The sequence below is a fragment of the Myodes glareolus genome, chromosome 1 (genome assembly GCF_982192425.1).
Source record: "Myodes glareolus chromosome 1, mMyoGla1.1, whole genome shotgun sequence".
NCBI lineage: Eukaryota > Metazoa > Chordata > Mammalia > Rodentia > Cricetidae > Myodes > Myodes glareolus.
In genome coordinates this window covers 110,503,815-110,647,993 of record NC_142026.1, presented here as the reverse complement: position 1 = coordinate 110,647,993, position 144,179 = coordinate 110,503,815, and the positions used below count along the sequence as shown (strand labels likewise).

Sequence of the window (144,179 nt, the reverse complement as noted above, 5' to 3'; positions counted from 1 at the left end):
TTATCACGAGGGGTGCAAGGAGGACACGGTGGGGAAAAAAATCTATTTGGTGTTGTGCTGGAAACACAGCGCCCTTTTTTTTTTTTTCGAGTGAGCTGAAGTGTGCCAGCTTTTTCAGACGGAGGAATGCGGAGTGTCAAGGGGTCAGGATCAATCCGGTGTGAGTTGATGAGGCAGGAAGGTGGGGAGGAATGCAAGGAATGTCCCTGTTTGTGTAGGACTCCTTTCAGTTCTTTGGCGAGCCGGCCGCTTGGGAGAGTATAAAAGCCAGCGCCGCCCTTCCCAGCCTCACACAACTCTTCCCTCCAAGAAGAGGCAGCCAGAGCCACTCCAGCTCCGACCCCAGGAGACCGACCTCCTCCAGACTGCAGCCGCCCCCAGCCGACAGTCCCAGACGCCACCGCCTGGAGCTTCCAGACACCAACCTCCGCCCAGAGTCCGTGTCCAGGCTCCGGCCGCGCCCCTCGTCGCCTCTGCGCCCCGCTGCTGTGCATCCTCCCGCCGAGTCCCGACCATGATCGCGAATCCCGTCAGCCTCGCTTTGGTGCTCCTGTTAGCCCTCTGCAGTCGGGTAAGCTTCTAGAATGACGGAAAGGACGGAGGGAGGGCAGAGCGAGCTGCGATCGCAGACTGACCGCTCTCCTCTTCCTCTCCGCAGCCCACTACCGGCCAGGACTGCAGCGCGCAGTGCCAGTGCACCGAGCCGGCGCCGCGCTGCCCAGCTGGTGTGAGCCTGGTGCTGGACGGATGCGGTTGCTGCCGCGTCTGCGCCAAGCAGCTTGGAGAGCTGTGCACGGAGCGTGACCCCTGCGACCCACACAAGGGCCTCTACTGCGACTTCGGCTCCCCGGCCAACCGCAAGATCGGCGTGTGCACCGGTAAGTCCCGCAGTCGCCAAGCCCAGTTCCCTGGCAAGAGAGAGCCCCTGTTTGGTATTGAACCACCACTTCTGTCAAGCCCACCATGATTCCCTCTACAAAGGGAATTTCTCAACCAAGTCCTTGTGTGCAGCTGCTTCCAGCCAGCCCCCTTCAGTCCTGACCCTAGCTCACTGCCTTGACAGGCACAGTGTTCCAGCTGTTCTGATCTCTGGGACCCACTGACATCTACCTCTTTCTCTTGCTCTCCTGCAGCCAAAGATGGTGCGCCCTGTGTCTTCGGTGGGTCGGTGTACCGCAGTGGTGAGTCCTTCCAAAGCAGCTGCAAATATCAATGCACTTGCCTGGACGGGGCTGTGGGCTGCGTGCCCCTATGCAGCATGGACGTCCGCCTGCCCAGCCCTGACTGCCCCTTCCCGAGAAGAGTTAAGCTGCCTGGAAAATGTTGTGAGGAATGGGTGTGTGATGAGCCCAAGGACCGCACCGTGGTTGGCCCTGCCCTGGCTGGTGAGTTCTCGTCCTCTAAGACTCTCCCCCACCTCAGGGCCCAGGCCCAAGTTCACCAAGCGAAGGGGAAAACTGTCCTATCTGGGTGTTTTACCTTGTGTTTATGCATCCTACTCTCACAGCCTACCGACTGGAAGACACATTTGGCCCAGACCCAACTATGATGAGAGCCAACTGTCTGGTCCAGACCACAGAATGGAGTGCCTGTTCCAAGACCTGTGGGATGGGCATCTCCACCCGGGTTACCAATGACAATGCCTTCTGCAGACTGGAGAAGCAGAGTCGCCTCTGCATGGTCAGGCCTTGTGAAGCTGATCTGGAAGAGAACATTAAGGTACATATTCTGCCCTCAGTCCCTCATTTTCTCGGGATGATAATGAAGAGAAGCTAAGTTAGGTGTCTCGACTCCCTTGTAATTATAGTCCTGTTATCTCCAAAAATATCTAACCATGGAGCTGTCTGGCTGGAATGAGAGATTGTGTAATAGCAGCCGCTAGATCTCCACTACAAAATTCTCCACGGTTTTAGCTGATTCAAGACTCTCCAAAAAGAGGCTCTGGCTATTTTTGGAAAACTGGCAAATGCAACTCCCAGTCTCTCCACTCGGAATATAAACACAAGTCAGATGACATAGGACTAGACTACAGAGGGCGGAGGAAGGCCACTCCCCTTGTAGTAATTGCCGTTTCTCTTCTTGTCTTCCTTAGAAGGGCAAAAAGTGCATCCGTACCCCTAAAATCTCCAAGCCTGTCAAGTTCGAACTTTCCGGCTGCAGCAGCGTGAAGACCTACCGGGCTAAGTTCTGTGGGGTGTGCACGGACGGTCGATGCTGCACACCGCACAGAACCACCACCCTGCCCGTGGAATTCAAATGTCCCGACGGCGAGATCATGAAGAAGAACATGATGTTCATCAAGACCTGTGCCTGCCATTACAACTGTCCTGGGGACAATGACATCTTTGAGTCCCTGTACTACAGGAAGATGTATGGAGACATGGCATAAAGCCAGGGAGTAAGGGACATGGACTTGTTAAGACTATAACTTGAACTGAGTTACATCTCATTTTTCTGTAAAAACCATGACAGTAGCACATTAATTTAAATCTGTGTTTCTAACTGCTGGGGGAGAAAGCTTCCCACCCAAGTGAGAACGTTAGGCCATGGTCATACAAGTAGTCTGCCAGTCTCAGACACTGGTTTGAAGACAGTTTAGACTTGACAGTTGGACTTCATTCGTGCCCAGCGCCAGAATGTATGTATACTGAGGTGTGTCTCCGGGAACAGTGGAGACACCAGGAGAAAGGCTGGTGCTATCCGAGGTCATCTTAAAAGCAGCAATGTGCCTGCTGTTTGGCGTGTAATTGGGGAGGAAAATTATAGCATCCTTGCAGACGGACCTGCACTAGCAACAGCTGGGCAGTGTATCCTCCTCCTAGAGGAGGCTGAGTCCAGCTGTTCTTTAACTGATAACAGCAGATTCAGCTCTGACATTCTGATTCAAATGACGGTGGTCAGGCGTCGGAATCTTGTCTATTAGACTGGACAGCTTGTGGCAAGTGAATTTGCCTGTAACAAGCCAGATTTTTTTTATTGATATTGTAAATATTGTGGATATATATATATATATTTGTACAGTTATCTAAGTTAATTTAAAATTGTCTGTGCCTATTTTTGTTTTAAATGCTTTTGGTATTTTAAACTGATAGCCTCAAATTCTGAACACCATAGTTAAGACATAAAGATTGTCTGTGATTCAAAACAAAGGAGATACTGAAGTGGAAATTTTAGCCTGACTGATGGAGGTTTGCTGACAGGGAAGCAACACCTCGCAGGTCAGATTTCTGGTGGGAAATGTGGTAACCTCACTGTCTGTGAACAAATGGCCATTATTAAGAAGTGGCTGGCTCGGGGGAGCTGGTCAGATTCCCATGTGGAAGTGTTTGCTTCAGCTTTGACTATGACTGTTTTTTGGGCAGTTTATTTGTTGAGAGTGTGACCAAAAGTTACATGTTTGCACCTTTCTAGTTGAAAATAAAGTATATATTTTTTATATGAAGGGCTTGACTGTTCTTTCTTATAAGCAATTCTTGAGTTTTCCTGAATGTAAATGGGAAGTTTCTATTCATGTTAAGGTAACTCACTTAGGAGTTTCCAGATACCTTTGGGATATATGAAGAATAGGAATCAATAGAATCTTGCATAAGCATCCTTTTGCACTGAACGGAGTGTTATAGGATTACAGATAAGCACATCATGTTGAATACGCAGGCATCTGAACTTGCTTGAGGAGGACTTTAAATCCGGTTCTGTGTAGATGACTTTAGACTCCACTGACCCCTGTGCTATTGCACTCAGTCCCCTTTACACCGGCACCTCTGGACTTTGGAGTTAATTTCTAGTCTTGCACATCACAAATTAGTCTGTGCCTTGCATGGATAAAATATTTACAACATTATCTTGTGTTTTCAGCTACAGCTGCTTCTGAACTTGATGCTATCACTGTTTACATAGAAAGTATAGAATAATATACACATTAAAATGAGATCAATGTTTGATTGTGCGCAATTATGTTTTCCTGTTGCCATGACAACTTATGACAACTGTAAAAGACAGGATAAGACAATTTTCCATTCATTAGCATTAATAGAAATGGTTTTCATTGCAAAATGATTCCACCCTATTGTCCCACGTGTTTGACTGCATCAGACCTTGTAATCAGCATATCCTAATTACCGATGTGGCTTACCGGTGACAAAGTAAAGTTCTTCAAGGACCCTGATGTAGAAGTGATCCTGGACATACTTGGCTTCTGCTGAGCAGTGAAAAAGACAGACCCACAAACACTCTAAAGGCGATTAAAAACCTGTTTTCTTTTTCTAGATGAGGATAGCTGTGGATTTCAGTCAGGAAAAAAAACGTTGCAGACAGACTAACCTGTCCTGCAGTAGTTAAAAATCTTGTAGTCACTCTGAGAGACAAAAATTGCACCTGACGGTAGAGACGTGCTACAAATAGTGCTCACACCACAAACCAAATGAAAAACTTCCTATGAGAACAGGACTTCTGGTCGTAACACTGGGCTTTAGAGTGTGCCCTCATAGGTACATGGCAAGACTTGCAGTAGAAGCCATTACCCAAGTGGCCATAAATAGTACATTGCTGGCACCCATTTCCTTTCCGTCAACTGATTCCCAACTGCAAAGATGAAGAGCCATGGTAAAACAGCCTAACTTTTGAAAGAAATCAGAGAATTCTGGAAAAACCAGAAGCTGTAGTGGATGAAAGGATTTCCAAATCTGCACACAGAAACAGCAAGTAAATTGCATAACTAAACTCCCATGAGCAGTATGTAATAAAATTAGGAGACAAGACACCCCTTGAACTCAAGATAGGAATGAAGACAAATCACTAACCACCCAAAGGCCTGAACTGTGTCAGCAGGCGTGGGAAAAAAAGAAAAAGAACAAGGGGACATGTGATGTTTTGAGAACGAGAGAGCTCCCGAGGAACCAGCAAGTGCTGGCTAGAAGTACAGCTGGTTTGAAAACAGTGCTGACTTGGGGGGGGGGGGTTGGGTGACTCCAATACAACTTACAGTCATGGCTGCTTTCCAAGACAAAACGCACACACTTAGAAATGGAATCAAAATAGAGCCTGTCAGGGCAACAGAAAGAAGACTGAGATAAAATAGGAGGCTGGGCCAAGGGGCAGAGGCCTGTGATCCCAGCTACTTGGGAGACTAAGTGTCTTAAGTGCTTGTTCCACTGCTGTAACAAGATCCCCAGCAAAAGCAACCGAAGGAAGGAAGGGCTTAATTTGGGACACAGTTGAAGAACACAGTTGTTGGGGGATATTGGATCACACTGTGAACCCCACATTTGCATTTGCATTAATTAAATAAAATTAACCCTGGGTCAGAAGTCTGCCTTAGCAACTAATGGTTACAGAAAGTAACCATAGAACTAGAGAGAAGAGATAGAGAGGCACTAGAAGTAGTAGGGTGTTGGAGGAAGGACCCGCTTGTTCATCCTGGGTGGAGTTTGGTTTTTCTCATTTGGTGAAACAGAAACATTGGTCTACCATGCTCACCAGCAAGTAGAGAAAGTCAGCTCGTTGCTACTCAGCCTGAGCTCACAGGTTTTTCACCCCAGCCTTTGAATCTCAAGTCTTATTCTCATTAGAATGATGGAGATTTAGTTAAAGAGACCTTTAGTGGCAACAACAGAGCTGGTGCCTGTGGGAGCCAAATTTTCAGCAGGCTTCTGCCTGGCAGGCTGCTGCTAGAGAAACGGGCCCTTAATTGCGGCATTGCAGTCGCTGGCAGAGGTAGCAGTCGATTAAGGTGCAGCCACGGTGCCAAAGATAAAATGACAGGCAGTCTGTTGTGGAGGGGAAGTCAGAATGGTAAGAGCTTGAGGTACCTGGTCAGATTGCAACCTCAGTCAATGAGCAGACAGATAGGAATGCTCAAGTGTTCAGCTAGCATTCTTGGTATTATTCACTCGAGGACTGGACCACATCTGATGCAAGGGGATGGCCCAACAACCAAGGTGGGTCTTAGTATCTCAATTAATCTGATAGAGAAAACTTCTCTCAACCAGACCCAGAGGCTTCTAGTTCTCTTTCTGTTACTGTGATAAAAACACTGACCACAAACAGCTTTCGGAGGAAAGGGTTTATTTCAGGTTACAGTATCTGGTCCACCATCAAGGGGGAAGCCAAGTAATGAATTCAAAGCAGACACCTGGAGGTAGGCACTTAAACAGAGACCGTGGTGGAACATTGTTTATTTGGCTTGCATTCTTGGGCTTGCTTATTTACCATTCCTATACAGCCCAGACCCACTGCCCTGGGATGATACCACCCACAGTACCAGTGCCCTGCTATATCAATTAGCCATTGAGAAAACTCATACCTATATGTTCACAGTCCAATCCAATGGAGGGCATTCCTCAGTTAAGGTTCCCCTTCCCTGGCATACCAATCTGACAAATGAAACTCACTATGGCACTGCCTTTATGATTCTAGATTCTGTCAAATTGACACTATTAGCCACCACGAGTCTATCCTTTGTCAACTAGACATGCAAACATAATGTGTATAAGTTACAACCTTTGAGTCCTTCTCTCCGTGGGCTCTTGGAACTGTTGGCATTGAACACTAACCATCACACTGAACTGGGAATCCAGAAAGATGATTCATCTGTCAAGGAAACAATATTAAATTTGTCTCAAATTCAGTTGCTCAGATTTAGCAAGTCCACAACAGTGAAAAACAAAGATACCAGAACCTTAGAGGATAGTGTCTATGTTTCTGCAAAAGGAATGATAGGTCAGATAAGTAAGTAAGTAATAAATAAGATGTTATTGTTAACTAAGATCTGAGTAATCCAGCTACAGAAAAAGATCCTGGATTCCATGAACAAGTTGGTATGTCTTTGAACACCATAAAAGACTTTAATTGAAAACAAAGAAAGCAATGTACAAAGTACACAGTCAAACCCTTAAAAACATTTGAGAACTCAAAGGAGTACTGATCCCATGAACTGTTTTTAAGAAACATATTAGTGAGCCAGTTCCAAAAACACGCTTGTGATGTTAATATAAGGACTTGTGAATCACAATGAATAAAGTAAATCCTTTAAAAAAAACCTTTTAATGTATAGTCATTTCACAAAATAATATGTTTTGTTTTGATATCTTCATGTGTCTTATGGACTTAGCTCATATCCACCCACCATCCTTTTCCTTCTCCTTTCCTTTCTTCTTGTCTTTTACCTCTCCCAAACACTTCCCCTTTCTTTATCCCTTGCATGCATGTGCGTGCGTGTGTGCGTGCTTGCATGCATGTGTGTGGTATGTGAGATTTAAATCCACATTCTGGATATGAGCAAAAATATACAATACTACCTTTATGTATTTTGAACACAAATGGTCTCCAGTTCCATTTGTTTTCTTACAAATGACAGGGTTTTGTTTTAGAGCTGAACAAAATGCTATTGTGTATGTAGCCCACATTTTCGTTCGTTGATGGCTACCTAGACCGAAGGCATAAGTTGGCTATAGTGAATTATGCTACAGTTAAAATGAATGTGCATGTATTTTTGCAGTCTGTAGACTTGTATTCCTTCAGGTATATTTTCAGAAGTGATTTAGCTGGGTTGTATGTTAGTTCCCTTTTTATTTTTCTGAGGAAACACAGCATAGACTTCCAGAGCAGCTGAACTAATTTTCATTCCCACACACAGGGTCTAGACTGTCTTTTTTCCTGACTCCTCATCAGAATTGATTGTACTGCCTTCATTGTTAATCCTTTTGGCTGGAATAAGAACACATCTTATCTTTAGAACTAAGATGAAAAGAAAGTTCAAGAGAGGAAAACACAGCCTACAGTGGCTGCCTACAGAAAGAACAGCCATTAAAGATGAAGCAGAAAATGAAGGTAGCATGTACTCCACAGAGCAGAATGCAGAGGCAGGAAGACAGAAAATCCAGGCACGGTGGAAAAAGTGGTGAACTACAACCTCTCTCCTGAGCTGGACTTGGAAATGGCTACATTGGTGAGTCCCCTTAAAAATGTGCACATGGGGGCTGCAGAGTTGGCTCAGCAACTAAGAACACTTACTGCTCTTGCCGAGGACCTGAGTGCAGTTTCCTGCACCTCCACGGCTGCTCGCAACCATCTGTAATTCCAGTATCAGGGCATCAGAGGTTATGTCCTGGCCTTCTCGGGTACCAGGCACACACATGTCACAACACATTCATGCAAGCAAATGCTCATACGCATAAAGTTCTTTAAATTTAAAAGTATGCATGCACACAAGTCCAGATGCACACATGAATATATACATACCTCTTTTTCTCTGCATTGTCCACTGCAAAAGCTTCCGCAGACTAAGAACTTAGCAATGAAGGATCTCTAAGCGCAGGTTTTAATTTGAAATGTAGTCACTAAAACACCAAGGACGTTCTGGTAGCAGTTGACTCTAAGTAGAAGTATTAGATCTTTAAAAGGTGGAAGGCTAGAGAAAGATGGAAAAATAACTGAGGAAAGATGGAAAAAAAAACCACCATTTTCTAAAAAGATCGGTGTGCTTCTTGTGGAGCCTGTCATGTGCCACAAGACTGAATGGCTAGAAAAGAATGCAGCATGCCCCTTAAATCCTTCTTGCTTCTGGTCTCACCACATCACTATTCGTTGCCTTTTCCATTCATTTCTGTCAAGATGTCTTCCTCCATACTGCCACGTGACCAGAAGGTATGCATGCAGCAAAGACTCAATGAGAATATTAAATCTTGGACATTCAGCCTCAAAACTGTGCCAGCCTACACTTAAAAAAAAGAAATAAAGGAACAAATAAGGTTGGAGGGATGTCTCCGTGGTTAAGAGGACTGACTGATCTTCTGGATGACTTGGGTTTGACGCTTAGTACCCTCACGGTGGCTCAGAACTATCTGTCACTCCAGTTCCAGGGGATCCAATGTCTTTTTCTGGGCATGCACTTGTTACGCATACATAGATGTAGACAAAATACTCATACACATAAAGTAAAATAAAATCTAATTTATTCTTTTAAAAAACACTAGCCTTAAGTCTTGGTCATGACAACAGAAACATGTCTAACACAGTTGAATGGCATCATAACACACAAAATAAAAATTTCTACTGTGTCATTTTTTGGAGTATACTTCATGTCTTATATAGTACCTATGAGGAGATTAGTCCCTGATGGACAAAGCCCAGAAATAACCTAGGAGTACCTTTGAAAAACCAAATCTTTTAATCAATACTATTACTTCATGATGTTCTGTTTAAAGAAAATATGTGTCTTTTTACCATACATAGTGTAGTTTTACAAATTCAAAAAGTAAACAAATATTTTGTTACAGGAAATGAAAATATATATCTCATTTTCTCATTTAAAATAACAAAGAATATAACAAGATTGTTGGAGATTGCCACAAATTGAGATTTTGATAAACAGTTCACAAAAATAAATAAATAAATGGCTCAGCTGTTCAAGTTGGCATATCTTAATTAGCTTATGGCCAAACAGACACACATCCTCTATAAATCCACACATGTGATGCTTGTCTAGTCTATCTGCTTGTCTTGTGTCTCCATGGACTTTCCTCCCCAAGCCTATAACTATTCTTTACCTCATGAATCATGCCGATTATATATAGACTGTTACCAAGACTAAGAACAGAGTAAACAAAGTAAAAACATTCTTAAAATACTCAGTTCCCAATCTAAATATAGGGTCCAAGGTAAAAGACATGTGGATCTATCTTCTGTATTAGATATTTAGGAAAATAGTCTGAGGTAAGACGGGGATAAAGGCAATGGTTCAGAGGCGGTTACATCTCAAGAGTGCAAACTAGAAGGCTAGAATTATGACTCAGTGGTTAAGAGAAAATGCTGCACTTATGGAAGACCGAGGTTCAGTTCCCAGCACCTATATGGCAACTCATAGTCATCTGTGACCCCAGTTCCAGGGTTCTGATTCCCTCTTCTGGCCACTTTAGGTACCAGGCATACAGATGTAACATACACATACAAACAGGCAACACTCATACACATAAATTAATATAAATAAATCTTTCAAACTCACCAGTAGGGTAGCAAACAGAAGTTAAATAAATAAGTGTAAAAGTTATTAAGGCTTACATTAGTCAACAAATATTATCACAGTTTTGCTATCAAAGTTAACATACACAGCTTATGTAAAACCAAACCATATATCTAAATAGGGTGTTTATTGCTGTGAAGAGACACCATGGCCATACCAACTCAACTCTTACAAAGAAAATATTTAATTGGGGTGCCTTGCTTACAGTTTCAAAGGTTCAGTCCATTATCATCATGATGGGGAACATGGTGGGCTGCAGGAAGATGTGGTACCAGATGAGAAGCTAGGAATCCTACATCGTGTAGGAAACAGGAAGTTGACTGAGACACTGGGTTACTTTTGAGCATAAGAAACCTCAAAGTCCGCCTCCACAGAGACACACTTCCTCTAACAAGGTCATACCCACACCAGCAAAGCCACACCTCCTAATAGTGCCACTCCCTATGAGATTATGGAAGCCAATTACATTCAAACTACCACACTTTATATCTATGACACAGTGAATATTCACTCCCTAATATTTATGTAAGAGAAATGAACAAAAGACATATGAAAATTTCAAAGCAATTTTGTTCATCCACAAATTGAAAAATATACATAAATGTCTCTTAATAAGAGAACAGCTAGAATAAGGGACATTTATCCAGTGGGATACTACACAGTGACAGAAAAGGAACTAAATATGCTATTTCAGGGAAAACAAAAACTGAGCACAAAACATACAAACTGAACAACTCCATCTATATGAGATCAAATAAGCAAAATTAATCAACAGTGATGGAAGTCAGCATTATAGCTACTTTTGGAGGCAGAACATAAAATAACTTGAACCTAATTATCAAATACATACATTCTATTTAAAAAGCCTTGGATGCTTTGAACAAATGCATCCAAGAACTTTTAACAATTTTGCCATAATACTCAAAAGAATTATCTCGAGTGATTTTTCATCTTTATATTTTCTATTTTCTGAATTATCCACAAAGAACAGCTATTACTCTTTATTTATATAACATAACTCTTGATTGATGATTTGGGAATTTCACATTATACACCCCAAATCCTCTTACCTCCCTGTCCCTCTATATCTGCCCCTCACCACTTCAGTGTTTCTCTCCCAAAAGAAAGCGGCCCCTCAAAATTAACTGAAAAAAAAAAAAAACAAAGAAAAAAATACATCTCGCTCCTCTGTCTTTCCTGTCTCTCTAACACCTCTTCATTTATCCTAGATGCTTGGAAGCTGCAGTGTGTCACGTATTAGATCCTGTTGTCTAAGCAGCCTCACCCACAAATGTTCATTGCAATGAGTCATTGGTCTGGTTCACCATAACCCTGGACCATCCTTGAAACTCCTCTTGAATATCTTGCTGCTGTCCCGTGGTCCTGGAGATCCTGTGGCTATCATTCTGCAGGAACAGTCCCTTCATTCACTCTGGCAGATCATAGATGTTAGGGTGGGCCAAAGCAAGGCCGAGGATGTGGGTCTGGGTGGTAACTAAGCTAGTCAATCTGGGCTGCTAGGACCACTCCCCCCTCGGACGAGGGGTGGAGTCAGCTCTCCTAGACCCTTTCTATAGGGATCAGCTCTCCCTTGCCTGTGGGAAGGGATGGGCCATCTCTCCTGAAGTAAGGGGTACAGTTTTCCCCAGAGGGGCAAGGCCAGCTATCCCACGACCAATGAAAGACAAGGCAGCTCGGCACATCCCTCAGATTTCAACAGGCATATTCCCATGACCCCACCTGTCGTACACAGCCATGGACATCCTCAAAGACCCCAGCTGCATCAATACCTTGAACCCAGACTTGCCCTTCAGCCTAGCTATTACTCTTTAGTCAGAAAAATAAGCTGTTTTTAATATCTTATTTCTTGAAAGATAGCACATTGTACACACAATAAGCTTTACAACATGTTTAACTACAGTGTTATATGTATGGAAAATCAAATGTATCGTTTTATGAATGTAAAACCTCTAACCTGGAAGCACCTTTGAGAAAGTCCCAAGATGCAAGTCTCTTACAGGTAAGCTACATCTGATTAAATATCTGAGGGACTCAAGCCAACATTTATTTAAATCTTACACAATACGTCTATCTCTTCAGCATTTTTTTGTATTTTCTTATCAACTCTGTCCCTTAAATCATAAATTCAAAAATAAAGTAATGAATGGAAGTTACAAAATTATATGTTTGGTTTATGCTTAAGGGATGGAAAGGACTTCATTTGATTGTAGAATACATCCAGGTTCTAAGGTTTATAAAGTCCCATGTTGAAAATAGTGTCTAGCTATGAGCAGTTCAATTTAGAAATAGTAGTTTTCAACATATTATTTATTTGTGAATGTATTCCATTAAGATCCTGGTAGGAAAATGGGTAGAAGATACCACTTAAAAAAAAAATGACAGAGAAACCCATTTGAAAAAGCAACAAAAAAGGGTTCTTATCTACTTTCCTTTTATCTAATTTAAAAAAGTATCAAAAACTAACAAGATAAAAACTAGAAGCATTCTAGAACAAGAGCCAAACAAAGTAGTGTTTTCAATCATCTTATTCACATGTGTATAAATAAAATTATTAAAAATATTCTGTATAAACATATTTTTATACAAAAAAATAATAGGTTCAAATGTCCCACAGAGTTTCTAAGTCCTTCCTTTGCGAAGGTTGATGATAACAAAACACATAAAGTTTCCATTTTCATCCAAAATGTTATAGACAACGTTAGGAAAATAAGGTTCTTGAGGAAAGCTGGCTGAGGGCTGTCTTTATTCTTTATCCTGCATTTCCAGGTGACTTAGATCTACCATTATCCTTAGTAGAGTAACTCACAAAGCACTCCAATTCAGCCGCCAGTGGGCTGGGTGCTACACAAAGCAATCTGAACTTGCGAAACAAAGTTGAATCTGATACAAAGCACGCGTAATCCGAGCACCTAAAAAGCAATTTGTGTTGAAAATGTTTGATCCATCTTTCAAACCTAAAACTCTTCATCCACTTTCACAATGTTGACTTCTACTCATTTTTCATCCAGTGCCTCTGATCTGTTCTGTTTGTGACTAAAGTCCTCTAAAACTGAAACATCTACCATAAAAAATTAAAGATAAATGTCTATTTTCATATTTTAAAAAATATTCTTTCATGTCATTCCAGAGGATTTTTTTTTTATGTGAACAGACAAAAACTCCCTTTTCATCACAATCTGAAATCCTCCCCAGTTAAATTCTTTCGTTGTGTGTCAGCTTTGCTCCGTGTTTATTATACTCTCTGTAGGGAGGGCCATTGAGTACCAAAAATGACATTCAATTCAAGATCTTAGGAAGTGCTCTCAATAACACTGATTGGTTTTTATTTTACTTATTTGCATTTTTAAATGCTTGATTTAATTAGTCTGTTCTGTGTGGATCATGAGTATGTGTGTGCAGGTTTGTGAATGCTGTGGCATGTGTGGAGGCCAAAGAGCAAATTTGAAAAATCAGTTCCTTCCTTCCACCTCAGGTTCCTGGGATTGACCTAAGGTCATGAGGTGCTTTACCCTGTGAGTCAGCTGACCAGCCCTTTATTTGTGCTTTTAAACTTAGCCCATCATTTTGGATGATGGATCTCAGTGCAGGAATCATAATTTTAAGACAGGGTTATTGGGCAAGTTTATATATTTATATTAAGGGGCACTGGGAGGTCTGGGGCATTTCCCAGAATTCTATTGACATAGATGCCACAATGTCAGGATGTGGTGAGAGAGAGAGAGAGAGAGAGTCATGTGGGGCAGTTGACCAACACCACCGTTCCCTAAATTGGGGTATTTGGGAAAAAAAGAATGAACAGCTTTCTCGTGTGACCTTAGGAGCTCAGTGTGTGGCATTGGGTTTGACTTTAGTGCCTTAGTGACCAACAGAAGCAAGTCAGAAAAGCAACCAGAAATGTGACCCTGAAATAATACCACACAAGTCCACTCCAACTCACGTAGGCAAGTCCCAATGATTTTTCAAACTCTTTGTCAAGGCTGTCCTTTTTCTATCTATTGCAGTATTTTTTTTTCTCTTGCACTGTTCTAGACATGGCTCTTTGGTGACCTCTCATAGATACAAATTGCTGGTCAAGCACATAGAGCAGGGGTTTTCAACCTTCCTAATGCTTCAGTTAATTTAATACAGTTCCTCATGTTGTAGTGATCACCCCATTATAAAATCATTCTCATTGCTCCTGTATAAATGGTTTTATTACTATTATGGATAATAATGTAAATATCTATGTTTTCTGATGGTCTTAGGTGACCCTGTAAAAGGATCATTCCATCACCACAGGGGTTGCGATCCACAGGTTGAGAACCACTGACATAGAGGAATCCATGAGGAGAAAACGCCTTTTCAGTCATTAACACTGAAATTCCGACATCTCTAAGCAAGGTTTCTGCTCATGTTAGGGAGAGAAGCTATTCAGTCAAGCCTTTCAGAATCTATCAATGTTCCAGGGGCATAGGAGTCAGGAGCAAGTGGTGACCTTTCAGAGAAGTATGGACGGCAGAGAGCTGCTGGGAGGTACTGTTGGTAAAGATGGAAGCCAGTGGGAGGGACCTCTAGAAGCAACTGCTATGGTAACGTTTGATACCAGCATTGGAAAGAAACTCCTGGAAGCTGAAATTGTCAGAAGCTACAGCCAGAAGGCTCCACTGGGAGTTGTTCACTGTCTGGAAGCTTCGTTGGGTATATCTAGCAGAGAACTAGGTCTGTGGACCAGCTATACAAAGGGAGTTTTTTGGGGTGAAGGGTGTTTTTCTTTCAGTTGTCATTTTGTTGAAACATGCATATGTGACTCACCCTTGATTTTAGAGAAAATCTTATTACCATTCACACTGAGCATCATAATTTCCCTCAAAACCTGGGCATCCATGTGATCCTGTGTGTCTATTAATAGCAGTATTAATCTGCTTGCTGCCCAGGTGGAAACTCTCCATTATTCGTGATGCTTCGGCTCCCCTCTCACCCACATGCAGATATTTATAAGTCTGCTTTGGAAACTTATCCAGGTAAACAGTGCTCCTGGAGTCAGGAACCCCCTGACCTTCCCAGAACACTTTGGGGAGTTTTACCCACAGGAGCTCTACCGTGTCTTCACAGGGAAAAATTACCCCTGGGTCCAGGAAGGAGGTTAAGGAAAACAGTCGTGTTAAAACAAACAGAGTGCAGAACTCTGTTTTTCTTAACAAAACTGCACGCAGAACAAACTGCTCTAGTGGGGCTACACCTCTTATGAGTCTGTCCAAAGCTAACCTGCTTAAAGTGGACTTCTTGTGGACAGGAGATGGTTACGTGTTTTATTCAATCTACCCCTGACATTCTTTTAATTAGTATGTTATGATAATTGGATTTTAAAGGGCTTGTTGGCACAGCTGAGCTATCGTCTGTACTGTTTGTTACTGCACTGTGTCCACCATTTTTCTCCGTCCTCTTTCTTGTCATCTGCGTATATTGTCTGCTGTAGCACCCATTGCACACTGTCTGGGGCTTGGTTCTCTCTCTTTTCTTAGAACACCAATTATGCCTTTAAGCTGTTGTAGGGTTTGCTCTAATACTCGGACGGCACAGGTCTAGCTAATCCAGGTCTGCTTTTAAAGCAGTGATCACTTCACTTCATACAGTGTCTTTTTAGTAACAAGGCCCCTCCTTCTCCACGCTCATCTGTTGTCTCGTGGTCATCATTCACTTCACTCACACACAAACACATATAAGCATTCTAACACATACATACAAAGATTCTCTAAAATCATTTATCAACTAAAAGACATGCTCCCATGCTGTGGTATCAGTAAATCAGTTGACAAAGAAAAACATAAAGTAACTCTGAATAAATGTGTACTTAACCCTCACACCCCAGGCATGTGACTATAGGCCACCTTCTTCTGTGAATGGTCACTACAACTGAAGAAAGGTACTGGAGAGATGGCAAAAGCAGTCACTGTACACACCTGGACCCATGTGATCTTGCCAGGCAATCTCTTTGCTTTCCCTCTGGTCACCTGGCTGCTGTGAGAGACAATTGGTAAGATTTTGTCTAAATATTGGCCTTTGTTTCATTGGATGATGTTCAGTAGTAGTCCATTATCTTCCATCATTGAGGCACTCCTCATAGACAGTTGTCTACACTTCTCCCTAGGTGTGATTTCCCAGAGCTCTAGGCAGTCACTAGGTCTTTCCATCGCTTCTGCATGCCTACAGTCTATCACATGCCTCGGCAAGCAAGGAAAGCACAGGGGTATCCCTTCCATTCACTAAGAGGCTTCAGAAGACTGAAATTGGGTTTGGTGTTCCCCTATACTATTCTAAGGTACCAAAGTCTTTTCTCCATCTAATGGTTGAAGATAAGTAGCAAACCATTCTATCTGCAGAACTTTCCAGAAAAGAAGCAAGTACCAATTCATAGTCACACATTCACATACCTTTAAACTCAAAGTCTCTTCTCAACCTGCTCCATGTTCCCATCATTCTTCTTGTAGATGTCGTCATTTTCAAACAGCATTATTTTTATAAGTCCACTAGTTAATTTTCCTATTTGTATAAGTCTACTAATTAATTTGCTATTAATAATTCCTATTCCTCTCATGTATCCACTCTAAGAAATGCAATGATTCCCTAGTTGCTAACAATTCTCTCCTTCAAGATGACCTCACCGGAAGGGAGGGGGAGAAGAGGGGAGCTAAAACACATCACTACTACTTCTTTCTCTCTGTCTTCCTCCAGAAACGTGCCTTGTAACTTCACTACTGAAGTGACATTTTCCATCTTTAGAAGGCTTCTACCATGACCTGTGAGGCATTCTTCTAAACTTAGAACATGCATGAAAATCTAGAACTGTATCCCAGAATTCCAAATAAATTTCCTGAGTTTTCATGGATGGTACAAGCTTGACTGAATGAGTGCCCTGAACTAATAAATTGTTTTAATTGATAGAATAGAGAAGAACTTATTCTAAGTAAGCCTTGAAGCCATTACATGGAGTCATCTTTGAAGGTTGGGGTGTGTAGGTGCTGGGAAGCATCTACAGGGCAAGGGTTGGCAATCTTCTTATGAGTGGACCCTGAAGTGCATATTAGCTATTGGGGGGGGGCATGAAGTCTTACTATTCAACTCTGCCATTGTAGATTAGAAGCTGCAATGGGTAATGTATCAATAAACAGGCATAGATATCTATCATAAAATTTCAGCTACAAAATCATGAGGAAGGTCAGATGTAGCCAATAGACCAAATCATGCCCACTCCTACATTAGTGAGAAACTGGATACAGTCACCAGGATGTGAGTCAGGCAATAAAAATGATTATAATAAATGGTCATTATGCACGCAATGCATGCACAAAACACATGCTTCTCTGAGTATTTATACTTCCCTCTTTTGTGATGATTATCCTAGCCTAAGACCTTTGGGCTAGTCTTTTTATTTCTGAAGTTTACTTGGTCCTAAATTTAAATGGCCTACAGAGTCCAGTTGGCTATGATAGATGTATGCAACCCAAGAGGAAAGGTGATAGGTAGCCTTCACTGCAGCAAGCCTGTGTCCAGTGACAGCCCCAGTTACAAATATTTGCCTGTAGAACAGCATTTCCACAAGCTAAGGCTTGTAATCTCCCTCTCCATGCCCAAATAATCTATTTCTTTGTTAGTATTCACCATGTCAGCCAATAGAGCACCACAGTTTTTCTAGCTATGCAAGCCAAATGCTGAGGTGACACCCTGGATATTCTTGGACCTCACACCCAATAGCCAACCTGTCAGCAAGTTCTATATCCCAGATGATGCATCCTGAATATGACTTTCTTCTTCCCACAATGCAGCCCAAGTTATCCTGTTCCTTTTTACTGCCTCCCACCCCAAATCTCCCTTCTCCTCCTTTCTCCTTTCCTATCCCTTGCCCAGCAACTGGAATTATTTTTCTAAAACATAAATACTTTCTAAGTTTCATATTATGTTTAGAGCAAAATCTAAATTTCTCACTATGTGTACTAGTTGAATAATAATGGCCTCCCTAGGCTTGTATATTTGAATGTTTTGTTGACAAGAAGTGGAGCTTATGAAAGCAATAGGAGGCGTGGCCTTGTGAGCATAGGGATGGTCTTTCAGAGGAAATGTGTCAGTGGGAGTGGGCGTTGAGGTTTCTAAAGCCTAGACTGTCAGGCCCAGTCTCACTCTTGGTTTAGGCATGGCTCAGGATGTAGCTCCCAGCTACTGTTTCAGCTCTACCCCTGCTGCCACCCTCCCTGTCCTGATGATAACGGACTGCCCCTCTGAAACTGTAAGCCTGTCCCCCATTAAATGTTTTCTTTGCTAAGAGTTGCCTTGGCCATAGTCTCTTTACAGCAGCAGAACAGCGAGTAGGACTGCATGGCTCCCAGGAACTCAGGTCTAGTCTCCATTCCCACAGCCCCAGCTCCCCACACTCTGTTTTGAACTCAACCTTTGTCGTAAGCTCAGTCCTGCCTCATGGACTTAAGACTTCCTGGTTCCCCTACCCAGATGTTTTCCCAAGAATTTGTAAGGTTGTTAATCCCAAGAGAACAAGATCTGGTTTCTTTTGCTCTCCCTTAAAGGAAAACATGAAAACAGTAGTCCCACACGAGCTCAGAACTGAGTATAAAAAGGGTTCTTTATTTAGGGTGGACTCACGGTTCACAGTCCTCTACATGAATGGGGAAACAGGAACCGAATTCAGCAGAGAGGAGAGAGAGAGAGTGAACACGCGAGCACGCATGTTTTTGGTACCCAAGGCCATGCCCAACCTGGCCATTGGCTGAAGGAGGTTCCCCAGCACTCTTTTATTTATGAAAGGTATAAGATGATTCTGAACAGGTAGTAGAAAAGCCATACATATTTTGTGTAAGTGAAATTAAGGATATATAGTGAGATCAATTAGGGAACAAGTACACATATTATGATATGCAGAAATGTTCCAAATGATTGCATTTTTTTTCTGAGTCAAGGTGCTTTATTGAGAACACAGAGAAAAAAGAACAGAATCACACAATGTAGGAATAAATATCACGCTAAATTGGGCCATTGGGAAATGAGCTGATTTATTTAACACTGATTTTCTATGAAGTGCAGATAGTTTCTTGTAAAGAATCCCTAACTCTAACAAATTGGCAAAAAAAGAAAATGTCACATTCTTAATTGAAAATGTAAAATGCCTACATCAGTAAATTCCAGAAGGTGTCATTAGGGACCAATAAGTAACTTTATTGGCCTCTCAAATATCTCCATGACCTCAGTCCCAGGATCCTGACATGGGACCCATGGCACCGGGACACAAGTGGCACAAGGATTAGCCTTTCGTTAAAACTCAAATTCTGTTCAGGCATACTTTGTAACATAATGCTATATTCTGGGAGCATCGGCATGATGGTTATTTTGACTGCCCCTTGATATGAAACTGTTTTTCAAATTACATCAATAAACAACAACAACAACAACAAATACTATGGGAATAGTCTCCTCACCAAGGTGAGTATTCCTCATGAAAATCAGTGTTACTTAGCTTTCCTATGGCTATGCCGACACTTCAGTGACTAGAAAAACATTGGTTTTCACACATTTGCCTGTTCAATGGGGTTCCATTACCACAGTCTTGGTCAGTATCCTGGGAACACGACCCTCGTCTAAGGCATGGGGAGCAAGAGCGAGAGTCTAGAACACCATTGTCCATCCCGCTAATACTTAGATGTGGCATCATTGCCCTTGATTTGGCAGAAACAAGTCACATGGCCAGATAGGTATGAAGCTAGAAGTTATTTTGCAGAAGTGAGCCTCTGAAAGTCACATTATAATGTGTCCTAATGGACGATGCCCTCGAAGGGACGGGAATGAAGAACTGGCAGGGGAATTGGGAAGAGTAGTGCCACCTACCAATTAGTAAGGTCATCTTCAGAGCATCCTTCCTCCAGCTGATGAAAGGTTTATCCGGCTGCCTTTGTCTCGTTTCTGTTGCCATGATTACACAATACCGACAACGGCATTTTAAAGGAGAAACTGTTTATTTCAGCTTCCAGTTCCTCTTGGTGGGGAAGACTTGGTGGCAGGGGCAGAACTGGGCATTATATTACAGTGGTAGTCAGGAAGCAGAAAGAGGCGAGAAAGTGGAAACCAGGGCAGGAAACTGCTGTGGTCCAAACAGCCTGGGTTCGGGTCCTGGGATGGTGAATAGGCATCAGCACGGAGAAATGAACTGTCTGACCACCAGATGAGTTTCACACAAGCAGACAGGCCTGAATAGCTCCAACCGTCTTTATTTATACATCAGAACAGGCACGTTTTTCCCTACTGACAAGCAAGTTTTTTCCATCCTCTTACATTAACCTTTGGCAAAAACGAATATGTCAAATGTGTTCTCTCCCAACTTTTACATCAAAACCCCTTTAAACTAAAAAACAACACATTCCATTTTGCTAGTTTGGCCACATAACAAGTCTGTCTTTACAAAACTAAAAGGTGATTAACAACCATCTTATGCAGAACATATTTACAGAAATAGGGGTGATCTGCCTCGAATCCTGTCAGTTCTGAATCAGGGCAGCACCCAGGGTCTGGGGTGACAGCATACATCATTAGACAAGAAACCTGAGAAGTAGCAACTCACAAAGACTTTTAGGGGAAAATATTTGAGGAAAAAAAAAGGGGGATTTCCAGGAATGATCACATCGGTTCCGTGCATGACCGCAGAATGACAGTAAACCCGCGCGTCCTGCTTTGCCCCAGAGTCCACCGGTCCTTGCAGAATGAGACTATGCCCATCTGGAGAGTCACTGAACAAGCACGCATATACTGGCCTGAAACTAGGCCACAAGGCTCCCAACATGAAACCTCAAAGCCTGCCCCCGGGGAAGTACTTCTTTCCGCAAAACTCTCCCTCCTAAATGTTTCATTGATTTTTCAGACAGCATCACCAGCCAGGAGTCCAAGTATTTAACCATCTTCATCATTTCAACCACAGTAGGTATGGTGTTCTGCAACTTCCTGATCATTTTCATCTCTTAATTAAGTCTTTTGTTCAGAATTCAGTCCTAACCCTCTGCTCAGGTCCAGTCTCCCACTGCGTGCAAGGATGGAACATAAATGTATCCTTAAAATGCTATCAGTCTACAAGGCCCCATAGCAATTTGTCACCTCCCAAAATACTTCCAGGAATATTTGCATATTCAAATAAAGGGAAGTATTGATGGGCCAACATTCTCGCTGACAGCCAAATTAACATATCCATTGATAGTCCATTGACTCTTTCCAGAGTACCTCAGTGTCCACCAGGTAGAATTACCCTGCCCACAGAAAGGAATGTCTACTATGACCTGGGTGGAAATCAGTTTTCGGGATTATTTGACCTTAGTCAAATATTTATCAAGACCTACTAAGGCCTTGAGTATTCTTATAATGGAAGTTCCCCTCTGCATCACATAAAACATCAAAACAAACCTTCATTCTACATCAAATATAAATCTGACTTCAGGTTTTTTGTGAGGATGTTGTCTTAGTTTGGGTTACTATTGCTATGATGGCCCATCATGAGCTAAAGCAAGTTGAAGACAAAAGGATCTATTTGGTTCATGCTTCCACATCCATAGTTCTTCAGTGAGGGAATTCAGGTCAGGAGCAGGGAATGAACCTGGAAGCTGGGGCTGATGCAGAGGCCATGGGGAGTGTTGCTTTCTGGCTTGCCTTCCCTGATTTGCTCAGCCTGCTTTCTTATAGAACCCAGGACCACCGGCTCAGGGATGGCATCACCCACAATGGACTGGGCCCTCCCATCAATCACTGATTATGAAAATGCCCTAAAGACTTACCTACAGCCCCATCTTACGGAAGCATTTTATTAACTGAAGTGTCCGCCTCTCAGATGACTTTAGCTTATGTCAAGCTCTCAGGAAACTCTCCATCCCAGATGTTTATAATTTTGCTTTGAAAATTAATTGGCTCCGAGTAGCATTTGGTTTCTGTTGGCTATTATTTATAACCTATCACCTTGTATACTTAGAAATTCTTTCAAAATAAGTAATTTCAGCAGCTTCCAAAATAGTTTTAAAGTGTAATAAAATTTGTGTGAATGCTAAAGTTGATGATTAATAGAGCTGGTACAGTGTTATATTTGTAGGCTTTTAGATGAGTCATTGATTTTCAACTTTCTCATTTTCTCATATTATTTCAAATATATATATATATATATATATATATATATATATATATATATATATATGGCTCAGACACCTATGTGGGTCTCTGAAGAGTTCATAGGTTCTAGGACCTATGTGTGTACTGCCCAATCTTTAACCTGCAGCTTAAAGGATGTTTGATTCAGGAACTATTCTAAATGAGGTAAAATGTACCCCAGAATTGCAATGGGATCCTGGCAAATGCATCCTTGCAAAGAAACAAAATTGCATATCTAGCATTGTCCAAATGTCAGAGAAAGTGTGAGAAGACTGAGTGAAAGTTCCGGACCAAAGGGGTAAGGGAGGAATAAAGGGGAAGAGTGTCTGGATGGCTTAGTTAATGAAACGGATGTGGACAAGGAGTGGTAAGAAGTCCCCAGGTGAGGCCTCCTCAAGAGGGTCTTCTGAAGAGCAGGTTTATTTCTTGATGCCATGGGACCCAACTCCCACAATGCCACCTAAACTCTCTCTCTCTCTCTCTCTCTCTCTCTCTCTCTCTCTCTCCCCCCCGTCTCTCTCTCTACCCCCCCCCCGTCTCTCTCTCTCCCTCCCTCCCTCCCTCCCTCCCTCCCTTCCTCCCCCCTCTCTCTCTCTCTGTGTGTGTGTGTGTGTGTGTGTGTGTGTGTGTGTGTGTGTGTGTATGTATTGGTTTTTCAAGACAGGGTTTCTCTGTAGCTTTGGAGTCTATCCTGAAACTAGCTCTTGTAGACCAGGCTGACCTTGAACTCAAAGAGATCCATCAACCTCTGCCTCCCGAGTGCTGGGATTAAAAGTGTGAGCGGCTGCCACCTGGTCTCTCTTATGTTCTTCAAGAGGCTTCTGTTGCTCCCATTCCAGTTCCTCACTCAAGTCTCTCTTCACTGAGTGGCCCCAAAGCTTCCTCCCCCAGACATCGGCGTGTCCTCAGCTGACCTTCCAGCAAAGACTTTCAGAGTTGATTTCGGAAAAGCGATATGTCCTTGCTGATGTGTTTCTCCCTTCTTGGTCTGATTTATTCAAAGCAAGTCTTAATCGTGGCAGATTCCCTGAGTAAAGCAGTATTTCTAGTCTCCAGAGTCAAGTAGCATTCCACTCTCTACTCTCACTCCTTGCCTGACTCTGTGACCTTGGCAATTGAAGAGTCCCCCCACGGGGATGGAGCATTTCAATCCTCTGATTTTCTCATCTGTCATCAACTTCATCTGGCCTGCAGAATCCTCTAATAAAATCAGTAAGAATCGTTTTCTTAAGTTGTCTGTTATGATAGAGTGGGGCTTCTTTATTCTTTATCCCAGTAAGAGAATTTCAGAATTTACTTTCAGGTTTTAATAAATTATCTTTTACTTTTAACAATTATGCCTTAATGGAGAAGGATCGAGACTTTGAGTCTGATCCCCAGGCCTGTCTTATCCCTGCTCTGTCTTGTGAGGATGGGATTTTCTCAAGCAGACTGTAATCTCAGAGCTAATAGGTACTGCATGCTCATGGTTAGGAACTTTTCTGGAGAGAGTTCCCGTCCCAGGCAGATCCAGAAGCCGGTCGTCACAATCCTGCAGAGCCCGTCACAGCAGAGGCTGACAGAGAAAGGGGCTGCTGTTAGGGAGCCCGCACAGCAGACCGGGCATGAGGAGAGGAGGTCATGTGACATGGCAGTATTATCTAGAAGTCACAGCAGTGCACAGCAGAGGGAGTAGTGTCCTGAGGATCACACAGCAGCATTTATGACATTGCACAGAGTAACTGATCCTGACACACGAAAGAGCCTGGCAGTCGGGAAGAGTGTGGGAGCAAGCCAAGCTTCAGGAACACGAACTTCCTGAGAACTGGTCGATATCCAGTTTGAGAATTCCAGAAAATACATTTTTTTTGTTTTTTTTTTCCCTGCATCAGAACTTAAAACACTCACAGGAGCATTTGAAGAGCATCCAGCATAACTTGTGAATTGAGTTATCACAGCTGTATAACTGTAGTTTATATAACTTTAACAGGTCATAACTAAATTGTGAAAAAGTTTTATATAGAGCTAGAATGACAGTACTCTACTATATGTTTTCTATAATAACATACAAAATTATAAATATAAATATGTGTAAAATAGTTTTATGAAATTTAATGCTCAAATTTAGGTGTGTTATGAATGCAAAATATGTGCCAAATTTCCAGTATCAGTTATTTTGAAATATATAAAAATATAAATAAGTTCATTCTGATTATGTGTTGAAATAATCTTGGATTGAACTAAATAAAACCTATCTCTAACATATGGTATATATCATTAACATAGTAAAATACATTAGTGGTAGAATTTGTATTTAAACATGAACAAAACAATTATAAATAGTGTAAGCATATATATATAAAGTAATACATGTCAATCATTGTAATTAATTTTACCTATTTCTCTCTCTCTTTTTAATGACAGTTCTAAAGGCTTTAAATTTTACATAAGACTCCTATTTCAAAAGTCAAGCAATACTGTTTCAGGTTGCTATTTATATACATACAAATCATTTGGCTTCCTATTATTTTTAATGGTTAGATGGTATGTGAAGTAGTATCTGATGACCATTTTTTCACTTCTCATCACCTCAACAACACCTTGCTGCATCTAAAGCTTTCTATCAACGGCCTCGTAAGTATTGAAAAATGGTACTCCTTATTTGCTGCGACAACCTGATTACCGAGCACATTGCATATTGTATATCATCTCAAATTGGCTTTCATCCTCAGATCCTGAATAGGGAGAACATGGGTGGAGGATTCTGATGAGGAAAGGAGTGGCTCCGGGTTCCCATGTTCCTGATGTGCCAGTCCTCATGGAGGTAACAGTAACAGATCACAGAATGCCATCAGTGTCTGTGGGTTCATCTGTCACATGGGCTCATGGTCAAGCAATAAATACTAATTTAAGGAGGCAACTGTATAGCTGAGAAGTCATGCACTGGCCATCGACTGCTTCTAAGCAACTGAAACCAAATAAATGGATGGGGCTCCCTGCACTTTAAGTCTTACACGAGAACAGAGATTAATAAATTCCCAAAATAGCTTCTCTTATACAAAAACTTTCCCCATAAATGTCAGCTTTTAAGTTCAATTCAAATATAGCAAATCTGGACTTCTCATAACCAAGAAATAATTGTATTGACCATGTGCCTACATGGACTGGCAGGAAGGCTGACTGACTTTACAAATCTCCAGAACTATAAACTGTAGGCAAGGGCACCAATATGCTTTCACGATAAAAGCAATCCAAAGACAACAGTCACTATTAGTACTACCTCTCAGAAAGGTTGTGTCGCACTATGGGAACAGTCAATAGCTCCCTTCATTGTTTACACATTTAAATTTTGGATCCACAGTAACCAGTGTGTGAGACAACTATGTTCCCTAAGCTTTAGTTTACCCATCTGCAGAAGAAAACAACAATGAATGCCTTAGGAATCAATATATCAAATTCTGCATTATGTTTACTGGGTCATTTTAAGCATTTTCTTATGTGTGAGGCACAAACGAAGGAGCTGATACAAGCACTCAGTTAATGCTCTTTTATTACTGGCGTTAGTTTCCACCTTATGTTTCCCAGGTATTTAAATGTGTTATATTAGTGAACACGTAAGGAAGAGAACAGGAACAAGAAAATAGAAATGGGGCCGGGGAGATGACTCAGTGGTTAAGAACACTTGTGTCTCTTATAGAGGACCTGGGTTGGATTCCCAGCACCCACATAGCGGCTCACAACTATCTGAAGCCCTCTTCTGACTTCTACAGGTACCAGCTATGCACTTGTTACACATACATACACAGATAAAAGACTAATACACACAATAAATAAATACATATTTAAGCAAATAGAAACAAAATACAACACTGTCACTAAAGACAGATGGGATTATGCATCATTTGGGAGGTGTTTTTCTCATTTTATGTAATATCGTAGTTTTAAAGACATCTCACTAAAAATCTGATGCAACAGAATCTTTTTCTTTTTCTCCTAGATTACACTAGCATCTCAGGGTTATCTGAAGGTAGCTCTGGAATGTCTGTGTTGTCACCCCCACATTTTGGACCCACACCTATGGTGTTGCCATCAGAGAAGTTGAATGAAGAACTAAGTAACAAGAACCAAGCATATACTTACTTTCAAAGGATTTACACACTTCAGATAATTTGAAGGATTCAAATTACTTGAATGATTGAAATAATGTTTTATATTCCACATTAAAAGAAATCAATGTTGATTCTATTAAGTGTTTTTATTTTTATTTCTTAGAGAATTGACTATAGTTCTCAATTTGCAGAAAACTATAGTACCTTAAAAAATCTAATGTCCATGGGTACTACATTCAAGGACAGTCGTTGGTAAGAAGCTGTTTGTATTAGAAGGGTTTTTCAGACTTAACTGCTCCCCCAAATCCCTGCATAGCCTGTTAAAACTAAGATGAGTGTCTGCCACCTCCCCACAGAGGTCCACGCTTCTTGGATAGGATCTGAGATTTTGCATTCCTTGTTGATGTGGCCAATACTTTGGGGGTGTAGGAAGCACACTAGGGAATCGCTGGTGTGTTTAATACTGCTGACATGTTCAAAGCCAAGATTAGCTCAGAGCTGCAGAACATTTGTGGGGAACCACACTTGAATGGGCAAGGATGTGGGCAGATACATGGGAGGAATTTGAAATTTTTTTACACTTAACTGCTCACTGTGTGGCAAGATCTGCGGTTCAAAGGCCCAGTGGTACTCCAGACAGTCAAGTTTCTTTTATCAACTTGTAGAATTCTTTAGGGAAAGTTATTTTCCTTCTGGACTCCATTGCTGCCCACATGGGGAACCATTGTGGAACGGTTAGGCATTATCCATAAAATCTATCTATGCAAGTTTTTAATTAGTGTTAAGAAAGAAGCAAGAAGCACAGGGGAAGTTTCATCTTCACAGAGGTATGGGGAATCTAAAGTCTATTGTATGGCAAGAAGGCAAGAGAATATGACTAACACAGGGCTTCTTTGGCAGTGTGGGTGGCTGAGGCCAAAAGGCCCTTGGGACCAGCTATACAGATGTAGCCTTAGGATACAATTGCTGGAAATCTGGACTGAACTAAGGAAGTGTAACCTTGCCTAGCTGAATGAACCTGCCTCCCAGATTGAAAGAAAAACACCAAATGTTGGCTCCTGAACCCACAGAACCTATGTTCAACAGTGACGCCAGGTGGCTTAGAATGGTATAGCTGCCCTGAAGGAATTTCAGGCTCCCTCTGCTGGGGCTAGGAAAGGATTTGACTCCCTGTGTAAGGAACCATTTGGAAAAGTTCTTGAATGATTTGCAGGAGAGGGCAAGACCTCCAAAAGGAGGTGCTGGATTGGCTGAACAAATGCAAATGGGTTAAAGTGATTGTACAAAAACCCATGAATTTGTATTTGCACAGTAAAAACTTGTGATATAGGCCATTCCTAAAATAGATTACTTGCTTCTGCCTCAGAGAAATTCAGGCAGGACTCCATCTTGTGTGTCTGACTCTCTGAAAGGTCCAATAACTAGAGAAGTATGAATGTCACCACTCTGAATATGGGTAGAGCTAAGGACCACTTTAGCATAATACATCTTCTTGTTGGAATTCCTTTCGGAGCTCCAGGTGAACTGAAGAGGTTCAAACCTCAAGCCTAGATATGCCGGAGAAGATATAATCAATGATCTTTAAACGTCACGAGCTCTCAAAGAGTAATGAAGATTTTTACAGTTCCTTCAAAATAATGAAAACTGAAACCCTGTACCTGTGAGTGCCAGGGCTACCCTGGAGGTTTTTCCTGTAAGTAACAAGAAGCTTAGCATTAGTGAGCAGAGAATAGAAAACTGTAAGCATAACAGGTAAAGATGAATCTTTGGCCACCACACCGTGGTCATCCTTCCAATAAAGCCAGAACTCCTGCTTCACCAATCTTCATGGGAAGAATGAGCTAGAGCATCTACTCAACAAATAAAGGAGAAATATTTGGTCTAGATGGGGGTGTGACGTGGGAGGTGACGTATGCTGTGAATACGCTTTATTTTTATTGGTTAATAAAGAAGCTGCTTTCAGCCAATGGCTTAACAGAGTAAAGCCAGGCTGAAAGATAGATAGATAGAAAGATAGATAGATAGATAGATAGATAGATAGATAGATAGATAGATAGATAGTAAGCAGAGTCAGGGAGAAGCCATATAGTTGCCCACTGGAGACAGATGTGCTGGGGATAGAAGTTTATCTAGTAAGCCAGTCATGTGACGATACACAAATTAATAGAAACTGGTTAATTTAAGATATAAGAATTAGCTAGAAATATGCTTAAGCTATTGCCCAAATAGTATTGCAATTAATACGGATTTCTGTGTGGTTATTTCAGAAGTCTGGGTGGCCAAAAACTAACAAACAAACAGCCTCTCCCAACAAATTGGCTTCTTCTTTTGTTTCCACAGAAGATGAGAACCTGTGAAGATGGCAACCCCCGAAAGATTTCCATGAACACCCCCCCAAAATACTTCACCCAACAAAAAGCAGAAAGCAGTTTGGAGAGAACTATGCCCAAATTCCCAAATATTGTTTATAAATGTTTGTTTACATTTAAAGGGGGATATATATACTATAAAGATGGATACTTTGCATTGATATGAATCTTGGTTTATTTATATAAATTTTGCTATATATTTTTTCTGTTCTTAATTAAGGTATTGTGTTTATGCAGGTCACTTAAAAATGTAATGTATAATTAAGAAATACAGGTTAATAGATGGTCATCAATAATAGTCAAGTTTGTAGTCATGTTAGTTAGGTTTTCTAGATATATAGAGATGTATTTGAGTTAGATAGATATTCTTCAAATCTTTCAAAGACTGACAAAATATGGCACTTAAAATGTTTTAAGAACTTAGAGTTTTCATGACAGTGAGACACGTCTGCTCTTGGCAGTACCAATCAAGAGGATGATGGACATCAAAGAGGCTCCTTATAGAGTTTGCTAGCCATTTGGGCAAGAGGTTGCTCTTGTCCTAACTGCTTGATGTTATGCTGTGTAAGCTGGACATGCAGGACCCACAGAGAGATGACTACAAACTTGCCTAAAGGTGAGATGGTCCTTCAAGATTCCTGCTTCATGAAAGAGTCAGACAGACAGACATTCTGCAGGACACAGAAGAAAGTGACTGAAAAACTGCCAATATAGGCTGAACTGTCTTTGAAATTTCCTGCTTCATGGGAAAGTCTACCAGATACTATGGGCCTGTAGGCTGAAGATGGATGTTCCAATGTTGCAGAACGACTTTGGGTGACTGTCCAGGCAGCAAGATGTCTCTATCAGTTCTGGAGTATTGAAAGTTTCTTATAATGCACTTCCTGTTTACTTAGGTAATATTATATCCTTCTGGTGTCTTTGATGGAGTTAAAAAATAGATAGTTATAGTTTTTATTAGTCATGATAAAAGATAAAGTAGGTATAAATATTGTAAATATAATCCTTGCTTGATAACTATTCTTTTTATATTTAATTTTACTTTGTTAAAATTAAAACCTTCTTTTTATTTAAACAGAAAAAAGGAGGTGATGTGGGAGGTGACGTATGCTTTGAATATGTTTTATTTTCATTGGTTAATAAAGAAGCTGCTTTTGGCCAATGGCTTAACAGAGTAAAGTCAGGCTGAAAGAGATAGAGAATAGGCAGAATCATGGAGAAGCCATGTAGCTGCCCACTGGAGACAGACGCTGGGGACAGAGCTTTACCTGGTAAGTCACAGCCATGTGGCAATACACAGATTAATAGAAATGGGTTAATTTAGGATATAAGAATTATCCAGAAATATGCTTAAGCTTCTGGCTGAACACTATTGCAATTAATACAGATTTCTGTGTGATTATTTCAGGAGTCTGGGCGGCCATGAACTAAGGAGAAAACAGCCTCCTCCAACAGGGGTGGAAGATTATGGTCACCCCATAAAGCAGTTTGAGTTTTGAAATAGTATTACCTTTTGTAGTCTGAGAAACCTAAGTCAAGGGATTAACATAAAAGTTATTCCTAAAATGCTATATGCTCTAGGCCATTTGGTCTAAAGTAATGTGGAAGTTTTTTTTTGGAGAAGTGTATTTCTGAGCCAGGCTAAGGAAAATACCTGTGGACAAGTCCTAAGATGAGTTCACAATTTTAATTTATAAAATATATTAAGACTCCAGAGAGATGTGATTAAAAGCAATTGGTGCTAGTGCAGAGAAACCCAATTAGATTTTCAGTACCCACATGGCTGGCTCACAACCATCTGTCCATCCAGTACTATGAAATCCAAGGATCTCTTCTGGGTTCTTTGGACACTACATGCACACACAGCTAGGCCAATGGTTCTCAACCTGTGGGTCACAACTCTTTGGGAGTTGAATGACCCTTTCACATGAGTTGCCTAAGACCTTCAGAAAACACAGATATTCACATTACAGTTCATGACAGTACCAACATTACAGCTATGAAGTTGAAACAAAAATAATTTTATGGTTGAGGGGTTCACCAGAACATGAGGAACTATATTAAATAGTTCCAGCATTAGGAAGGTTGAGAGCCAATGATCTAGGCAAGACATTCATACATGTAAAATAAAAATAAACAAATCTTGAGGAAAACACATATTAAATAATTCTTGATGAGACAATCTGAGAAGGACAGAGGGGCAGATAATTCGCCTGGCAAGATTAACAAAAGAGAAAACATCAATTAGAAATGAGAATGGGTGAGAAACAACTCTGTGCTCTACACAAATGCCAAACGATTGTGGCTCTCCTGAGAGATGTGTTGAGGGTATTCTGAAGCCACAATGAGGCTCAGAGGCTCACAATGGTTGGGGGGCAAAGCTTGCCCATGGTTCTACAGTGTCCCCTTCCTACTGGAAAACAATTTTTCTCATTCACCTTAAATCTCTCTGACTTCTCAAGCAATGAAATTATCCACATCACCCAAAATAACAACAAAAGACACAGCATTTACATGTTCCTCTAGATCCACCCCCTACACTGCCTCGTGTCTGCCGCTACTCCTGGTCCACAAGAGGGTTCAAGGAGCTCTTGATAAATGATGGCTAGGTCAGCTTTCCCAAAACAAACTTCCTCACTCTTCCTGGAATCTGCTGCCTAAGAGGTAGCAGCAGCTGGGGAGAAGCATCAATGACTGCAACCCAGCCTTGGGGGACCAAGCCAGTGCACACAGGAAGTCAGCTAATGAAAGGGCTATCCACCTCAAAACCCACTATTTTTACTCTCACAAGACATTTTCCTCTCCTGATCCTTTACCTTCCCCACCTTGATATATCTCGCTTCCAATTAAGTTTCAGGCTTCCTTTCTTCCAGTTTCAAACCAAAATTCCTTCCCAAGAGATACTTTTCCAAACATGGTTTTTATGAGGGAAGCTAACAAACCTCGACTGCAGGATGTCAAGGGCACCTTTGATAGGGATCAGAGCACACACGGTCTGCTAGCCTCCAGGGAGTGCTGCCAAAGAGACAACCACTTTAAATAGACAGAAGTAGGCCTCCACAGACTTGCCTGACCTGCTTCAGCATGTCCCACATCCGAAATCTCTAGCCATCAATCACGATCCTGTTTGGTCTGAACAAGGGAGGAACTCTGGCAAGCCCCAGAATATTCCTCACGAACTCCAGCATTCCTCCTTGCGGTCTTGTCAACCACAGTGGATTAGTTCAGCTTCCCCCTTTAGTGGAACTCCAGAAACTGATTAACAAATTTAAAGGCAAGCATGGCAAGATCAGATTACTTAGAGTGGCAGCATTTGAAGGCTCTGGAGAAAACTGTTCTGTAGAGAAGATGTCACTGGAGCCAGACCTTGAAGAAAATGGAAGATGCTGAAGGATGGGAGTAGAGAAGACGTGAAGGAGACAGAGGCACACCAAGGTCACAGTGTGCAGTAAAATGCATCAAATAGAACAAGATGAATAAAAATAAAAAAGTAATATTAATAAGTTGGCTGGAATCAGATGGTAGAATATACCAGAACTGAAGTTGTTCTGCCCCAATAAATCAACGCCACAGGCACTGAATGAGCATCTAGTAGGTGCCAAGACCTACCATGGCCCCTAAAATCACCACACTGTCCCAGACTTAGGACTCAAAGCCCTTCAGGAGCACACAGCACTGTCTAGTCGCTCAGCCTTTGAGAGCTGCACGCTATGAAGCAGGAGGATTTAACGTCATGACATAAGAAAGCATTTGGGAAGAAGCGATTGTGGCAAAGCGATTACATTCAGTGTCACCGAGGGACCAGGTGGGCTTGGACTGGGCTTCGTAGCGTGAAATAACAGGAGGTTTGTGCATCTGTGGGATGCTGCCAATGGGGACAGGGACATATTAAAGGAGAATGGAAGAATGTGGGATTCAGCAGAATATTGGTAAGTGCTTCATAGGCTGTTAAAGTAGGGGGGAATATTAGTTTGCGGCAGAGAGATATATCTATTGCAAGTGATTTCCCTTTCAAACTAGCCATCTGAAGACCGCCAGCTTGCCACATCTGGCGGTTCACCAACTGGCACAGTGATCTGGTAGAAACTGATTCTAGCACGTGACTCTTTGGTTTGAGGTCGTTAATCTGAGGAGAGGGCTAGGCAGTTAAGTGGAGGTAAATCACAAGAATTGTGGACTTGTTCCCCCGATGATAAGATAATACAAAACAATGCAGTACAAAGATTGTATTCAACATGCAATGATAAGATAATCCAAAATAGAGATTGTATTCAACATGCCCAAATGTGGCTGTGCTGAAAGGGTTGGGCATTAGAAAGTGTGACTTCTGGCAGCAAGACCAAATTCCTCGCTACTGTAAATTTGTTTATGCTCAAATATCATGTCATACTTCACCACCTTAGTGTGCCAACTAAAAGAGAAGTTAGCCTGAGATCCAAATCCAAATCAAAATCTCTAATCAGATGCATAGAATATTCAGCATGCTTTTCGAGTTAGCTCCAAGATCCTCTAGCACAGATGCCTGTTACTATTTTTCTCATAATCACATACTGCCACCTGCTGGGTGTAAAGCAGTAATACAGACGGACAAAGTATCTGGAGAAACACAGACTCCTAAGCAGCTGTGGCTTCTAGTTCTTTGTCCTTTCCTGTGTCACCTATTAACAAAAGTTCTGACATGTTAGTGAATGTCCCCCATTGCTGCTGAATCCATCGATGGTCCTACCAAACACTTTCACATGCATGTTGAGAAGTCCGTTGAGAAGTCCATGGACAGGCCCAGACTTCATTGAGCCTTGAGATACAAAGAATGTCAGTTACCCCTGTGTGATGTTTTCCTCGGTACTGAGCTCCCTCACAGCGTGGTCAGATGAGCAGCCCTGGGTCTTGTCTCCCAAGAAATTCATGTGGCACCTGTGTGTGTAGTTCACAATCACACCAGCTCCAAATACTTTAAGATTACCTAAGCCAACCATTATGAAGGGTGGTGTTTCACTAATGTAATGGTATTACAAAGGTACCATACTATCCACTGTATATCAACAATCAGATGAGAGCTTAAGTTTCAGCAAAATGATTATAGTTTTGTAATTCTACCTCAAATATAAGTGTAAGGACAAACTAGAATTGTTGTCATTTATTTCCCTTAAGATGAGAACTTTACAATATGAGTGAAAAAACAAGATCAAACTCAAAAAAAGCACAGAGATCATCACATAAGCAATTATTAATGTGATCACTAACTTTAATATAATTACAAGGTAAAAATTAATTATAAACAATTTAGTTACAGTAAAAATTTTCCCAAATTACAAGTTTTTGTATCATTTTTCTAAGTGATTTTTAAATGCACTTGGTGAGTGAGTGTGCATGTGTGTGTGTGTGTGTGTGTGTGTGTGTGTTCCTGAGAATAACCTCATTTATCTAGGTGAAGGCTCTACCATGAAGTTATATTGCCAGTCCTGCAATTGATTGCCAGAAAAAGGAAATCATAATCAAGAGAGAAATTTAATATTGTTTCTTATATGTTATGGTGCAGGAGAGAAATTTAATATTGTTTCTTATATGTTATGGATGGGCACATTGAAATGTTAAGCCTGATTTTACCATCAGAGAATACTACCAGCCTCAACGCCCAAGAAAACCCTGCTGTTGCTGACGAGATGTAATGTCTCCTTGCTGGGGCTGAGACCCAGGGAGCATGACTGCTTTTCACAGTGCACCATGTGTTATGGTCAGCGCAATCAAGTGAAGCAAAGAAACAAGACCATAGACACTAGAAAATGAAAAGCTAAAAGATTCTCTCTCTTGCAAATGGCGTGAGTATCTACACTAAAATGTCACACAGAATGCATAAAACTATCCTAGTACTGGAGCGAAAATGTGTTTAGCAAAGTTGTGGAGTATAATCGCAAAGTTGTGGAAAATAAGACAAATTTGTAGTGGCATTTCACTGGTATTTTTTGTTGATATTTATTGAGTTCTACATTTTTTTCTGCTCCCCTCCCTGCATCTCCCCTTCCTGCTTCAATACTCCCCCAAGGTCCCCATGCTCCCAATTTACTCAGGAGATCTTGTCTTTTTCTACTTTCTACTTCCCATGTAGATTATATCTATGTAAGTCTCTCTTAGAGTCCACATTGTTGTCTAAGTTCTTTGGGATTGTGGTTTGTAGGCTGGCTTTCTTTGCTTTATGTTTAAAAACCACCTATGAGTGAGTACACGTGATAATTGTCTGTCTGTGTCTCGGTTACCTCACTCAAAATAATGTTTTCTAGCTCCATTCATTTTCCTGCAAAATTCAAGCGGTCACTTGTATTTTAATAGATAAAGCTTGCCTGAAGATCAGAGAGTAAAACAGCCCTGCTGGTCAGCCTTACACCAGGCAGTGGTAACACACACCTTTAATCCCAGTGGGCACACTGGTTGCCATAAAAACCGGGTATTGCATACCTTTAATCCCAGTGGTGCAGACGTTTAATCCAAGACCTAGAGAAGATTATAAAATGGGAGGAAACAGCTCTCAGACACAGTCTCATTCTGAGATTACTGGAGGCAGGATTGTCATTTCGGAATGAGGTCAAGGTAAGAGCCAGTGCTTTGCTTTCAGATCTTCAGGTTGAACCCCAATTTCTCTCTCTGAGTTTTTATTAAGTGTGCTTTACAAATTTACCAAAATTAATTTTAATTTTATAAACCAGCAATGAACACCTTGAAACCAATATTTCAACCATAATGCTTCACACAACTGCTGAAAGAAAAAGAGAACTTAGCTATCTGTTACAAATGAATGTGCTAAAAACCACAGGACACTGATGAAAGGAAGCGTGAATCACATGGAATCACAGATCATTGGCCCAGCTAAAATGTCATTGCTCCCTAAGTTGACACAGCAGTTCCCTGCATTGGTGAGATATTACAGTCTGAGACCCTGCTTAAGTCCTTCTGTAGTTCTAGTGCAGGGGTTCTCAGCCTGTGGATTGCAACCCCTTTGGGGGTTGAGCAACCCTTTCATCTAAGATCACTGAAAACACAGATATTTATATTATGATTCATAACCGTAGCAAAATTACAGTTGTGAAGAACAACAATAATAATTTTATGGTTGGGGGTCTCTACAGTATAAGGGACTGTATTAAAGGGCCACAGCACTGGAAAAATAGAGAACCACTGCACTAGCGGTTTATATTTTGTTTGTTTGTAGATTCACTGGGGTTTGTGTGCACAGACATGATGCGGGACTCCCCTCTGTGTGCTGTGATTATCATTAATGAATAAAGAAACTGCCTTGGTTTGTTGGTAGCTCAGAACTTAGGTAGGCAGGGAAGACAGAACTGAATGCTGGGAGAAAGAAGGCAGAGTCAGAAAGACACTATGGAGCAGCCAGAGTCAGATATGCCAAATCTTTGCCAGTAAGCCACTGCCACATGGCGATACACAGATTCATAGATATGGGTTAAATTAATATGTAAGAGTTAACCAATAAGAAGTTAGAACTAATGGACCAAACAGTGATTTAATTAATACAGTTTCTGTAGGATTATTTTGGTTCTGGGTGGCCAGGATGAACAAGCGTCCTCCACCTACACAGACAGTCATGGTATCTATGAAGTTATAGTCTCATTTCTCCTTTCCTAACCTGTATTTTATTTCCCTTTTCTCCCTTATCACACTGCCCAGGATATGCAGCACCATCTTTAAAGACATAAAGCATGGACAAAGACACAGGCATCTTTCTTGTTCCAGTTATAGCCAGGATAGAAATCCCTGATGCTTGTCAGTACCAAACCAACGTGCAGAAGAGATCTGTGTGTCACTCAGGGGATTGGCAGCCAGGTGGGGAAGAGTGACTTCTTCCGGTCATCTCCCAATACCATGTTTTATAAGAAAGCAGAACAAAGTTTGGCCTTGCCCTCTGGTCAGGAGGCCCACCTTGTCTTTGGGATTCACCCTACTGGTGTGTTTCTTCTTATTTCCTCTTGGACTTTCCCCTCCTTGTTATCCCTCCCCATGCAGGTCACCTCAGGCTGGCCTCTCAGTCTTGACTCTTCCTAATCCTGATCCGGGTTACCTTTAGGTTAAAGATTAACTCCAAATGAACAGGTAGCAATGTGTGCTTGCTTGGAGACTTACAGTGCACACATCCAGATTCCTTTGTACAGTGAGAAGTACAGATGCACTCTAATGGTTCAGAGAATCAAGTGCCCTATATCTTTCTTCTATATGAAGCACAAGTGTGCACTTATAATACAGAATATAAAACAATATAGAATATAAAAGATATTATATATTTATAATATAGACTATAAAGTATCCCTACCTGCCCCCTGTAGGCAGACTTTCTCTGTCCTGTCAGCCACTTCCAAATAACCACATAGAGACTTAATATTAATCATAAATGCTCAGTCAATAGCTTAGCTTGTTTCCAGTCAGGTCTTACAACTTAACCCCATTTCTATTACTTTATATGCTGCCCCAAGGCTTATTTATCTTGTCTTTGAACTTAATATGTTGCTTCTTCAGCATCTGTCTTGAAACTCCTCAGACTCCACCTTGTTCCTTCCCAGCATTCTCTTAGTCTGGGTCTCACCTAGCCTTATCCTGCCTAACCATCAGCAAGACAGCTTTGTATTAACAATGAGGCAAACACATCTTCACAGTGTACAGAAGAATGATTCCACGGCAGTCCCTTATCTCTGTCAAGTCTCAGCAAGACGTATGTTTTGAAAAAAGACAGTAGTATCTCGGAATTTGTAAAGATCAACAAAAGAACTAAATTACCTTCAGCAAATATAAAAACATAAGCTGAGAGAATTCACTCCACTTCCTTTTAAGACTCAACACAAAGGCACAGAATCCATGGCAAGATAGATACACAGACTGATGGAACCGAATAGATACCTAAAATTAGCTCACAGAAATGGACTCAACTAATTTTTGACAAAGACATGCAAGCAAGTTAGTGGAAGGAGAAAACCTTTTTAAAATACAGTGGTAGAATTATTCAATACTCCTAGGTAAAAGTATGACACTTGAGCTAAACCTTACACATAGTTCAAAAATTGACTCCAAACTTTAAAGTTCTGAAATTACAGATAAAAATCCTCAGAATCTAGTGCAGGGAGGGAGCTGCTTGTTTGTCCCGGCCGCCTGACCAACTTAGTCCCAAAATAATCACGCAGAAACCATATTAATTAAATCACTGCTTGGTCCACTAGCTCTAGCTTCTTATTGGCTAACTCTTAGAACTTAATTTAACCCATCTCCATTAATCTGTGTATCACCACGAGGCTGTGGCTTACCAGGTAAAATTCTGCATGTTTGACTCTGGTGGCTCTCTGATTTCACCCTTCTTTCTCCCAGCATTCAGTTCTGTCTTCCCTGCCTACCTAAGTTCTGCCCTATCAACAGGCCAAGGCAGTTTCTTTATTCATTAATGGTAATAACAACACACAGAGGGGACTCCCACGTCAATCTAGGACTTGGTGGAAAATTGTTTGACTGATTCAACACTGTAATTCATAAAAGGAAAAGAAAATAAAATAAAAACAAGTTAGAATGAGCTAAAATTTAAAATATTTGTCCTGAAAAAAATATACTTTAAGAATCTGAAAGATAAGACACCCAGGGTGAGAATATATTTGTAAGCTGATGAAGTATTCCTATCTAGAATCTGAAACAAAAAATTTAAGCCACTCCTAAAGATATAAGATATTTTTAAAGGATAATATGCAGATATTAAATAAACCCATGGAAATACAGTCAATATCATTAGCAAATTATGCAAATTTTGACTACTTTGAAATATCACTAAATACCTATAAAAGCAAAAATGAAAAATGAATGAATGTAGAATGACGTGACCATGTAGAATGTTACAAATGTTTGGAAAACAGTTGGTTTCTGAAACAAAGATCTACAAACCTGCTTACTGTATAGCATGGCAGTTTTCCTCCTAGCCATTAAACACACAAATGAAAGCATCATGTTCACACAAAAAACTGGGGACCTTGTTGTCATTCTTTATGGAACAGATTAAAAACTAGTAACAGTTCCCAAAATGTCCATGAGAGGTGAACGAGTAGTCTAAATTGTACACCCATGCCAAGAATGCTATTTGGTAATAAACAGCACCACACAATTGAACCGATGGCAGGAAGGTGTGCCAAGTGTGAAACTAATTCCAAAAGGTCACATGGTGTATTTATGTAAAGTTCCTGAAACGATATCTGAATTCTCTGCACTGACGTCAAGTTTAGTTTCCACATCCGTCTGCATCAGAGGTAATCTCTGGGTGGAACATCATCTTTCAGCAGACTAACTGCTGTCTGACAGTTTCTTTTGAGATTAAATCCTCCCACCTTAGAGGGAGGTTCGCTAAGATGCAGGATGCTGGAAAACTGAGACAGCGGGGGGCTGTCAGGGACTATGAAATATTCCATCTTGTAAACAAAAACTCATTAAGCTCAGGAAGTAAAAACTCAGACCTTCAGAAAGTCCCCCAAGAACTGATCAGATATCCCAGACCCCTTTTTCCTTAAACATAGAGAAGCTGTAAGGGACTACTATGGGATGCCTGGATAGACCAGCTGAGTCCTCTGGAAGAAACAGTGACCAGCCGAGCTGCCAAGAGGCAGAGATCATCAGAGCTACCTGAAAGCGATTCAGGCCACCCAAGGTTCCCCAAGGAGACTGTCTCCAGCCTGTTGTGCACCCAACTTCAGGTTTCCAGCTGTCATGAACTGTCACCCAGGCTGGAATGGGCTTGGGTGATGCAGCTGTCTGAGTCATTTCCGCTCCTGTAAGTAACCCTGCTGAACCTCATAGACTCACCAAGTTGGACCTTGGAGGTATCCATACTCAGTCGTTCATCAGTTCCCTGTCTGGAGTAAGCAGACAATTGAGCATGTCTCCCCAGGAATACTGTTGCACAGTACTGATGGTTCTCAGGATTCAGGAATGGTGGAGGAAGAAGTTGTGTTTGAATAGGGGGCTAGTCCAGAAAACATGTGGGGGGCATAATTCTCCATCCTGGTTATAGTATCATTTCCAGATATATACATATGATAAAATTACATGGAAACACACACACACACACACACACACACACACACACACGTACACACACATCCTCTTTTTAAAAAAAGATTTTATTTAGTTATTATGTATACAACATTCTTCCTCCATGTATACCTGCAAGCCAGAAGAGGGTGCCAGATCTCATTACAGATGACTGTGAGCCACCATGTGGTTGCTGGGAATTGAACTCAGGTCCTCTGGAAGAACAGTCAATGCTCTTAACCACTGAGCCATCTCTCCAGCCGACACACCCTCTTTTTAAGTGAATTCTAAGGGCAGAAATCCAACTCACTAATTATAAACCTGTAAGACCTGTTTACTCCCTTTTGCCTAATCCTTATACTCTAGGATCAAGGCGGCTTCTACCACACTTATTATCTCACAGCATTTCATTGACTTGTGTATTTCTGTATTTGTATTTCTCTACTAGAAAATAAGTTCAAGCTCACAGCGAAGTCGTCTCTTTCAAACTACAACACATAGTGGGACTTAAATAAAGGCTGGGAAGTGTGTTTATTTTAATGAGCAAAATAATGCATGCGTGAGTGATTTCAGGTGATGGATTTAGGAGTCTGATGCTCTCACAGGAAATATTTTAGGAATAAAAACTATTTACTTTTTAGTAACAGGAATGCCTTTCTGAAAGCGTTCTTACTCCTACAATCCTGTTCTTTCTTCAAGCAGAACAATTCCAAGAGTGGCCAGCAGGGGGCGAACAATTCCTTAGTACAGGAGTGTCTCTTTTTCAGTTTTAAACATGCTCACACTCTAACACAGGGATTCATTTTACTGATCTTGTAAAAAGAAATTTGTTTGTTTGTTTGTTTCATATTAGTAACAATCTTGCATGCTTTCCACCGGCACCCAGGACTTCCATCTATCATGTCAGACCATCCTTCTATTCCCATCATGGTTTTATAAGTGATAGTTTCAAAAACAAAACATAAAAAGTTCTGCTTTTTAATTAATTTGAAGCAAAGTACATTTCAGAAGCATTAAACATATTTTCGTTGTCTGGCAAGGGGTATCAAAAATGTTCATCTTCCAGAGCACTGAATGGCTCTTCATTTCCTTTTCCCTAACTCCAGATAACCACCACATTACCTACATCTGTGTCTACAAATATGACTTACTTAGATAGGTCTCATCCCGTGGAACAATAGAGAATCTTCTTATTTTGTTTGGCCTTGATTATTCCAGGTTCATTCAAGTTCCTGCATGTAGCGGAATACCATACCGCTGCATGCGTCACCTCGTTCTGTGTGTGTGTCAGGGAACACCTAAGTTGTTTTCTCCCTTTGGCCAGGACAGATCCTGCTGCTGTCTATACAGGAATATGGAATCAGCCCCCATGTGGAAGAGGCTTGTGTCTCGATTTTTAACTGAGCATTGTCTCTTTCTGGAATAAACATCTACACTTAAAGACGCATAAACAGAATTACTGGTTGTTGTATCTATGTCAAGTGCTTCTCCGAAGATCACCACCAGCCGAGGGATTATACAGCATCTACTGGGAAGGAGACCTGTGCGACAGGACCTGGATGCCATGGGCAGGATCCTACCTGCCAATGGCGCTGGCTGAGTTTTAAAAGCACAGATATCCTAGAACTATGGCCCTAGGTTGGTTCCCTGATGGGACTGTAGTTAATTTTAGTCACACAATCCAGAATATATTCAAAGAGGAAGACTGTCTTACAAGGAAAAGCTCAGCACAAGAATGACTTACCCTCCCTTCCCTCTGCACTGGAGAAACATCAACAAAAGCTTCTGAAACAGAGGAAAGGTTCCAAATGAGAACACAGCTGAATCTCCGACTTTTCTTACCAACCTCCCTGTAGAAGAAGAAAGGTATTACAGAAAGTATGGGGAGCAGTGGGCACATTACAGGGGAGGGTTGGAGGGAGGAACGAGAGGGAGAAAATGCCATAATACTCTAGTTTCAAAAATGAAAAAAGAATTTAAAAAGAACAGAAATCAGGCAGCATAACTGGCACTTTTCTCCTCCCTCTTCTGATAGATTTGGGTTACAAACTGAATGTCATATTTCATTAAGGTAACAACAACCAACAGCAATGTGCTGGCTTCACTGGACAACGCCCATTTCCCAGAATTCCCAGGACAGTCTGTGCTCATCCAGGCGGCACTGCTGTGCTCTATCCTGAGGTCTCTCACTCAGCAGGAGGCATGGAGCAGCTCCCTAGAGCCTGAGAGACCGAGGTGATCTTGTCCTTGTGTGAGGTCTGAATGACAGCTGTCAGTGCAGCCTTCCTCTTCACATCATCTCTCTTTGCCTAGCAACCTAGACTGACTCTCATGACTGTAGGGGAGGCCGAGAAGGTCTCACAATGATCCTAAGACAGCATTCATTGCATAGCATGATCCTAGAGACACGCTTGCAGCACTGTGCCTATACTTCCATGGCAATAACTTCCAGAACCGCAGTTCTCAACCTGAGGGTGACAACTGTCAGGGTCCAAACCCCAACATAGACCATCTCTCTGGACCAGCACGGAGGAGCAGGAATAATTGAGACATAGTTCACACAGGAAGAGAATCTCAGGGTTCATTCAAATCCTGAAGACCACCCGTGTTTATTCTCCAAACATCTTTTATCTCACAAGGTAAACTGAGAGGGGAGTTCGTTAGCATTCTCTTTCCAGGGTAGCAAGACTAAAGTCACTAGCTTGGAATTAACACCTCTTTTCAGGCGATCTCCATAATTACAAAGAACTGAGCAGCATATCAGCCTTGCCTGCCGGAGACAGCCAGCCTGGAGATGCTTTTCGCACCAGTTGCTATTGTAGCTTGAGAGCCTGACTGTTGATACAATACAGAAATATGTGGCCTGTATAATATTACCCCACAGGCAACCCCTTCAGAGGTCAAAAGACCTTTGCACAGGGACCATATATCAGATATCCTACAAATCTGATATTTACATTACAGATCATAGGAGGAGCAAAATTATAGTCATGAAGTAACAATGAAATAATATTACGGATGGGTCACAACATGAGAAACTATATTAAAGAGTTGCAGCATTAGGAAGGTCAAAAAACAGTGCAAGAGTGAGAAGAGACTTTGTAGATCTTTTTTTAACTCTTTCAGGGCCCACCACCCAGCTCCCAAATAAGTACATAGAGGCTTATTCTTACTTATGAATGCCCGGCCTTGGTTTGGCTTGTTTCTAGTCAGCTTTTCGAACTTAAATTATCCCATTTCTCTTTAACTATGTTTTTGCCTCTGGGCTTTTCACCTTTCTCTATTCTATATATCATTCTTTTCTTCTTACTCCGTGACTAGCTGTGTAATTGGATGAGTGGCTCCTAACGTCCTCCTCTCTTCTTTCCTAAATTTCTCCTCCTAATTGTTTTCTCTGCCAGCCAATGACACCTCTTTCTTTCTCTTATCGAGTTATTGGTCGTTCAGGTCTTTATTAGACCAATCAGCTGTTTTAGGCAGGCAAAGTAACATGGCATCACAGAGTAAAACAAATACAACACAGAAGAATGCAATATGTTTTTGCGTCATTAAACAAATATTCTACAACATCAATGAATGTAACTTCTTAAACTAATATTCCACAACAAGAAACTGCAGAGGAATGAGGGTGAAGGGGAGGAAGAGAAAAGCCCAGAGGCAAAGAGGAGAAGGGGAAGTAGTTTGTTATCTCCTTCACCAAAATGAACCACTGATACTTAGGAAGCTGTCGTTTATATTTACATGTTCTAAAACTTTCCACATTGATAAATGCAAACAAGTGCCAGATTGTTAAACCATGCCCTGCTGTATGAGTGTGCTGTAATTTCTATAGTGAGCCAATTTGTTTAGATTCTGCATCCCTGTATTTTTCTAAAATTGTACAATGCTTTCCTTAAAACAAAGAAATGAAATCCATGCTATAGTTTATGAACTATGTTTTGATTACTTGGAACAAATCATCAGGTTACCCTTAGATACACTGTAGCAATTTATGTAACAGCCCCCAAGATAGGACTGTCTTGGGCCCCACCTTTCCTGGGATGGTGTCCACTTTGCATCTATGCTCATGTGTTAAGCATAGAAATATATTGTTTCATGTGTGACTTAATAAATGGGCAAAAATACTTCTCTGTGTTTGTTAAATTTTGTATCTGCTGCCTGTTAAGGCCTATAAACCCACAGCCTCACTCACTTTTCAGTCAAGCATTAACCTTTCTTGATTTACAGAGCTCTTTTTGGAAATAAGTTCCTGCTCCTGGTGCACAGTTGGCACTTCATTTAAGATCAACAGATCAATAAGATCTGTTCCAGGGGATCTGAGGAGCTGGCTCAGTGAGCGAAGGCACCTGCTGAAAAAACATGAGGGCCTGGGCGCAATATCACTAATACTAATGTAAAAAGCCAGGCAAAGCCTGGCACAGCCAGGTCCATTCTTTGAACCCCAACTGGGGGACACAGACAAGCAGTTAATTAAAGGTGGAGCACCTCACTCCTCTGGCCTCCATGTACGAATCCTGCCACACCTGTGTACATTCATCATAAACACACACACACACACACACACACACACACACTACCTTGAAGAGTGAACTTGAACGTCATGAATGAGATTTTAAACAGATACCGTGACACCATGTTTAAATGTATGAACTGGCATTCATACAATTCATAAGAATAGCAAAATTACATAGCAATGAAATAATTTTATGGTTAGGGTCACCACAACGTGAGGAACTGTGTTGTTAAGGGTTGCAGTGTTAGGAAGGTTGAAAAGGGGATAACAAAACACTTCCCCTTCTCCTCTTTGCCACTGGACTGTTCTGTTCCTCCCCTTCACCCTCATTCCTCCTGAGTTTCTTGTTGTGGAATATCAGTTTAAAATATGTTACTGACATGGGGGCTATCTGAGAAGCCATTGATAATGGCACTGGGACTTGTTTCGTTTGTATGTACTGACTTTTTGGAATCCTAGTCTGTTTGGATGCTCACCTTCCTAGACCTGGAGGGAGGGGAGAGGAACTTGAGCTTCCCACAGGGCAGGAAACCCTGTCTGCTCTTCGGACTGAAGAGGGAGGAGGAGAGGGAGTGGGGGCAGTGGGAGGGTATTGGGAGTAGGGGCAGAAGTGGAAAGTTTTATAAATTAATAAATAAAATAAAATATGTTACATTCATTTATGCTGTTGAATATTTGCTTAATGACGCAAAGATGTATTGCATTCTTTTATGTTGCATTTAACTCTGTAAAGCTTTATTACCATGCCTGTCTAAAACACATGATTGGTTAGGTTCAAGTTCCTCACCAGGATTAAGATTAGAGTGTTCCTAATACAGATTTATTGAGAAAGCTTGGAAGCCATTTAGCACAAAAGTTTGAAGCAAAAGAAGCAGCCAGCAGCAGGTGGATTAGCAATTATCATGAGTAGCATCATGTTATCTATCTTCAGAGATGCCTTTGGTAACTCAGGATTAATGTTTCTTTGGGCATGTGAACATCGACGTTCCATTGTCAATGCCAGCCTTTCACAGGACACTGGATGGGTAGGATGATTGTGGGGACACCTGGCACCATTTACTTCTCTGACTTTGAGCCTAGGCTCACTCCATGACCCTGGGTTTCAAGACAGGAAGTAGTAGAGAAACATGACCCCTTTCTAAGAAGATGCCTGGAAGCTGATGGGAGTTGACTTGTTCCAGCTGCTGACTGGCTCCTGCCAGTTCTTGCCTCTTTCCAGAAGGTCTGAGGTGGAGTTGGTGGGTGTGATAGTCCAGGCACCTGCACACACATCCACTTTTGCCAAGTGAGTGTTTCTGCTGGCACCGTGCAACTGAAGAGTACTCTAAGTTCCTAGAGCGCTTCATGATTAAGATGGCAAATGTTTTCTTCACTCTTCCACTCACAAGCCAGCAGACTTTCCATAGGGTGGACTCATCAGAATAAGGACAAAAGTATATTGCCTTGAGAGGCAATTTAACTTTTATTAAAGCAAATTTGTTTTCTGCAGTAGTAAATATCTATAAATAAAAGTAGTTGGGAGGTAAAAGGAGGATCATGAGTTCCATGTCAACCTCAGGTACATAGGTGCTGTGGGAGCTTCTTCTGCTCCTTCAGCCAATAGCCTTTATGATACCAGCCCACTTGGGCATGGTCTCTTATATATAGACGCTGCTGTAAAGCTTGCACTCGCTCTCTTGCTTTTGGCTCTCACTTCTGGCTGCTAGACTCTTGTTCCTGTTCCCCCTTCATGCAGAGGACCATGATCTAGGACAGTGATCTGTCAGTCTCTCCTAAATAAATAACTTTTTATTATACACAATTCTGAACTAGTGTGGGATCATTTTGTAACTTCTACCATCACATAGGTATTGAGGGCAGCCTGGGCATGGGGATTGAGGGCATGACCTTGTCTTAAAACCAAACAAGAAAAAAAAACAGAATTAAATACATGTAAAAATGAAAATATTCCATTGAAAATATCATGTTATTCTATGTAATTATCCCCTAGCTCTTCTGCAATGCCTTTGCTCTCAAGCGAATGTTTTGAAAGGGTTGGCCCATGAAGAAATAGGGTTGGCATTTTCTTCACCTGAGTACCTTTTTAAGGAACACAGATTGATGTCTGTACTAGAAATGAATGTAAAGTTTTTCTTGTCCTGTTAATAGCACATGACTTTGGCACCATGACAATAAATACCTAAAAATATGATCTGTCAATATGAAAACGTGTTTATAACCGCTAGGGAAAATGATCCTGATTTATTGATCAATGATTTACTGAATTATAGTCTCTGTGAAATAGTACACTCTCAGACCATAAAGTTTATAGCTACTGTTCTGGGAAATAAGCTCAAAGGCTATAGTCTCAACAAGCTAATCAGGAGCCTAGGCTGGGAATTGTTTGTAGAACAGCTTCTTGGGCCATCCCTGTTGCTTTATGAAGTTTATAATGATGGTGTTCTCTATAGGAAAAACTCACACCAGGTCCTTGGAGCCTTGACACTTGTAACCACATCACTCCTGTGGTTTGAATGTACTGTGCTACCTGTAGGTGTTTGAACACATGATCCCATTGGTGGGGCTGTCTGGAAAGGTCATGGAATCTTCAGGAAGGTGGCACCCTAACAAGAGAAAGAATTGGGCAGGCTTTGAGGTTTTGTTGGCTGCCACACTTCCTTCTTTCTCTCTTCTTTCTTACTGCGGGTAATAGGCAGGCCTAATGCCCCTGCTGCTGAGTTATTTTTGCCACAATGAACTGAATTCCTTTACAACTATAATCTAGGATAAATATATTCTCTCGTAAGTTGTTTTAATTAGGTATTTTATTGCCAAAATTTGCCAAGCAACTGAGTAATCTTGAAACTACTCTATTTCCTCTGATGGTTGTAGACACTGCCCTTAGCAATCTTGTATTTGGCTTTGTGTCTAGAGTACAGGTACAACTTCTAGGTACACAGTGCCATCTATCCACACCATGCAGAGGCTACACATATCACCAAGGTGTGTTATACATCTGCAGCCATGTTACAGTCACATAACAAGTACAAGTCAGCTTGGTGCTGTGAAACAATCTTTGCACACTGTAAATATGATTTGGTCTTCATTGTTGTTAAAGAGCTGATTGGCTGATGGGTAGACAGGATTTTCAGGGCAGAGGAGTCACCAGGGAGAGGGAAGGGAAGAGGGACATGCAGGAGTGGTATAAAACCATACACCTTGGGGCAACACACAGATGAATAGAAATGAATTGTTTTAAGTTGTAAGAGCTAGATAGTAATAATCCGAGCTATCAACCAAGCATTTGTAATTAATAAGTCTCTGAATGGTTACTTGTGAGTGGCTGCCAAGACACAAAGGAGCTTCATCAATATGTGGTGCCAAAACATCCAGCACCTACGTCCACAAAAAACCTGAGAAAGCCTTAAAAATTTCTAAACACATAAGGAACAAAACACAGTTTCCAAGTCTCCTGTCTGTCGTGTTGACTGCAGTACCTAGACATGTCTCCCAGCAGCTACCTCTGGGAGGAGCTAGCCACCTGATGCCAAGCACTATGCTGAGTTATTCTGCTGACACAGCAGTTTAAGATTCATCTCATCGGCTCAAAAACAATTCAGATGCTCAGTAAAGACAGATCCAATTGGGGGAAAAAAAACCAACTCTAAATGGGTTATAATGTATTTAAAATTATAAATAGACTTGGGAGGGAAAAGAAAAAGGGTAGAGACAATCACAGTAGTTCATAGTAGTAAAATGTAGTTCAAAAATATTAATAATAAGTCCTTTAAACAAACTAAAGTAATAAAAAGTATAATAAGTCACATAGACATGGGAAATACACAGAAAATCTAGATTCTGTATGTTACTGTGTTGTCTTTAGAGTTTATGATTGCTAATGAAGGAGCTACAGCTGCTCAGACACATTGGATTATATTGGTCATAGTCAGAAAAAAGTAAGTCAATTCATTAAGCTAGACAAGAGTTAAATTCAAAGAACTCTCTCTTTCTAAAGAAAAAAAAACAGGGAATAGGATATAGAAACAGTGAGAATAGAGGGGTAGATTATTGAATCTACTTTAATTCAAAACTAATTATCAATCTCAAAATATTTCGCATTGGTATGGATTTTGGCTTATTGATACTAATTTAAAGTTATTTTTGTTATTTTGTATATATGTTTCTACTCTTTTTTGAGATATTTTTATACAAATTCAAGACTATTTTTGTTAGAACATATTGTACATACATTTCTACTTTTGTTTAATGTATTATACTATGCATTTAACAATGAATATAAATTTCTAGTCCTTAAAAGTTATTATTAAAACTATTTAGAATAATAAAAAATGCAGGTTGATAGTTAGTCACCTATTACAATCAAACTTGTAGCCACGTTAGGTCAAACAGATGTATTATAGATAGACAGGTAGATTTTAGACACACTTCAGAGATTTACAGACATTGGAAGTTAAGATATTTTAATAATGTGAGGTGTTTTATGATAACGAGACTTATCTGCTCCTGGTAGCACCAAACTAATTCAGAGAAGATGATGGGCATCAAAGAAAACTTATATGGAGTTTTCTTTCTTTGTGGCGAAAGTTAGCCACTGGTAAGAAACTGCCCTTGCCTCAACTGCTGACAGTATGCTATCCAAATTGAAGAAGCAGTACACAAAAGAAAGTGAGAAAGAGGGCTGGAGAGGTGACTCAGTGGTTAAGAACACTGGCTGCTGTTCCAGAGGTCCCGAGTTCAATTCCTAGCAACCACATGGTGGCAGCTCACAACCATCTGTAATGAGATCTGGTGCCCTCTTCTGGCATGTGGGCATACATGGAGGCAGAATGTTGTATAAATAATAAATAAATAAATCTTTTTTAAAAAAGAAAAGAAAAGAAAGTGAAAAAGACTAAGTAGATCAATCCTTCAAAATTCCGGCTTCACAGAAGAATCTGTCAGATAGTCTAGGTCTGTAGGCTGAGACAGATGCTCTAACATTACAGAGGACCTTGGCTGACTGTCCAGGCAGTCAGCTGTTTCTATCATTTCTTAGTTTTGGAAGTTATCTGCTTTGCCCTTCCCATTTACCTAGGTAATACTATATCCTTCTCAGGTTTTCGTGGAGGTTGAAGGCTAGAATGTTACAATTACAACTATCCATAATCATGGTAGACAGTAAATTAGGTTTGAAGCTCTGGATTCTTCAGGAAAGAACAGCTGATGGAGTGCTTTCTCTATTTTGCCAAGTACAAATGGACTGGATATTGTAACTGTAATTTTTAATTGATAATTGTTTTTGTTGCAAATAATTTTACTATGTTAAAATTAAAACCTTCCTTTTTAGTTAGACAAAAAGTGGAAAATGCTGTAGAACAATCTTTGTACACTGTAAATATGCATTGCCCTCAAACTTAAAAAAAAAAAAGGCTGATTAACCAATGGCTAGGCAGGATTTTCTGGGCAGAGAGAATGCTGGGAAGAAGAAGGGCAGAGTCAGAGGAGTTTCCAGGCACATGGAAAGGAAGCAGGACATTCAGGAGAGCCTTGGAGCAGCACATAGATAAATAGTTAATTTAAGTTGTAAGAGCTAGTTAGTAATAAGCCTGAGCTATCTACTGAGCATTTATAATTATTATTAAGTCTCAGTGTGATGGTGTGGGGAATGACTGGCATGACAGAACTGAGCCAGCAGTCTTGATGGACAAGTCTGCCTACACCCTGAAACAGACATTGTCTTCTATTTCATATCTTGAGAGTCTGATAGATCTTGTACTAAGTCAGTGACTCTCTTTCTTCCTAATACTGTAGTCTTTTAATATTTAGATTGTGTATTTTAATATTTAGATTGTGGTGACCCCCAGCCATAGAATTATTTTATTACTACTTCATAACTGCAATTTTGATACAGTTATGGATTATAATGTAAATATATGATATGTGACTCCAAAGGGGTCACTACCCATAGGTTGAGAACCACTGTTAAAGGTTATTGTTCACAAGTGAGCACCAAGGGAAATTCCGTCTGTCCTTCCCTCTATGCCAACTTACCGTGAATGCCTCACACTCTGATATGGGAAGAGCACATCTTCAGAGTCCACCGCTTGTCCTCCTGCTCTGGTTAAATATTATCAGATTTCTGTGTTAATGTGGGCTGTTGATAACACAATGGCTATGTCTTAGAAATAAGTGCATTAAGCTCCACAGATTCACAGCCTTGCTTCTGTTTGCAACTTAATATGCATGAGTTGCTTGTCAAAACAGCAAAATTGTCCAGGTAAAGATCAGTCTATGACAAGAATCCAAGATTAGAGGAGTCATCCAAATCTTTAAAAACTGCAAATTTGAGCAATTGAAATGTACCTATTAGACTAAGAAATTTTGTCTCGTTTAAAATACTTTCAAATTTTCCATTGCAAACTTCTAATTCCTAAGCTTTCTTGCCACAAGCAGCACACTGTTCCATGTTTAGCTGTGAACAGTTTAATTTTTTAATTTTATCTCTTTTTTATTTGAGACAGAATTTCTCTGTCTGTGTAGCTCTGGAACTAGCTGTGTATACTAGACTGACTTCGAACTCACAGAGATTCGGCTGCCTCTGCTTCCCAAGTGCTGAGATTAAAGGCAAGCACCACCACTACCAAGTTTGGTTTTTTGTTGTTTTACTTTGATTTCAGATAGCATTTTATACATACTTCAAGCTGACCTTGAATTCATGATCCTCCTGTCTCAGCCTCTCATTGCTGAGTGTGCCTCCATAAACATTTTTATAGTGAAAAATATATGGATAATCTAAGACAAAATTAACATTAGCACTTTTCTTCTTGTATAATACTGTTCTGCATCTTTACTATGTGAAGGATGAAGTGAATCCTACTTTGGAATTCTGATTAGTTTTTTTTTTTAATCTTATGTGTGTGAGTGTTTTGCTTGCACACACCACATGCAGAGGCCAAAAGAGGCTGCTGGATCCCGAGCAACTAGAGTTAGAGAACTGTAAGTATCAGTAAGGGGGATGAAAAGTGAACCTAGGTCCTCTGGAAGAGCAGTCAGTGCTCTTCGCTGCTGAGCCATGTCCGAATTTTCACGCTGTTCTGAATTTTTGGTGGCTAATAGAATTAGAAATTTAAGTCCAAGTATTAGTTATTCTTATTGTAGCCTTGACATTCTCCCTGAACTGATATTTATTCCTGAGCATAAAATTAAATTCAGCCGCAGCCCATGTGGCTGAGCGGTTAAGCGCTGCTCACTCCACCGCAGGGACCTGTGTTCAAGTCCCCGGTCCGGAGCGCCAGCAAACACTCCGTCTTGGGGCTGGAGAGATGGCTCAGAGGTTAAGAGTACCGACTGTTCTTCCAGAGGTCCTGAGTTCAATTCCCAGGAACCACATGGTGGCTCACAACCATCTGTAATGAGATCTGATGCCCTCTTCTGGCGTGTGGGCATACATGGAGGCTGAAAACTGTGTACATAACAAAATAAATAAATCCTTAAAAAAAATTAAATTCAAACAGCATTGGGGAAGGGAGGCAGTAAGTGGAAGTCAGTCATACTTTAAACTAACACGATAAGAAGTTTCTTTACAAGATAGGAAGAAGCCAAGAAAACCATACAAAGCAACAGAAGAAAAGCTAAGCTTTTTTTATGTAGATTTCTATGGCATCCATATTTATTCTTCCAGTTGTACGAAATTAAGACATATTTCATGTGCTAATAATTTCTGGTAATAGATACAGTTTCTAAATATTCTTTTCTTTCCCTTCAGTCACAGTGGAAAGGATAAATAGTGGAAAGGACAAATGTAACAATCTCCCACTGAAGATGTCGATAGCTGCTACAAGTTGGTGACCTTTCATCTGGTTTTAGACTATCAGAGACATGAGAAGGAAAATCACATGCACCCCTCCCCCCCCCCCCCAGAGGACACAGTTTACAGGGTGACAGTGTTTACTCCACGAACCCGAAGTGAACTTTACTTCTTTTTCTCCTTCCAACGATGCAGCTGTGGTTTAGTGTCAACAGCACTTGGACTCAGTATCATTTTCTATGGGGAACCCCACCCCTCCTCTGCCCCGCCCTGCACACATGGCCACCTAGGAAAGCAGCCAGGAGTCAGCATATTAAAGTTTTATTAGTGAGTTCACATTTCTTAGTGTAGACACACCTATATCCTGGAGAAGAAATGGCTTTTTGTCTTTTACAATGTTTAGACTGCCCCAAACCATTCTCCAAACACCCCTTTGTAGCCATGATAAAACTTTATTTAGCGCATGTGAACGCATTACCATCGCCCTGTTCCTGTTCCAAGCTTCCACATGAAGGGCAGTTGGTGAGACTGTCTCAAAGTTCAAGTTGCCAGTTCGTCTGGTAGATAAGCACGTACCCACAGGACAGAAGTTAACTGTGGCTAATAACAGAAAAAAAAAGTCATGGGAACAAACCTCTCAAGGAGACAGTCATCCGCTCTATCTACCTCATTCCAATTCCTTGGACAAGTGCCTTCCCCACAGCCCCGTCAACCAACCGGTCCGTGACTTCCTCAGACTCACTAGCTCTGCAGACTCTGAAGTTTTGCATTCTTCCTATTATGGTCTTTCTCTGGCACTTTTGAAAGCCTTTAAGACTAAGATTTTTAAATTACTAAGAATGATAGCCTAAGCAATACATTATGGGAAGGTTACACTTGAGAGGGCTTAATGAAATGGTGATTTAGAGGGCGCTGGAATTTGGCTAGTGAGGAAGCCATAGGAGTCCAGACTTTTCTCTTCCCCTACCCCTTCTTTCCCCTCCTTCCCTGGTCCTGCTCTCCCCTCTTCTCCTTCCCATCCACCAGCCTTCTAGTCTCTTCCCTTCCTTTTTCTCTTGCCCATTCCCCTCTTCTCACTAACACTTTCCTCCTCTTCTTTCTCTCTCTTTTTTTTTCTATTAAGACAGGGTTTACTCATGTAGCCCTGAATGTCCTGGCACTCACCCTTTAGACCATGCTGGCCTCAAACTCAAAGTTCTGTCTGCCTCTGTCTCCTGAGTGCTTCATTTAAAGGCATGCTCCACCACCTTCCCAACCTTCCCAGCATTAAACGGGGGTTTCATTTTGCATAATAGCCGTCACCAGAAAAAAGATAGGATAAAGTCACCTTTAAATGTTGGCAGTCTCCAAGAGCTATGGACTCTGAATTAATTCTGCCAACTGCAGGGAGTGTGTGCGTGCGTGCGTGTGTGTGTGTGTGTGTGTGTGTGTGTGTGTATTTATTTGCCAAGGAGTACCCAGTCATGGTTTCATTAACAGACCCTATTCTTTAGGACCCACTCCCATTTAAGCTGCCTTCTCTGTTTCCTCAAGGCTACAGCAATTATAACCCGTTCCTTTTAGCCACTTTGTTCAGAGAACGGGCACCTGTCCATTTAATGATGCCATGCTAGGATGCCTTACGCCAACTGGGCCATGTAACGCTAAGTGTCTTAAAGAATCTAAAAGAATCAATGAGACACGTCTACAAAAGGGAAGCACATAACTTCAGAAAAGGCCCTTAGATTACAGATAAAACAAGCACAGGAGGACTGAATAACAGCTAGGAGACATGAGTACCTCAGGACTCAAGAATAGTGTTGGGATGTGTTCTAAGTTTTCCTTTTAGGTCACCTATCTCAGACTTGATGATGAAGGAGCAACATGGAAACACTGGAGCGAGAAGGGGGCAAGGTGTGCTCTCCCCATCCAAAGAGCCTTGAAGGAGCAAAATAGGATGAACAAAATCTATTCTGCTCCCATGAACCGCTGAGAAAGAATTATCTTCCCACACCCAACACACACACACCAACGAAGACTTGGGGAACCTGCACTTGTGCTGATGGCAGGCTGTAAAGCAGTGGCCGGCTCCAAGGCCAGGGCAGCAACGGGGAAGGCTGAGTAGGAGGTGAGAATCTCATTTCTACCCAGTGGTAATGAAGGATACCAGCATTACCGGAGATCACAGGGGAGCAGTGGCACCGCTCACATCCCAGCAACGGAGGCATCAGCAGTGAACTAACAGAGAGCTGTGTTCCCACCCTACTTACCTCTACTCATCCCAGTACCAGTAGAGACAGGATGGGATGCTTCAGTTACCTGTCACAGACAGCCTATAGTAAGGAGGTGGAGCCCCCACTACTCCTGCTAGGAAGATGTCAGAGAAGATTTACACAAGATTCAGTGTTTTCAAAGCAGAATGCCTAAAACATTCAGGTTTTAATTGAAAACCACTTAGTGAAAGCAGGAAAAAAAACAGGTTGAGAAAATAAAAAACCCACCACTCTCTATAGATGCAAACACAGGCATCAGCAGTTGTTGGAATGAGGGGGCTGGAACTGGACAGCAGCCATTGTAAAAATGTTTCAACAGGCAATGGCAGACACACATGAAACAAATTGTCAATGGAATTGATGAAAATTTTCAGCAAATAAAAACAAACAAATAACATTTTAGAAATAAAACAATAGCTTCTGTGTAAAACAAATGGGAAGTCTCAGCAGCAGAATGCATCAGATAAAAGGCAAAATAAAAAGAAATAGAGCGTTAGACACAGTGACAGAAAATACCAAACCTGAGCGTGGAAAGAACAGACTGAAAAATGCATGCACCACAGCTTAGGAGACTAAACTAAAATAAAAATGACACTTTCTAAGTTACTAAGTACATTTTGATTACAAGTTTTATTGTTTAAACATCTTTCTGGAGGACACAAAGAATGATTATCTTATGAAGGATGTATGAAAATCTTTGGTAGACTAATATTAGACCAAAATGGACCCAGGAAACCTACAATTTAACATAGCCTTTGAAAGTTCACAGGTTGGAGCAAGGGCACAATTAATGTAGAGGAGAAATCACCTCCACTGGGCTATTTGTCAGGTCCACAGTAAGGCTGCTAAGTGATGGGTGAAAAATTCTCTTCAGACCCAAAGAGCTGAGACAGGCAAAGCCCTTCTCCCACTGATGGGGTCCCTTGTGCAGAGGAAAACACTCTTCTCAGCGAAAAACGTCACTGCACAAGTACCAAGGAGTTCTCGGAAGTCTCGCCCAAATAAAGCCCAATTTTAAATGGCCCGAGAGAGCCACTTTCAGGGCTGTTTTCAATATTTGTTCATTTCTAGTGAAGCTAATAGGAAATTTTTTGTGTATGTACAAATGTGGAACTAGATGGATTCAACTCACAAATTTCCCACCAATGTCCAAATTGTAAAACTCACAAAATCTGAAGAGATTCTATCACAACTTGCTTTAGAAGCACAGGAGTCATGACTTGGCTTTTGGAGGGGAGACAGAAATGGGATCCCAAAAGTTTTTAGTTAAAACTGAAACTTCAAATTAAAATGAACCCAGAACCACTTTCTAAATTTTCATGTAACATGGAGTACCCCAGTCTTTTACTTAGTTTTATTACAAATAACAAGATGCCAACGTCAGGTCCCCAGACCACATTCACTGTCCCATCTCCCTTACGAGAGTCCCAAGAGCACTTCCAAGTGTGAAGTGAAGTGTGTTAATAATGCATTTATTCCTTAGGCAGAAGATCTGCATGACACAGGATGGGAGCACTCTGCTGACGTGTCCAGTGTCACACATGCCGAGTGTCACATGGTCCACAATAGACATCGCAAAGGATGCCCAGTTTTAACTCCACTTGACAGTTTTCAAACAATGTGAAAGTATAGAGGACTTTATAAAATATAAGATTCTCTCAAAAAGGTTTATGGTGCATTTTTTAATTAAAAAATCAGTCTTCTTGACTAAAGATTGGCAAATATGTTTTCAACCTCAACAGGTATGAAACTGATTCTTGCAGTTCATGGTAGAAACTGAGTCCCGTGATGAGCTCCACATCTTTGACTCGCGCTCTGTGCAATGCCAGCAACTCTTCAATCCATGAAGATTCCTGCTTCCCACGCTAGAAGGCGGGAAAATGAAGAAGAGTCACCAGGGAACACTTAGCCCACTTTCCCAATAAGCTCCCCCTCTTCCCACTTCAGTCAATGCAGCCTTTGGGCCATGAAATGATAAGTCCTAGGATCCATTTTAGCCATAATCTACACTTTTGAGTAGTATATTTCCAAACATTTACAACATACAGACATGTGTGTTGAATTAAATGTATTCAACTCAAGAGAAAGAGAGAAAACTGGAGAAATCTGGCTGCACATTGCACCGGAGCACAAATAATCATTCCTGGGGGCTTAAAAAATATTGGAAAGCTGGGTAGTGGTAGCACTCATCTTTAATTTCAGCACTCAGGAGACAGAGGCAGGAGGATCTTTGTGAGTACAAGGTCAACCAGGTCTACAGAGAATGTTCAGGATGGCCAGGGTGGTTACACAGAGAAGCCCTGTCTCCAAAAAAAACTGAAAACCAACCAAGCAAACAAACCAAACAGAAAATGGGAACTAGATAGCATGGTAGAGAAGAAATGGAAAAAATGGATATAAATTCTGGTTGTATGCCCATCCTATTGGAAATTCACTTGACAAGTGAATTTGTACTTCTTTACCATATTCTTCTAGGGTGGTTTATTTACTTATTGAGTTTTATTTACTTTTTAATTGTAGATGTATGGGTGTTTTGCCAACACGTAAATCTATGTACTATAACAGACAAGATCATCAGGTCTTCTGGAACTAGAGTCACACAGGTGGTTGCTGGCTGTCACATGGGTGCTACGAATCCAAGCCAGGGCCACTGGAAAAGCAACCCATATTCTTAACTATTGGGCCATCCTTCCTGGGCCTGTGTTTGGATGATTTTAAAGATTGAATATAAAAATGAGAGCAGCTGTATTACACAAACTAGTTCCCACAGGAATATGTTATCGTCATGTCTGCATGAAAATGGGGTTAGGAAATACATAAAATGTGGTTTCACTTCAAAAGAGAATTGAAGACCTTGGTAATATGAAATCAGAAAAGAACCAAAGGTGGATTTTCTGGAAAATGAAAGTAGAGATCACGGTTAAATCAGAGAACCATGGGTAGAAATCATACATTCATATGCTATAGGCATTTCTGAAAATGGCCATGAGAAAATGGCAAAGGCATTTATCAAAATGAGCCTACAGGGCCAGTAAGATGATGACTCAGCAGTAAAGGCCCTTGCTGCCAAACTTGGCTGCAGGAGTTTCACCCCTAGGACGAACGTGGGGAAAGAAAAAGAATAAACTCCTGAAAGTTGTTGTCTGAGATTCGTATGGCATTTGCATGCACACATGTGCATACACACACACACACACACACACACACACACACACATTATAAATAAGTGGAATTGTTTTAAAAGCCTCATGCCTTCTTGGGACTTAATGGTCGAAAATGATAAACAGACTCTTCCCATGCCAAGCAGATCAGCAGCTTCTCATTTCCCATCAACTCCAATGTCCTACCGCCCAATACTCAGTTCCCTCTCTGCCATAACCCTTACTCTGGCTTTGGGGGAGGGGGAACAGCTAAATCCGTGAATTCCTCATCAGTAGGAAGTTCCCATTTCTTCTAACATTCACAGGAATGGGTAAAAGGCACACATAAAGTGTTTGTTCCTTCTGCCTAATGAAACTAATCTTCAGCCACTCCTTCTGAGGTAACATAGAAGGATCAGTAACTATGTGTGGCATGCCTTGAAAACACCCTCTGGCTCATTCTGGCTCAAATCCAATGTTTAGCATCTTTCAGGTGTGTTGTCATTAAAGAAGGAGGATCCTTGCGTCCATCAACAAAGGAAAGCATTTTCTTTGGGGATGGGAGAATAGAAAAGGGGGTCGATGCCTGACTCATGTCACTCAACAACATTTTGACGAAAGAATAAACTGGGGGTGGACTTTTCATTTTGGCAGGTTGGTGCAGAATTGGAATAAATGTTGAATCTAAAATCGGAAGCTAGTTTTAGCTCATGTGAGTCAAAGTCATATGCTAGGCGTGACAGTATAGAAGAGAGGAATGGCCTGGGCCCCTCACGTACCCCTGACTCACAGTACCACACCACAAACATATACCGCTAAACTTCACATTACAGGAAAGACTCCTTCCTTTCTTAAGTCCCTGTATTGATATTTCAGTTATTTGCTCCAGAACACACTTAATGTTTAAGACTTACTACATTATTCCTATGGAATGGACAACTGATGTATTTTTAGTGGCAATTTAATTTTTCAAATAGAAGAAATGATGAAGAATATAAACAATTATTCCAAAAAAAAAACCCACTGACAAATTTGGTAAGAAAGATGTTCATAATGATGCTACATATAGAAACTTATTTAAATACTGCCTGACTACAACTTTAAGATATTTATAATAGTGGGATTATAATTCTAGTTTTGGAATCCAAGAAAATTCCTATCACAAATCAACCCTCTATTTTAGCAAATAGGCCACAGGAGAAGTTTCTGACCTGATTTTTAATGTTTTTAAGGACAAGGTAAATTTCTGCAAAGAGGTGTCATATTCAAAAATCGATTTAAGGACCAATGAGATGGACTTGTCACCAAACTTGACAACCTGAGTTTGATCCATGAATCCCACTTGGTAGAAGAAGAGGATCGACTCCTAACACACATCCATAGGCCTCCACAAGCATGATGCACCAAGGCATGCATGCCTACACACACGCACACATACCATGCTCTCTAAATAAATCATATAGTAAAAAGGAAGCAAGGAGCACATTTAACACCATCATGCAATTTGAAAGCTCATGTACACACGAAGTTCTGTTTCTTCACGAGCAATGTAAGGAACACACACTTTACATGTCAGCGTGTGAGGGAGGCTAGGAAGTCAACTTACCGTACAGCTCTCGGTGTGATCAGGCCGATGAGGCAAGATGAAGGCTGAAGCATCCAAGTCTGTGCATTCCGTGAGAATCTGAGACGACTGTTTGCAGCAGGTGAGCACAAGGAAGAAGTGAGTTGGAATCAGAACTTCTTGACTACGGATGACTTTGATATTCCTGTAAAATATACAATATATATGCTCATTAAGAAATACCTATCTTTCCTTTAATAAGTACTTCTGTAGGACCTGCTTTTATTAAAACATACCTAAAATTCAAATTCAATTAAATAAGCATGTTATAAGAAGTTAAATAATCATGATACCTCAATATTCCAAAAGATTGATGCTAATAATTAGAATATTTGAATAACTTTTTTCTATTAAGATTTGTTTTCTTCATTTCTACCTAAAGAATATTCAGACAGTATATATATTATATATATACACACACACATACGCAGCATATATGTAAACACATGCATTTATATATTTTAACACTTATAACCAATGTTCTAATTCTAGAACAATATTGATGGTCCTTGTCTGCCACACAGTTACACAGAATGGACCAAGGTCTCTTCTTCCAGTCCTTTCAGAGACACAGGTCATGGATGAACTCTTTATCACATTGAATGAATTTCTATTTTATCCTCAAATTTTAACTGAAAAACAAACAAACAAAAAGCTAACTAACTACAGTTTGTCATTAAGACTATGTCCTCTATTTTAACCCCGTGATTGTTTGTTGAGTATCTTTCAAAATTCAAGGTAGTGACATCATTAATTTCAAATGTGATCCTGTGTACAGTCATAACACACAAAACGGATTGAAAATAAGAGTTCTGGCTAAAACTATTATTGGGACACACATAAAGTCTCTTCTACACCCTCTACAATGTGGCGTACAAGCTAGTCAGGGAAAAATTTTCTGTCTCAATAGACACAGATAAACTGACTGGCTGTGGTAGCACACACCTTTAATCCCAGCACTAAGGATGCAGAGGCAAATGGATCTCTGAGACTTCAAGGCCAGCCTGGTCTATGTGACAAGTTCATGGGCTACACAGAGAAACTCTGCCCCAAAGCAAGCAAACTAACAAAAAACCCAAAATAGTGGACACAGTGAAAATTAAATATTTTACAAACTGACATAATACCAGATGTTTTGTTCTGGGACAATAAGAGAGTTCTCTGTGAGGAGCAAAATCTCAGTAGAGTCTTCAGAAACTATCTTGTGGTTGTACGAGCAAATTTTCTTTAGCAAATGTGGTTAAGCTATAGCTTTAATAAAGACCAACCAGGGTGAGCATGTAGCTGAGTGGCAGATGCTTGTCTCACTTGCACAAGGCCCTGGGTTTAAATCTTCCCCACACCTCCTTCTCACATAAGAATCAAAAGCATCACCCAGCTTCTTAAACATTCTCCCTTTTCACATTATAAAACAGGCTCTATTAATGATTTCTTCAAGATGGCGGTCCTTGCCTGCCATCCAATGAGAGATGACTCAGCACTATGTTGTTTGCTACAAACTGCAACATTATACAGTAATTGCTCAGCGATTTCATAAGCGATTTATCAGAACCAAGGGCTCGGGTAAAGACTAAATCAAAAAACAAGGTTTCTTGGACTTATTGCTTTGTGAATAAAGTGGCCGTCCTCTGCTCTAGATGATTTGCTGTAGCTGACTCCCTTTCTGTGGCATATTTGGGAATTATTTCCACAGTGCAGAACAGTTTCATGAACACAGTTTGCCACTGGCCAGGTCTTGTTCCTCTCCTAGGTAAGCACTGAGATCTGCCTTCCTGCAATTATCTTTATCAGCAGGCATTTGGTCAATCTTTAAGCAAGAGTGTCTCATTTAAGCTATTCACAGATATCCAAAGACATAGAATTACTCCCTGCCCAAGCTGCTGCTCTGGTGTTACCCCACTTAAAAGATTCTTCACTCTTTATGCTCACTTTCACCTCAGTTTACTGATGATTTTAGCTCAGGACTCTCCAGGACAGTAGAAGGGATAATTAACTGCAACCCAGAGAAGGACTCACAACACTCACGGTAGGAACAACTGATAACAGCATAGCCCGGAACTGATCATTTAGAGGCCATGGTCTTCTCTTGGCTTAGAGTAGTAAGTCTAACCCCAAACCTAGGCTCACAGAAGCTGCAGCACCTGGTGTGTCTGATGAAGAGCCATCAGAGTCTCCTTGACTATTTACTACGTTGCTTGGTTACCTGGTATCCTCTATGTAATCTGGGAGAAAAGAAGTGGTACAATTCACGCTGATTTAAACAATTCATGCCCTCTTTATAATTTTACTGAAAATAAAATTTTTAACCTTTTATCTACTACCTAAAAATGTAGCATAAAACACCAAACTTCCCCTCTAGAATTCCCTGATGAATTAATTCCGATTCTTAACTAACTTTCTCTATTAAGGAGTTCATCAGATGTGTACTAGCCACTTCCACAAATCTCTCTCTCTCTCTCTCTCTCTCTCTCTCTCTCTCTCTCTCTGTGTGTGTGTGTGTGTGTGTGTGTGTGTGTGTGAGTGTGTGTGTGTGTGTATGTGAAAACTCTTATCTGAGCTGGGCAGTGGTGGTGCATGCCTTCAATCCCAGCAATCTGGAGGCAGAGGCAGGCAGATTTCTGTGAGTTTACGGCCAACCTAGTCTACAAGAGCTAGTTCCAGGACAGGCTCCAAAGGTACACAGGGAAACCCTGTCTTGGAAAACCACCGGTCAGATTAGCTAAAGTCAAAAACACCAATGATAGCCTATGCTGGAGAGGATGTGGAGAGAGGGGAACTCTCATCCATTGTTGGTGGGAATGCAAACTTGTGCAGTCACTGTGGAAATCAGTGTGGCGGTTTCTCAGGAAACTGGGAGTCAACCTCCCTCAGGACCCAGCAATTCCACTCTTGGGAATATACCCAAGAGATGCCCTATCATACCACAAAAGCATTTGTTCAACTATGTTCATAGCAGCACTATTGGTAATAGCCAGAATATGGAAACAACCTAGGTGCCCCTCAATAGAAGAATGGTTAAAAAAGGTGTGGAACATATATACTTTAGAGTTTTACACAGCGGTAAAAAAACAATGACATCTTGAATTTTGCATGCAAATGGATGGACATAGAAAACGCTCTACTGAGTGAGGTAACCCAGACCCAAAAATAGGAATATGGTATGTATTCACTCATAAGTGGATTCTAGCCATAATTAAAGGTCTTTGAGCCTATTATTCGTGATCCTAGAGAAGCTAAATAAGAAGGTGAGCCTGAAGAAAATCATGTAGTTATCCTCCTGGAGATTGGAAGTAGACAAGAGTGCCAGGCAACTGCGGGTGCATGGTGGGGGGTTGGGGGTTGTTGGAAGGGGAGAGGGTTAGAGAGAAGGGAGTAGGGGAGGAATGGGGAAAGCTCGGTGGACTGGGATGGCGGGGGAGGAAGGATGAATATGGGATCAGGGAAGAATATATTTCAACTAAGGGAGTCATTTTAGGGTTTACAGGAGACTTGATTATATATGGGATCCCAGGTCCAAGGAGAGATCCCCAGATTGTTCTCTGGACAGAGAAGAGGGTGCCTGAACCGGCCTTGGCCATAACCATACTGATGAATATTTTGCATATCACTATAGAACCTTCATCTGGTGATGGATGGAGATTGAGACAGAGACCCACATTGGAACACTGGACTTAACTCCCTAGGTCCAAACGAGAAGCAGAAGGAAAGAGAACGTGAGCAAAGAAGGCAAGACCAGAGGGAACCTTCATCCATTGATGGATGGAGATTGAGACAGAGACCCACATTGGAGCACTGGACTGAGCCCCTAAGGTCTAAATGAGGAGCAGAAGGAGGGAGAACATGAACAAGAAAGGCAGGACTGTGAGGAGTGCGTTCACCCACTGATACAAGGGGACTGATCTAATGAGAGTTCACCAAGGCCAGTTGGACTGGGATTGAACGAGCACGTGATTCAACCAGATTCTCTGAATGTGGCCTATTCTCTGAATGTGGCTGGCCCGGAGTCTTTCTGAAACGCCATTGACAATGACACTGGGACTTGTTTCCTCTGCATATGCTGGATTTTTGGGATCCAGTCTGTTTGGATGCTCACCTTCCTGGACCTGGAGGGAGGGGAGAGGAACTTGAACTTCCCACAGGGCAGGAAACCCTGACTGCTCTTAGGGATGGAGAGGGAGGAGGAGAGGGAGTGGGGGGATTGGGAGGGTGTTGGGAGAAGGGGCGTAAATGGAAACTTTTATTAATTTATAAATTTTTATAAATAAAAAAAAAACTTTCTAAAAAAAATCAAAAGGCTTCTGGGTGAAAAACGTCTCCTGTGAACGAACATATGAATTGTGCTGTACAGAAAACGACCTGCTGATGAAAATCCCCTCTACAACTACCTTTAAGAATGAACCACGTCCTTACTGTTTCAGGGTCTCTACGGAATCATAGCGTCCATCATAATCAAAGTCAAACACGGGACCGCTGACGACACTGACGCCGTTCCTCTCTTTGGCGTACCCTTGCAGCAGGGTGTCATGGAGGTACTGCCATATAACTGAAAGAGAAGAGACGGTGCTGGAGTTCCCAAAGAATGGCAGGCCACGCTGCTGTGTGCAAGTGGCTACCACATGAAGCAAAGTCAGTCTTCCTGAAAGCTAAAGACTAGGTCAGGTTTGGCTTTAGTCTTAGTGTTGAGCCCAAGTTCCACTATTCACCTTTTGGAGCGGACTAAAGGGAAGCTCTGTTTTAGTACTTGGAAAGACGCTTCTTACACTGTCGTAATTATCGTGTCTCGCCATTAAGCACCGAAGCACCTCAGACTCATGACTGAGATCTGATTTATCTCCTGAAAACATACATGCGTCATACACAAAACTCTAAGTAAAAAAGTCCGTATAAGTGGTATATTTTCATATTCTGTACCATAAGTTTAAGTAGATATGATTGTTTATTCTTACTGGTGTCAGATACTGAAATGGTTAAGAATCCTATGAAATTTATTCATTTTAAAAAATAAAGCTAATTACACAAACTTACTTAAATTAGGAACCATGCTGAAAGTTGATTTAGTAGTCTATTGCAGTCACTAGGCAACTTTAGAGGGCATACCTTACCTCTTTGTTTCCTAAAAATGTCTATAACATTTAAATACAAAGCCAACAGATACTACACTATACAGAATTTGTGCGTGTGTGTTCAAATACTTTCAAAGTTAAACAAACGTTGAAGAATGTGTTTGATAAGTGCACATTTAATCAAAACCATAAATCCTATTACATATCAACTAAATCTACATATACTGAAACCATCGTTAAAGGTCTTTACCTTGGAAACTCTGATACATAGGCACCATATTAGAAGTAAGCAATGCTTCAGAATATATTTGATTTGAATTTTTATTTAGTCCTGTAAAGAAAAAGAAGAAGAAGAAAAGGAGTTGATCATACAGCACAGATACTATTTTGCATTTTCTTGTGAAGAGAGGAACATTTTTAAAAATTAAGTGAGTGACACCTTACGCCTGGCAAACATGGCCAGGTTCTAGGAGAAGGGAAACTCAATACACTTGACCAAACCTCTTTGAAAAATCAGATTTTAATCTTGTTTCATTGTGCAAATCAATTACCAAAGAGACACAAATTAAAGTAAGAAAATCCCGAACCACCCATTTTCAAACGTTAACCTTATTTGTTTTATTTCCGCTGAAAGAATATTGTGTTTACAACCATCTTACGCTTTTTCTTTATCAGCTGCAGGAAGGCAGTTCTGACCTCCTGGCTTCGGCATGACACCTATCACCCAGAGAAAACAACCCAGGAGTCTGCCTGAGCATGCCACACAAGGCTGCTTTGACTGGCTGTCCTGCGGTCCAACAGGCAAGGTTTGTCTGCAAAAGCTTAATGGGGGCTGAAGTGGAACTGAGGACTTGGGCATCTGAGACCTTTTGATTTTGCCTTTTAAGGCTGTCCTTAAAGAAGCTTCCCCTTCGCACACACATCTGCCACTTTAGAAGGGGAGCCATTCCTTCAAAGGGGCCATTCTAGAAGCTCTGCAGCAATTGATGAGCAAGCTATGAAGGCATCACCGTCGCCATCCTAACACACACCCACATCCTAAGACCAGATGCACCCTTTCTCTTCTGTTGAGTGTTCTACCCGAAATATTTGCACCAGGTCAACTATTCCCACAATACATAATAAATCATACATTCAAGTTTTTGACCAGTGTAATGAGCCTTAGACCAATGTCATGTTTTCCCAATTATGTTCCTAATGTATGATTTTCACTAATAAACAAAAAGGCTCCCCCACACAGTGCCACAGAATAATGGAAGATATTTCTCGCTAATTTCTTCAATTCCTTTCATTATTGTTATTAATTTGGCGCTGACACTCTAACACAGGCACCGCTACATGCTAGGCGAGTTCTTCAGCAGTGAGCAATATACCCTCAGACCCCTGGGAGATGTATAAGTAAGCAAAGAGAGAAGTTAAGTGAAGGAACGCAGTGGGACAGAGGTGGGGAGGTACTTACTTGGTGGTGCGAGGAAGCCATAAGTTAGCTTAAAATTACTTCTATAAAAGGAACATTTGTGGAGAGGACTAAGTGGGATCCGAGGGTCCTGGTATAAGCAGCTGGAAAAGTTATCCTTTGAGAGATGGTCCTGAAGAACAAATAGGGAAGGGTCAACAGGGCTCAGTCACAGAGCAACAAAGGAAGCTGACGAACCAAAGGCAAACTGCATTGCCCAAGCATGGAGTCACAACCTTCTGAGTTTCCCACTAGTCTATGGATATTCTCTAACTAAAGCACACTCTACAATGACAAAGCTATTAACCTCTTTATGTGCAAATAGCTTTCACTGTGATGGTTTTATGTTTTATTTATACATAACCTTAAACATTGTATGAGATAAAATGTTGATTTCTAGAAATCATCTTTACACCATCTTCCATACCCAAACGTCAGCTAAAAGTTGCTAAGAGAAGGAGGAGAGCCCCTGAGAACCAAGGTAAAACTCCTGGGGGTCATAATGAATGTGGCTTCATATAGCTTTGCTTAGATTTTAAAAATAAAATCAAATTCAAACAGAACCAATGACCATTACAAGTTAAGGTAATAAATAACAGTAAATGCTGGTGCTCACCAAACATGGTGGATGCTACATACTCCATACCACAAAGGGAAGAAAATGACTGAAGGTAACCTCCAAAAATGTTTTAATATGCCCAAGAAATTTTGCATAGTAATAAAATACTTTAATAGAAATGATACACATATATACATATACATCTTATGTACATATATACATCTTTTTATTTAGGAGTCTCAGAGACTATTAACACTAAGTGCCATTTATTAAGTCTAAATGCTTCCCTCAATGGAGCTCTCTTTATTCTCTTAAGTGTATCTTTATGCCCTGCCTATCAACCACAGTTCCTTTGAGATTCTCCTTCAATCTAAGTACCACTGGGCTGGAGTGAGCAACGGTGATAGTCTTATTTGGGGATAATTTGCACATGCTATTTTCAAGGTCTCACTGCTCTGTTGTTGGTAGGAGTAGAGAACAGAAGTAAATGCCCCCTGGTCTGGGCTGGAATCCTCAGGTAGATGGGAAGCAGTGACAGGACTGAGCTCTCAAGGGCTCCTTAGATTGGGCCAGCTGAATACAGTAAACCATGCACTCAAATAGCCATGCACTTAGAAAAGAGTAATTGTGACTCATTGGCCATCTGATTTCATTAGATTATAAATCACAGTCACGCAATATTGAAAATAGGGGTGGGGAAAGAAGATAAAGGAAAATCAGCTATTGAGGAATTTATTCTGACTCTCGGAACCATACAGATAAACAGAGGAAGACCTAAAACTTCCCTCTAACTTCCTAAAGACTGCTCAGCAGTCTCTTCCTTCAGGAAGAAGCAACAGGTTAACACAAGGACACGGCTTCCAACATAGGGCAAGAGGCGACAGATACTTGCATTGCTGAGGAAGGTGTAAGACGTCCAGAGAGGCATGAGGATGTCCTGGCTGTATCCACTCACGAATTGTTCATGGTAGAGAAGACAGATGCTGTGTTTCTTCTGCAGGAACCGGGGCCTTCCATACGGTGCAGTCGTGTAGTCGACATCCTCAGCTTGGGTCAGAAAGGGAAAACAAACCACACGTCATGTCATTTGGTGATATATAATGGAACACTCATCCAACCCTCTCCTCTTCTGAGGCATATGGAGGAATAAGTTTTGAACCATAAAAATGTCACAGATAGTGCAAAGGACAGACCCACGCACAAATGTGAGTCAGTGAAACTTGGCCTTTTCACTGAAATATAAATGTTCTCTCAAAGTACCCCAAAGGAATACTACCCCAAATTACTAGAAATTCTAGTTAACCAGGACTTACACTACCAAAATGTGTAAATAAATAAATAATATCCTTTTGAGACAAAGTCTCAGGTAGCCCAGGATGGTCTCAAAGTCTGTGAGTAGCCCAGGCTGGCCCTGAACTTCTGATCCTCCTGCTCAGGGCTCCTGAGTACTGGCATTGCAGGTGTATGGCACCATGCCTAACTTTATGTGGTGTTGGAAGACTGGACCCAGGACTTCGTGCATGCTGGCAAGGAATCTACCAACTTCACTGCATCATGACTCCCCTGAAATTCTTTAATATTATTTCAATCACTTACTCTTTACTAAGTAATTAGTAAGCAAACAAAATAGCTGTGGATATTTAGAAGGAAAAGCCCAAGAAGAAGGGACTGGACTAATGACCGTATGGACAATGGCTTGATGGCCTTTTCTAAGAGTCAGGTGCTTCGCAGAACTATTCTCTTCCTCTGCCGCGACATCTCCTGAAGAATATGTCGGTCCTACACCTGTTTCACAGATGCGGGGACAGCATCTTGCAGGGCCACAAACTCAGCTCCGCCCAGGTCTGAAGCTGTCAGTCTCTACCACATATTGTAATAGAAAGATTTTAGGGATAAAAGATTGCCCTAATCCCAACAGTTACAAGAACAATTCCACACAGACCAGCTCAAGTCAGAATTAATGCAGAGTTGAGCACTTTTTTTAAAAAAAAGAACCGCCTCCTGCAACAACTCTCTATCACTTTCTCATTTCAGTAACATGGCTTACCGTCTTCCATGGTCAGATTAAACTGTTCTTTAAAGTCCACAATTGGCACAATCTAAAAGAGGTTCATAAAATGATTTTTAAGGCTTCAGAGAGAGACATGCTTTAATTCCACATTATATCATTTTTATAGCATTAACTAATTCAAGAAAGAACAAAAATAACGTTTATAAAGTATTCCAGTCAGAGGTTTTCCTTCTCAGACCAGGAGGATGAAAGGGGACCGACAACAGTCCCAACAGGACAAAATTATCTGCAGTCATGGAAAACTATAAATCTGTTTAGTTCTGATCTCCACCCCAGGTCTGAGCAAAGCAAAAGAGAAAAGTGTAAAATAAACTCCATCTACTAACTTTATGAATGCTGCCCATTTGGTTCACAAATTATTGGATACTTTTACATTCTACCAACTCCTAAGACATTAGCACTGTGGCTAGGGCAGTTACAGCTAAAAATAAATGGAACACTGGGTTATATCCATTTGAACAAAAAACTCTCCTCCCACCCCCAGGTAAATTTTCAGTATGTTGGGCTGTATTTTAGAGAAGGAGCATTCAGTAAGGTGGATTTACTCAGCTCAAGGGATCCTCCAGCATGCACCCCACCTGCCCTCAAGGGATGGCAATACCCAGAGATAGAAACGGCTAAACGTGCAAAAGTTAGATGGGAAGATGGCTAATAAATGGGCTACGTGTGTTTTTAGATTTAAAAATAAACATACAGATGTTCAATAACTGTGTTATAGCCAACATCTACGTTTTAACTTTATCTTAGCTGTTTCTGTAGCACACACACACACGCACACACACACACACACATACACACACACACATACACACACACGCACACACACACAGACATGCACCAGTGCTGTTAAGCATCACAGTTATACCCACCACCGTGGAGTTGCACGTGCAGCCGAGGTTATTTGAGGGTGTCTTGATTGGACACTGATCCGGGGAGCTCTCTTCTTGGGGAAGACTTGGGTTGTAAGTGGGTTTCTTTAGAAGGTGATTAAGGCTTCCATGGCTTCCATTATTCGGAGCAGGGATCAACCCTAATAAATCTACATGGTTCCAAGAACAGTAAAGAGTTTATTAGAAGTTTCTGGGTCAAACAAATTGATTTGTACCCTGAGCTTCATTTTAGTGTTTTAAATCCAATGTATTTGATTCTTACTGTCTCACTAGAGTGAAGATAGACCATACACACTTAGCTGTGAACCTGTGGTTCTTTTACCCATATAAAGATTTTATGACTCTTTAAAAATTGCATGTGTGTGTGCAAGTGAGTGTGAACGCCTGTGGGGGCCAGCAGGGGCCTCCTGCAGCTGCCTGATGTGGTTCTGGGATCTGAGCCATTTGCAAGAATCCATCCCAAATGTGGTGTGCAATACCGACATAAGTGCTATGCCACAAACATTCCTGAACTTTTAATTTATTTTAGCCTGACATGGTTGCACATGCCTCGCACCTTTAGCCTCAGCACTCAGGAGGCAGAGGCAGGCAGATCTCTTAGTTTGAGGCAAGCCTGGTCTATACAGTGAGTTTCAGGGTAGCCAGGACTACACAGGGAAACCCTGTTCTTTTATTTTTAACTGTGTGTATATGTGGGTCTATGTGTAAGTGTGTGCACATGAATGCTGATGTTCATAGAAGCCAAAGGCATTGGACCCCCAGGAACTAGAGTTATAGGTGGTTGCAAGCCACCTAACTTGGGTGCTAGGGACCAAGTCCAGGTCTTTGGTAAGAGCAGTGCTGGATCTTTCTGGCTAGAATTTGTTCTTCTTAATACAAAGCACAACATATATGGTGCATTTTCCCACAAAACTTCCTCAACTTTGAATGTACAAGAAATATAGTTAGCCTGTGCTGAAAGAGGATTCACATTAATAGCTGTGATGATATTCTCCTTTTAAAATTTATTTATGGAAAGAGCCGAGTAAATTATCACTAGTATTTGACAGTAAGTGTTCAAAATGTCTTACCTAAGGTATTACACAGGACATAGGAGGCAAGCACAACTCTATTTGAACCCGAGACTCATAAAATTAATAATAATAACAAATATTTGTATAATAAAGCACTTATAGTATACAAGATATTATTCTAAATGGGTTAGGATCTATAAACTCAAGTTCATAAGCACTCATAAAAAGAATTAAACTCAAGACATAGCTAAGGTTTTGAAAATGCCCAGTACTACTATCAAAAAGAAAATAAATAAATTTGGGACCTGGAGATGTGGCTTCACTGTTTAGAGTGCATACTATTCTTCAGTTCCCAGAGCTCACACTTGTTGTCTCACAAGCACCTGTAACCCCAGCTCTGGGGGGATGTAAAGCCTTATCCTGGCCTCTGTGCTCAGACATGTCGCACATAGACCCCTACACAGAACTACAAACTCAAACACACAATTCCATCATAAATATACCAGTTCAGAAGTCATGGGCCAAGCAAGCCATACTCATTGTGGATCTTCCTTTATGTCTACTCACAGGACCATCCACCCAACCAGCACTCATTTCAGACACGCCACATGTCCTGGAAATTTTTCACTGTTCCCAAACCCTTTTCGGTGCTTTCCGTCATTGCTGAGTCAACTGTCATAAAGTTAAGCCTCAGATTCTGAGTGTTGGACTTTTCCCATGTTCTGGGTAAACTGAACAGGTAAATCATCAAGCAGCATGCCCTGCATAGCCTTCCAGAGGCTCTCAGTCAGGAGAAAGAACACGGAAACATAAATATCTCTCTCGCTGTGCTAGCGTGCCCAGAGAGGTGCCAAGTGTGCACCGAACTCCACCTGTCTTCAGAAGAAATGTGCTACTCACACTTACCGCACATTAAGTTATAGACTTCAATATTTTCAAAGGATTCCACTTCAACGCCGTGTTTGAATGCAGGTCCATAGCCAATAAAGAGAGCCTGAATATGCCAGAAATGTTTAAGCTTCTAAGTTTAATTCAGTCATGTAGTCGATCAAAATTTTAGACTGTCTGCATTGCACACGTTTATGTACACAACTGAAATACCATGTCCAGTGGGCAGTCTTGGATATAATTTTAATTTTCATTGTATATATAAATTAAAGAGACCTAGAACTTTTCTGTTATTTTTACTATAATACTTGATTTGATGATCAGAACAGAATGAACGATGAAATAGCTTTTTTTTTTCCATCTATGACATGGGACAAACACCTCACTCCGCCCACTTCACAGAGTGCTACAGAGAGATAATTCAATCGTTATTACAACTAGATTCAGAAAGAGATTAAAGTGCCAGGCACACTCCAGGTGTTGCCTCCTTTCAGATGATAATTATGACAACTTCTCACCCATCAAATCACTGACTTTCACCATGAGCCAAACAGTTCATGGGGCACAGATAAGTTCGAAATGACCGTTCGAATGAGGTCGGTAAATCCCATGTCCTTGGAAACATGAACACAAACTACTAACAAATTCCTGAATTCCTCCCAAAGGCAAAAGAGCTCAATTACTGCCCCATTATAGGCCCAGTCTGGGTTTTTACAGCTTAGACCTTATTTGCTGGCTTTCTCCAGACTTAATCCTAGTGGTGGAGAAGGAAAGGTTTACTCACTTGCATATTTGGAAACAGATTGTCAGAGCCGTGAAATCCACTTCCACAGTGTTTCCTTTCTGATGGATTCCTAAATTTTGACATAATCTTATATTATAAATTATAGTAAATTAGTACTATAATTCAAGACATTAAACAAAACTTCAACCACATCACTGTTTTCCTTCATAAAGTACAAGTGGCTCTTGTTAGATCAACATAAACTAAATAAAACAACCTGGGTTTGAAACTCCTGGGCATTATTCTTTATGCTATATTGCTCAAAGTCGATCTGTTCATGAAACAAAAGACAGAGGTGACCAAAGCTTTGCATAGAGACGAAAGGGACTTGAAATGCTAACCACAGAGAATGTCATTAATCTCCATTCTGTTGGGTTTCAACTTCTGCTGTGGGTCATTTGTAAAATCTTCATAATGATCAGGTTTATGATAAAGCTCAGCTGTAGTATTTTGTTGTTATTGGAGGTACTGGGGATTGAATTAATGGCCTCGAACATGCTAGGCAGGCAAGCATTTTATCACTGAGCTATATCCCCACCCCTCATGTGCAGTCTTTAAATAGTCACTAAATACCAAACCTCCTGAGAGTGGTGATGAGCTCACCATGCATCTGATGGACTAAAAGTCCAGCTCTCTAAAAGAATGGAGAGGGTGTGACTGTGTTGACAGAACAGTTTTGCTTCTTAGCTATTGTTTGTCAGGGGTATTTGTCACAATCAATGAATGGTTTTATGGGTGACAACCAAAAGATTTAATGATCAAGTTTTGAGATATGAACATTACTAATCATCCAAATATTTTAGTGCACAGCCCAACAAGCTGAGGTTTCTTAATGGGTTGGTTTGAGCAGCAGCTATGTATAATAAAGACACTTCCTTGTTACAAAGTGTTTTCACGACTAGGGGCCTTGGAAGGGTTGTTAGAAATGGTTACTATGTAGAGATGACACAGAGTAAGGGGTGACACATTCCTATGGAGCGCTAGAAACAGCCAGCATGGATGTGAACAGCCAGAGCAACATTCTCAGGCAGAACTCATCCTCTCTCCGCAGGAGATGTTTAGCAATGTCTGGAAACAGTTTTAGCTGCCCTAAGTAGAGAAAGAATACTAGAAACAAGCCCAGGGTCCTGCCACATACCCAGTAATGAACTGAGCAGCTCACAGCAATATTCAATTCAAAGTTTAAAGTTAGATTGCCATGTACTGTTCAAAAGGGGCCGGTCTTCACCTTGAACGGATATTATTAGATCAGGCTGAGCACGCCCAGGAGGGTCACAGAACTTACAATGCAAGTTGCCACTGAGAGTCCAAATAGAAGGTCAGCGGCTCGATCCTGTCGCTTTTGGCGAAGTGCAGACGCTTGGGTAGCAGGTGTTTCAGGTAAGGCCTAAAGTGCTGGTTTGGCTCCCGGCACTGATGTCACAAAAGACAAAAAAACAAAAACAAAAACAAAAACAAAAAAAAACAGAACAAAACTGTTATTCTCTCATCATCTGCATCTGGGGCATAAATATCTCTTGAAAAACCCCTTAGCTTCAGATGGGCTTTATTCAGAAACATTTTACCTGCAAGTCGGGAAGACACCCGTGCTGGTAAAAAACTAAGGGTTCTTGCTAGCTACAGAATTTGAAAGGGAGCAGAAACTTTTTATTGGGTATTATAATTAATACTGAGCAAAATCTCTTGGACTAGTAGATTGTCACTAGGTCATAGTAGAGTTACAGCTGATGTACTTATTTCACATGTCCTGTTAAACAGAACTCTGAAAAATGTTTTGATACTTAAAAGTGTCAAATATAAAATATAATGCAAGCAAAATTCAGCATTAGGACAAAATATATTTTTTAAATAGATATTTGGTATAGAACAAATTAAAACCAAGATTGGGGATGTACAGTTCAGTGGGACACTATAAACTGTCATGTATATTACCAAAAATAGCAATAACTAAATAACAAAAAAGTCAATATACTCACAGAAAGATTTTTTGCGAGGCCCTCGTAATTAACTGGAGAGACAAACAAAAGAATTAACGGCTAATGATATACTACAATTAAAAGTACAAATGATACACGACATGCAATATTGTTACATTCAAACTCATCAATGAAACACCAAAGCATATTTTCTTCCCTTTTTTGAGAAAAACAGGATCTCATGTATCCCAGGCTCGTCTCAAACTCGCTATGCAGCCAAGGATGTCTTTGAACTTCTAATCTTCCAGTCTACAACTCTGGGACTACAGGCATGTGCCATCGTGTCCAATTCATGTGGTACGGAGGCTCAAACTTTGATGCAGTTAAGCAAGTTCTCTGCCAGTGAGCTACATCACCAGCCCCCAAAGCTGAATTCAAACAGCTCATTCATTACATCACTGGATGGCCACTGAAAAGAATAGATAAACCTTTAGGTACCTCTCTGTAATGATGGTCAAGAAATGATGTCAAATTCATACATAAAAAGGAAACTAATGCATTATCTACCTACCCATCTATCTGTGCATCCATATGCTTGCCCATTCATCTACCTCTGGTTGTCCGTCCATCCGTACACTCATCTATCCAAATACCTGCCTGTATATCTATCCACTTAGATCTAGCATAACTTTACGGTGTAATAATAAAAATATTTATTTTAGATACATTACAGAAAATATTTAGGAAGACTTAGCCCCAACATAACAAGCTGTCTCTAGGGCGAAGAAATACGTTGTGATGGAAAGAAGAAAATGGCTTTTCTTCTTTGCACATTTCACAATTCTATGGCAAGTCTAGAATTTTCACATAAAGCAGACACAAAGGAGAGGGCAAGCGGACTGGTGTAAAAGCTAAGTGTCAAAGAAAGGGCATTAGATTTGCCTCGTGAATTTTGTGCTACCTATCAGTAAGTCGAGCTTTCTAAACTTTCGTTGACTTTTCTGTTTAGTTCTACACAAATTTGAGAAAATTCCACAAACAAAAGAATCCATATTTTATGTAGACAGATGGATTGATATTTACCTTTCCTTTTACTTAGGAAATTGGGAGCCCTGACTGGAATAAAGCTGTGGCTAAAACTCAGTCCCAAGCCAAACAGCACTCAGGGACGTCAGTCCACGTGGTAATCCAGTCACTCCATTCCAAATGTAACCCTGGAATGCCAGTTTTTTAATGGCTTTTAACAGGTTATTAGCCAGGCACAGTCACCTCTCAACATCCATGAGCATTGTCTCTAGGGCCTTCCCTGAGATGCTAGCATCCTCAGATGCTACATCTTTGCACATAATTAACATTATCTTTCTGTATATCTTAAATCATCTCTGCATCACTCATGAGGCCTTACCATGCAAGTGAACTGCAGCTAGCTATTAGACTGCATTATTTAAAGAAAAATGACAGGAAAAAATTGTATATGCTTAGAAGAAACACTTTTCTCCTTTTCATTTCTTTTTTAGCCCACAGTGGGTTGGGTCAAGAGACTTCCATGGAACTTCTGGATACAGTTGCTTTACTTTTCCAAATTAAAAAACGAACCAAAGAAAAATTCTTTGTTTTTTAATTACAGAACCTTTGATCTGTGCATATTTGCACAAACATTTTCTTGGAGTGATTCGCTGTTTTTTAATTACAGAACCTTTGATCTGTGCATATTTGCACAAACATTTTCTTGGAGTGAAATGTATTTTTCTTCACTAATATTCAACCATCTCTACTGAAGTTTATTTTATTGCAGACCCCAAATATAATGCAATTTTGATAATTCAAACACATTTATATTTCTTTTGCAAAACTAGTTATGTCAAAATGATAAACAAAACCAAAGATGGAAATCAAAGTGGAGCAGTAGATATAAAAGACAGTTATGAAGTGAGTTTGATCTGCAGAATAATAAAAATATTTTTGTGTGCAGTTTTGTAGACCAGCCTGGCCTTGAACTCATGGGCATGTACCTGCCTTTGTCTCCCAGGTGCTGGGATTAAAGACATTCACCACCACTACCTGGCAATAATATCTTTAAACATACTTTGACAGTTTGTGTTCCAATGTGGTCAGGAAAGAAGATTGCTTGTCTTACTCTGTGTAAAAGATGCATGCTATTTCTTTGGGAAACTCTTTAATGAAATCACTTCTTAGTAAAAGGACTGATTGTTTACGGAATGCATAATTTATGGTATATTCCTCCTCACAACATATAATTACTTGAAAATGATGTGAGTTGTTTTAATGGCAAGTCATTCATTATCTAACCTTTAAAGATATGGTTGAATTTTTCTCATAAGCAGTGTATAAAACTTCACAAATAAACATTAAATTGTAATGTGAAATTCTATTAAGATAACCAAATAATGTTTAGTCCAAGAATATAAAATTGGTAAGTGGTTAAGCGATCTTCACTCTGATAAAACTCTCTTAAGTACAGGATTTCTACATGGAGAATTACCCACGCTCTCCTATGGCTAACATATATTGATGTAGAGGAATCACTTTCTCCCAAGCTATCTAAAGTTAGCAAACAGCTTCACTCACACGTGTAGTATTTCTCTGGGACGTCAGTGGGTCTCAGGCGAGCAGCAGGTCCATAAACAACCTGGACATTGTTCACATTCCCCAGATACTTATTCAGGTACACATACTTTTTACAACTGCCTTGTTCCATGCCTGGAAGAAATAAACCACCAGAACATGCTGCAACATAACCCAAAAACAGCAACACATAAAGCAGAATTTCTTCCACTTGCAGAATTTGATTTTGTTCCCTTGTTGTTATTGCTTTTTTGTTTTGTTTTGTTTTTTGTCCTGATCCCAGGTCCTCTGCAAGAGCGATTAGCACTCTCAGGGGATGAGCCACCTCTCTAGACTTTCAATATGTATTTCTGTTCCTTCATCTGCAAATTTTTCATTTAATTAAGTGTTTCTTCTTCCTGATGAATTATAGTATCACCATGTGTGTAAATTAGGATGTCTTACCACAGTTGAGGAGGGCGACTTACCCCAAATCACTTCACATTAAACTGGAGAATATGCCTGAACTATGGGAGCCCTGCGCATACAATATGTTAGGATTGTCTGCTAAGTTCTCTATAACTATTTCTGAAGCAAAAACAAGAGACATTAGCAAAAGAAAACAGAAAGAACCTAGTTTATGCTTTCTTGCAAGGATGCTATTCTGTAATCCCAAAGTTGTATCTAATCATTATAACAAAAAACTGCGTTCTGGGGCCCAGTGAGATAGCTCAGCTCAGAACCCATGGTGAAAAGAGAGACAGACCCCCAAAAGCTGTCCTTTAACCTCCACAAGCACTCTGTGGCATATGTGTGTGCATACAAATAATTAATTTAATTAAAACTGTTAATAGACTATATTGTAAGAAACAGAAATTAAAAAAAAATGTGTCACCAAAATCATATGTACTATAATAAACATGCTAAAACAAATTGAAAAGATACATAATAATGTGTACCAATTAATGGCAAATTATAGTTACCCAAATTTCATACTGGAGGTTAGTAACATTTTAAATTATGATGTAGAATTTTCTCAAATTAGAAATTAGATAATTTGTGGATGGCATGCTCACAAGTTTCTTTAATTTTATGCTTTACTTATATTTCCTATTTAATGCACTTCCCTAAAACCTAGCCATCAGAAACCACATTTTAAAAAGAAGTCTTACACATAACATCCAGTAAAAATAACGAAATAAGAACCAGTCAAACCGACTTAAAAAACAAAACCACTGCGCAATCTACAAAGTAAATGAGTGAACACAGATTACCATGATCAGAGATGAGAATGAGGTTCAGGCACTTATCCAAGCCCAGGTCCCTTAGGCCGTCCATCAGCATGCCAACCATCCGGTCAACCCTCTGCAAGGCCTTGATGACCTAGGAATGGGAAGCAGCCTTGTGGGATGCACTCCACAGTAATGTTATGTCTCCATAGTCAGAGTCTACTCAGAAGAAGGAGGGAAGAAAGGAAGGAATAAAGGAAAGAGGGAAAAGGAGGAAGGGAGAAAGGGAGGAGCCACTGAGGTATTGATAAACTATGATAAATACACATTAGATCAATACTGGTCAAGATCATAAAAAATCTGCCAGTCATTAAGAATAGCAAGGTACTGATCCTATATGTACTCAGCCATATACTCTGGGGTTTCTTCATTAACTGGTTCCTCCCGGGAATCTTAGTATCAAACTCAGTCTAGACTCAATTAAACCAGAATAATACTCACTCTAGACTGTAGTTTCTGGGAAGAAAGCAATGCAATCTTAATTAGCATTTTTCTTTTCACAATTGATTTCTTCTTGAACTTTTAAATAGTCACTGTATGAACACCATGCTTCCTGATTTTCAAAGGAGTTAAAGTTAATCCTTAAATGCTTCATGTAGTGCTATGTACTATTAAAGAAGAGATTTAGACCCCCCATTTCCTTAAAAAATGCCTGTATTTTGTACATCCATATTCCAAGGTTACAGAAGCGCTAGTAATTTGATTAGGCTGCTTTGGGGCATTTGCTATTCCTCTCACCTTATAAAGTCTTGCCTGTGTTTTCTGTACTCTATCTTCACCCACAGCTTGTACGTCTCAGTTTAATATGAGACAAGCTCCTTCAACATGGTCCTCCACTCACAGGAAGACAGCCAAACAACATGAACTTTAAATTTTAAATATCAAAGTGGTTTTGAGGTGCCAGTAATGCAAAGAGAGCTGAATAGAGTTTATAAGTTGATGAATAGGATTTAAAAAGTGGTGGACTCCATCCTGAACAAGAACACATCAGAGAAGCAGAAAGATGAGCAAATCAGAAAGGGTTGCACTCAACCTTAATCATATGAGCTAGTATACATTATTTTTAGCCAAACTGACCTTGTCACTGGCCTTAGGTATCAGTGAAATAATACAACTTCATAATTAAAATAATGAAAATCACACTGGCTGCCTGGTCAATTGTCCAAACCATGGGAACACCCATGAGAAGCAGCGATGAATTTCTCTAGACATGCTGTGATATGGCCAAGTTCTGGTCATGCTTCTTCATAACCCTGCCTCGAGTAGGGAGCTTGTCTGCTTTCCTGATGACAGAGTCGAGACAAAGTACGTCTGCTAAGGCTGCTCACTGCCACGGTGCTCGGGTCATGCATTTTGGTTGAAGGATGACAAAGGACAGAAACAGTCCTGGCTGAGGACCAGTTTCCTTCTCTTTTGCCTGATACAAAAGCAACACAAAATAATACCTGCTCTTTCAAAGGGTTCAACGCCACGCTAGACAAAGGGCAGAAACACAAGGAAAGATGGTCTATTTAGTGGTTTAAATTCAAGGGGGAGGGAACTGCTGTTTATCCCTATTAATACATTCAGCAATATTGCAGTTAAATTAAGGAGCTCAGATAGAGCTACCCAAAACATAGCTCACAATGAACATGCCAGACCACTGATAAGAATCCTCAAGACTTAAAAACCATTTAGCCTAGGTCACCCGGGCAGGGGACTAACATGAATGTGGGGGTACAGGGCTTGTAGTCTGTCTTCTAGATTCATAAAAGGCAACAGATAATTAGAGAACATTCGCTCTTCTTGCTATGCTCAACAGGATTCCCAAGTTCTGAGTCTCTATGGACATCTCAGGCTATAGATAAGAACTCATGTTACAGAAGGAAGCAACACGGAAGCGCAGGCAGGACAGCTCAAGTCACCTTGGGTCATTATGCTGCCTGTACTCCAGGATAGGCAAAGGCATGGTGATGTGAACTCTGAAAGAAATTAAATGCTGCTTTATGTGTCCTGAAACCAGCCAAGTTGTTAAACCATAGCTGGCCAAGCAAGCACATTAAACCTTTCCTCCCTAGGCTACTGGTTCCCATTAGTGTCACAGTAACTAACATAAATAATGATTGTTTGCCTGGTTCTTTACTTTTGATATCTTCCGTCCTTTCCATGTCTAGCTCTGTTAGCAGCATGGCTTTCAGGCAGGAGTGTCTGCCAAGAATAAGAACAGGCGTTTCCACGGTGACTTCTACCCAATATTCCCATAGAAAGGGCAAAGAGAGAGGCTACAGAGCGGATAAAATGCTTCTGAATTGAAAAGCTAGGTAGGGATGGTGTGGTGCAGGCTTTGACCCCAGCACTCAGGAGGCAGAAGCAGTCAAATCTCTGAGTTCAAGGTCAGCCCGGTCTACAGAGTGAGTTCAAGTACAGTCAAAGTTAGACAGAGAATCCCTGCCTTGGAAAAAAAAAGTTCAGAATTGAAAACACACAATTTAATTCAACAGTTTGATTTAGCACTGTAAAAATAGAAGCAATATCGGTTCTCTCAGCTCTTGTTTTGTTGAAATTGTTCTCTTCAGTTAAGTCGAATTCTGTGCAATACTCCCTACTCCCTCTTTCCATAAACCATAGGGAATACTTTCCAGAAATCATAGCACTTCACAGAATGTTCTAGAAGTGCACTCCAGTACACTAAAGTTAACAGAGAGATCATACACAGAGAAGAACGAGCTTACCTCACCGCTGACAGGTCCATGAGAATGCCCTGAGGAGTCCGGTTCTTCTAAATACAGAGTGTAAAAGTGTGGTCTAAATCAAACAGTATCAAAACGTAATATTTTACGGACACATTGAAGAACAAAATGGAAAGAATAATTCAACAGTTGACCCTGATTAAAACATCCTACTGGGGTAACATTGCTAAACTTCTGTGGAACTATTTACAGCCTTGGGATTCTGCAAACTGAAGCCGCAATTGTTCAGTTTCATCGGATATAAGACATCAGAGCAAACAGCGGTTTTGTTGTTATCTGTTTGTTAGAAGCACATGATGTCTATAAAACAAAGGAGCCTTTGTACCAGAAACTGTCTACATACCTTTCATAGCTAGGAAGCTGCAGCCACTTGAGAACAGCTAAAATTCTTTCTTCAAAGGGTACTGACCTAAAATTAAAGATAAGCAAATTAAAACAAATCTGCAATAACTATATGTCAAACATAAATACTTTCCTTATTGGAAATAATATCAAGTGTAACCAAAGCAAGCCAAGACTGAGGTTTATTGGCCATTCTGTAATTCCTCTACTCTGGAAACTAGTGCGGAAATACTGTGTTTTGAGGTCAGGCTGGACTCCATGGAAGGACCCTGCCCCACAGATCCTGCCTCCCCCAAAAGGTGTGGTTTTCAAACTTAATTTTTATTTCTAAGGAAGACCAAAGTTTAACTTTATACAAAAAAAATTGTATTCGGGTTTATGAAAAGTATTTCTTGTCTTCTTTTGCCATAGTAAACCTTCCGTTGAGGCAGTCACTGTCGCCTGAAGAACAGCTGCCTCAGAGGACTCACTCACTGGTGCCGGGAAGTGAACACCACGAGGGCAGGTTACAATCCTCCAGGCAACTTTCCTTTAATGAAATCAGTTCTGTTTCCTCTGGCCCCTGGGTTTTGTTAGCACAGTACTTGAGAAGCCTTCCTCCCCTGATATAATCAGCTGCGGTCTTCACTACATCTTGGAAATTTAGTCTATTCCTCATTAATCCGTGGGTTCACCTAGAGTAGTATGAAGGGAGTGCATGAGATCCCAGAGATCATCTCGGCCTAGGAGATGAAGACCACGGCGAGCAGCGGCGAGAGGAACAGGCAACACTCTCTGCTTCTGCGAACCATACATAACACTCAGTAGCGTGAGACGACCAAAGATATACCCTCCTTTCCTAGTCTGGGATTGATGAGCATTCTGGGCACTCTTGGGTGTACTGTATTGCTGTGTGATCATCAATTCCAAAAGTGGAAAAGAAACCATTTTGGTAGTTTTGCTAAAATCACTCAGAGAAAGTCTTCCTTAAAATGGTTGTATGATTTGGAAAATCAGGGAGGCTATGCCTATGCTAATAGGCCCTTATCTTTGAGAGCAAATAGACTGAAGCAATTTAGAAATGTAAATACAAAGATGCAAGGGTCTTCTTTTAAACAGTGTTCCTGACCCCACCACGCAGTAGCTCCTACCTGTGTTCTTTAATGCATCCACCCTTTCCTTCTCTTGTTTTTTTCCTTCCTAGAGTTAAAATATGTAGTACCTCTGTTTCCCCTGCTCTTTCTCTCTCTCTCTCTCTCTCTCTCCTTCCTTCATTTATTCCTTCTGTGTTTTTTTTTTTTTTTTTTTTTAGTTTGTTTCGTTTAAAACAGAGACTAACTACGAAACTCAAGATGGCCTTGCATTCGCATAGGCTGGCCTGGACTGGCCCAAACACAGCCATCCTGCCTCAGTGCCTAGCTACTTGAACATAGACCCATACCAACATGCTCAGTATTGCCTCATTTCTTAAATCACTGCCCAAGGATTGGAACACATTTTGTCAGAGTTTCTACAAAATGTTGGTCTCATTTTACTTTCCATTCATCATCCATCTAAAAGTCTGTGGGGAAAAAAAAAGCTTTTAACGGAAAGATTTTGGCTTCACAGTGTCATTCAAATGTTGGCACTCTGGACTCAATAAACATGGTATAAGAGAAATATAAGTGATTTTATCTTACAAAACCTAGGAAAAGTCCATCTGCACCTACCCATTATACACTTTGTAGATATCCGGAAGAATTCCATCAATTTCCACATCTGATCCAGGCCAGAAGTATGTGCCAGACTTGACCTGCTGATGATTAGCTGTGACCCAAATCTGGGGAAGAGACGGGAAGGAAGTTAGGAGACAACGAAAACACTAACCTCTGAAAAGACAGAAAGCATTTGCAACTCATTCCTCTCTGAGGATGCAATGTTTTCAAGGTCAGGTAGCTTCAGCAGTTAGACTTCAATAATCATGTCTATATTATCCAACCATGGTAGTTAACATTTCTATCCCCCTAGCATTACCCCATATTATTATAAAAACTTAGACGTTTGAGAAGCTGAAAATAAGAACGACACTGGCTTGATCATTATGCACTGTGTACACCAAGTTATCATGCCCTACACCATAAGCATATGAAGGTAAATAATAATTAATAAAAACTATCATGCCAAACAATTAGTACTATAAGAGAGAAGACTCAAGCGAGAAAAACGACAGTATAATCCAAATCTATCTCTAAAGTATGCTGTTCCTAAACTGTGCAAACCTGCATACACACGAGAGTGTCAACATTCACTTGCACTACAGAAGGATAGCCAGAGGCAACAGAGAGATAAAATAGGCTGCCAAAATTCCTAGGGCGTGCCTATTTTTTTCTGATTAAAATAAGAATAATAAACTATTTCAGTAGCCACAGCAAATAGCTTACCGGCTGTCCTTTGTACCACAAAGGGTTGAATTTCTCTTTACTTTTAAGTGAGAATGAAGCATTCATTTGGGGGTCATACATCTTGTTGTCAATTATGCCATGGGATTCTGGGTAAAGTCCCTAAGAAAAGATCAACTGAAGATTAGAGCTCACACTGCCAAACAGATTATTTCACTCTGATCTGAAGTTGACTTATTCTCTGGAACAATGCTTTAATTACATCCTCCTGGTATGAACACAAAAAGCTGAAATGTTCACTCACTGTGACAATGCTGTAATGATTGGGAAACGTTTTTGTAGGGTATACAGGCCTCATGTTTTTAGTGTATGTTCCACAGTTTTCTAGACAGAAAAAAAAAACAGACACTGCTATTAGGCATAGAATATAAAGTAATTACCCCAGGATGCAGAGCAAGCAGCCAGGTCAAAATTCAGGACAAATGAAAAGTAACACAATTACAATAATGAAAAAAAGTATATTTATTTCTTTCTCTTTCCTCTCTTCCATGTACCTAGGATGGCATCAAGCTTGGTGTATAGCAAAGGAGAATTTTAACTTCCGATCTTCCTGTCCCCAGCTTCTCAGTGCTAGAATTACAGTTGCCCACACAATGCCAGGTTTATGCAGAATGGGGGATTGAATCTAGGGCTTCATGCATGCTTGCCAAAACCACTATCAACTGAGCCAATATCTCCAAACCTTATTTTTTTTGTCAGAAAAGCAGTAAACAAAGTGATTAGGCCAATTAGGCAGCTAGCCTACATTTATCAATGGCATTAAGTTATACATAGTAATAGCAGGATGCTTGCAAGGTCTTCATACTTAGTGATCAAATAGCTAAATTATAATAAACATAAAAAAGAGGCTCCAGTCTCAGCTAGATCTGCAAATGAAGACCCTAGGAAGAGACGGCAACTGAGGTGACATGTCCGAGACTATAAACCCACGAACCAGCCATCCAGGATGACCTTATTAGCAGATCCAAAACCAAAAGGCATATGAGTCAAGGAGAGTTGAGAAGTCTAACGTTGTTGATGGGATATCTTCCTGAGTTATCCCTGGCTCTCTCTCTCTCTCTCTCTCTCTCTCTCTCTCTCTCTCTCTCTCTCTCTCGCTCTCCCACAATGTCTATTCTTAGAGGTGGGGCATGCAATTGCTGATTCCAGAGTATTTCAAAGGCAGTACCTAGAAATGTTCCCCAGATCGGTGTGTGTCTGCATACGCATGCCCTTCCTAGCATGCTTTTCCTAAGGGCTCTGAGTCACCAACCTCAACCCCACCCCACCCCACACCCTCCCACTTGGTGCTGCAGTGTGAGTTCTCTAAGCCTTGCTTCAGTTTAAATGTCCACGTATGTGCTGACAGCTCCTTAACTTTGTCAGGCACCACGGAGCCAAGTCTCCTCAGGAAGGGAAAAAGGGCTGGCTAGAACCTCTGAAGGCCATAGGCCTGATTTACGTCGTGTCTATCTGAAAAGGTCATCTTCCAGGTAGACATTAAAAACTTAAAATTTTAAATTAATACAAAATAATGATAGGCACATGCATTTACTGAGAGTAATTTTAATATTTAAAAAACCACAATGCATTTGTGGAGGAAATATTTTAGAATCCCAGTAGAACACTACCAATAACGTCACATTTCTGCTTATATTTCAGGCCTGTAGAACACTACAGCAACTGGTAAGCACTACCAACAAAGTCTAACAGCTACCATATCCACACATGCTCTTCCCTCTCTCAATAATGATGCTAGAACTGACTAACAATCAAATTTAAAGCTTTAGCTTCAACCTTAAGAAAAAACTATCTTGTTTCATTGGGCATTTGGAGAATAACTTTTCAATGAAAACTTTAATTAAGATAAAGAAATTGAAGGTGGGCATGGCTGTGCATGCCTGTAACCTTGAACTTGGGAGGTGAAGGCAGAAAGATGAGGAACTCAAGGCTATCTTTAGCTACACAGCAAATCTAAGCCTAGTCTAGGTTACATAAGACCTTGTCTCAAAAGGAGAAAAGATGCTATTGAACAGATATTCAGTTTGACCCAAATGATAGCAGAGGCTAGCTGACCACTGCTGGAGTCTATGTGACTAGTATATCCATTTCCAAATTGTTCAGTTTTTGAAATTCTATGTTAATTTAATATCCAGGAAGGAAATAAATATTTTCCCAAAGAATCCAAACTTCTCAAAAAGAATAAAAATGAGTAGCCATGCGCAATGGTGAAGACACTGGGCAAACTGATAAGTTGGAAGTGTTTTCAGGGCCGTTTCCAAGGATCTATGCTAGCAAGACGAGCGCTCTCCCAGGTTGACTGTGTGCACTGGAGAAGTGTTGGAAACCTGTGAGAGGCTTGCTCAGTACTTTTCCAAAAAAGCGCCCACCTGCCCCACCCATCTCCAACGTCGTGACCCTCCAGGACGCCACTCTGAAGCTACTCACTCAGCCTGCTAATAACAGGAAGAAGTCCACCCCAGGTGTGTAAATATTCAGCTCTGAATCCATCCAAAGAAAATAAGAGAGTAGGGGGTGAGTCAAACCTGGGAATGAGAAAAAGAGAGCTGTGTAAAGAGGCAAAACGAAGACACAACTAATAAAGGTGGCCTCTCCCCGGCTCTACCATAGTGAAGGCTTCTCACTGAGGTCAGTGTGCAACTGGGGTAGGAGAAAAAATCAGCGGGAAGACTCAAGAGAATGTCTTATATGCATTTATATGTGTACGCACATTTTATCATGGAGAATTCACAGGCATGTATCATCAATGATCCTTATAAAGAATCTATACCATTTTGAGCTACCACACAGAAACTTCAGTCGTGGTTCCTGCCATTCTGAAGTTTGGTCACGTGCCACTACCACATTGTAGGATTTTCATACATTCTCAGAAAAAAAATGGCAGAAGCCTTGCCTTCACTACATTTTTCCCTTTAATTATTTTTCTCAATGAACCTCTGTCTCCTCTTCATTACTCATAAAACATACTTTAGAGTTAGACTTTTGCTGCTGTCTTTTCACAAGCTAAAGATCAAACCCAGCTCCTCACCCCTGCTTAGTGCTCTTCCACTAAGCTGCATCCCTGGCCTTATTCAGTTTTTAGGTTTCATATATTTTAAAGAGATAAGTCCATGGTGCAGAAGCTTGAGAGGCATTGTATTCATATGTTTGAGCAGTAAAATGATTTACAGCTAGGAATGTTCAAACATGAGTTCACAGAGAGAGACACAGAAGGTGTGTGACACAGGAAGCCAAAGAGAGAGTAAAACACTAGATGCATCAGGTGTACTCTTCAAAGCAGAATAGCTATGGATTCCCCCAAAAAATCATAGCTCAGAAATCGTGTTGCTTCAGGTTTGCTGGTAGACGGTAGGGAAGTCGCGTGATTAGACAACAGTGAGCACACTTCCCACAGACAATTTCTCAGTGCTTTAAAACCTGAGAGCCAATGCATCCTTTATCTTAGCTTCCCAACCCTCCCATCTTCACCTCACACCCAGACCTAAAAGGGACCACAGCAAAGGAAGAGCTTTGCTCTACAACATCCAGTAACTACTCTTGAAAACATAGCTCTCCTAGGAGATTGATTGCAGGTAACTGTGTATAGTGTCAGTCAAAGCCCACAATTATGCCAATCAACAAGAAACCTAAAAGCGGATTAGTAGAGCACCAGGTAAATACCCTGACATAAAATCCCCAACAGCTTTAGATGATGGCAGGAGTTGTGTTTTATGCTAAAGGGCTTAAATTACATTTTCAAACAATGATCAACATTTAGAAAGAAAAACTTCAGATAGTCTAAACTTTAGTACATGTTGGCATTAAGAAAACAAAAATAAAACAACTTAGAGAGGAGTCCCCACCACTCCCCCAAAAAAAACTTGTGATGAGGAATTACTTAGATTAGGTTTAGCTTTTATTGTCATCACTACTGTTTCAAACAAAAAGTTGTATGATAAAATAAATTACAGAAGTAAAAATATAGCTTTAATGTGTTTTCAAGTTTAGAAGGCATTATTTTATACTGGCAAAAAAATGTATTTCTTAACATAAATAGTTCAAAAAGAGCACAGATGAATTATAAAACTCATGGAACTTCCTCTCATAGATGTGTTATTGATTCAAAAATGTACGCAAAACAAAATTAAAAGAACTGTGATTTGCTACAAGTTCAACATGAAAATCCCCATAAAAAAGCCAAGATGTTTGCATCCAAAGCTTCCAAACAGCACATCACTAGCAGTCAAAGCTGACAGATGCTGTATCCTGGTATGTTTCTTTCTACTAGCTTCCAGAGTCAGGGTCAAACCATGGTCCTATTAGCACTGTTAGCAAATACAAGGTCTGGGGAAAGCTAATGTTTTATCAGCCAATGATTTATTGCTATTTTAATTTTAATTTAGAAAGAAAACAAGGCCCTTCTAAAAAAGGGAAATATGTATGTCTCAGAACATGATCTTACTCTGTTGGACACTGAGGCGTATCGATGTTTTCACATGTGTCTTCTAACCAACTTTTCTTCTCTGAAATATTTTCAAAAAATATAAAAATTAGTGAATACACTTGATAATGGCAGGAACGAAATGTTTATCAGACACAGCAACACAGAATCCCCAAAGCAAAACAAACAGACATCATGAGGCATGGGCAGTAGAGAAATATCATGAATGCAGAGTGTTATTCTGTTTCCAAACAACAGTTCTCACCAGGGAGAAACCAAAACGCATAACCTCAAGATTAAAATATACTACTCATCCCTCTCTCTCCAAATATTCTGCACCCATGGATTCAACCAACTGCAGGTTAAAAATATCTTTTAAAATAGCCTTGAATTGCATCTGAATTGTTTATTTCTTATTAATAGTTTATTAATTAATAGTTTCCATTAATAGTTTATTTCCTAAACAGTGCCATATATACCCACTGTTTATATAGCACTTGCATTGTAATTACACTGTATGTAATTACACAGCATTTAAGGTATGTGTGAGGATATGTACAGATTCTGTGCAAATGCTGTGTTCTTTAATATAAAGGGACTTAGTGTCAGTGGACTGGAGCAACCTCACATGCTCTTCAACTTGTCTCCATTAGATACAAGGACAACTAAGTCATTTTTGTGAGAACTAAGATGTTCTTTACCTTTTCTAAGCCTTAATATTTTCAGGCAGAATTTATAACCTGTCCCAGCCACACTACAAAATTGGGACTTTGGTGTCATTGTTCCCTTGCATTTAGAGTCAGGTTCTGTTATAAGATTTCAAGAAACCTTTTAATTCTTGAACAAACCAATATTAAAGATATTTGAACGCTGTGTGAAAATATATTTCTGTGACTGGTGTAATAAAAAGCAAAAAGGCCAATAGCTAGGCAGGAGTCATAGGTGGAACTTCCAACAGAGAGGATTCTGGGAAGAAGAAGGCCGAGGCACCAGCCAGACACAGAGAAAACAGCATGAGCAGTATGGAGACATGAGATAACGAGCCACACAACAGAATGTAGATCAAAAGAGATGGGTTAATTTAAGTATTAAGAGCTAGTGGGACAAGCCTAAGCTAAGGCCAAGCTTTCATAATTAATAGTAAGTCTCCATGTTGTTATTTGGGAGCTGGTGGTACAGAAAAAGACAGGTTACAAAACATTATAGTACTGTCGGCATCCTTCACAGTAATTTTCAATGTCTAAAGCCATTCCACCCTAAATACACATGAACTCATCAACTCAGTTTTGCACCAGCTCTGGCACTGCATGGCAGACTCTGTTCCCTTGTTACAATGAAACCTGAGACATAAATGTCAGCCAGATCTGGAAAAGGATCCTTACACAAGTACAGTATTAAAGGTACTATCTAAACGGCATGCGGAGGGTGGCAGGAATAAAAAGTAGAATGGCTGCAGGTAAAAAAAAAAGTCAACCATGTATAGACAGTAACTGTCATTAAACCAGAGGACAATTACACATTCTTAATCCATATACACCTTTGAACCATTCAGGAATAATAGTTTTTACAAGTCCTTTTCAGCAAATATAACCAACCCATCAATAAAACTGATACTGTAATAGAAAGAAATATGGTTGCTAGTATAAAAGACAGTGCTTATGCAAAAGTCCCCAGAACACCCTGGAAGATGCCAGGCCCCTGGAGAGCCCGGCGTGGGAAGGCCTGACCTTTGCAGACAGAGCTGTAGTTGATGCAGCAGTCATTCTGAGCCTCACAGTCGTCTGCACAGGAGCACACGAACCTGGGCAATCTCTTCTCACCGCACCTGAATTTGTTGCAAGTCCATATGTGCACTAGAAACCAACACCAAGGAAGAAATACACTTGCAGTTCAAATTCAGCACAGTCATAGAATCATCACCAACCATCGGGACAGGAGGCTGTGGGTCACGGACTTATTTTATAACTAAGTCCCAAGAGTCTACCTCCACTTAGCCACTCTGCGCTAACAGCTGGCCGATACGCAGGCCGACGCCATCATCACTTCACTAGAAACCCTAGATTTCATGATCATTGCACAGATAGAAGGAAACCTTGGCTGCCCCGGGTAGCGATGGTCAGGGTTCTCGAAGTTTAATCTAAAACCATGCATGGCGATAAACAGCTCTAATCTGACCAGTACTCAGAAGGTAAATGCCAAGTCGGAGGCTACCTAGGACTATAGAGTATAGAGCAAGTCTCCATGTCATTATTTGGGAGCTGGTGGTACAGAGAAAGACTCATTACAAAGCATTATAGTGCTGTCAGTATCCTTCAAAGTAATTGTGAATGTCTATAGCCATTCCATCTCTCTCTCTCTCTCTCTCTCTCTCTCTCTCTCTCTGTGTGTGTGTGTGTGTGTGTGTGTGTGTGTAATTTGATCCCTTTCTTGTCTCAATTTTTCCTGTTTTGATGGTTTTATTTTAATATGGTCAGTGAAGAGCCAAGAATTCTTTCTTTAATGGGCCCCTAATGAAAATATTCATATATTTTTAAGTATCCTTTAAGGACTTGGTTTAAATGTGAATTAAGCCACAAAGGCTTTAGCATCCATGAAAAACAGACACAATTTTGTTATCCATAAAATGTTTAACAAAGATAAATTAGGAGAAGACTCTCCCTTAAGTGTTGAAATGGAAAGGCTGCAATAGAAAACATGCAGATTCTAAATCTGAAATTAGAAAAACAAAAAACAAAACCAGAAAACCATGAAGCTGGGCATGGGGGAGCATGACTGTGAGCGCTGTACTCAAGAAAAAAAGGTAGGTAGATCTCTGTGAGTTCAAGCGCAGTCTGATTTACATAGCAAGCTCCAGGTCAGCCAGGACTACATAGTGAGACCTTGTCTCGAAAAAGAGATGATGAATGGATGGATGGGTGGAGTGAGGGAGTGATGGAAGGAGGGAGGGAAGGAGGGAAGGAGGGAGAGAGAGACAGATGAGATAGATAGACAGACAGATAAAATTTATGTCTAGAAAAGAAAAAGAACATTGAGTTAGTCAAATAACAGACCTAGAAGATACATAGCTCTCCTGTGGTCTTTCCCTGGTGCCTGTGACCCTTCCTTTCCCCGCCTTGCCCTACTCACTTGGGTCCACACAGGTTTCCTGGTAATCCAGACAGCAGTTCCCAAGGTTGACGCAGGCACTGTCACAGCGACAGTTGCTGAATGTCCTCTCGTAGCAGCGGCCTTTGCAGCTTTTCACTGAAAATGATGCATAAGTTAGAGGCTGCCAATCACAAAATTCCAAAGCATGCACCAGCTAAGGCACCCCTGAGTCAAGATGCCCCCGTGGAGAGTAACTCATTTCTGTCGCTTGGAAACCAGGCAATTTTACAAAGAGAAACAATGAGTCCTAGAGTGAGGAAGGAGCTTCCTAGCACAGTCAGGAAAGGAGGGGCCAGCGCAGTAGCAGCTGTTACTTCATAGGCATTTGGCAACTGCTAAAACAGAACCCACCACCTTGAGCGCAGATTAAAATTGCTATTGTTTTTTTCAACTTCTTTGATGTGAAGTGGAATGACTTCATTTCATGCCAGGCTACATAGGTGAACATGGAAGCCTCGGGTTTCACTTGTGTTAAGCTTGAGTATATTTGCTCTAGCTAGGCCAGGAAGATTGGCATATTTCAAACAATCACTAAACATTTGAATAGAGTAATATTATAATAACAGGGTAGTTGAACAGGACACAAATGTATTCAATTTTGAAACCTGAATCACCAATGAAACCATGTAGGGTATAGGAGGAGGCACTACAGAATCAAAAGAATGACCACTGAAATTGTGATTCTCTCTATCGACATGGGGATTTTTGAAGCTATGTAGATCTTGATCTTGACACCAGGAAACACAACTAAAGTGGATGATTTCATTTCTGCTTTGAAACTGGCAATGGTAGAAACATATAAAATCTTCTGAGATTCTGGTCACCTAGGGATGCTAACTGGTCTCCTAGTAACCTCCAGAGTTGCTTTAGCAATCAACTCCTTGGGGCTTCCGGCACATGAACCCAGTCATTCCTTGGAAAGCTAGAGAGAGAACACCACAGGCACTATACAGAAGCCTCTGGTCAGATCTTGGTGGTTTTGGGGGTTTTTTTTGTTTGTTTGTTTTGTTTTGCTTTGTTTTTTGGTGCTGTTGTTTTGTGGATGGGGTGGTTGTTTTAGTCACAGACCTTAGTCTACATTTTAATATAAAATGTTTTAGCCAAAAAACTTTTTAAGTCTAAAATAAGATAGGACTTCAGAAAAAGATGGTTAAAACAATATCAAATCTATCATTGAATTCTCAATATCTGTGAAGTATACACAGGACTTGGAGATGACAGCTGTATCAATCCCAGTGTCATTGCTAAATACACACACACACATGCACGTACGCATGCAGATGTAAGTGTACACACATACACACACAAAGATATACAAAGATGTGTATACACACACATACACACACACACACACACACACACACACACACACAAAAGCACCCAGGCATACAGACACACCATACCCCACCGTACTAATTACCTTCTTTAGAACAGCTTGGTTTCAATCCAAATATACATCCAAGAATTGTTGTTAGCACACATACTGACAAAACCTGTAAGGAGAAGAAGAACTATTAGATCCTTTCTAAATCCTTTCATTTCCCCATAATTTCATTCCTGTTAGTGATTTTGACTTTGCTAGTGTAGGTACTTCCAGAGGTGGCAGCTGGTCACAGAGACGAGTTCATTTTCTGAACGTTTCAAACCATACACTTATGGTTTATGTACTATTCTGAGAGTGTGGTAAATGTCGGTGATAAACTTACTTAAATGCCGGCAAATTTCTAAATCATCCAAAATTAATGTAAGAAGGAAAACACTTGGCTAATACAAATGGAGAGAAGTCATTCAAAGCACCCTGGAATGTCATCTTATAGGCATTTCAGTAAAACATCCTCTGAGGAAGGACTGTGTGCAAAAGTGCTCTGTAGCCTCGGGAAGAATAAGAGCTACCTCTGGGAGCTTGCGTGTGTGGAAGAGAAGGTGAAGACAAATGGCTCATCTTTTGGAGGTTCTGTGAGCCTTATGCAAGACTCTGCAGTTGTTTACTGAAGGAGAAAGGTTGGGGTGATTGGAATGGGAGGGATCAGAGGAGGTTCACGGGGAAAGCCTTTGGCTGAACTGTAAAAATATATGATCCTGATAATCAATGTTGAAAGAAAGGAAGAGAGATAGAGCAGGGAAATGTCCAGAAAGATCAGCATCAGGTAAAACTCCAAGGGAGGAAGGCACAATCACAGTGCTAGAGGAAGGACTAGCAGCATATTTGAACAAGAACAAAACCCACCACAGCAAATGCAAAAGGAGACAGATCCTGGATGGAGGTGCACACAGAGGTGTAGTATTGCTGGATGACAGCCAAGATAAAATGGGGAATGAAGAATGAGGTAGGACAGTGAGCATAAGGTCTCTATGGACTCATGTTTTCAAATTTGCCGAGTAATGCCATGAGTCAGTCTCTACACAAAATACTAAACATTCATGAAGGGGAACGCACCAAATGAGGGGGAATGTGAATAAAGTAGTCCCACACTAGCTCCCAACAGGATAGAATAAGGGGTTCTTTATTTAATGGGGACTTACAAATTGCAATAGGTAACAGGAATAGAATCCAGCATCTGGGTGTGAAAGCGATGAGGTGGGGGGAAGAGCTGGTGGGCCTGCACCGTTTTGGTACCCAAGGCCACACCCAACCTGGTCCAGCCTCTCAAAGGCCATTGGCTGAAGGAGGTTTCCCATTACATTCACACACAACTTGTGCTTCCTACATGGCTACCTAGTGACTACCGACCCTTAAGAGGAAGTATACAGGGACTGAAGGAAGAGAACAGTCTATCTTACTGCAAAGAAAAAGGCAAAGGCATGGTTTAAAACGCAGCAGCACTAAAGTCGGGGTTTATAAAACCAAATATGCCTAAGTATACACACGGTAGTCTCCCTACATCTGTGCCTTCACTTTCCAATTTGAGTTATCCACAGTCGTTCAGCATCAGAACATAGTAAGCGGAAAATGGCAGAAATGACGACTCATAATTTTTAAATTGCACACCATTTTGAGTAATTATGGAATGTGGCATTATGCTCTCTCATCCTGGACATGTATCATCTTTGCATGTCCCTATGAAGCATACGCTACCTGTCAGCTGTAAGAGCAGTCTGGCCGTTCAGGCTCCCTGACATAGAACTGCAGCACTAGCATTCAAGGAATCCTGGACAGCAGGCTCACACTGTGTCCCATCGCCTCTGCCGTTCACCTCACTGCATCTCACCACAGGAAAGAGGAGCAGAGTACAAGTAGGTATTTTGAGAGCGATCACATAACTTTTATGACATTATATTGTTATGACTGTTTTATTTTATTATTGTTTTGACGTTATTTTATGAGTTTTGATGTAAGTATGTGTCTACTTTTTAAATTAGACTTTAGTAGGTAGATCGATCGAGGAATAAACAGTATACACACACATACAAGAGAAAGTGACCAGGACTACACTCAGGTTCAGATATCCACTGGGAGTCCTGTATACATTTTGTACAAAGGAAACTATTAGCATGGACATAAAGATGGGGGATTACCAGATGAGGATATGAATGGCAAGTAACTAAGGACAAATGGATATGATGAGGTATCAGAAATGGCAACTAATAGAATTCTCTGGGACCCCTAACAGGCATAGAAACATGTGATTCAACAGTAAGGCAATTACATATTTCTATTCAAAACATCAAAATTTTTTTCACTATAAACTATGTGTGTAAATAGAGATGAAGTCAGTAAAACTAATCTATATTTCACATTGTCATTTCAAACACTAAAACAATAGGAAATTGAAGTTTGTTTTGTAGGATGTATCTAGAACAGTTTGAATGGTACTTACGGACATATTTTCCTCTCACCTATGGCATAACTTACAATACAAAATACAGGTCTTTTCTTTGCTGTGACGGGTCAGTCTTCTTTGGAAGTTCAGGTTGCTGTCTTATTGCAACCTTTGCACTCTGAGTTTACTGTCCTTGCCCTCGGGACTCGCCATTCTTATTGCCATAGACACTCTCCTCGCACGTATCCACAAAGCAGCCTTCGATTCCTCTGGCTTCCTGTCTTCATCCACTAAGCAGTGCTAATGGCAATACTCCCATAGGACGCCGTGTCTTCCAAAACTCCACTCACAGTTTGTTTGAGTTCCAACTCCAGCATAACCACCTTTCTGTTCATTTGGGCATTTCACTTTCTCTCTTTTGTCCATCAGCTGCCTCTTCAGTTATCCACTGTTATAAATGTCATGGAGGCATAACCCTGGTCTGCAGGGTAGCAGGACACATACACGTTGCTGTCTGTGCATGAACTGTCTGAGAGATGCCTGTCAACCAAGCACTGACAGACTCTGAAATCCATGGCAGGACCGGCCACTGGTGATGTGCACCTGCTAGTTACACAGCAATTTATGCACTGCTGAGCTAGCTACAAAGTTTATATCTCATGCAATTACTCATGGTTAATATACCTAAAATTCTAACCATGTTGTTGAGAAGCTGCTGTTATTTAATTAAACAGTGGCATTTGAGATTGTACTTCTCGGAGAACCAGGAATAGCAGCATAGCCTATACACAGTAACACACAGGCAGCAATTATCTAAGCACAGTTACTTCAAAACTGCTTGAACTCAACAAACAAAACACAGAAACTGGTTTTGAAAAGTCATTTTTTTTTTTCTTGAGGAGTTCGTCTCAGAAACAGGCATGGCAGAAGACTGAGCAAAATAAACAAAGGGAAAATATCCGCACATGCACAAGAGCCTGGACTACAGAAAGATGGAGGCAGCTCAATTCTTGGCCAAACACGGAGCACCATTGGGAGTGGGGGAGTCACAGCCAGACTCTGATGCCACGGAAGGGATGAGGACCACACCATGGGAAGGGTGGCAGCAAAGGCAGAGATGATGAAGACTCAGTCATCAGGGACAAAAAGGCAGCGCCCCGAGGGCTCTGCAACCCAGCTTGACCTTTCTAGCTTGCAAATGGCCCTAAATGGCATGAGAATCTAGGAAGGGGGTGGGAAGCCTAAATGAACACTTGGCATAGCCTGGGAATGAGAAAGGAGGAATTAACAAGGCAGAAAAGCAGACTAGGGAGTTAAAGTGTGGGTGGAATGGCTAAATAGGATCGAGTAGACATGGGTATTTGTGTGGGAGAAATGGAAGGAAGAGAACAGGATGGAAAGAGTTGATAGTGAGCAAGCATTTAAACTGTGCCCTTTAACCTTGCAAGGGGAGAACCATCGTACATGCAGCTCCCTGTCTTCTTGTTAATTAGCAGAAGGCAGTTACTTCTTAACTGGCAAAGAAATAAGTTGCATGTATTTATATTTTATAACAAGATAACATGTGACACAGAATTAAAGCATAAATATAACAGCAACAACAAAATCCTTATATATATACATATATATATATATATATATATATATATATATATATATATATATTTCACATATCCTTATTGCTGCAAAGAAAGATAGGAAGGAGGGAGGGAGGGAGGGAGGGAGGGAGAGAAGGAAGGAGGGAAAGAGAGGAGGGAGGGAGAGAGGGAGAAATTTGCAACATCTATTACTCTATTATATATACCTTGTTGAAATCATTTTACTGGTTAATTTCCCTGGGACATTCCCTGTAAATTCTGACTCAGTTTGGTTTTCCTTCTCAAAGTAGTTTAATGTGATGTCAAAGTCCACCAAGCAATTATTTTGAATATTTTTATACATGTTTGAAATCTATCATCTGCATGTATGCATGTGCACCACATGCATGGCTGGTGCCCACAGAGGCCAGAAGAGAATACCAGACCCCCAGAACTGGAGTTTCAGATGCTTGTGAGGTACCATATGGGTGTTGGGAACTGAAGCCAAGTCCTGTGCAAGAGAAACATGAATTCTAACAATTCAGCCACTTCTTTCAACCCCTTACACCAAGATTTATTTAATTCTGAAACAATTCAGACACTTTTGTTTGTTTGGTTGGTTGTTTTAGTTTGGTTTGGTTTATTTCGGTTTGGTTTGGTATGGTTTTTTGAGACAGGGTTTCTCTGTGTAACAATGCTGTCTGTCCTGGAACTAGCTCCTATAGACCAGGCTGACCTAGAACTCATAGAATTCCTCCTGCCTCTGAAGCCCGAGTACTGGGATTAAAGACGTACGCCACCACCACCTGGCAAATTGAGACACTTTTATAGTTTGGTATTTTCTTGAGAATTATAGAAAAAAAACAGTGTTATCCTGGAAAGCTGAGACACATGAAGCAAAAGCAAGGTTGTTGAAACGCTTTGCTTCTGTGTTAAGAATATTTATTTTTTTAGTTTCCTTCTTGTTTGGTCAGGGTCTTTAACTAAATCATTACGTCTTTCCTTGACATTAAGTGAGACAAAAGATATGGACATTTTCCAAACCTCATTTTTCTCACAGATTCCTTCAAACACACTATCATTAATCTTATATTACATTTATCTATTATTTAGTGGTGTGTGTACATGGGTGCATGCATGTGCACATGAGTACACAAGGGGATCAGTCCTCAGCTTCCATATTTGGGTCCTGAGGACCGACCTTGGGTCATTACGCTAGGCAGCAAGGGCCTGTACCCACTGTGCCATCTTGCCAGCTGCACATTAGTGTTACTTAATTTGGAGTACCCTTGCTTTATCGAGTATTCACCGAAATGTGAAAGCCCCCTTGTATGCATTCCCTGCACTCATAACCAGAGAGGCCATGAAAGCAACTCTGAACTTATGAAAAAACAAAATGGGGGCCATGGAAATTAAAACAAATGAACACAACAGGATTTGACAAGAGCTACAGGAGAAAAATGTAAAAGATGCCAGCAGCACTTGGGAGAATCCAAAAGGAGAGATCGCAAAAGGTTATGCAAAGATACTTGCAGGGAAAAAGTCATTTCCTTCTCTGTCAGTAAACAAATGTTCAACTGCCTGCTGTGTGTGATGAAATTGGGTCTAGAGGAGAAGCACGGAAACTAAACAAACAGAAGACATTGTACTGAAATCCTTAATCTCAGGGCATAAGGCCTATGGGAACATCTCCGGAATAAGTCTTACATTAATGAGAAAAACATTGATTAGCAAGAAGCAACCTGGCAGTGAACCAATAAAATCACAGTGCATGCTACGGTGCTTTCGGTAGCCCCATGCAGGTCTAGCAGGGGACAAGGAATCTGAAAAAATAACCACAATAACAGTTGTCACTTCTACAGCACAGCCTACATTTTCTAGAGTTTTATATTAAGTCACTTAATCCTCACAAGAGCATTTGCAAAGCAATTACAATGATTACACCAGTTTAAGGAAACAACAATGGAGAAACGAATAATTTACCAAGGATCATGGAGTTAATTTGCAAAAGTGGCAAGACCAAAACCCAGCAAGAAGTGGGGCGGGCATAGGGGCTATGAAAGAGACCTGGAAAGTGGAGAGATTTTGAAGCCTTTAGCTGTAGAAGTAGCATAGATGGACTATTCTAGAAGCTTCTAGAAAAATCTTTCGGCAGTATCCTGAAAGACTGTGGTATGAGTCCACACGGTAAACTAGATCTTGACATGGCTGCTTCCCTTGGAAGTGAGCTGCTTTTTGCTCCTCTGAACCAGTCTCCTATTAGGTTACAGCTGCCCAGACCACAGACATGAGTTAGTTTATTTACCTGTCTCTGACTGACTGTGAGCTTCAGGCTGCAATAGACATATTTATTTATTTCTGTACTTTCCACATCTAACAAGGCGCCTTGCATATATTAGTTCTTCAACAAATAAACCTTGAGCCAAAAACCAGCAAACAGTGACTGAACTGAAGCATAATTTTAGGAAGAAGCAGAAATGCCCCCACTTCTTCTTCATTTGACTCTTGACCCTTTGATCCATTTGTTAAGTGTCTTTATGCCTGATTTTTATAAAGAATACCAACAATAAATACAGACAAAAACATTCAGGAAACAGTCTACTGTTGTATTTGGAATTCCAATGTGATAGTTGAGAAAATGCTGATATTTTATGAAGATGGATTAAGGGACTGTATTGATAACCAGACCTCTAACTTTCGGCCAAGCTGCGTGCTTTCCGGAGCGAGAAACTAAAAAATGGAACAAAACAAACCACAACTCTGTGAGAACTCAGACCTCAGAGGCATGTTAGTTTTCTGGGGACTTTCTCAACTGTGGAGAGCAAGTAGACTGAAGCAAACCCAACTCCTATGGGACATACAAAGACAGACTCTAACTTAACATTTTGTTGAAGAGCGTCTACGTACTATGAAGTCCAAAGCATATATATGTTCTAATCTCCTTCTGAAGTCCCCAAGTCCAGCTAGGCAGGTGTTGAGGGGCATTTGACTTATCTGTTGATGCCCCCAACTACTGTGGTAAAGGTACTCATGTTACTGGAGATGGGGGAAGAGTATACATACCTGAATAGGCACACCTCACAGGCATACCTCACATCTGGGAGGCATCCCCTTCCAACACCGACACTGAAGAGCACACATCTGCCCAGAAATAGGGGCAGCAGCTGCAGACAAGACTGCTCAGAGCTGATTTGCTTAGTCAGCACTCCCCAAGCCCTTCCTGAGCAATGCATGGTGTGAGCAATAGACCAGGGAACAAAACCAACATGCCCCTTGTGTGACTTACATTATGACGACTTCTAGGAAACCACCAGCCAAGAGGCCTGAGAATGTTTCCGAGTCTCACAGGGGTTCTAGCTTTTGCTAGATTTCATTTTCTCTGTCTATGAGAGGACCAACCCCTGAACATAAAATGTAGAAGTCCCTAGGCGGATGCCTGGGGCTAGAGGTACATCAGAGACCCCACTGGAGACATCCGTGGTGCTGAGAGAACCAGGTAGATCAATATACCGTACCATCCCAAACATTAAACCAAGTGGATTTGGGTGACGCCCTTTCTAGCTCCTGTATTAAAATAAATAAACAGATAAAAAAGCCACACACCTTTTCAAAAGAACAAATGAGATGAGAAAGGAGATGGAAAATGTTTGCAATTAGAGCACAAAAGAATTCTCAAGCAGAAATACTTTAAATTGTTCTTGAAACTTTTCCAAAGAGGAAAGAAAAATAGTAGTGGATATCTTTAACATTGCTGAGACACCTCACAAGTGAAGACAGGGAAAGAAGGCCTGGAAGATAATGGGAATCTGACAACAGAAAATCAGGGCACACCCACACTGACGAAACACAGCCCTGAGATGGCTGGACTAGCCTCCCAGGCAGAGGAGCCTATCAGATCCCTCTATAAACTAAAACGAAGAATCAAAAGAGGTTTTTTAGGTACCACGGATACTTAAGTCAACACCTACTCCATTACGTCTCTGCTTTTTGAGGAACTACTGTGGGAAATAAGCCCTTAGAGAAAGGATTCAAAGCTTTCTCTCGGAAACCAGAGGGGTGGCAAATTAGAATTTTAAAAGGGTTTGAGAAGGATGGGTTAAAATGAAATAGCAAATGTAAAGTCTGGTCTTAAAAAGGTAAAGACACAATACAAATTAACTTATAAGGCAATTCTGCAAATTATAGCCAACCTCAGTTAACACAGCTCAGAATGGTGACCCATCACAACGGCCACTGCTAACTTCAAACCTCCAACCTGAACTAAAACATGAACTATATTTAAGATATGATGATCCTGAGCAAGGTTCACCCTCTGGCATCCTTCCCCTGGTAAAATATATGCAGGGCTATCTATGAATCTACAACTTAATCTCTTACATCTTGTAAAGAAGACTCTTTGAACACGAGCCACTGGAATAAACTATGAGGCCTCAAGCACCAGCCCTGACATGGAAGAGAAAGGTCAGGAACTCACCTTTGCCATGTCCTTCCAATGGGAGAGCTATCGGGGAGATCTGCAGAGAGCCGACTTATCTAGGGTAGCTCTCTCCTCTCGTGCTCACTCATTCATGTATAATTAGTACCAAGCATCCTCCAAGAAAAGAACAAATGGTATGGACAGCTCCTGCCACGGCGAGCACAGAACTCCTCCAGCAGCTCACGGTGTGCTCCCACAGACCATTTCTCTATGAAGTTAAAGGCCAAAGAAGAAGTGCCCATCTGATAGCGTAAAGTAATGGCTCTGCTCGTGTTTGATGTCAACCTCCCACCATGACTTGTATGCCTTTGCTGAAACTTCAGGCAAAAGCTTCACAACGGCACATCAGAGGCACACAAACCCACAAAAGCAAAGTAGGAGCCATCTTCAAAGGGCTAGAAGTCACGGCACGGCTGTAGCCTCCCACAGGAGGACTCCAGTTTAAGCCCACAGGCAGTGGTTGCCCAGGAGCGATCATTAAATATCACTGGTGCGTTTGTTCTTGCTCTGACTGTTTGACTGCCCTTTGTCTTCAATAGATCATTTACTTGTGCTTCAGAGAGAGGGAGAGAAAGAGAGAGAAAGAGCGAGCGAGCAAGCGAGCGAGAGAGAGAGAGAGAGAGAGAGATCAGGGGCTGGCAAGATGGCTCAGCAGGTAAAGGCACCGAACTTGGTAACCTAAATTCAATTCGCAGGACCCCCATAGTAGATGGAGAGAACTGACTCCCAGAAATTGTCCCTCATCCCATATACATATGCAAATAAAGAGACGCAACTTTTTAAAGTCAAAAGCTATAAATCAATGAGATTTTAAAGTGTCAAAATGATTCATAACATAAATAGTCAGCAAAGATGAGCAATAGGTGTCTTCATGCTGTCTTCACAAATGCTTAAAGTCCTTCGAGGATCATTTAATGGAATCAAAATTCAAAATGGGACACCTTTTACTCCTGTGATTCCAGTCCTATTAATTTTCTCATAGAACCACTAAGATAAACACGTAAGATATACACATAAAGACATTTATTGGAGCATTGTGATAACAGCAGAAACCTGCCAACAATGGAATACATGTGATACTAAGTGTATTTATATCCTTACTTATTTCGGCCTTTGCTCATTATCCCTGTCTTACAAGACCTTAGAAACTAAAATGTCTCTTCCTCAGAGCAGGTCGCTGAAACACTAATCTTTCTGTCTGGTAATTAGCCATAAAGAAATCATATGACCTACCCTTGCCTGATAGTAGATGATAAGACACTCCTTCATTCCTACCCCGGAGGAGGGAAATTTCATTCCTACCAAGAAGGGAGGACCTCCAGGACATGCACGCCTTGCTGGGTGTCCACATTCAGTGTAGATGCTTCCCTTTCTGTCAGAGTTCAACAGAGCTATCCATACTACAATCATATATGAAGTGAAGTCTCCATTAAAAACATCTCTAAAAATTTAAAAAAAAAAAATGGTCCAGGGGGCTTGAGTTTCCAGACAGCTGAGCATGCAGAGGTTTCTGGTGAGAGAGGCACAGAGTGCATGGGCTCCTCACCCCCTTCTCACACATCTTGCCTCACAGGTCTCTTCATCCACACCCCTTTGCCATAATCTTTATAACAACCACAACTGTGTTTGTTTGAGATATGTGAGCCCTAGAAGCAAATAGGAGATTGGCAGTGGCCTAACTCACAGCCAGAGTTACAGGGCAAAAACAACTGGAGTCTTACAACAAACAGGCAAACTGGAAGAAGAGGTAACTTTGGAGATTTAGGCCCCATGCTCACCATTCTGATGCCGTCTCCAGGTAGACAACGTTAGAGGTGAGGTAGACAACGTTAGAGGTGAGAAGAAAGAGAGGAAGCTCAGCTGTACATCTGCAACTGCAGAAGCGCTGGCATGCGTGCAAGATCAGAGAAGTCCTCAGCTCTCACAGCTGTGGAGTCCAGAGTCCTTCTGTATTGATTGTTGTGGTGTGAGAACGGAGGGAAAAGAAGCTTGCTTTTATCCAATGTAAGTGGGAATAAAGACATCAAGTTATATTCACATGATGTGAAATACCAGCTAACCATTTTGAATTATGTATATCCCTGGAATACATGCCTGTAAAGCCTCACACACAAACACACCAAAGGTGGTGACATATGCCTTCAATCCTAGTACTCCATTCAGGAGGCAGAAACAGGCAGCACTCTGTGAGTTCAAGGCCAGCTTCATCTACAAAGTGAGTTCCGGGGCTGCCAGTGATACACAGAGAAACCCTGTACCAAAAATCAGAAAGAAAGAAAGGAAGGAAGGAAGGAAGGAAGGAAGGAAGGAAGGAAGGAAGGAAAGAAAGAAAGCAAGCAAGCAAGCAAGCGGGAGGGAGAGAGGGAGGGAGGGAGGGAGGGAGGGAGGGAGGGAGGGAGGGAGGGAGCCTCCATCCACCATCTAAATTCTTCCACAGATTAAAGCAGTTCCTCTCCTAATAGCGACCACACTGGGAGACTCTAACACTTCAAGAAAGAAAAAAGAGGACATGCCCAGTCAACCCCTAGGTCCTCTACGTCTGGACACTGTAACATTGGTTTTATCTGACTGCTGCATCAGAGACCAGAAATGCATCTGCCCAGCCAACCCTTTTCTGGATCTCACCCACCCACCAAACACAGTAGAAGAATCTGGAGTATGCAGAGCTGTTTACCACAGGCTGAGAAGAGATAAACACACAGTGCTGGCTAGTTTTAGGTTAACTTGGCAGAAGTCCTCTGAGAAGAAAGAACCTCAGTTGAGAAAATGCCTCCATGCGACTGGACTGAAGGCAAGCCTGTCGAGCACTGTCTTAGGTCAGCGAGTGCTGGGGAAGGTGATGCCATCCCTGGGCTGCTGGTCCTCGGTTCTATAAGAAAGCAGGCTAAGCAAGCCAGGAAGCAGCATTCCTCTGTGGCCTCTGCATCAGCTCCTGCCTCCAGGATCCTGCCCAGTTTCAGTTCCTGCTTTGGCTTCCCTCAATGGACTGTGATTCAAGATATATAAATCAAGTAAACCCTTTCTTCTCTGAGTTGCTTTTGGTTGTGGTGTTCCATCATAACAATAGTCACCCTGACTGAGAGAGAGGGAGAAAGAGAGAGAACAGAAGACATCCAAATAACTCATAAAGATGTTCCATCATAAATGGTGGCAAACCCTTATTAACCCAGCACTTGGGAGGCAGAAGGTAACATACCACTTCCTGCCAAGGGACTAATGTAGGAGGAGACAATGGCAACAACAACAAAAAGACTGTTTTTCCAGAAAACCAAAAAGAATTTCAGCCAGGTGATCAAGATAGTATCATCAATGATAAGTCACATTAATGACACACTCCTCTATATAATGTGTGGAACAGCACTGTCCCCCTTCAGCATGCCTCCCAAAACTGCGTCATCCAAATGTAAGCATGAGAAAAATATCAGACAAATCGTAAATGAGTGACATCCCGCAGAACATGACACTCCTCTCCAAACTGTCAAAGTCATCAAAGCAAGGAGAGTCCGAGATGTTTAGGTAAGAGGAGCTGGGGCAGGGCTGTTCAGTGCAGTAGTCACTCCTGGATGGGGTGCTAGAAGAATGAAGACAAGAGAGAATTCTGGCAACACTGGCACTTCATTTAATACAAGCTTGTCTCTGTCAGTCACAGGAAAGGACGTGGGATCTCTTCTTACCAGCTTTACAGCTTTTCTGTTCATCTAAAATGGTTATAAAATAGACTATTTATTAGGAAATGGAAAAATAGGCAAAACTTGTACTCTACTACAAAATTCCCTTTTTGCTGAAAACCTTTGATCTATTTCAGTTTTTTAAAGTGTATTTATATCTACTGTACTTAGAGGGAGCTAACTAAGAAACAACTCTACATGCAGTTTTGATTTATCTTTTTGCATGTACTAGGACTTTGTAATCATTTCCTTATAATGCATATCTTAAAATATCTGTATACTTTAATTTTATTGGAAACTACAGGTTGGAACATGAAAATAGATAAACAATCTATGGTATTGTTATGTGATTAAAAAACAAGATGAAGGTTTAAATATTTATATAATATGTGATCAGAGTATGGTCATTATTTTCACATCTATTTCCTAATTGTACTGGACACACTGGTCAGCACTGGACACTCCATTTGAACCCTCCAAGGGTGAAGGCATTCTACCCCAGCTGTTGGGTGTGGTCTCCTACAGGGATTTTCTTGGCAGAGGAAAGCCACACAGTCACACTCTCTTCCTGAGGCAGCTGATCCAAAGTGTTTGAATCACCCCAAAGGGTTACCTTAATTTAGGACAGCATATGGCATAGCAAAGTCTACACTGAATATGACTTTGGCTGGCCATCCATAGAGCATCTCAGCTCCCCGTCATCCTCTGCACAGACCTATGCCCTCCATGGAGCATCACAACACACCTCCATCTTCTGTGCGGTCCTGTGTACTTACTTTCCATTCCAGGGTTCTGACCCCAAGAGCAAACCCTGACGAAACCCCAGCACACTGGTCTAGACCTTTAAGTCTGTTTACAGTTCTGTTTCCCAAGAATATCAAGGCTGTAACACCGGTTCTTCCTGCACTGGGGGTCTCAGAGAAATGACCTTGCCTGGTCCCATTACTCAGCCTCCTGGACTCAAGCCAGAAAAAGCCAATGGAAAATATTGACAGGAGATGGGAGGAAGGTGAGAAGAGGAAAAAAATATGGGGTTGTAGGCTACAGTAGCAGTGAAGAGAGGCACATGAGACCCTACCCCTCTCTGCTTCTGTTTGTTGACGACCAAAAGATTCATGAAGAGGAGTCATCACTGTCTCCAATGTGTGCCCGCCAAATTCCAGTGAACAGTTCCTGACCCGTGGTCACACAGACCCTCTGGTTCAACTCAGTATTCACAACATGAGACAAAAAGCCATGAATGTGAAAAAGAGATTTGTAAGAAGTGTGGGTCGATTGGTGGAGGTGGGAGGGAGAGAAAAGGGGGCAGAAAGAATAACCAGAATGCATTATAGACATGGATGAAACGGCCAAAAGACAAATGTAATTAATAATTAAAGAGACTTAATAGAAACAAAGAAAGTCAAATAAACTTCAGTTATGTTTTTCTTTTTACTGGAAACAGTATAAAAGGGAGATCAAGCAGCCTGTAACCTTGAAAAAGGCTCAGGAGTTGCTGCATCACAACTACACTGGCAACTTAAAGACAGAATTTAGAAGCAGGTAATGGATATGTGGATTTATAATAAGAAAGGGACGGCAGTTTTCAGCTGTAACAACTTTTAATGTGCTCATTATGACTTTAGTCAATTTAATTATACACATTCATGTCAGTAAAGAATCTCAAACTTGCATTTATAAGAACATTTATGTTTAACTCTTTCAACTTGTTTCATTTTGCAAATGTTCTTTAACAAGCGCTATGTGCTTTGATGATGACAATGACTTGAATAACTATAAAGGGTTAAAAAAAGAAATTTTGGGGCTGTAGCTCAGTTGGCAGGGTGTTTGATGAATGTGTCCAATGCCCTAGGTTTGATCTCCACATTACACAAGCAAGCAAAACCATTATGACATCACTCACTGTCCAATAGAAAATTTTAAGATAACAGAAATGTCCTATATATCTGTTAAGTCTCAATGCTGTATGAACATGTTAGAGCTGCATGTTGGAACTCTGGCTCGGGTAATGATTTTCTATTGCATTTAATGTTAATTCATTAGAATGTTAAATAATTGCACATGTCCTGTGGAAGAAAAAAAAAGTTACAAAGTGGCCAAAAATGGAAATAAGGCAGAGTGTTCTTTCTACATCCACTCTTCAATCTGTCCCTACTATTAACGCTAAAATGCCCTTTTAAAAATGTAAATTGGACCTTATCTTGTTGCTAAGATCAAATAAAGAAAACAAAACCAAACAACCATCAGAAAAAATACTTCAGTACTTTCCAGTCACTCCAAGAAACCCAAACCCCTAGGATGTACTTCAAGGGCTTGCCAGGAACTGGCCCTCACACTCACACTCACACACACACACACACACACACACACACACGGGGCAGGGAGCAAACAAGAGTTCTGCACAGCAGGCAGACCAGGGCTGGGACAGGCACATGCTCCTTACTCTCCCAGGGTCTCTGTCCATGCTACAGCCTTCCTGGGAACCTTTCCTCCAGTCTGTTGCTTCCTAAGAGAAGCCCTCCTCATAGCAGGACCTCAATTCCCCTGCTCTCCACTCTCCACCCTGTGTACAGCTCCTGAGCACCATTTCCCACAGCTGCCGCTTGATCTCCCATCTGTGATTGTTGGACAGCCATCCAGGCCCCTGGGTGTAGACGAAAAGAACAAAGAGAATATCTTTCGGGCGCTTGGGCAGGACGAGAGTTGAGACTGTTGCGCAGTACTGCTCGCCCAAGGAGCTCTAAATTCTCAGTGAATAAATACATGAGCCATCCCGGGAACAACAAACACAAACTCAGCATCTGCGGTTTATCAGACATAAAGGTGGCAACGGTTATCCTTCTTTATAGGGGTGAAGAAGCAAAGACGCAGGAAAGTTGGGGTCTTGCCCAGAACACACAGCAGTTACTGGAAGAGGTAAGATCAACACCCCAGTCGTCTGACTCCACAGTCTGTACTCTAACGACTAAGTTAGAGGTATCCACATGACTTAGCAGTTAAGGGACATGGGAGATAGGCCAAAAAAGAGCAAAGGGATGTCTCATATGAGAGGTTAGGCTGAGGTAGATCCCATGGAGCCTGGTGTTGCCTGAGGAGAGGAAAGAAGATGGGAAGAGCCCTCCGGAGAGAGAGAATAGAACCAGCCTATGGAAAGTGTCATGCCACAGGGGGTGCTGAGCTCAGTCCCCAACAACTGTGTGCTTGTAATACCTGGGCTGAGGAGTAGGGACGGACAAGGGTTCTTGGGTTCCAGTGAGAGACCCTGTCTCAAAAAACAAAACAAAGTGTGAGCCAGCAAGACAGCTCAGCAGGAGAGGTGCCTGCTGCTCAGACTGATGACCTACATTCTGTCCCTGGAACCCGCATGGTGGAAGGAAAGAGAAGACTCTAGGAAGTTGTCCCCTGACCTCCACATGTGTACCATGGCACCCACACAGGAATGCAAACACAGAAGGAAAACCAAGTAAAGCAAGTTTAATAAAACCAGTTTTTAAAATGGTGACTGGCTCCTGAAAATTGACGTTCAAGATTGATCTTTGACCTCAATATGTATCTGCACACACATGTTCACTACAAATACATAGATACAGATATATAATAGATGGATAGATAGATAGATAGATAGATAGATAGATAGATAGATAGATAGATAGATAGACAGACAGATGAGTGTATGGAAAGTTGTGTGAGCAGAGCTGAAACATTTGGGACCTCCATCTTGGCTTTGACTCTAATTGACAAAGATCCCAAAGAGAAAAGACAAACCAATGGAAGTCAGGATGTGAGGTCAAACTCTTGTCAGTCAAGATGTTTGCTGAAGCTTACCTCACGGTGTTGTGCCAATGGAAGAACATGGTTGAGTTGTGACAACTGGTAAAGCCAACAAAGGTGTATATGCACTTAGTAAACACACGGCACTTACTGTGTGTTAGGGTCTTCTGAGTGCTTGTCAGATATTAACTCGTAAGTAGCAACACTAGAATGTCCATGGCTGTTGGGGCTATTGCTACAAATGGATAAAAGTGTCCAGCACAAGCCCTTGGCTGATAAAATTTGCTGGTGCTTGGGTAATAAGAAATAACACTAGCAAGGAGGTCTCAGAAGCACAAAATTTCTAAGCAAAGAAGCCCACTTAATCCATATCCTTAGACTGAAAGTCTCCTAGTCAAAGGTCACACAAGTAACTCTTAGTTTATACTCTCCATGATCACTATCACTTTTGATTGAACCATTCCAGAAAAATCAATAGTGATTTTTTTCTTTCCGTTTCCAAAGGAGACAAATATATACACAGACTTGTGCCTGCTGGAGTTCTTCCCATCCCCTTCCTTTGAACTAACTGGAGGAGGGATTAAATAACTACTACACAAATGGTTTTGTATTCATTTCCCTAGGTAATCAAAAAGGTGCTGAGATTGAGATTCTGTCCACAGTGCTCCACTCCCTCCTGCCCAAACATATTTTATTAACATTTCCTAAAATCCCTGAAATCCAAATGTCTATGATGCTGGATGACACTTTATCAAAAGCCACTGATTTGGGACAATGCGATATCTTGGAATAAACCCTGTACCAAGAACATTTCATCTAATTCAATATCACCTGAAGAGCACTGGTAAGAGATCCCTCTGCTTGGCTTTGTGTCAAGGTATCTGTCTAGGTAATGCAGAGATGGAAATTTACCTGGAGAGCTCTACTGGTGGCCCGCTGTAAGAGAAATAAGGACGGTATTTGGATAGATAGGGGGTGGACTCAGAAAAACATCTGCTATCTGACTGATGATGGCCATAGCAAAAACTTGGCTGTGCTTGGAGAAATAAACAGCAATTAAGAGACAAGCCAGTGCAGGGTAAGGAAGGCAATTAAAGTAAGAGCAACAAGCAGGAGCACAGGTAGTTAGTTCCCTGTGACGGAAACTGTGCCTTGAAGGGACGAGTCCATTAACATAGTGTTCCACCCAGGTCCAGGGCAATTGTACCAGTGCAACCACAAGCCACCGCAGTCGAAGCCACAGAGGAGCACTTAGCTTTTTATCTCGTTCTGTGTAATTAAATCATGATGTCAACGGTACAGCTGATCAAAATTCCCAGGTAAAGAGACCCATGTTGTTGGGCCTTGTAGCCCTGTGGTACGCTGGGACATTCCAAATTTTAACCTGCCGAAGATGGCCCAGAAGGTCTGGGGTGGGGCCTGTGATGCTTCATTTCTCACAAATTCCAAGGAAGGAGACTGATAAGTCACAAGAACACATGGTCACACTGCTAACAACAAGAAAAATAGACACCCAGAGGATACAATGTGCCACCTTGTATATGTTGTCTGACTGTCTAAACAACCCTCCGATGGAGTTTTAGCTCCATAACTGTGGAAGCTGATATTCAGGAAACATACTTTTTTTACACCATCAGCTAACAACAATACTAGTTTAAATTTAATTCTGTCTGACTCTAAAACTGTTCACCAAAAACCACAGAGGTGAGATTCACAGAATTATTAGTTTTTGGGATCTTGGGTGATTTCTCAGCTGCAACCTTTTCTGAGATGTAACTTTTGCGTCTCCGACAGGGGTGAAGGCAGACTGGACTAGATGATGTACTACACGGAGATGCATTTTGAAATCTATAAAGGCTGGAGAGAAAGTTCGGTGAGCAAAGTGCTTGCCATACGAGACCTGAGTTTGGTATCTGAAATGCACATAAAAAAGCCTGGTGTGGTGGCACACGATTGCAATCACCAAAGAAGAGGAAATCATTTAATTCGATTGTAACTGCCGGGTCTCACTTCATCCAGAAAACCTACTGTACTTCCATCTGTGACTGATATGTTAAGTTCACACTTTCAATTCTGTCATTCGGAGAAATTAAAGATGGCAAAGTCTGAGATTTAATAAAATCTGTGTAGCAGGGCATGGCGGTGCACACCTTTAATCCCTGCACTTCAGAGGCAAAGGCAGGAGGATCTCTGTGAGTTTGAGGCCAGCCTGGGCTACAAAGAGAGTTCCAGGACAGCCGTTAAACAGAATTCTGTCTTGAAAAAACAAACAAAGTAAATAAAAATAAAATCTGTGTAACAAAAACGTTTATTGCTTCATCTAGGATATTCTTTTTAAATTGGGCTGTTTGGGGCTGGGGGGTGTTTTTGCTGCTGCTGCTACTGCTGATCTTGTTTAAATGAGGGGTCCAAGACAGTTTGTCTAAATGATCCCATTGCCTTGACTTCCACCATGGCATCAATGGGTTTATCCACTCCATGGCACTAAGACGCTGCCACCCAGACCCAACTTGGCAAAAGGACAATGAATATCTTTCTGATATACTAAGATAATATTGACTTGAGCTGAGTGTTGGCACACACCTTTAATCCCAGCATTCAGGAGGCAGAGGGAAGGGGATTTCTATGAGTTTGAGGACAGCCTGGTCCACATACATAAATCCAAACCAATCAGGGCTACACAGTGAAACTCTGTCTCAGAAGAAGAAGGAGGAGGAGAAGAAGAAGAAGAGGAGGAGGAGGAGGAGGAGGAGGAGGAGGAGGAGGAGGAGAAGAAGAAGAAGAAGAAGAAGAAGAAGAAGAAGAAGAAGAAGAAGAAGAAGAAGAAGAAGAAGAAGAAGAAGAAAATGATTCTGACCTAGAGTTCCCTCTACAAGGCCTTTAGGAAACCCCCAAGGGTCTGTTTTGAGAACTTCTGCCTAAATATTCTGCCTGGAAATTTGATCCAGCTATGTTGTCTTTGAACTATAAACATACTTATCCAAAAATCACATGAAGATGGTTTACATTAATATGAGTTTCTACTTGGGAAAAGTCTGGTAACGCATGTAATGTCACCATTAAAACTACTGAGTCTCTTTTTTGGTCTCTCCATAAGAGACCACAGGCCTCGGATGATCCATTATGACTCTACATCTGTGTGCCAACAAATTTTCCAATTATGGTAAGAAAACAGCCCAAGAAACAAAGAAATTTTTCTCAAGAATGCGTTGCTGAAGAACAAACTAGAATGTTCTTTAAGGTTCCCAAATCACATCTGGAGAGGATGCTTGCCAGCTAAATTATTGCAAAGTTCTACAGTACAGTAAGAATATTAAGCAGAGACATGTTTATAAAAAGCCAACTCTTGCCAGGTGGTTGTGGTCACACACCTTTAATCCAAACACTTAGGAGGCAGAGGCAGACAAATCTCTGTGAGTTCAAGGCCAGCTTGGCCCACAAGAGCTAGTTCCAGGACAGGCTCCAAAGCTACAGAGAAACCCTGTCTAGAAAAACAAACAAACAATCAAAAAGCCAACTCTCTCAGTTGTTTTTATTAGAAACTTAGGGCCCAACAGAACCAGAACCGGCTCTGCCTCTTGTCTGAGGGGGTAGTCCCAGTGGTCAGAACAACCAGATCAACTACCACCCAGACCTACATCCTGGGCCTTAAATTGGCCCAGGCTAACAGCTGTTCCATCTATGAACATATGAACATCCTAACATCATATATACTTCAACATGCTGGAGCTCATGAAGGGAGTGGCCCTGTGAGACAATAACCACAGGATCTCCATGACTCGGCAACAACAGAATATCCAAGAAGGATGTCGATGATGGCCCAGTGGTGGTGGTGTACCAGAAAGTGGAGACCAGGCCTTGAACCAGACCAATGTCTCATTGCAATGAACATTTTGCCAGTGGGGCTGATTGTACAAAAGGGGTTTACTGCATGACACACTGCAGCTCCCGATGCCACTAGGATGAATGAAGAGGTAGGTGATGGAGAGATGGAGGAGCAAGGTGGGTTTATTTGTTTTCTTTTGTTTTTAATTAACTTGGCAGAGGGCATCCTACAGGAATGCGGGGTGGATATGGAAGGACAGGGAGGTGAGAGTGATTGGGGGGTATGATGTGAAATTCCCAAAGAATCAATAAAGAATTGTGTTAAAGAAAGAAAGAAAGAAGAAAGAAAGAAAGAAAGAAAGAAAGAAAGAAAGAAAGAAAGAAAGAAATAAGAAAGAAAGAAACTCACAAGACAATTTACTCACATAGATGGTAACTAAAAATATATCGATTTTGGGCTGCCTCGGGAAAACACAGTCAGTAATTATCCAAAGAAAGCTATCTCACTGTATAAGCAATTTGTCCATCACCACGCTATTGATCTCCTACTTTTCCATCATCCATTATGAAGAGCACAAAGAAGAAAAGGGAAAAGATTGTGGTAGCGCAGTAGTGACGATCGGAGATGTAACATTTGGTCTTTATAGGGATGGCACACAAATGAGAGAGGATTGGGGCTAAGGTCTTCCTAGAACTGTCGCTGGGACTTTTGTCCACGACTGTGCAGTTTTAAAAGTGGAGCAAATGAACAACTTGAACACCATTAGGCATTTATCAAAGACACACCAATGTGTTCTTTGAAAACTATAGGTTCTGAAAACTATAGTACACTACATAAACTTTTATAACCTCTGCCACCCATGTTTCCACCAATTCTCCTAAAAACTAGAAGAGAAAGCAATAGCCATTACAGATGTTACACAGCTGTTGTACTGAAGCCTTAGCTAACTGAAATACTGAGGTCAAGTGTTCCAGTTAATATTTAACACAACATTCCTGCCACTGTTTTGAAAAACCTCCTTTGATTCTTTCTCGCCTTAGTAAATGTGTAACATGTATTTCGACGCCAAGGGATTTTTCATATTGAATGAACATTTTGATTATCTATTCATCCAGGGCAGACCTTTGCTTAATAATCTATGCTCTATCTTGATCTCCAAAGCCCAAAGTTTCTTGTTTACATTGGGGGATGTGTAGGGAAAAATATTTCCTGGTTGATGGAAGCAAGTTTAGTTTCTCCAAATACAGATCTTTAGTTATAGTTATCCTTCAATGCTTCTTCATTTATAAATTGTTTGGAACTTGAAGCATCACTCTCTCTCTCTAGCAAAAATAATGTTATGAATCATAACTAAGTTCTTTGGCTTGTCCCCAAAGCCTATAATAAAGATGAAATATATCTTCTAATCTTCAAATACACACAGACACACACTCTCTCTCTCTCTCTCTCTCTCTCTCTCTCTCTCTCTCTCTCTCTCTCTCTCTCACACACACACACACACACACACACACACACATCTTTCAATGGTATTTGTCATGCTCGAAAACAATGCTGTCTATAAAACTATTTTAATTATAAATATTGATATCTGGAAAATAAAAAGTAGCTGGAAGAAAATAAGGAGTTGGCAAACCAAAAATTCTGTACTTAGTCTAGAATGGTTAGTGGCCTCCAGCTCTCAATTATCAAAGTGGGTGTTTTACACAACCAGCATGGCCATTGTTCAGAGTTGTGATTAAGATGTTATAGAGACAGGAGATGGCAAAAGAGAAGAAGAAGAAGAAGAAGAAGAAGAAGAAGAAGAAGAAGAAGAAGAAGAAGAAGAAGAAGAAGAAGAAGAAGAAGAAGAAGAAGAAGAAGAAGAAGAAGAAGAAGAAAGAGAGATGTTGAAAAGGTGGTTATGTTCCTGAGAAAGAGACCCCATGGAGGACAAACAGCTGGGCCACAAAACGTATGACAGGAGTAACAGAGCACACCTCAAGGCAGAAGAGAAGGAACAATAGCAAACAGGACTGAGAAAACATCTCTAGGAGTCCCCACGGCTGAATCCAGGGGGAGAGGGCAGAGTCAACACAGCAAAAGAAGCCTTGGCATAAATGGGGGAGGTTTACTTTGGCTTTTGTAGATATACTGGCCTGGCCACACCTGAATTGTGTGTGCAAAAGGGAAAGCTCGGGGTTACGTTTCTGATTCCGAACCCAAATGAAGACAGGCTTCGCATGGGCTGTTTAGGCATGCAGGCTTTCATTCATCCTGTTCATTCATGACCGCTTCTATCACTGCCATCCAAATAAAATACTATCCCAGTCTTTATCTCACCCCTGCAATTAGAGGCAAGTGCCAAGCATATCTGGATTCCTCACATTCTGGGTTTATAACTCAGGGTTCTGTCTTCCCATCTTACCCTTTCTCAACTGAAAGTAGGATTCTAACTAGAAATATAGTATGTTCATTCAACCAACAAAATGCTGACCCACCCAAAAACTCAACAATCTACCAGGATTCCTCCATTCTTCATGCATATCAGAGCATACAAAACAAATAGCTTTAGAGGTAAATTTTAGACTCTTCTAGCTTTGAAAATAGCCTGGTCATTTTGAAATAAAATGCTAAAACTTTGGCTCGGTAAATTTAAATCTGAAAATCAATGAGCAATGTCAATTCAAAGGCGGTTAAGGGAGTTATTCTGAATACCCTTAAAGGTGTTGTCTAATGGGAAAGGGAAGGAAACTAAGAGAATGAACCTTCACACCCAAGTCTCAGTAGATCGAGGTCTCAACTTCAGTTTCTTAGAAAGAACTCTTTGACAGAAAGGTCAAAGCAGTGTTCAGTCGCCACTATGGAGAGCAAATCCTGCGTCATATAGCACACTCTAGCTCCACAATTGTAGGAGAAGGTTACAAACTCACAAAAACAGTGTTTCAGCAGACCAAACAGAAACATTTGCTGCTATAGACTTGAAAGCTACCAATCCATTTAAAACTATAATAGGGAACTTGGATATTTCAGATAAATACCTGAGCCCAACTTTAGAAGTGGATATTTCAGTTCAAATTTGATCTGGAATCAAGGGGGGGGGAAGGCATTCCATGCCAAACATTACTATACTTTGGGTTGTAAATATATACTCAAAACTTCATGAGTTAAAAAGTCTTGGTCCTCGGGATAATAGTTTTGGGGGGTGGTAAATTTGGAAAACTATCCTGTGGAAGATTCTTGGGTCATGGGTGGCGTGACTCAAAGAGGACTGTGGGACCCTGGGCTCCATCTCTGTTTGCTTTATCCGCTCCCGTGCCCCTCTACTTCCACCACTGTTCTCAACGGGGGCCCAAAGCAATGGACTCTGCAGCAACATGATCTGATTCCACCTTTTCTCTTCGCAGCTTAACCGCCGACATCGTTCCCCACAGCCAGTGAAAGCGAGCACACACATCACAGAGGACAGTGAGAGTGGCACTTGTTTTTCTCTCTTGCTCTTAGGTCTGATCAAGCCTCACCAGGGCAATCAAGGCTAGGGTACGATCCCCCTTTCTTCATTTACTCCTATGCAACTAGACCCTTCTCATTAACGAGAGAAAATCAGAGAAAAGTGCGAAACGGCAACTCCACTGATTCCATCCTCCCTCTGCAAGGTAACCCTATGATTATCCTGTTGAATTAGAAGCCTGTGGCTTGGGAGTGGGGACCTCTCCTGATCCTAACCCCAGGATGCAATTAGTCCAACCTGACTCTTCAGCTTTGTACAAACTGTGCTGATGCTTAATCTGAAAACAGAAACAAGATAAATCCAATGATTATAGTTTTCTCTAGAAAACACATCTTTCAATGACAGTTGTCAAATTCCTTTGAGGGCCTTGGCTAGACGGCCATTGAAGTAGGGGAGGAAAAGAGACAAAACAGGTTTCACTTCCAGTTCAGCCCTGAACTAAGAGCTTCGGTGATAAATCAAAACCCTTGGCATCTGTTTCTATTTTATGGCTCACCGTAGCTCACCAAGGGATCTGAGAGTGGGGCTAGAAGGGTGGTATAGCAGGTAAGCACACTCGCTGTTCTTGCAAGGGACCCAGGTTCTATAGCAGGTAAGCACACTTGCTGTTCTTGCAAGGGACCCAGGTTCAGTTCCCAGCACCCATGTGGTGGCTCACAACCATCTGTAAACCACGGTTCCAAGGGATCTAACACCCTTTTCTGGTCTCTGTGGGTACAAGGCACACACAAGATAAACAAACACATAGCAAGATAAACAAATATATTTTTAATATATTTAAATATATAACATATATATTTAATAGGCTAGCCTATACATATATACAGGCGAAATACTCATCCACATAAATTAAAACTATATAAATCTTTAAAAATGATCTGAGACAAGGATTCTTTCTAATTCAATATAAGTTACATACAAATGCCATATATTCAAATATACCAAATAGTCATAGTTGATCCGCTTGAGGAAATCCTAGGGTATATCCATGACAGTTTCCCAGAGGTGTATCATGGAGCCATTTGTAATGACGGAATACCATCCAACCACCTGACTGCAGGTGTCAAAGACTGAAAACTGTGTTCTAAAGACAAAGCTTCACTGAAATCTGTGTTGGGCCTGTAAGCATACTAGTCAAACCTAATTCAACAACTGAAAACCCTTTAAAGACTTAGAGTAAGTATATAAACATGTTTGATATTTAAATCCCATAAATATTCAGTGTGCCTTTATTATTTCAGAGTATGCTAAGGGCACTGATATTCAGTAATTTAAGTAGTCATGTAACACCTAAGGTCTTCCTTTTTTTTAAAATAAGAGACTCACTAGACTCAAACTAAATAAAATGCCCATCAATATTGTATGAGTGACATATGATACAAAATTATACCCTAAGATGCAGCAGCCTGTGGTTTGGGTCACTTCTCAGATTTATTTTTAAGAACTAAGGATATGACACCATCTCTTAAGTCTAGAAATTCTGGTCCTGAAAGGCCTATGGTGTCTGCATAGAACCTTAAATACAGTGTAAATGGAAATGACTACAAAAAGTCAAACATCAGAAAGGAGATCTTTCAACCAAACACTGCTCAAGTCATAAGGTGTGCGCGTGTCTTAGGATGCACTCTCCGCCGAAAGCTGTGGCTTGCACATACTCTAAAATAACTACAGCTTCCTTTGAGTCTGAATTGAATTCCCCATGTCCACTGCTCCATTTGAATGTCGGACACTGTGCCGTGTGCATGAGAGTTGGTGCTCCCATTTTAACACAACAGCCCCAATCCTGGTTAGAATAATGCAAGCCCCCCAAGAACATAGACCGACCATGAGACTGAGCCTCTCTGATGCAAGGAAGATTCAGAGTGAACACCAGCGTCCCGTTTCCAAAAGTTGGCTGTCCTAACAAAATAGCAGAGAAATACAGCAGGCGGCTGTGCCAGCAACACAAACAGTGGAGCCTGTGGTTAAAAAAGTGGGCAATGACTCCCAGGCTGCTTCCCAGTCACCTACAGGTTTCTAAGCAGCCGCAAGAAAATACCACGACAAAGCCAAAAACCAAGGTGTTTTCTAAAGTTCCCGATACTTTGAAAAGCTATGATAAATCTTTCCAACTGGAATGAATTCATCTAAAGCCGTAAACACCTGCACCCCGAACAGGGCCACCCAAACGGTTACAAACATCGCGGCACTTTTTGCTGTCTTTTTTCCCCTTTAGATAGCTCTGTACTATCTGCAGGGAGGGGGAGAGTATTTCAAGGTGACTATTTTATTAGCCTGCTCCAGCAGAGCAAGGAGCAAAGACCCTGCAGGTCACCGCGTGCTAGCACAGGAGGCGCCCTGCTGACCGTGCTCTCTGTTTTCCCTTGCGCCCTCCCTGGGTGTCGGGTCGCGGCGAGCGCCCACCTACCAGCGACAGCACTTTGTAGGTGTTGGGGTCCTTGGCTGTGCGACTGCGCTCCGCCTTCTCCAGCGGCTCCTCCCCTAGTTCCATGGGTGCCAGCAGCGTAGCTGCGGCTGGCGATTCCGGCTCGCGGCCGTTCCCCGCCTGGCCATGCCGGGGCCCGCGTCCCGCCTGGTCGCCGTCGCGCTCCATCGCTCCGCTCTGCCCCTTTCGGGACGAGCTTTAATAGGCTCGCCGCCCCGCCTCGCTCCGCCCCGCCCCCGCCCCCGCCGGACCCTTGGCTCCCAGCCCTCGGCCAGCTCTCTGGCCCGAACCGCTCAACGCCCCGGATTATTTGGCTTCCTGTCTGATTTCGGTCCCTGGGCGCGTGGACTATTTTGGGTCCCTGACGTGGGCGTGTCTTTAACTTCCACCCCAAGCCCTCTGCCCGCCCGCGATCGTGGCACCCTACGAGTCCTTGCAGGAATCGCCCCGCGTGGCCTCGCTGCAAGGTCTGGACTGGAATGACTGTGTGGTCTGTAGAGGGCATGAGATCATGGAACCCCAAAATAGAGCCGTGAGAGGATGCAGCGGCCCCGAGGTCTCAAAGACGGGAGACAGGAGGCTTTTACCAGACCTGCATGTTTCTCCGAGAAAATACAAATGAGCACGTGGAGAAGCGACTTTTTTTTTCTCCCAGGAGCGCAAACAAGAATTCCCTGCCTCGAGCTACTAAACATAGGACAAAGGTTTCCCACACCACTCACTGATGGATTTGCACAAACACCTATGTGGGACATGTGGCTTCTGGGGTTGCCGTCTTAATATTTTTGTTTATTAGTTATCTTAGACTTCCGGAGGTTTCCAGGTGTCTGTGTCATGTCCTCTGGAGGTCAGCACTTTAGCTGGTGAGCAATATCAAGAATTATCAATAACTAACTCAGTTTGACACGCTTTAGTTTTGAAGCAGAACATGAGCAGTAGATTATAATTCTTGATGGGTTTTGTCCCTCCTTTGATTCCCCAGCTTTTACAAGTCCCCGCCCATCAGCAAAACCACACCTGGCAGTACCCCAAGGCAGAAGCAATGTGACCAATCACAGTGACTAAGGAAAATCACGCGTTCACAAACCATATTTTATTTGCTTTGCTTACATGCATGTATACACTTACATATGAAAATGGGTGTTTAGCAGGTGTAAATTGGGTTTGTCCCCTTTAAAACTGTCAACACTGGACTGCGGAGGTGAATCAACAGATAAAGTGTTTGGTAAGCAAGCTTTGAGATCTGAGTAAAAACCCTGTAGCTTGAGTTTGTAAGCCCAAAGTTGGGAGGCATCGATGCGGATGGATCCCGGGAGATGTGGGTGGCCAGTCACCCTACTTGCTAAGTTCCAGGCTAGTGAGTAGTTGTCTCCAAAAAGGTGAGCCTCCCTCCAGAAGAATGACAGCCAGGGCAGCTTTGACTTCCACTTTCATATATGGATGTGGGTGCAAATGTAAACACACACACACACACACACACACACACACACACACACAAGGTAAATAAAATAAAACAATGCGGAGACTTTCAATTTATACTGACTTCTCTCAGACATTTAATAATGAATCTTTCAATATATTGAATGCCATATATATCAAAAATAGTAAAATATATATCTCAAAGAGAGTCAGTCAAGCAAAGGGATAGAGCAGGATCAGCACATAGAAAGAAGGATCAAAATATAGGTACTCAAGTCACCCATATGCGTAGTAGAGCCACACATAGAATACATTGAGAGGTAAGTATAACAGATGATTGACAGTAGAAGCCACCCCTGAAAGCAATATTTTATTTATTTTTTATTGTCACCACTGAGTCAGCTTACAAACCACCCATGAGAAACAGGATTTTTTACTATTTCATAGTGAAATATATTTTTTTCCTTTTTTACCGCAAACTTGTTTCCATTCTTTCCTTTAACTGTTTCCAGAAACCAAATTGAAGGGCAAAGTTTTACTCCACTAGAAGTGGCCAAATACACGTCAGGATTACTAAAAGTACTCAACAGAGACTTTCCAAAGTGGTCTTGAGTCTGAAAAAGAGAGTGGAATAAGTGTCTGCAACCCAAAGCAACCAATGACTTTTGTGCTGTCCTCAGTGGAAAAGGCAATGCAATGTGCAAGGTTACAACGTCTCACGAATATGACGACCACCAGGAAGAATAAATGAATTAGGCAGCCACCTATAGAGGCCACAGAAAGTGAGCAAATTGGTCTGTTGGCAACAATTGCAACAGCTACTCAAGAATTATATACCTAAGGTAGAGAGACTCAACTTTCTTAATAAGTAGGGAATTTAAATGTTTTTGTGAAATCTCTAGAACGCAAAGTATTGTCCACACTAAAATAAAAAAAAAATGTTTTTAAGCACTTTAAAAGTCAACCTCAGTGTAACACATCTGCAGGGTGGACCTGGGAGACAAGCCACCAGGATGTGGCTTCTGCCTGTGATGGGTCCTCGCCTGAACTAGTTGGGTTTTTAGGGTAGTTATAGAAACCCAATTAAAATTCTCAAATCAGAAGAATACAACCATGTCCGTCATGCTACTCGTGTTGTTTAGCCACAGACATGGCACAGCCTTTGACGAAGCCTTGCCTCAGTCTTGTTTATCCTGAGTGGTCAGGCCTACAGCATCTCATTCCGAAGTACAATAAGATCAAGGACATAAAACAGCAGCAAGCACAGATTCTCTGGGTACACTAAAGATGAAAAAATCATTGTCTAAATCATCTGCTTCCAGAACTCACTTAGCACAATAGCAAAGATTTGCACAATATGCACGAATTGACAAGATTTTTATTTTATTATAACATGTGAGTATTTATATTTGTCCATCTTGGCACCTGAAATAGTAAATGTTGCTATGGCCAAAACACCAAACACAACCAATCCATCTGCAAAGGAACTATGTCATCTCAAGGCTGAGAAACATTCCCTAGCTTTTCAAGTTTGGAATGCGCTGATGAGTTTAGCAGTAGCTGCTGGCCTCTCCAACTCTCTCCACTTGGCCAGGATAATGATGAAAACATCAAGGCAGGTCTCAAAGGAGAAAGCCGCAGAGGATTTCCATCTGTATGAGGCCCAGAAACAAAATGCTATCATGGTTTTTGTTTATTTTTAAGATCTTGTATGACATCCTGATCTATTTTCCTTTCTTCCCTTTTCCCTTTCTCTGTTTCTTTTATTTTTAAATTCAATCCTCTGCAAACAAAGGCTGGGTGACGCTGAACATATTCCCAGCCTCTAACCCTTTCTCGACTTAAAATCTGATAGGAAAACTCAATGTTATCACCAAGTGTCAAAGAATTGATTTGCATTTACCCCAAATTTTATCTGAAAATTCCAATCTATTCTTTCCATAGTTAAATCACCCAATCACTGTGCCTAAGAGAATACAAAACTATTTGATAAATTATGTGTATTTTATACATAATCTTGAGGAACAGAGTTGCTTTGGGGCAAGTGTTCAACAAGAAGACAGGATGGCAATTCTTCTCATTAGGGTTGTATATAATCTTTGCACCCACCATCACCTCTATTTTGAACAAAAACTGGCATTGCTAGATAATTAAAAGTTATTGACATTGTAAAATGGATCAATGATTTATTAACAACATTATTACAGGTAACTTATTAGTAGCAGATGTAACTAATGTGCATATCATAACATTTTACCCATACATTTGACTAATTAGTAACTCAATCTGCTTTAGAAATCTGTTCATCATCTGAGAAAGCGTCTTTTTATGAATTTGTAGTCCAAAACCTACTTCTGAGCTGAGTAGATGGCGCTGTGGTTAAGAGCACATTCCAACTTTACAGAGAACTGAATTTTGATTTCCAAATTATGTCTGCCTATAGCTCCAGCTCCAGGGAGATCAACATTTCTGGCCTCCAAGGATATTAACATTCATATGCGTGCATACACACACACACACACACACACACACTTAAAAATAGTGAAAATAAATCTAAAAGTACTGCTTTCAGTTTAGCCCCAGTTTTTTTTTTAAAAAAAAAAGCCTCCATTTTCCATCTATTGATTTGTCTTCTCTAAGGATCTCATATAAACAGGACCATATTATTTTATATATATTACTGTGGAATGTTTGTTTGCACCAGGAAGATATATGTTTGCCAAGGTGCCTTCTGATTGGATTAATAAACAGCTGAACAGTCAATAGCTAGACAGAAAGAGGTTAGGCAGGACTTCTCAGGACAGAGAGGACTCTGGGAAGAAGAAAGGCGGAGTCTCCAGGCAGATGTGGAGGAAGCAGGATGGGCAGTACAGAGTAAAGGTAACCGAGCCTCATAAAAAAATGTAGATTAAAGGATATGGATCAATTTAAGTTATAAGAACTAGTTGGGAACAAGCCTAAGCTAAGACCCAGCTTTTATCACTAATAACTCTCCGTGTCATTATTTTTGAGCTGGAGCTGGCAACCAAAAGAAAAACACATCTAGACCATATAGTAACATATTTTGTGTCTGGCTTCATTCACTTGGCAGAATGTTTAGTAGTCCATCTGTGCTTGCACATATATGAATGGTTCCTTACCAGAAAATAGATCGTTTATCTTGCTGCCAGCTGCTAAATATTTGTATCGTTCCCAGTTTGAGCTATTCTGAACAGCCCTGCTATGGACACCCAGAGTAGGTCCTTGAGAATCTGTATTGTCATTTCTGGCGAGTCAGTCACTGGAAGTAGAAGTGGTATTCTTAAACTAGGTGTCAAATGTGTTTTTAACTTTTTGAAAGCCTCGGTGTATGGTTCCTTTTCTTTTGCTATAACAAAGTATCTGACAAAAGCCACTTGAGGATGAGCTTGTTTGACTCAGAGTCTGTGTGGCTGTGAGGTTGTCACATTGAGATTGTCACATTGTAACCATTACCAGGAAGAAAAGGAATGAGTGGTGATTCTTGCTATCTTCTGTGTATTCAGCCCAGGACCTCAACCAATGAGATGGCACTTCCTACATTGAGGCTGGATCTTCTCCTTTTAGTTAAAACTCCCTGACAAAATCCTAAATACACATGCCAGGGGTGTGTGTCTAGGTGACTATAGCCCATCAAATTGACCATCAAGATTACCCAGCACACTGGGAAACGGTTTACCAAAGTGGTTTTATCGGTGCGTGATGCATGATCCCACAAACGAAGTGTAAGGACACGTTGTCAATTTCTGTTTTCAAGAAGTCTGCACATTTTGATGGGTTTATACTTAACCTAGAAACCAAACTGAGGCAAACTGTTTTTTACTGCTGTGCCAGCTAAGCCAGCAATGTACCTATGCCTCTGCTTACTTAGATGGCCTTCAGTTTTTCTCAGCAGTTGCATTATTGTTGGACTGCCTACATTCAGATCTTGATTCCTTTTGTCTGAGTATTTTTTCTAAGTATTTTATATTCTTATGTTATAAATGGAATCATTTTTTCAGTTGCACATTTAGTAAGATAGAAGGGCCTAAGTGTTCACTGAGATGTTCAAGGGAGTTCTGTGTATTTACGTTGTAACCTTTGACTTACTGGTTCTAATTGCTTTATTGGGTTGGCCTTAGAATTTCCTAAATATAAATATCTGTAGCAGTACATTTTTCTCTAACATTGACTTTACACTGTGCCCATATACATTATATTACATTACATATGTCATGGGTATATTATATATATATATGCATTATACATAATACAAACTTGAAGAAAAATAATTATTATTGAGAATATTGCCAATTTTTTTTGGATTTGGGGCCGAGAATTTGCTGATCTCTTCATACTTGTATAGTTGGAAATCTACTAGAGATTTCATATTGATAAACAGACACTTTGTTTCAGTTTTTAAATATTCAAAACCAAAACAATACTTTTAAAAGCATGGTGGAGGCCCATAAAGAGTATCAAGGACAGGAACAGATCCAGATTCACAGGTTTCAAGCTTTGCACCAGGTGTCCCCTTAGTCTTCATTTTTACTCGAGGCTAGGAATTCTCTGCCTACTCCAGTCTTTGGTCTACAAAGGCAGAATAACATTGTCGCAACCGCTTGCTGTCTCTTTAGGCTAACTCAGATAGAAATTAAGCAGTCAAATGTGCGGAAATGAGTTATGGTTTGAGATGACCGGAGAGGGATTAGTTCTCCACTGCATAACTGATTTGTTGTTCTGGAACAATGAGGGTTTCATGCTAAATGCCAAAGATAACAAGTGCCAACTATAATCTCTTTGGCTCCTTATTCAATGTCGGAATTCTCTTGAGCATAATGCCATCTCCGTGGGCAGCCTTACCTGGGACAAGAAATTGCTAGCAGAGGACCATTCTTTCTACATTGGTGGGCATTGTGCAGGCTCTATGGGAATCCTTTGATGTTTTAGAGTCTGAATACAATAGAGTATTTTCTTTTAAACCTTTGTCCTCCTGAATCACCAGAAATTGATGGGGATTAAAAGTTACATCATTACTTCAGATCTGTTGGTATCTTTGGAGTAATTCACTCAGGGAGATAAATACACTTCTACTTTCTATTTGTTTCCTGCCTCTAAGATGCCTTGAGACTACATTGGGACGTTTCCTGTAAGGCATGGACAGGGCTCTCACACAGTATGAGGTGGTCCTCTCCTTGATTTCTTCACATATTTCTCTGCGTCTCACCTCGGATCCTTGCTGTCTGCATAGTCAGGAGCTGGTCTGATGTGGTCCATGAGTAATATCCACTGTGTCTTCTGAGACGCTTCTTGTAATTTCTGACTTGTTTTCTCAGCTCCGCCAATGCTCAGAAATATTTTATAGCCCACTGCACTCCCCCTCGGTTTATGGGAGAGCTGCAGACATGTCTGAGTAAAGCCACATCCTCCATCCCACCCTGCTCTGTGGTCATGTTTGGCCCTCTGGGCAAGAGTCACCACCTAAATCCCTGAGCTCCACAGTGTTATTCCACAAGCTCTTAATTCAAGTGTGTTCCAAACCCTCCAAAGTACATGGGAACTTCTAGATTCCTCTCTTCCGACCATGTAGTCAGTGGAAGCTTCAGAGTGCTGTTTTGGGAACCCCCAGACACTCAGCATCACTCAGTGTGGCTGACAGGGACACAGGCTCCTCCTGAAAAGCCCATTCAGAATGAGAGGTTAAAGTACACCCACCCCTGGGTTCTATTCAACTTACCTAGTAACTCAAAATCTACAGTTCATCTTACTAAAAGGAAAGACTCAACAGAAGTGTGCAACTGAGGGCCTCCCTTTAAACCCTTTTCACTTGAATCCTTCCACGCTGCACAGAGTGAAGACCAGCTTCCCCTCCAGGAGAGCAGGAGCTCCCTCTGCATCATTGCTTACACCTTGAAATAACACTGCTAACGCAAACTGTGAAAGGGGTGGCACTCTCACACTTTTTGAGGGGAAATAAACCTTTTGAAAGACAAAAATGTAAATATACACACAAAACTGTATATAAAGAATGTGTGAGTGGTTATTTAAAATCATGTAATAGCTCCTGTCCATGCAAACATGCAAATTTTTTATCAAATGAGTAGCAAAGTATTCTCCCCCCCAATTTACATGTATTTTAACAAATATATAAAAACACAAAAGCTGTATACTTCAATAGATGCTATACTGTATGAGTTTAGACATTGTTTAACAAGTTAATATTGTAACATTATATATTGTGCAAGGCATGAATGAGTTAAAGTATCTATTCCCTTAAAAATTTCTACTGAAAACATTTCAACCCTTTCTTCTACTTTTTTGAGTTGATTTCTGTTCTCTGCACCCACCCTGCTGTGTAGTTGCCATGAGAACTGGTTGCTTCTAACTGTGACTTGGTATCCACTGCTCAGTCTTTCCCTATCACTCCCTCCTACCTCCCCACCCTCCCCAGTTCGTGATAATCACCACTCCACTCTCAATGTTTTTAATGTTTCTTGAATGAATTCCTGCAGCACTTGTCTTTCTGTTTCTGACTAACTTTATTTAACAAAATGGTCTCCGGTTCCAACCACAGTGTCATAATGACAAGATCTCATTTTTCTTTCATACCTAAATAGCAGTCTATTGGGTATCCACGCCACATTTTCTTCATTCATTCCTCAATTGCTAGAGATGTAAGATATTTCTCCTTTTTTGTGATTTGTTTCGTTCTTTCTTTCGAGACAGGGTTTCTCTGTAACTTTGGAGCCTGTCCTGGAACTAGCTCTTGTAGACCAGACTGACCTCGAACTCACAGGGATCCACCTAGCTCTGCCTCCTGAGTGCTGGGATTAAAGGCGTGCACCACCACCGCCTGGCTGAGATGTAAGATATTTCTATATCATATCCTGTGAGAAAACCAGGTACATGGGCATGAAGACGTATCTTCAACGCATGGTTTGTATTTTTGTTGTTGTTATCTACTAGAGAGTGGGATTGCTGGATTATGTGAAAGTTTCTCTTTACTATTATCTATTTATTTAAGACAGGATCTCACTCTGTAAACCTGACTGACCCTGAGCTCACAGAGATCCACCTGCCTCTGCCTCCCAGTGCTGCGGTGAAGGCGTGGGCACCACCCTTAGTTTTCCGTTTCACATTTTGAGCATCTGTTTTCTGTAGTGGATGGACTAATTTTCATCAACAACAGCCAGGTAAATAGGCTTCGTTTCACCACAAACTTGCCAGCTCTGACTACAGCCTTTAATAAAAGTCATTCTGGCTGCCATGCAGATATATTGGTATCAGTTTCAGTCAGATTAGCAACTTTTAACATGTTTAAATACTTTGATTCCGTTGAATGTATTATTTGAGGAGTATTTGGGGGGTTGTTATGAGTGCCATCGAGTTTTTAGATTGGATGTCAATCGTTAGACATACAGCAGCGTTCATTTCTCATTTTCTAGTTTGTCTCTTCACTCCATTGGTCATATCCTTAGAATGTGCAGAATTTTACTTTCATTCATCCCGTCTCTCTGTTTTTTGCCTTAGTTTCCTGTGCTTTTGGAAGTTCGGCCAAGAAAATCTTCACCCATTCCAGTGTTCTGGAATGTTTCTCCTGTTTTCTCTTCTTAGTTTTAGGTCTTACAATATTGCATCTGACCCATTTTGAATTGATGTTTACAGCTAGTGAAAGATAAGAATCTAATTTCATTCTTATGCTTGTGGGTATCCAGTTTCTCCACCACCCTCTACTGGGAAGCCTGCCCTTCCTACAATTTTTGCATTACATCTGATTGTGAGTCAATCTTGTATTTACTCATTTGTACTTGTTCAACTGTTCTTACATTCTGAGATGAATTCTACTTGATTATGGTGAATGATCTATAAAACACATTAACTTGGTTTGGTTTGTGTGTATTTTGTTGCAAATTCTTGCACCTACACTCATCAAGAATCTTGGCACTGGCCTTTAGCTAGTTAGTTTTCTTTTTCTTCAGTGTGTTCACATCTAGATTGAGTGTCGATGTAACAGTGACCCTGTAGGACACGTTTGGGAGAATTCTTTCATCTTCTTTATTTTTAGTTACTTAAAGTTAAAACTTAAGCCAGAAACAGAGCACAAAATGTCAAGATGGAACTAGATTGGTTTACCAAACTGCATGTGCCTAGTATTTTGTTAGGGGGAAGTTCAGGTATTCAGAGAACATTGGTTGAAAGTTGGTCTAAGTGGAATTAGAGGGATAGACCCTACCCCTGATTCCACAACACATCCATCAGCAGAAAACTTATGACTTGCTTTGTGGAGGATGTATCACAGAATAAAACAGCCTCTGGGCTCCAAAAACAGAGAGGCAATAAATTATTATATTGATATGTTTAACTAATTGCTGTATAATTACCAAAATAATATGAATCGTGATTTAAGTGTTCATAATAAATGTCAGTACACCAATCTCGGAATATACTCTATTCACCATCTACTCTGTACCAACGGCTATACAGAAGACGACGGGGATTTAAGGAATCTACACAGAAGTTTCTCGTCCAGCATTCCAGTGAAGTTTATTACAGTGTATTAGGAGCTGCAAAATGGAAAGCTTTGATGGGTAGCCACAGGAAAGCTAGCAACCCCAAAGTGAGGGCCACAATCTCGTGGCCATTATTGTTTATACAACCCACAGTGTGCATTAGGAAACTATTCCCTAACTGGAGACTCTCAGGAGACTCCCTATGCAGCCCGGCTCATGGCTCTGTGCCAACTTTCATGACTGACAACAAACAGTGAATGCCCCATAGATCTGGACAGTCAGCTGACTCAGCAGTGACTAAGTTATCACTCTTGTTTTGTCTTGAGCTATGAGATTTGCTGTCCCCTGATAATTTTACACCAAGTGTCTCAACCTTGAACATGTAGAAAACAAGGCAAGTGGAAGCCATACTGGGCCGAGTCAGCAAAGAAATCTTACACAGAGGACAGAGAACACAGATGGGCACTCGGTGTGAAGTGGAACGGGAAGGGATTGCGGTTTTTATTGCTCCAGCTCAGGCCCCCGCAGGGCCCACGTCTAACTTGCAACACATCTGTTTCTCTATACCCAAGCCCATACTCCTATCTTTAGTCTTGGCCTAACTTTAGTTTCTTTCCTTTCATACAAAAATTCTGACTACAGTAGAGGTGATGAAAGAGTTCCTGAAAGCAGTGATGTCTGGACAGATTGGAAAAACCAGTGAGAGTTAGTCAAAGAAAGACGGGAAGGGACCACATGCATGAAGCCTCATAGACGTTAGGCAGCGTGGCACCCTCAAGGACTTCACAGCCAACGCTTACTACAAATGAAGCACATTCATTCAACAGAGAGACTGGGATGTGCAGCTGGTACCTAAAACCCAAGTGAACAGGGAGCCTGAACGAAGCAATTCATTTACACATTTCCTTCTACAATTCCAAAGCTAACATAAGAGCTCTGAAAAGTTTGATAAATGAATGAGAAGACGAGATGGGCTGTAATATCTGACTCCATGAGACAGATTGACAGGAGTGTTGCTGCAGGTCAATGCAGTGATATCTTGTTTGTATTTTAATAAATAAAGCTTGCCGGAAGATCAAAAAGTCAAACAGCAGCCCTGGTCAGCCAGACCAAGCAGTGGTGGCACACTCCTTTAATCCTAATAGCCACACTAGTTTGCCATAGAAACTAGGCAGGAGTGGCAAATGCCTTAAATCCCAGCACTAGAGAGGAATATAAAATGGGAGGAGATAGCTCACAGTCTCATTCTGAGGATTCCTGGAGGCCGGATCGCCATTTCTGACTGAGGTAGAGGTAAGAGCCAGTGGTTGGCTGTTTTTCTTTTCTGACCTTCAGGTTGAACCACTATATCTGTCTCTGGGTTTATATTAATCATGCTACAGGTCAACATTCCATTTTGATAATTATTTCAATGAGGAGAAAGGCTTTCAAGTTTTCATTACTAAGGAGCCATAAGTAAATCTATTTAAAAATCAGTGTAAGGTCAATGAAAAGATAATAATTCACAGGTTGCAGATTTTCTCTGGAGAGCTAAAATCAGGTGATTCTGACTAATAGGCATCAAAAAGTTGAAGGTTAAGATTGGTTTGATCAACTTGACACAAGCTATAGTTGTTTGGAAAGAAGGAACCTTATTTAAGAAAATATCCCCAATAGATTGGCCTGAGGGCAAGCCTCTAAGACATTTTCTTGAGTAATGTCTAGTATGGAAGGACCCAGCTCACTGTAGACAGTGTCACCTCTGGAAAGGTCGTCCTGTACTGTAAGGGGAAGCCATGAGGAGCAAGCCAGTAAGCAACATTTCTCCATGGGCTCTTACTCAGTTCCTACCTCCTGACTCGAGTACTTACTCTGACTTCTCTCCGTGACGGAGTATGACGTAGAAGTGTAAGATGAAATAAACCCTGTCCTCCCAAATTGTTTTTCATTTTATTTTACTAGTACGGTTAAGATTTTATTATAAATTTTCTTTTTTCATGTGTGATGTATGTATGTTTGTGTAGGTATGTGTGTGTACTGATGGGCCTGAACCTGTGTGTGTATATGTGTGAGACCAGTGTTGAACACTGGGTGCTCTCCTCAATTCACCTTGTTTTCACGGTAGATTTTGAGACAGGATCTCACTGAACCTGAAGTAAAATGCCGTGACATTTTATCACAGAAACAGCAACACTAAGATAGGAATTTAAATGAATTTAATTAGAAAAGGAAACATCTGCAAATCTCTCATTTTAGACAATTGAGATGACTACATTTTTTCAGAGATGCCTTGAAATCACAAAAATATTAAAATATCAAATTAAAATGAAAATGCACAAATAATTAACATTATTTGCTCCTAGTACTTTCACTTCTTCCCTTCCCTCCCTCTCCCTCTCTCCTTTTGAGAAAGGGCCTCACTATGTAGTCCTGACTGTCTTGGAATTCTTTCTGTAGACCAAGATGGCCACAAACTCACAGACAACCTTAGACTCTTGCTGGAAGCAAAGGTGTGCTTACCAAGATTAATAAAACTAGAGGTGGGAAGGTGGCCAAGTTGCTAGAATATTTGCCTCCTAAGTGTACAAGGACCCGAGTTGAGATGCTCAGGCACTCACGTGATGTGGCAATGTCTGTAATCCCAGCTCTGGGAAAAGTTGAGAGAGGATCTGTCTGGAACTTATTCACCAAGTGGCATAGAATAAGCCATTAGCTTCAGGTTCAGGGAGATCCTGACTCGAAAACTACAGTGAAAATAAGGTGAATTGAGGAAAACACTCAATGTTCAACTCTGATCTCACACACGTGTACACACAGGTTCAAACCCATCAGTACACATCCACATAAACATGCATGTATACCACACATGAAAAAATAAAATTCATAGTAAAATTTTAACTGTATTAGTAAAATTAAATAAAATCAGGTAGATGTGCATTTCAATGTATAAAATTTATTGGGAATATTTATAAAGAAAATTTCACATATTTTTTCTCATGCTTCAGCTCTATTCTCTATGAATAGATGTGTTATGGTTTGAAACTAGAATGCCCCTGACAGTCTTAAGTCTTAAATATTGTGAATATTTATTGAATATTATATATAATATCTTAATATAATATTGAATATTTTGAATGATTATTCCCAGTTTAAAAGGCTATGTATATTTCTGAAAGTGTGTCCCAGTTGGAGGAAGGAGGGCAAGGTTCAGACTTTGAAGGGATAGCCCAGTCCTGCTTCTATCTAGCTTTCTTCTTCCTGGTTGATGTCATGTGAGGAGTCTCCCACACTCTCTGGCTGCCATGGACTTATATCCTTCTCTGCTATGACAGGATGAGCTCTCTCTAAACCTGCCAGTCAAAGTGAAAGCTTCACTCTCTTGCCTCAGGGGGTTTCTCACAGCAATGCAGATGACAGCAAAACCCAGATTGACACACTGGGCACCAGCTGTCTTAATCCCTCTGCCTTTCGTGCAATACAGGGACGATTATACTATAAGGAACAATATGGCAATATCAATACTAAAGGGAATATATAATTCCAGTTTCTGAAATTACAACCATATCTTCAACAAACCTGAATTCTCATCACATTGAGCAGATCTAGGATAGAAAATATCTATAATTTTAGCTAACGCTGTATTGAATAAAACTTCAGTCTCGTTCACTCATTTTTTTTTTTACTCATTCGGTTCTTAATTCAACTATGCGCCAAGTGTTTATTAAGCTTGTATGATAAACTAAAGGCTGTTCCAGGTGTGAGATACCAACTAAGGGAGTATCCGCTCCTACAACAAGGTTAGGACATAGTGAAAAGAGAGGAAGGGATATCCAGAAAACAGAACTTAAAGTTCACAAACTTTAGCTCTGTGGTGAAAAAAACGTGGTGGGCCAGAACAACACTGAACTGGAATATCTGAATCAATCTTCAGTCTGCACAGTAGACTGTGGTTAGAGGAGTGATGTTGGAACCAAGATTTGAGTGACATATTGGGCTCCAACAGGGGAAGCAGAAACAAGACCACAGACACAAATTATGTGGAAATGTGGACTTGTTGGTTACGCAAGAGATGCACGTAGGAAAACTGAGACAGATCAGCTGTGAATCATGAACTGGAGACTACTCACAGTTCTTAGTCCCCACTCTTAATAGCTTCCCTTTCATGTATAAGAACAGCTCAGGACTTTCTCTACCCCAACCCTTGCAGGAAAAGATTGGAGATCACAGGGAAGGGAGTCATTTGAATCCATCAGCAAACCAGCCTCCAAAGGGCAGCTAATGATAAGATGGCTTTGAAAAGTGTTTCAGGTTACATTCAGGTTGAAAATGGGAACACAACTACAAAATTGTGTAAAATTCAGAATAGCTGTTCATCATTTTCAAGCACAGGTGCCCCTAAACTTATTAGATGGTTGCATCCCAATAAAACCACTCTAAATTGAAAATGCTGTGAGTCAGAAATGCAACCAACACGCCTAACTATCCTACAGCTCCCTCTAGCCCACCATGACCAGGCTTGGCATGAGTATGTTAGTTTGCAGTTAGGCAAAATCACCTAACACAAGCCTGTCAATAAAGGGTTGATCATCTCAAGCAAATATTGAGTATTGTGCCAATGTGAAAATAGGTGCACGTTGGTGAGACTCCAAGAGAAAGAATATTGCTTGCACATCATCCAGAAGTAAAGAAAAAAATCATCGAAAATTGGGAGCTGTCTCTACAGCTAAAACTGTATATATATTTCAAGTGTACATTTACATGTAAATTCAATCTATTGAATGGAAAATAAATTTGCATATGAATCTATGTGAAATGTGTATTTTAAAACCCAGGACAATCACAGTGATAAAAACTAGACATACCGAGACATTTGGATCTTAGAGCTTGTAAGCTGCAAAATGCTTCAAATTATATTTTAACAAATTTAATCAACTTAATTATTAAAAGTATTTGAAAATGAAAAGGGCATCACACACAAAAATTAACCAAACCCAGAGTCTGTACCATCTACAATGTAGTTTCACAATGGATGTGCCCATTTGTTGAGTCTACAGTGCAGTTTTGCACTGCATTTGCCCATTTATTGGTTGGCAGTTTTATTTCCTTGGTATTTCATTGCAAATTCTGCTGTCGTATTACTTTTTTCATTCCTTGTTCATTTGAGACATGGTCTCTCTATGTAACTCTGTGTTTCATGGCACTCACTATTTAGACCAACCTGGCCTCAAACTCACAGAGACAACCTGCCTGTGCCTACCAAGAGCTGGGATTAAAAGCATGGACACCCACACCCAGTGTAAGTTCTGGACGTTTTCCCCTTTTCTGAAGAGCATCTGCCAGACTTTCTCCATTCTGTGGGGTATTCATTTACTCTGATGATCTTTCCCTTTGCTGTGTTTTCTATTTTCACGTAGTCCATCTATTGACACTCGGGTTAGTTCCTGGGCTTTGGGTGTATTTTTCAAAACATTCTTGCCTACCCCAGTTTCTTGAAGGGTATTTCCTATATTTTCTTCTAGAATAAATTTTCTACCTGCTTTTCAAAACCCAGCATGTGGAGACTGTAGGTCATAATATCAGGCCGTTTTCTTTCTGTCTACAAAGTAGCAATTGCCTCCCCGTTTAGAGACATGGCCACTGCAGGAGACGAGCTGCAAGCAACTCTCCTGCAGTTGCCTCTTGGAAATATAAATGAAGTAAGAAATAATGCGGAGACAGAGAAGACCCTCGTGATTTGCTCAAGCGCTGTTTCCAGCAGTTAGCTGCGACTGGAAACGGCTGGAAGCAGCCACGGAAGGGAAGCTGGTCTGACCAGCAGCTGTGAGATACAGAGGTGCTGTTTCAAAGCAAAGTCATCAAGCGAGGATGAAAGCAATAGGCACAGATGCCAACAGTCATGAATGCCGCCAAGAGCCTGATGTGATAATAAGTAAACATGATAACAAGTAAAGTGATACCACCTGCCACTTACTCAGACACCTACAATGGTCTAGGACTAAGTTGTGGGAGGGGACTCTGCTTGGGAACACTTCGTGCTTTTGTCTGTGATGGGGACAGCAGCTGTCAGTCCTCTATACAAAGCACAGCTCCTCATCTTATACAGAGACTAAAACATCCTCAGTGGTTTCACATTGCACCAATGAACTCTTTGTGTTAGGTTGTTTCTGTTTGGGGGAGTGCAGTGCTTGAGAAGCCCCCTCGGCACACTGTATTTCCTGCCTGTGTGACTTCGTTGGTTGCAGCCACATTTACGAGTAGACATGTTATTCTTCACATCTTCAATTTCGAAAGAAAATGTTCCTCTCCATACAATGAATGAACTGACATTTTTATAAGCAATGCATGAGGGTTTCTGTGGCAGCCCCCAATTTTTAAATATAGTAAAATAACAATGCTAGTGCTTTCCATGTCAGAGAAATTATTCTAAATGGTCTATACGTGTTAAATTACTTTATCCCCACCCCACCAAGAAATCTGAGGAATGGGTACGATGTTAACTTGTTTTCATCATCACTGTATGAATGAGGAAACCGAGGCAAATAAATTTAAAATGTCTCTGGTGCTAGAGATGGCTAAGAGTGTAAAGGCACACGCTCCTGACCTTGGGAGTCTAATGATTTGAGCTGGATTCCCTGAACCTACACAAAGGTGGAAGGTCAGAACCAACCTCAGAGCTGTCCTCTGACTTCCACATGTGTACCAGAGAACATACAAACAAACACGGTTAACATAACAAAGTTTTAGAAAATAGATTTGTCTTGGGTGATGCAATGACTTGGTTCAGCAGGTTCAAACTCCAGGTTGGGAGCTTTGAAATCTATTATCCTGTTCAGGTATTTTCACTGCCAAACTGGTGGGTAAAAAGGATGCCCCATATAGCCTTCATTTGCTTCCATTGTATAAAGACAGACCTTCATGTAGGAGTTTCTGCTTCTCTTTCTTTGAATTGGGCTGTTGCCTTCTTCATCCATTTTTCTAGTGGGTTGCCAGTCTTTTCTATATGATTCTTTACACTTGACTTATGAACTTTGTTCACAGTTTTTTCTTTTCATCTTTTCACCAAGCAATATATTTAGTAGTAATCATAGTATTGCATGGTCATACTTTTTAATATTGAGTTTTATGACTTGAGGTTTTTTTATCATACTTTATAAAAAACACTTCTGGGTTATTTTTTGTAATTATCCAGTGTTTTTCTAGTACTTTAAAATGTTTCTACATTTTACACTTTGGCTTATCTGCCATTTTTGACATGGTAGTGGCATGTGATCTTTTCCGTGTCCTATGTTTGAATATTGCTGTCCTCTCAACTGCTCTCCCCTCCCTTTAAGGCACCTAAAGCAGCCAGCATTGGAGACCTATCCAATTAAAGAAGCAGCAAGTGCAGTTGAGAATATTTCGTATATAGGTTTAATCTAGTTTTCATGGGACCTTGTATTTCAAGCACCAGCCAGGGCCACCAAGAGACCACCACCCAGATGTCCTTTGGATCTGACCGAGTGGAAACTAATTTTCTGCCATGTTTGGGAAGCTAAATTGTTTGGGGTGCACTATATTGGTGTATATAGGTAGCTTCAGGGTTCTCCTCTTTGAACGTTGCACTCCCATGAACATTGTGGCGCAATCACATCTGTTCTTTCCAATTAAAGCTTAAGATACTTGGAAACATGGACTCTGTTCATTCATTGGCCTCTTAAGGTAGACTTGAGCCAAGACCCCACTTACTGCTTGGCACCCTGAGCTCTACTCATTGACAATGCCTTGATTGAGACTTGATGAGACTTGATGAGAGATGGATCCTGGGATAGCAGGATCAAGGAAGACTTTGATCTGACGCTTCTTGGAATGTCTGAGTGTTTCTATTTCCCCAGAGTAAGTGGCTGCAGACATATACAGCAGACTGTGCAAAACCATTAGCACAGGACCTGGTCCGTGACACGGTTTAGTTGATAAAGTTCTTTGTTGAGAGATATTTGATTACACTGTGTAAAGATATATCACTGTGAATGATTTAATACAAAGGTGAATGAACAATAGCTTGACAGAATTTGGGGGGCAGAGAGGACCCTGGGAAGAGGACGGATGGAGACACAGAAAGTCACCAGCCAGACGGAGAGGAAGCTACACAGGCAGTACAGAGTAAAGGTAATAAAACCACAAGACAAAAAGTACATTGAGAAAAGTGGGTTGATTTAAGTTGTGAGAGCTAATTATCAACAACCCCAAGCAATCGGCCGACCTTTCATAATTAATAAGTCTCCGCATCATGATTTGGGAGGTGGCAGGAGGGACAAAAAAATCTGCCTACAGTGCTTGCCTTGCAAGTATCAGGAACTGAATTTGACTGTAACCCATTTATTTTAAAAATGGGCATGGCTATGTCTGCTTTTAAACCCAGTGGTGTGGAGGTGGAGAGACAGAGATCTCTGGAGCTTTATGGACAGCCACCCTAGTCTACTTAGTGAGTTCCAAGCCAGCGAGAGACTCTGACTCAAAACTACAGATGATTACCCAGAAAGATACAGACAGAGACACTGAATCTATTGCTGAATACACAATGTCCTTAGGTCACAGCAAGTTGGTGCTGACCAGAAAGCTTCTTTCCTACTAGTGCTAGGAGTTGCTATGCAGGCTGTTAAGGAAGAATGCCATCAGCAGTCTTACCCAGTTGTGAACTCTTTGAGCTACAAGAGTGGCCAAGGTTACAAGATATATCCTTTGTGAAACAGTGCCGTAAATGTTATGGAAGGTAACTGACTACTTTCTGATTTGGGTTAAGGGACCCACAGGATGGAATTCATGTCTAGTACTATAAACCCAACCATGAACTCATGCCTTGGAAGTCATAGACTCTAGAAGAAAGTCTATTGCAATTACTTTGCTAAACGGACATAGGAATGAAAAGCATTATCTCTAGACCCATAGACTTTCATCGGTGCATGGTGATGAATGTAGAAACTCACAGCAGGTCACAATGCAGAGAACAAGGAACTGTGGAGTGCCACCTGAAAGGGCACCTTTCTATCACACATCCTCCCCACTCGGGAAACATTGTGGAAGAGGGCAAAGGAACTTGAGAACCGGAAATTCGGGAGTATTCCTTCAAGACAAGCATTGTGTAGACACAATGGATCCATTGCAATTATGAACTCAGTAGCTCTAGTTGCTTGCACAAGATCAAGTCAGTCAAAATGCCAATAATGGATGAAGGAGGCACTTTGACACTTGAAGGTTGCTGGAGTAGGTAGGGTCAGTTTTCTTCAGAGAAATGGCTCCCGAGTAGATTGCTCTAGTAGACGACTTCCTATCCATGCACATATGAACAGCCTGAGTGAACTCAGTATGTTAGGAAAACATGGCATGGTAGGGTGGTCTAGAAGGAATTAAGTGGGAGTATGGGCCTGATATGACCAAAATACATTGTATACACAAGTATGAAATTTTCCAAAAAAAATATTTTAAAAGAAAGACCAAGCCTTAACTTGAGTCCATGAATGTGGTTCTGAAGATTAATTTGGATTTGGAAACTACACCAGATTGTAATAACATGCCCTGGCGTGTCTCCACTCATCCTGGTGTTTGCTAATCCTTGCTTTCTTTGGTCGTTTAGATTCAGATTTTTTTTCCTGCTTTCTAGCTCCAGGAACACACGCTCCACTGACCGTCTTCAAAGGTCTTGGCGGCGTGAGCACTGCAGCTGCCACCCTACAGGCTGCTCATTATAACAGCTGCACTTGCTTCATTGCAATCATCAACAGATTTTTGATTACTTGTTTGTACATTGTGTGTGTGTGTGTGTGTGTGTGTGTGTGTGTGTGTGTACGTATGTGAGAACTACCCGTGACAGTCATTTCTTTCCTTTCAATCTTCCCTGGGATTGGGCCCAAATCAAGTCAAACAAGTGTCCATGCACTGATTCATTTCACTGGCCCTGGTTGTAAGTGTTGTATTAGGAGATTTTGTTTGAGGATTGGGAGAAGAGAGGAGGTAGATACAGGAAGGGAGGGAAGTGTTGTGAGGTTGTGCCCAGTGTCTTTGAGTTCCATGCACCGAACAGCTGTGTTGGAGACTTCCTTGATCTTTTCTTTAAGTTAAAATGACGTGGTAAGAGCTGCAATCAGAATAGGGTTAAGTCTTGAATACTCAAGAACGGTTGCAAGACCGTAACTAAGACATTTGACTTTATTCTTCACTTGGTCTCCACATTTAAAAACTAAAAGTAATTAAGATTCTGGGGATGTAGCGAAGTAGTAAAGCATTTACCTAGCATGTGCAAGGAACTACAAGATCCCCAGCACTGCAAGAAAAAAAAAATGTCTGGATATGTGAATGCACTTTGCAAATTGGGTGTGCGTGATTGGGGTGGTACATGTGGAGGTCCAAGGTCAACTTTAGGTGTCCTTCCTGGGGAACCATCACCTCATTTCTCGACACAGATCTCTCACTGAGACATGGGGCTCAGCAAGCCCAGCTTTTTCATAGGAGTACAGTCCCTCATGTTTGCATAGTGAGTAGTTTACTAAACGATCCCCTTTCCCATCACTGGGTGAGTTTAAGAATCAATTTGACAAACTGCGGAGCTCCCGCTGTGATTACTGCTGAGTAGCTTGCATTAAAGGCGAAGTATTGCTTCAGGGTATTGCACGGGGTGCTCGAGTGGCATTGATTTCCTGGGATTTTCTTTTTTGTCATGTTTCAAACTCCATAAATGTTGGCCAACGGATTATGTAGTCATTACGTCATTTCTAATATAAATAGGTTTTTTAAAAAGGAGCTGCTGTCATAGTGGAATGTGACCTTCAACTTCTGATCCTTCTGTCTCCACCCTCTAAGCAGGAGGATTCTGGCCCTGTGTTGCCACACCTGGTTTACACAAAGGAGGCAAACTGGTTTTTCTAAACTGTGCGGTGCTGCAATTCTACCCTAAGCGGACAGTCGTGTAAATTTAACATTTCTGAAAAGGTAGATTTATAATTACACAGATTACTGGGCAAGAAAATGATCCTTTATTTCAATGTAAAGTTTGAATTTTAAAAAAGTGTACTTTCTTCTAAGATCTGTCCTGCAATAAAGAGCTACATCCCATCCCCCACCCCCAATACAGACACACTATAATTATCTTCACTCCTAAAGAAAGCACAAGGATTATTTACTGCTTGCCTGTCTGGTTGTGTCCCTAACCTGTCCCATTCTTGCTTCCTTCGGATCTGTAATTCCAAGGTGGCCTGAAATGTTGTTTTGTTTTGCCTTCATGTTGGTGTGTTGTTTGGTCTGTTGTTGTCATTGTTGTTGTTTGCTTGTTTCCGAGACAGACTTGCTGGTAGCTCAGTCTGGCCTCAAATTCCTAATCCCCCTGCCTTAGTCTTTAGCGTGGTATTACAGACACATACTACCATGTGTACAACACACAGAACTTTCAGATAACAAGCAACATTAAAATACCCTTTCCAAAGGAAACTTCTCATAGTCTTTGCTGCTATTTGCCTACCCAAAGGTATGTTATCATAAGCATTTATGCTAGGCATAATAACAGAAGGATTTATTATTGCTATTGTTACAGTAGATAGCTAAAGGTTTTTGATAATCCTCAGCAATTCTTTGGCTTGGAGTGGAAAGAAGTCCTTGAAAGTTATCATCTCGCTAGGTTAGAGAGATGGCGCCCTAGGTCAGAGCACCTGCTGTGAAAACATGTAGACATGAGTTCAGAGCCCAAGCACTCGTGTGCTGGCTGCCAGCCTAGCTCCAGATTCAATGAGAGACCCTATAGGAGAGTGCAGAGCAGGCTCTCTGGCATCCTCCTCGGACCTCCGCTACACATATGTACATTTGACTTACACACACACACACACACACACACACACACACACACACGCACAAACAGAGGTTATATAAACAGCTTAAAACAGCATTTTAAATTATATAAATTTATAAATAATTAAGCATAAAAGCAATCTCAGTTTGCAGAGTATCCTCTTTCATCTAAGTTTTCCACACCGTTAGAAACTAAATATGTTTCAGACCCAAGAATCATCTGTTTTGCTCAACAAACATCAGGCAATGGGAATGGAAGAAAAGAAAAATGTCTACCAAATTGAATTATCCAGTTGGTTGTTCTCCTTAATCCAGTTATTCGTGTGACTGCCGAATCTGTCTTCTTGGCTGGCATCCCACACACTCATAATAGAGCCCACATGCCAAGAGTGTTAATGAAGGTGAGCCGAAGAGCAACAGAGCAGCAAACTGACAAGCTGTCCTCATCTACTCCCACTGCTGGATCCCAGGGCCAGCTAGGGCCCACAATGAGATCATGCCTATTTAACCGACAAATTCATGTAGAGTACTGAATCTTAGCCTTACGGGAAAGAACGCGGCAGGACCATATATTTGTAGAAAAATAATCCAATGTAATGCAGTTCTACCTTTGAGAAACCAAATAAAAATGTTTACTTTGAAATGTCAATGACTTTGTACTCCACAGATTTTAGAACACTGAAATAGTATTTACGTTTTCCCCTCCTTTTTGGTTCCTTGTGAGAATCTCTTAATTTGCATCTCAGAGCCCAGGTCTATATTGACAATGTGTGCCCTGAACTTCCTCCATCCTGTTTCTCAGTGGGGACAGCACCCACATAGCAGGATGTTAGGGCTATGTATCCGTAGAGTAAATTGAGGCAACTCCAGATACTAGGAGGGTGACCATCCCAGACACAGCATTCTCCTAAGGGAAGAAGGGAAGGCGGGAAGGAAGGGAGAAGAGGGAGGGAAACTTGGCTCCCACTTGTCAGCTCGTAAGTCATTTGCTAAGTAACTACAAAGAAACGCACCAAAACCAGATTGTATTACTGCACTCAGAAACCTTTGTTGGGATTAATCACACTTGAGTCTCCACATCCTGGAAGTGAGCCCCATGAATAAGAACGTACTAATGTCTCAGAGAACCATAGGAAAGTTGAAATCACATCTGCTGAGAAACCTAGGAATGACTGGGCCGCCCATTCTATATTCTCTGTATTCTACATTCTGATCATTCATTGCAGGGAGCCAAGATGGGCATCTTCACTGTCTCACAGAACTGTCCATGAGAATCACAAAAGATTTTTTTCTATGGTATTCTAAATCTTTCTGTAGCTAAGATTTACTGAACACTGAAATGCCTTCAGGATGAGAGGTGACTCTTTAGTCTTTGCATTCCATAATTACAGACTGTATTTCTACTGCAGAGACCTTCAGCCTCAAAAGGGACAGATCTAATTTCCCCAGCCACATCTCATCTACGTCCACCCTGGCCTAGACTCTGATGTAAAAGCCAAAGTTATCCCACTTCAGTATCCCGTCAGTAACCTATGGATGTGGAAACACATAACTGCATTAGAAATGCCACTGATTGGTTTTGACACTTTACCTATGAATTGCAAAAATCCTTCAGTGGAACACCAGATATCTTTTTCTAGTACTTCTATATAAATAGAGGAAGGATTATGACAACTTGAGCTCTAGTAAGTAAAGGAAAAAAGAAGGGAGCCTCAGGCTTTAGCTGTCATAGATGGGGCTGCCATGGACTCTGAAGTCAGTCTGCATATGCTTCCTAAGTGTGTCTCGGATCTGAGTTGACAGCATGTCCCCTTTAACAATAGTAATCTAGGAAAATGAAAGCCAGAACTAGTAAAAAAAAAAAAAAAAAAAAAAAGATACCCTGGACTTCTTATGGTCCTGTGATGCAAGCACCACAAGATAGGATACCCTGTGGGGAAAGGAGTTTCAGGAAAGCCGACAGAGGGTGGGCAGCAGAGCGCTGTCCCAGGAGGCCCATCAAGGGTGGCTTTTAGAACATGCAGATTTCTACGAGATGGTGTAGCAAGTTCCTGAAGTGGTCAGGTGCCCTGGTTTCTGCCGTATTCTCCGAAGACTGTGTTACCCCCATTCTAACAGCCTTGAGTCCAGTACCCTAACAGCTTGTGCTCCCAGGATGTCCACCCCAGGGGACTTTTAAATTGTCAGAAAACTGAACTCTTACTTAGCATCCGTGACCTGGTGATGCAGTGAGCTCTCCCGTATGGGACCTACCCATGATTTAAAGCGCATGTCTTTCCAGTTTAGGACTAGCAGGCTAGTTATGAGTTTCACCTCACCTAGCCTAAGAGATATTCTCAATTTTTCAATCCTCCCACACTGTGGCCTCTATCACCAGCATGGTCTTTATGCTTCTTTCCAACCATATACCAGACAGAGAGATAATAGAAGCCTCACATGAACTGGCACTGGGAGTGTTGCAGTGACTCTAACAGAACGAAGTCCCTGCACCATGGAGAGAGAAGAGGAAATGTGGGCAATAAGGAAACCAAAACATATCAAGTTACAAGTGGAAATTATTTCGGGAATAGCCAGAAGATTCGCTGTACACATCCCGATGATCTCCCCTATCTAGACCCTCTTCCCATTTAAGGCAACTTATTTCTTGGCTCCCTCTCTAGCGGTGATGTTAAGTTTCTACGAGTATTTTATTATTTGTTCTCGGTTGCTATGGAGATAAAATAAACTTATGAAGAAGTGTTCACCGTCGATTTTTCAGGCAGTTAATTCAAGGGCAGAAGAAGGGCATGGGAGGTTTCACAGCTAGAGATAAGCATTTTTCTGTCACGTCCCTAAGAGTGTCAGCGTGAGAGAACAGGGCCTGGGGAAGAAGAGAGATGCAAGCTACAAACGCACACTACAGCTGCACTGGATCTGCGACAGGGTGTCCCTGATGTGCATGGCCATGATGCTTGTCACTGCGCTGAGTCTATATGGGCTTCCCAAACAATAGAGATATTTAGTAGTTAAGACTTGCTGCTTTGTTCAATGTGGTGGCATGCCTGTTGTCCCAACTTGGAGGGCGGAGGCAGGAGGAACACTTGAGCCCAGAAGTACGGCGCCAATAGGGAAAAACATTACCGGATCTTGTCTTATTAAATAAATAAAATAAACAGGTTCATTATCTCTCACACCACTTTGATCTGTTTTATGTCATATTTCCCTGTATTCAGACATCATCCCAGTTTCTAAATGTATCCAGCGCTGACATTACAACACAGCATTGTCACCTACAAAGTTCAAACTTGAGAACCACACAACCAAGTCGCTACACATTCAAAACCAAACCTCACTATGTTTTAAGCACAGTTAGACTCTGTATTAAGTCACACTCATTCTCAGCTATAGGGTGCACGGGCTTACAAGAAGGAACTATAGAATACTTTGGGTCACATATTGAACCTAGGAGACAGACAGTATTAGTTTATAAGCTCTGGATTATAAACTTTCTTTACTGTCTTTATAAGCACAAGAAGTTCATAAAATTTGCCCACACGAAGGGCTAATATGTAGAGCACTTTCTTCTGCTCCAGATACTGTGTGAAGCATACATTCACTATTCATATGTACTAATTTATTTAAACACCCTCTTAGGTACTGTTCTGACACTTTCCAGATGAAAACCGTCGTGTCTGGATGTTTACGAAGTGTCCCCAGGACTCCTAAGCACTGTACTGTGTTTCACATACAGTTTACAGAACACAGTTTCACCTATTTTGTAAACGGGGTCTTGGAGAGCACTAAATAAACATAGCCAAGCACCATGATGCAACAAGCATATGAATGCCATTTAAACTGTTGTTAGGTCTTGATGGGTTTCTCTGCTGGGTGAGGGATGTGTTCTCCTCAGAGAGCCGGCCATAACTGCAAAGCTGTAGGAAACCCTGGCTTGTTTATACACTGCCACTAGGCTTGAAAGCCTTGTAAAATTAGACACAGACGTATTATTTCAGTTTTTCCGTTGCTGAATCCAGTATCAACCAAGAAGCTCAGAACTTTGTGCCTACGAAAGAAATCATGGAAATAAAGTAGATGGACTGAGATACTCCCAATGGCACAGCGGGAGTGTGCAGTGAGACTCCTCCACGTTTCGGCTTTCTTTCTCACTCACGATGAGAAGGGTTCTTGGCCATCCTTTCCTCAACTACAGTAGACACAGGAGACATCATGGTGAGACTGCCGAAGCCCTTTGTGTGGAAGACACTTTCAGTCTATGACCTGCTTACTCAGGAGAACACAGAGGTGTCAGGCTGGGCTGTCCAGAGTGACCACCATGTCTGCAGCTTCTCCATTTACAGCCTCAACCAACCGTGGGTTAAAATTACCCAGAAAAAGTGCTGAGTAAGTGCAGCCATTCAATCTTGTATTATTGCCTAAACCATAGTTTGCTTTGCATTCGGAAGGAATTGCAGGTGACCTAGAAATGGTGTTGCACATGGAGGATGTTTACTGTTTGTTTGCAAATATGACCCCCTTTTCAGTAAGGGCCTTGAACATCTTAGAATCCAAACTCCTGGAGGTTTTGCCAGAAGATCATCCACCCTCTTTCTCTGAAGATTTTCTTGCTCTTTTGTTTACTGAAATCTACGTAAAGTCATTACATTTACAGAAAACTGAATTTTCCATATGACTTTATAGTTTTCTAGAATGTCCTGTATTACTTATTTGTGACTTTTATAAATTGAATAAAAGTTTTTCCATTGGCATGCATTACTATTTCAGAAACTCCTATATTGAGGATGCATTATCTATAATATATATTTGTATATATGTATATGCATGTAGTACACACATAGTCTAACAATTTTTGCTCTTTTATTTTTTTTTGATATTTCATTTTTCTTTTAATGTC

General features: G+C 41.1%; 2 protein-coding genes across 3 annotated transcripts; one reads left to right on the top strand and one right to left on the bottom strand.

The window, feature by feature from the left end:
• Nucleotides 1-285: 285 nt before the first annotated feature.
• Nucleotides 286-3,442, top strand: Ccn2 (cellular communication network factor 2). Its single transcript, XM_048425249.3, has 5 exons — nt 286-571; nt 659-878; nt 1,134-1,385; nt 1,508-1,719; nt 2,093-3,442. The coding sequence occupies exons 1-5, from the start codon at nt 515-517 to the stop codon at nt 2,387-2,389; spliced, it is 1,038 nt and encodes a 345-aa protein (XP_048281206.1). The 5' UTR covers nt 286-514; the 3' UTR covers nt 2,390-3,442.
• Nucleotides 3,443-54,878: 51,436 nt separating this feature from the next.
• On the bottom strand, nt 54,879-117,750 carry Enpp1 (ectonucleotide pyrophosphatase/phosphodiesterase 1). 2 transcript variants are annotated; one of them, XM_048425073.3, is made up of 25 exons: nt 117,555-117,750; nt 92,001-92,073; nt 90,560-90,676; nt 89,161-89,286; nt 87,455-87,515; nt 85,441-85,538; nt 83,258-83,337; nt 82,996-83,115; nt 82,285-82,394; nt 80,598-80,663; nt 80,237-80,309; nt 77,511-77,619; nt 76,261-76,392; nt 73,732-73,763; nt 73,041-73,168; nt 71,756-71,825; nt 70,990-71,077; nt 69,050-69,219; nt 68,157-68,208; nt 67,002-67,156; nt 65,554-65,683; nt 64,345-64,425; nt 63,442-63,574; nt 59,014-59,176; nt 54,879-56,132 (listed from the first exon to the last, which is right to left on the bottom strand). In XM_048425073.3, the coding sequence occupies exons 1-25, from the start codon at nt 117,738-117,740 to the stop codon at nt 55,962-55,964; spliced, it is 2,724 nt and encodes a 907-aa protein (XP_048281030.3). In that variant the 5' UTR covers nt 117,741-117,750; the 3' UTR covers nt 54,879-55,961. The 2 variants fall into 2 exon arrangements, with proteins under 2 accessions (XP_048281030.3, XP_048281034.3); XM_048425077.3 differs by lacking the exons at nt 82,996-83,115; nt 83,258-83,337; nt 85,441-85,538; ... (3 more) ...; nt 92,001-92,073; nt 117,555-117,750 and having other exon boundaries at nt 80,237-80,283; nt 82,285-82,346.
• Nucleotides 117,751-144,179: the final 26,429 nt, after the last annotated feature.

What these genes read in the sequence shown, in the direction of transcription:
- Ccn2 (XM_048425249.3), top strand. Translation starts at nt 515, where the DNA reads ATGATCGCGAATCCCGTCAGCCTCGCTTTGGTGCTCCTGTTAGCCCTC. An exon ending in TGTTAGCCCTCTGCAGTCGG is followed by an intron (nt 572 to 658) that starts GTAAGCTTCTAG and finishes TCCTCTCCGCAG; the next exon opens with CCCACTACCGGCCAGGACTG. An exon ending in GGTTGGCCCTGCCCTGGCTG is followed by an intron (nt 1,386 to 1,507) that starts GTGAGTTCTCGT and finishes CTACTCTCACAG; the next exon opens with CCTACCGACTGGAAGACACA.
- Enpp1 (XM_048425073.3), bottom strand. Translation starts at nt 117,740, where the DNA reads ATGGAGCGCGACGGCGACCAGGCGGGACGCGGGCCCCGGCATGGCCAG. An exon ending in CCTACAAAGTGCTGTCGCTG is followed by an intron (nt 92,074 to 117,554) that starts GTAGGTGGGCGC and finishes TTCTCCTTACAG; the next exon opens with GTTTTGTCAGTATGTGTGCT. An exon ending in TCCTGTTATTAGCAGGCTGA is followed by an intron (nt 83,338 to 85,440) that starts GTGAGTAGCTTC and finishes TTTTCTGTCTAG; the next exon opens with AAAACTGTGGAACATACACT.